The following is a 144,179-nucleotide window of genomic DNA, read 5'->3' as shown; positions in this document are numbered from 1 at the left end:
CCCACTGTACCTCTCTGGTGTTGCCAAGGGGATGGCTACCGGCATTTCCACTACTACCGCAGGGGTCTGGTTCGTGAGGGAGGTGCTGGGCGTGAGCGGGTCCAATTGGATAGCATCCAGTCTGGCTTTTACATCGGCTGTTTCTTGCCTAGAGGCAGCCACTTCAACTTGCATGGCCGCTAAAGCAGCCAGCACATCATCAAGTGTTGCCATGTCTGTTATCGACCGGGAGACAGTTAGTGTTATTAAGGTCGGATATTTTGTAACGCCCTGAACGTCTCAGGATCGTTTAACAGACACGACAATGAGGACACAACCACTTGTGAAGGGTTAGTTCTTTTAATGAAGGCAAATAAAATACAAAGAACAAACAAAAGTTATAGTCCCTGGAATCCTCCAGGCTAAGTACGTTACCAGCCCACAGCACGGATGGTCCTAACCGTCCTCTGCATATACGCCGATCCCGGCGTATGCCAACAGAGGGCAGAAATGAAATGGCCGACAATGCCAATCGGTAGGCTGTGAGGGGCACGAAGAGTGTTGGGGAGAATCGAGGAGTCAGGGAAACACCCAGCCGGGGTCTCTACCTGAAGGGAGCAGCCGCTCAACCTCTTCCTCAGACTGCACCGGGACGCGGAGTCACCTCCTGGTGATGCGTCACCGATACCCCAATCACAAGCAAGAAGACTGAACCGAGAGCAGCCGCTCGATCGATCCTGTGGACTTCCGAGTCTGTAACGCGGCAAACACCTCCTGGTGTGCGTTACAGCTGGCAGTCCCTGTGTCTCTGGTCGGGCTGGGAGTTACGACTCCAACCAGCAAAAGCGCCACTGCACTTGGACTCAGCCGAGTCAAAAAGCGAAGCTCAATGGTTGACCGGTAGAGCTTCTGGGTCCTTCACAGGTGACGATGGGGCAAGACACGGCCCAGGGAGTAACGACTCGACCTACCTCCGTTCTTGCCTTACTGGAGCACCACTCCGGAACACTGCTCTTCACGAAGCAGGTACGTCGGTGTAAACACAATATCCGACAGCCTTGTACCTCCCGGTTCCTCCCTTTATAGGGCGTGTTTCCCTTGAGTTATGTAACAGCTCTCCTGTTTACATAAGGGCGTGTTTCCCTTGAGTTATGTAACAGCTCTCCTGTTTACATAAGGGCGTGTTTCCCTTGAGTTATGTAACAGCTCTCCTGTTTACATAACCTCTCAACCGCTAAGCATCCTGGGAGATGTAGTCCGTTTTCGCTGGTTACCGTTTTCCTCCCCTCGTATGACAGGAATTCTTGACACACGCCATGTCAAGACAATGTTAACCGTATGTGTCCTAGGGCAGTGTCACACACATTGATGCCATCATCACAATCCACTATCCCATCACTGATGACTGACAACCAGGCAGCCCATCTATTCAGGTGTACCCAGCTGCATGTCGTGTCCCATGGGGATGCCACATGTCTGCAGAGGAACCAAACCCCGACCGGGGCAGTGTGCACACATCGTGAACAACTGCCACACCCAATACACCCCAGATGCATCCCTTACCCCATGGAGACTTCCAAACGTGTCCGTGCCTGTAACGCTGAGTCAGCCCACGATGTCATGTCCATGAGGAATAGCAGTGCCACAACAATGCAACCAGCAAACGGCATGCGCAGGTACCTGGGGAAGAGAGACACACAAGAAGTCAGCCACAAAAAGCACAGCCACTTGCATGTGCATTTACTCGACACATGTATGGATGACAACATGCTAGGTCACAATTATGACTGGGGAAATACTACCATCACTGCCACCATCACTCCAGTGACACACCCACACACACCTCTGACCCACGTGCCATACATGCAGGTGGAGACACACATCACAACGCATGCCACACGGGGACCAATGCGTGCACACTCAGACACTGGTACTCACCACTAAGCAAAGAAGTCGCGTATGAGCCGAGTCCGGATGTCCTCTTGCGGCTCCACATCCTCCACATCACTAGCCCCATTGCCAAGCCCTTCGTCCTCCACGGGTGGATGGTCCTCGTCATGTTGATTCAGGATGAGTGGCACAGCTCTTTCAACTGCCATGTTGTGCAGCATGCAGCAGACCATGAAGATCTTGCAGACCTTCGCCGGGGCATAAGGGAGTGCACCGCCGGTCTTGTGGAGGCACCGGAATCGGCTCTTCAGCATGCCAAACGTCCTCTCTATCACTCGCCTTGTCCGGCCATGGGCGGTGTTATATCGGAGCTGGGCCGGCGTGATGGGGTTGCGGAGAGGTGTCAGCAGCCAAGGCATGTTGGGATAGCCAGCGTCCCCTACATGGGAAGCACATGGACATCGTTAGAAGTGGTGAAGCGGTCGTGCTGGTCGGCCATACAGAATACAGGACAGACAGACTGTACCCACCAACAACACATGCCCGTTCGTTGCGCAGCTGCATCATCATATCAGGCATCCCGCTACGCCTCATGATGTAGGCATCGTGTGCTGATCCTGGAAAACGAGCACAGACATGTGAAATCACCATATTGGACAGACACACCACAAGGGCATTGATGGAGTGGTAGTGCTTCCGATTGCGGTACGCCACCTCCCGTGCGTGTGGTGGTACCAAACCTACATGTGTCCCATCTATGGACCCAATGACATGGGGCATCCCTCCCAGGGCATAGAATCCACGCTTGACCTCAGTCATCTGTTCAGGGGTTGGGAACTTGATGAAGTCATCCAGGGGAATCAACATGGCCTCCAAGAAATCATGCAGCACACCGCTGAACATGCTCTGGGACATGCCACCAACATGAGCTATGGTATTTTGGAAGGTACCCGTGGCAAGAAAATGTAGGGCAGCCATTACCTTCAGCTGGGGTGTCAGTGCCGTAGGATACCTGTGCTGCGGTTGCAGGTGTGGTGCCAGTCTCGCTGTCAGCTCCAGAATCAACGGTTGGGTGAAGCGGTAGAGCCGGATCCTGTCATTCTCCTGCATGGTAGCCAAGTCTGGAATTCTTCGGGTAAGAGGCGGCGCTCTGCAGTAATTTGGAAGTGACAAGGAAGAGTGAGTGCACTACGAGAACAACTCATGTCTACTGAGCACATGTAAATCTGGCAATACACACATGCTACATAGGGAGTCAGGTATGTGCTACATGCCCAGGACACGTATGGATGCAAGGTGACACTCCTTCCAAGACCCAGCTACACACGGTGATTGAGAACCTCCCCATGCCACGCCATGGAAATAGCTGTGTCCCAGTGCAAGTGCACAGCCCGACGCAAGACAGGAGTGACATACACCCACACATCAGCAGAAGTGGGATGCCGATTGCAGAGACTGGTAGCGGAACACTGGAGCCACAGGTCACATGACATTACACTAGTCCAGCCCACACACCTTGCCATGAAGGTGCACATGTCATGACTCACCACACATTCCTTGTGAGGATGCTGACATGGCCTTGTCACGCTACTCCGTGTCCCATGCATACATGTGCACCTCACATCCGATAACACATGTGGCATGGTGTGCGGAACAGTGTGCAATGACAATCTACACACAGCCACATGTTGGTTGCTGCAACGGCTGCAGCTTTTGAGGGTGCTACAACATCAACCTGATGTAAATCCCGGACACATATATGACATAGTCACATTGTGCACTGTGGGTAGTGACACGTCATGTGTCATGACCCCTGTACCGGGCATCATGGGACACTTCCGTGTGTTGGTGTCCGTGCCATGCCAGTGACGCTCACCCCAAGTGCGCAGTCCCACATGCACACATGTCAAAGGAGTCAAGGGCATGCCTGGCACACATTGCACCCTCACACAGTACACCTGTACACATCTCATCATACATCTGGTGCCTTCTCCTCTCAGGAGGCATGTTCCACATCACAGCCTGTGACACCTGTGCCCCACACATGTAGTAATGCACAGACGATGCCTTGATGTCCATTCCTGGACAAGTATGTCCATCCATGGACAAGTATGTCCGCCCTATTCCTACCTGTGTGTCGCCTATCAACACAGTGATGTGTAAAAACCGCCGTACTGCTGCTGAGAGGGCCTGTGTATGTTCCCAAATCACTGTGGGAGTGCTGCCGTATGTGCACCCATCGTGATGGCGAGCGTACAGGCATTTGTACGGTCCGTAGCACTACGAGTACGCATACGCGTGCAGACCCATAGTGATAGGGCCGTACACACGCATGTACGCTCACTATCACTATGGGTCTGCACGCGTATGCGTACCCGTAGTGGTACGGACCGTACACTCGCATGTACGCTCACTATCACTACGAGTACGCATACGCGTGCAGACCCATAGTGATAGTGAGCGTAGATGCGTGTGTACGGTCCGTACCACTACGGGTACGCATACGCGTGCAGACCCATAGTGATAGTGAGCGTAGATGCGTGTGTACGGTCCGTACCACTACGGGTACGCATACGCGTGCAGACCCATAGTGATAGTGAGCGTAGATGCGTGTGTACGGCCTGCACGCGTATGCGTACCCGTAGTGATAGTGAACGTAGGCATGCATGTACGGGCCGTTGCCATGCATTTGGGGTACCCTAGGGCCCCGAAACGCACCGTACCTGTGTGTGATGCTCCAAATTACATAGGGGACAAGTATTAAGGCCTACATGCATGCTGGTTGTCATGGAGACCAAGTTCAAATTTCGAAATTGTTCTGGAAGGTGCACAGCAGAAGTCAGTTGGAATTCTTCTACTTTGTTGCAATGTGTTTGTGGGGCTGACATCATGCAGGAGAATGAAACCGATAGAGAACCCACAGACTGCTAGGTTTGAAGGGATTGGTGGAAACATAGGATGCAAATGTGAGTGACCAATCACTCTGTACTCCTGTGCATGAGACTGGGCAGAAGGGCACATATAAGGCAGCCAGGTCCCATGAGGGAGCACTTGCCTGCACATCTTTGCATTCGTCGACCCAGCTGCTGCTACTGATTCCCTGGAACCATGTCAAGGGCTGTGGAGAGGACACAGCCATTCACCCTGGAGGAGAACATGGCTCTGCTGGATGTGATCCTCCCACAGTACTCCATGCTGTATGGGCGACCAGGGTATCAGGTGAGTGCATAGGCCACTGCCACAGACTGTCCCTATGTTGTGACTGTGACTTCTGCCATTGTGTCCAGGTGTAACACACATGCCATGTACTGTCGGGGGGGTTCCAGGGGGGGGGTGCCTGATGTCTCCCAGCAGTGTTATGTTATGTTATGTTATGTTACAGCGTTCTTTTATAGCGCACGGCTACTCGAAAAGAGTGTCCCGGCGCTTTCCACCTGCATCTCAGAATAAAAATAACACAACACAGCAAAAGAATGAGAAAAAGAACTGAAACTGAAGCAATAAGAACAGCCTAAAGATCAAAAAGCCAGGTCTTCAGGCTCTTCCTGAACTGGAACAAATTGACAGTGCTGCGCAGCGAAAGAGGAAGCGAGTTCCACAGCTGTGGGGCTTTGCAGCTGAAAGAGCGCCCTCCCGTGCGGGCCTTCCTCACCCGAGGGACCACCGCTTTGTAAAGGGATTCCGAGCGCAAGGAGCGGACTGGTCGATAGAAGGCTAGTCTCCGCCGCAGGTATCCAGCCCCTGATCCAAACAGGGCTTTGTGCATCAGAGTCAGGGATTTAAACTGGATCCGCTTCCGGACAGGCAGCCAATGTAGCGCCTGAAGCAGCCCGGAAGCTCGGGCTCGTCTACGCAGGCCAAAGATAGCCCGGGCGGCAGAGTTCTGTACCACCTGTAGGCGCTGAACTAGGTAATCAGGGAGGCCAAGGAAGAGGGCATTAGCATAATCAAGCCTCGAACCGACGAGAGCCTGCACAGTAATACGCCTGTGCTCCTCAGACAGCAGGGGCAGGAATTTACGGAGCATTTTCAAAATTCCATAACAGGTGCCAGCCATAACCAGAATGTGTGTTCGCAGCGATAGCTGGTTGTCCAGCTTGACACCCAGGTTTTTAGCCACCAAGGAAGACTGTGCAGGAGGGCTCATGTCGGACGGCCACCAATGCTGCCACTCCGGATCGACACCGCAACCAAAAAACAGAACCTCGGACTTGCTCGAGTTGGCCCTTAGACTGTTCCGTTGGAACCAGTCAAAGACCAATGTAAGACAGTCCCGAATTCTCCCTCCATCAAACTCCTGGTCTTTCCCGCATGTGAAGAGGAGTTGCGTGTCGTCGGCGTAAGAGATGATCTGGGCCCCATATGCTTCCACCAAGGCCGCCAAAGGGGACATAAAGATGTTAAACAACGTGGGGCTCAACACAGATCCCTGTGGAACCCCAACTCCCAATGGCGGCATCTCGGCAGAGCTCTGGGAAACCCAGACCGTCTGGCGGCGGCCTTCAAGGAAGGATGTAAACCACCTGAGCGCCGTCCCCCTAAGGCCGATGTCATAAAGCCTCGCTAAGAGCGCCCTGTGGGGGACGGTGTCGAAGGCCGCCGATAGATCTAACATGACCAGCATCGCCCTCCCGCCGACATCAAGAGTCTCCCTGATGATCTCAGTGACCTCTAGCAATGCCGTTTCCGTACTAAAATTAGGACGGAAACCGGATTGAGATGGATGGAGCAGATTGTTAGCTTCCAGAAAGCGCGACAGGACACCGTGGACGTGTTTTTCCGTGATCTTCGTGAGGGCCGGAAGAAGTGAAATTGGCCTATAATTGGCCAGAACCTCGACGTCGAGACCCGGTTTCTTTAGGAGGGGGATCACCATCGCTCTCTTCCAAGGGCTGGGGACCCTCCCCTCCCTCAGCGAGGCGTTGAGGATGGGATTAACCAGCGGATTCACCACCTCCGCCATCCCAGCCAAAAATTTGGCGGGGCAGGGGTCAAGTGGCGAGCCAGATTTCAAATTGGCCAACAGCTGCCTGGACACATCGCTGGAAACAGCAGGAAAATCAGACAGCACCGCCGTCGGTGTGTGCGGAAATCCGCACCCAGCCCCGGAGACGCCGCTTCCATCCTCCGGTCCTTCCACAAAGGAGGCCTGAATCGCCTTGATCTTATTAGTGAAGAAGCCGGCCAGATCACCTGCCCACGTATCTGAAGAAACTAGAGGGGGCGATTGGGAACTAGGGGTCGTGAACTCCTTCACAATGGTGAAGATCTCCTTACAGGAGTTCGCGGATGCCTCGATCCTCCTAGCCAAATAGTCCCTCTTAGCTCCCAGAATGTCCCGATGGTAGGCCTTCACCACCGCCTTGTAGGCGAGTTTAGCCTCCCCATCATACAAACGTTGCCAGGCCCTCTCGGCCACCTTACATTGGCTGCGAGCCACACGAAGAGCCTCCGTAAACCATGGTGCAGATTGCCGTGCCACCGTGGATCGGAGGGCTACCTTGGGGGCCAGATCGTCCAGCCTATCAATGAGCCACCGCTGCAGAGCCTCAGAGTCGCTATCCAGATCGCCCGAAAGATGGCATGGGTGATCCAGAAGCGCCTGTTCCAGCATGTCAGGTGTCACTCTGTGCAGCGCTCTCGAGGTCGGTCTAGACAAGACTGAGGCACTGTTATCCGGCCGCGCACTCTCCAGCACCGAAAATCTGATCAGCCTGTGATCGGACCAGAGCACCGGTAGGGTGTCAACCTCCGTAAGAGGGACAGATGAAAACACCTGATCCAGGGTATGCCCCTTCTCATGGGTTGGCCCCGACACGAACGGTAACAATCCCAGTGGAGATGTAATATCCAACAGTTTGACCGCATCCGAGTCATCCGCTACGTCAAGGTGGAGGTTGAAATCACCAGCCATGACGCAGTGCTGTGAGGTCAGCACCAACTCAGAGACAGCTGTCTGCAGATCTTCCAGGAAGGAACCCAAAGGGCCTGGTGGCCTGTAGACCAACAACCCCTTCAGGGCCTGGCCCGGGGACAGTCTGAGCGTGAAGGCGAGCGACTCAGCGCTCCCGATGGAATTAAGAGGAAGAACTGAGCAGGAAACGCTCTTTTTCACCACTACCGCCACTCCCCCGCCTCTACCCTTCACTCTATCCTGCCGGAAGATATTGTACGCCGGAGGAATGGCTGAGAAGACATCCGGATTGGAAGCCTCTCCCAACCAGGTTTCGGTAAGTAGCAGGCAAAGGGGATTTTCCCTAACAAGGAGATCGTAAATATGCAGGGCATGGCAGCCTACCGACCTTGTATTCAGCAGCAAACAAGGATGCTGTGCGCCAGCCGTTGCAGGGCGAGGAACATTAACATGGGTCCAGAAAGGCGTCCAGCCACAACACGGACAACGGCGTTTACCCTTAAATCGCCCCGGGAAAACGGAACGGCAGGAGCTAGAGAGGCCCCGCAAATCCCGCAACATCACAGAGGTATAACAGATCATCTCAGCCAGTGTGTCACCGGACCAGCTTCCCCCGCCGCCCCGTCGCCTCCGGGACGCTGACGGGCGCAGACGGGCAGGACTCCGGCACGACTCAGGCTACGCGAAGGCGCCCACCTGCGCGTCACGCTGCGCGTGAGGGAGCGACTTTAAATAGGCTCTCCAATCAGCCCTGAGCGTGCGAGTCCGCTCCAAGATGGCGGCCGCCGCTGGCTGAGGTGTCCCAAACAAAGATGGCGCCCAAAATGACCCCCAGGACCCGGACCCACCGAAATGGTGGTGCTTGGCAGGCAGAAAATGCCGTTTTTTTAAATGCAGGTAAGGGGAGAGAGGGGCGCAGGCTACAGGCAAGCAGGCTAAAAGCAGGGTAAAATCAAACAGAAAAACGAACCTAAATACAAAAACCAGGCAGCATTAAAATACTCTGTGCTAGTATCAGCGCGAGTGCAGCGATGTGGTAGATGGTCAGACCAGCACCGCGCCAAAGCCCGCCTTAAATAGGCTCTCCAATCAGCCCTGAGCGTGCGAGTCCGCTCCAAGATGGCGGCCGCCGCTGGCTGAGGTGTCCCAAACAAAGATGGCGCCCAAAATGACCCCCAGGACCCGGACCCACCGAAATGGTGGTGCTTGGCAGGCAGAAAATGCCGTTTTTTTAAATGCAGGTAAGGGGAGAGAGGGGCGCAGGCTACAGGCAAGCAGGCTAAAAGCAGGGTAAAATCAAACAGAAAAACGAACCTAAATACAAAAACCAGGCAGCATTAAAATACTCTGTGCTAGTATCAGCGCGAGTGCAGCGATGTGGTAGATGGTCAGACCAGCACCGCGCCAAAGCCCGCCTTAAATAGGCTCTCCAATCAGCCCTGAGCGTGCGAGTCCGCTCCAAGATGGCGGCCGCCGCTGGCTGAGGTGTCCCAAACAAAGATGGCGCCCAAAATGACCCCCAGGACCCGGACCCACCGAAATGGTGGTGCTTGGCAGGCAGAAAATGCCGTTTTTTTAAATGCAGGTAAGGGGAGAGAGGGGCGCAGGCTACAGGCAAGCAGGCTAAAAGCAGGGTAAAATCAAACAGAAAAACGAACCTAAATACAAAAACCAGGCAGCATTAAAATACTCTATGCTAGTATCAGCGCGAGTGCAGCGATGTGGTAGATGGTCCCTGAGACAGGAGGGGTGGGGGCCTATCACTTACAGCAGTGCCCTGAGCCAGGAGGGGTGTGTGCAGAGTCCTCCCAGCAGTGCCCTGAGACAGGAGGGGTGGGGGCCTATCACTCACAGCAGTGCCCTGAGACAGGAGGGGTGGGGGCCTATCACTCACAGCAGTGCCCTGAGCCAGGAGGGGTGTGTGCAGAGTCCTCCCAGCAGTGCCCTGAGACAGGAGGGGTGGGGGCCTATCACTCACAGCAGTGCCCTGAGCCAGGAGGGGTGTGTGCAGAGTCCTCCCAGCAGTGCCCTGAGACAGGAGGGGTGGGGGCCTATCACTCACAGCAGTGCCCTGAGACAGGAGGGGTGGGGGCCTATCACTCACAGCAGTGCCCTGAGACAGGAGGGGTGGGTGCAGAGTCCTCCCAGCAGTGCCCTGAGACAGGAGGGGTGTGTGCAGAGTCCTCCCAGCAGTGCCCTGAGACAGGAGGGGTGGGGGCCTATCACTCACAGCAGTGCCCTGAGCCAGGAGGGGTGTGTGCAGAGTCCTCCCAGCAGTGCCCTGAGACAGGAGGGGTGTTTGCCTATCACTCCCAGCAGTGCCCTGAGACAGGAGGGGTGTGTGCCTATCACTCACAGCAGTGCCCTGAGACAGGAGGGGTGGGTGTGATGCACAGTGTGAGCCTTGATCATTGATTGTGACATTGCCATCATTCCACCTGTGTACCCACTGTGGCACGTACTGCTTTTTCCCTCACCAGGGGATGATGTCCCTATGACAAAGGTGCAATGCGTTGGCTGCATGACATGCCTTGTTGTAACCAGCTAATTTGTACCCATATGTCTCTCTGTGACATGTGGCTGGTGTATTGATGTGGTGTCACTTGTTCCTCCTCACAGGTAGGCGCCACTGCCAAGGAGCAGATCTGGCTGACTGCCGTCAGTGCCGTGAGGGGTGTGGATGGTCGGAGGCGGAGCCTGCCCCAGGTGAGGAAACGCTGGCAGGATATCCGGTGCTGGACGCGGAGGATTGCACGGCTCCTGCTAGGGGACTCACCTGAGAGCCACAAGAACCGCGGCCGCCGCCGTCTGAGCCACCTCCACAGGCGTGTGCTGCCGGTGGTCTTTCCAGACCTGGAGAGGCGCTTACAGGCGATGCAGCAGCCGGAAGGGGGTAGGTACATGTGTGTTTGTTGTGTGTCACCGGCATTTGTAAGGGCACAGTAGCATGAATTCACTGGCAGGGTTTAAAGGTGCTATGCAGATCCTGTTTGCCCCAGTATAGCGCTGTGCCCCTGCCACCCTTCCCCTCCTTGCAATGTGTTCCCTGGTCTGTGTGTAGTCACTCCTTCACAAGGTAATGTAGGCTGGCGCTTTGTCCACGAGAACAATGACTGTAGCATCATGTGTGGGGGTGGTGTGTAACAGGTTGTGGGACCTTGCCTGTGCACTGTCAAGTTCACTGCATGTGGGTTCCATGTCAGTTGGCACTGATGCTGACTCCAGACATGGGAGTTGGTCTCTCATGTGTCATGCCTTACAGCGCGCATGTCCTATGTAGTGGCCTGTGACATGATGTGCATGAGTGTGCGATACACATAGTGCAGGGATGGTGACGTGTGTTGCAGTCATTACCATTCAGTAGCATGTAGTTGCGTGCCCACTACTGTCCCCTGGGGCACCTTTTCCTCAGTGGTGTATGTGTCATCATAAACGTGGCCAATCTCAGTGTCTACAGCGTAGGTTGTGCTCTGTGCCATTGTCCCCTGTCACCATGTATATAGACGTGCTATTTTGTACAGGTGTCCACTGTGCAGCCTGACCTGATTGTCCTTCTTCATACTCACAGTTGCCAGTGCCTGTGTGTCTTGTTATACTCATCTGAGGATGGGCACTGGTACCTCATTATTTGTACAGGCGCACCTTGGCTGTTTGGCGTCCAATCTTGCTTTTTGCCTGCCCCTGTGTGTATCACCCAGACTATGAGATGTTGGTGCCACCTGTGTCTCAACAATTTGCCTCGTGTAGGGTCTTGTTGGGGCGGGCAATGCCTATGTGTCAAATCCTGATTTCCACTTGCTGGGTCTGGGCAGTGTGTGATGTGTCTGGACACACACGCAATGTGCAGTGACCGAGTCATGTTGGGCATGTTTTCAGCATTACCTATGCAGCATGTGTCTCAAGTTCATGGATATGGTCCCTGGTCATCGGTATTTTCGCCAACGCTGTGTGGTGCAGATGCAGTGCTGGATTGTCCCCAGGGCCTGGGTGCTATGTCAGACTCCGTTTCCTGTGTTTAGCTATTGTCTCATGCTCTCCATGGTATTTCAGTGGCATGGTGGCTCAACCAACTGTGTGTTTCATGCCCTGCATCGGTACCCTGTTCAGTAGATGTTAGGGATCTTCCTTTTCAGGCTATGCAATGTTACCTATGTAGATTGGACTCATGTGACAGATGTGTACAGGTGTCTGATTAATTTCTGTCTCTCCACCCTGCCCACAGCATCGTCGGGGGACACAGAGGGAGACATGGACACAGACCAGGCGGAGGGACCGAGCACCAGTGCCAGCCGTGACATCGGGTCTGGCACATCGAGTGGGACAGAGGCGGAGGAGAGTGTGGCCGAGGACCTGTCGACTGGCACATCAGACTACGAAGCTGACAGGTCCGAGGAGGATGTCTCCGAGTGGGCGGAGGCTGCACCAGCAGCTGACAGCGGAACAACACCTCGCACCGCCCCCTCAGTTTCCACCAGCCGCCTCCCACTTGCTCGTGTCCCTTCCCAGCGTGCCCGGTCACAGCATGTCTCCTTCCTGCCAGGCACCGCACCCCCTGCCCCTGTCTCCACTGCTGCCGCCAATGCAGAGTCTGTGGACATCCAGCGGCAACTGCAGGTTGGTCAGGCTGCGATCCTTAATGTTCTCCATGCCCACGGCAAAACCCTCACCAACATCGAGGCTTTCTTGGAGGGCATTCATTCATCGCAGGCTGACCAACGCAACTTGCTGAGGTCCATAGACTCCACACTGACTGCAGCAGTGGGTCTCCTGCAGCGCGACCTCCCCCCACCTACCCCTGCCCCATCCACACTTCCCACTCCCATGCCTGTCCCACGTACACCCAGACGTCGGCATGCACCCACATCAACGGACACGGGCACCACACCAGCAGGGAAGGTCCACCGCACTCCTCCTGACACGCACACACAGGGTGAGGTAGGCACACCCACTGGGTCGGGGGGCAAACGTGTGACACGCAGCCATAGTGGGAGTCCGCATTCCACCCAGTCCACTCCCTCCAAATCCCCTCCCCTCAGCTCTCCTGGCCACATCTCCCCCAAGGACTCCTTCATGGCCGCTCTGTCCCTGAGCCCCACAGTTACACCACCACGCAAGCGGTCAAGGAGGTCCCCGGTCAGGGTGGTTGAGTCTCCCCCCCTGTCTCCACCCTCCCCCGGTGGCGCTGCGACCCATCCCTCTGACCCCCCCCCTCCTTGGGGCCTGAGGTCCCTTCGGGTGCAGGGGACTCCCTGGAGGACCTTGCAAAGGTGTGTAGTGCCATCCTGGCCTCCGCCTTTGGCACTGACCCACCCCCTGTGGTGGAGTCCTCCATCCCTGCACCCACAACGCCGCCCCTTTGCCCTGATGTCCCTGCGGTGCCTGTTGCTTCCCCCCCCCCTGATGCCCTCACCAGTGTGGAAGACGATGCCATTTGACTGTGCAGGCAAGGTAGGGGACACGCATCCCACTGTGTCCCCCATCCAGCTGAGAATCATTGACTGCCCTATGGGCTTTGTGAAGATTGAACTGCCTGCGATCCACGGACATTGTGCTCATGCTGAATAAAGCTTAATTTTGTTTTCATTATCACACTACTGCTATGCTGGTATTGGTGTTGGTGGGGCTGCTACATGGTTTTGGGTGGTGTGTAAGGGTTTGGGTGTGTGGGATATGTAGTAGTGTACTGCTCATTGGTGGGATCCTGGGATCTGTGTGCCATCACAAGGTGTTGGCTAACTTTCTTTGTTCATTTAAGCAGTTACTGCATGGTGCACTTGTCCCAGGGTGTATTCCTTCCTCTGTGTACCCAGCTTTCTTCCCTGCAGGGTGTTCCCAATGTTTAGCGCAGAGCTGTGTTTACATGAGCTGTGTGTGTGACGGAGCCCTTCTACTTTGGCCATGCATGTAGGGCCATGTCTCCACATGCAACAATCGTGGCATTCTTGGTGATCACTGTACTTGTGTGTGGAGTCTGTTGACATGAGTTCATGGGGACATGTTCCCTTGTAGCCAGTATGCATGTGGATAATTCTGGCCTCACACACATGTGTTACACCCCTCCTGTCTCAGGGCACTGCTGTTAGTGATAGGCACCCACCCCTCCTGTCTCAGGGCACTGCTGGGAGGACTCTGCACACACCCCTCCTGTCTCAGGGCACTGCTGGGAGGACTCCACACCCACCCCTCCTGTCTCTGGGCACTGCTGGGAGGACTCTGCACCCACCCCTCCTGTCTCAGGGCACTGCTGGGAGGACTCCACACCCACCCCTCCTGTCTCAGGGCACTGCTGTTAGTGATAGGCACCCACCCCTCCTGTCTCAGGGCACTGCTGGGAGGACTATGCACACACCCCTCCTGTCTCAGGGCACTGCTGGGAGGACTCCACACCCACCCCTCCTGTCTCTGGGCACTGCTGGGAGGACTCTGCACCCACCCCTCCTGTCTCAGGGCACTGCTGGGAGGACTCCACACCCACCCCTCCTGTCTCAGGGCACTGCTGTTAGTGATAGGCACCCACCCCTCCTGTCTCAGGGCACTGCTGGGAGGACTCCACACCCACCCCTCCTGTCTCAGGGCACTGCTGGGAGGACTCCACACCCACCCCTCCTGTCTCAGGGCACTGCTGGGAGGACTCCACACCCACCCCTCCTGTCTCAGGGCACTGCTGGGAGGACTCTGCACACACCCCTCCTGTCTCAGGGCACTGCTGGGAGTGATAGGCACCCACCCCTCCTGTCTCAGGGCACTGCTGGGTGGACTCTGCACACACACCTCCGATTTCAGGATATGTACGCTTGGAACATACACGGTGGGGGTACGCTCAATGCATTCGAGGTGAGGGTACGAGTCTACTTACACTGGTGTGGTGGGGGTACGCTCCATGCATACGCGGGTGAGGGTACGGGTCGAACTTACACTGTTGGGGTGGGGGTACGCTCCGTACGTCCGCGGGTGGGGGTACGGGTCGTACTTACACTGTTGGGCTGGGGGGTACGCTCCTTGCATTCGCGGGTGGGGGTACGGGTCGTACTTACACTGTTGGGGTGGGGGTACGGTCCGTGAGTCCGCGGGTGGGGGTAGGAGTCGTACTTACACTGGTGGGGGTGGGGGTACGCTCCGTACGTCCGCGGGTGGGGGTACGGGTCGTACTTACACTGTTGGGCTGGGGGGTACGCTCCATGCATACGCGGGTGGGGGTACGGGTCGTACTTACACTGTTGGCATGGGGGTACGATCCATGCATACGCGGGTGGGGGTACGGGTCGTACTTACACTGTTGGGCTGGGGGTACGCTCCATGCATACGCGGGTGGGGGTACGGGTCGTACTTACACTGTTGGGCTGGGGGGTACGCTCCTTGCATACGCGGGTGAGGGTTCGAGTCGTACTTACACTGTTGGCATGGGGGGTACGCTCCATGCATACGCGGGTGGGGGTACGGGTCGTACTTACACTGTTGGGCTGGGGGGTACGCTCCATGCATACGCGGGTGGGGGTACGGGTCGTACTTACACTGTTGGGCTGGGGGGTACGCTCCATGCATACGCGGGTGGGGGTACGGGTCGTACTTACACTGTTGGGCTGGGGGGTACACTCCATGCATACGCGGGTGGGGGTACGGGTCGTACTTACACTGTTGGGCTGGGGGGTACGCTCCTTGCATACGCGGGTGAGGGTTCGAGTCGTACTTACACTGTTGGCATGGGGGGTACGCTCCATGCATACGCGGGTGGGGGTACGGGTCGTACTTACACTGTTGGGCTGGGGGGTACGCTCCATGCATACGCGGGTGGGGGTACGGGTCGTACTTACACTGTTGGGCTGGGGGGTACGCTCCATGCATACGCGGGTGGGGGTACGGGTCGTACTTACACTGTTGGCATGGGGGGTACGCTCCATGCATACGCGGGTGGGGGTACGGGTCGTACTTACACTGTTGGGCTGGGGGGTACGCTCCATGCATACGCGGGTGGGGGTACGGGTCGTACTTACACTGTTGGGCTGGGGGGTACGCTCCTTGCATACGCGGGTGAGGGTTCGAGTCGTACTTACACTGTTGGCATGGGGGGTACGCTCCATGCATGGGTGGGGGTGCGGGTCGTACTTACACTGTTGGGGTGGGGGGTACGCTCCATGCATACGCGGGTGGGGGTACGGGTCGTACTTACACTGTTGGGCTGGGGGGTACGCTCCTTGCATACGGGGTGGGGGTAGGGTCCGTACATATCCGTCCCCACGCTATGTGATGTTTTTGCGGCCCGTACCCAGGCCTTTGCCACGTGGGTGCGATCCGTCCCGCCATTGTTGGGGTGACGTGTGTGGGCGTGGTCCGACTCGTACCCACGCTCTTCAGGCGTGGGTACGGGACGTACCTGTCTGGTTGTGTTGCCGGTTCGCGTGGTGACGGACTTCCGTTGTGGCGGTCGCTGGCTTATCAGGACACGCCCCCACCCCCTCGTGGTGACCAGGGCATGGGAGTCAGGTATGTCCAGGCCATGTGTGGTGTGTGACTTATGTGGTTGTTTTGTGGCCTGCCCTGGTCCTGCCACCCCCACCCCACCCCACTTTCCCCCCTCCCTTAGTTATTCTGACCTTCTGCGGCGTCTGCGTCGTAACCTGTAGAGGAGGTGGACTGCTATGAGGGCAGGGATGACTCGTAGGTTCGGGTCCATGTCTGTCCGTCGCGTACTGGTACTCCTTGCTCGCGTCGTCCTGTCGCGTACGGGTCCTCCTTGATCGCGTCGTCCTGTCGCGTACGGGTCCTCCTTGGTGGCGTTGTCCTATGTGTCCGTCACGTACTGGTCCTCCTTGTTCGCGTCGTCGTCTGTCCGTCGCGTACTGGTGGTCCTTGTTCGCGTCGTCCTGATTTCCCGGCAGTTTTTGGCTGCCGCAAAATATTCACCGTGCGGGGTGACGTCGGTGCGAATCGTGATTCCTGGGTCGTGAATGGCTGGCTGCGAGCGTCCCGACGTCAGGTCGGCGCTTTCCCGGATCGCATTGGTAGGTGTTTTTTTGTTCGGTCGGGCTTTTTTACGATTCGTACGGTAATGGTGTACCCGTGCGAATCGTAATTCCTTGTTTGTAAAAATTGACGACCGGGTACGCGTCAGGCGGAGATTGTGCTCCGTCCGACGGTTCGTACCCGGTTTTTGCAGGATCGTAATCGGCACCCAGGTGTTGTGGACCTACGGTTTGTGAGTTGTGACAAAGAGTAGAACACTGTGTATATACAAGGATCCTGGTATACCAGACAAATTCCCAACAAAATTGAATGACACTGATTTTGTAACCCATTTTTGCCTGCTAAAAAGCAAGACTCAGAAAGCATTGTGCCATTGGCTGAAAAAAGCAGTGGTGGCCTGCAAAATACATGGTTTCATGACAGGGATCTACTTACCAGCTATGACCACTTTGAAAAAGTGGCTACGACCACATACTCATCAGACTTGCTTCTACCTCAATGATGTCATCTATGATCATAAGAGCTTCTCCACTATGGCGTAGGAGCATCGCCTCATAGGTGAATGGCAGCAGACAGAGAAAACAAAATGACAATAAAACTATTTTATTGTCATTTTATTTTTCAGTTCCAGTCCACGAGTCTGGGGTGGGGCAGTGCCATGTCTCAGCATCAGCAGCAGGTGGAATAGGTGTGCTAGGCACTGAAAGTACACATGTCAGCCTGGTCGTCCGTCCACATCCGGCCAAACCAACATGTGCACCTTGATATCTCCAGGCTGTTCCTCAGAGACATCAGCAGTGCTCAGGGGCACTGGCTCCAAGTCCCTGCTGGAGCGTGAAAGAGTCCTGCTCTGCCCAATCCCAGCGCTTCTCTCATGCTGGGAGTAATTGCATGAGAGAAGCGCTGGGACTGCGGGAGGAGTCTGAGAGCCCATGCTCCTGGGGATTGTATTGCCAGGAGCAGCGAGACGCAGCACAGCGAGGGTGCAGAAGATCGCAGTGGCTGGCAGCGAATGGTAAGAGTTTAAAAAATTAGTTTAATTATTGTTTCCCCTGGTTGCCCCCGCTGCTCTCCCAAGTCGGATTGGCAGCAGCCGCCGCCGCTGTCCATGATTGCTTTATTGTGGTCCCCAATTTTATCTTTCTTAGTTGTAAACAGTTGAATTAATACTTTTTCACCCCATAGTTCTGCTAACTGAATCACTTCAAGACACTTCCATTATTTATTCATTGTATAAATTTGTGGAGTGCATCATGCAGCTGGGTGCCACCTCAGAAAGCTGATGGTGGGTCACAGTGCACAGTGCACAGATGCCAAGAAAGATACTGGGGGGGGGATAATGAACTCTCCTGTGTTTCAAACTGACAGGTAATACTCCAAATGCCAGTGTGGATATAATAGAGTTAAGTAAGTCACAGGCCGGTAAGATAGTAACAGTCTCAGGCATTCGACTAAGCTGATGGGCATGGGAAATGGTAGCAATATGGATGGGACCATTTTACGTTATCAGTCGTAGGCTGAACAGGATGTTTGGTCTTCAGATGTCTTCAGTGCTTAGAAAATATTTTTCAAGTCTTTGGGGCTTATTACGAGTCTGACGGTCTACGGACCGCCAGACTCGCGGGGCGCGGAGGTGGTGGTCTTCTGACCCCCTTTTAGGACCTGGGCGGTCGGGCTGCCCTGGGACCACCGCGGCTAGAGATTCCTGGCGGTGGCGCGGTGGACCTATGGCTGCAATATGCTTGGCGGGGTCGTTGCCACCCTGCAAAGCTTATTACGAGTTTCCTCACTGCCACACTTTTCGTGGCAGTGTAATCAACATGAAAAGTGTGGTGTTGAGGAAACAAAGGAAGCCCTACAGGGTCCCCTGGTGACTCGCGTAATGTGGATGTACAAAGGGGGCCCACGTCTAATTTTCGAGAGTGCTCTTTCTGTCCGGCCTAGCATACAGAGGCCAATGGTGAGTGCAGAGCAGCCGACAGCATTCTGAGGCTGCTGGAGCAAGAATCTTTCTTCCTCATGCTCCCATTGGCCAATTACAAAGAAAGAGGGGTCAGTACACTTACTGTGTCTTTCAAGTGTACTGAGAATTAATGATGCCCTCATGTGATCAACGTAGCATGCCAATTCAGCGTCATACCTGCATTAGCTTTGACTGCACGAAGATAACCTTTGACCTAGTCAGCAGTTTTAGTCAAAAGCAAATGTAAGCATTCATGGCTGCTGTTAAAAACAAGCATTTGCAATGCAATAGGTCTCGCAGTTACATAAGTTTGAACTATTGGCATTATAAATGACAATGCCTTTTATTTATGCATTGGTTTTTAAAACATAAATAAAAGGCATTGTCATTTACAATGCCAATTGCTTAAACTCTCACAAATGCGAGACATATTGCATTGCAAATGCTTGTTTTGAAAGATGCACCGTTACAGCCTATTGCTTCAATACCTCCCAACTTCTTTAAAAGTTGTGCAAAACCAAACATTCAGTTAAAACACTGATCAACGCAGAGCCATACATCAATCAGCCTGGATCTGCTAATGTCTCACAATTCGAACTATGTAATCTGTGTCAAATTCTCTCAGACTAGAGTTTTTTTACACCGGTACGTTGCATTCAGACACATGCAGTTCCACTTGAAGGATTGGGGTATGAGCTCTGATATCCGGCTTATTGTATAGATAAGTCCACGTCCCGTGTTATGAAGTGATTCATTCAATGCATATAAACTGGAGGTGGGAGTGGTCAGGGCCGGACTGACAACAGCAACCAGCCCTGGCAGGTTGCTGCTCGGCCAGCCCTGGAAGCAGGGGGTGGTGTGCGGTGGAGGTGGTAGCCACGAAACACCGCTCCCGCTTTTCTAACAGGGGGCTGATATTACAGCACTGCTGCAAAACCGACCCCCTGTAAGAAAAGCGGCCCGCGGCCACAAAATCGTCCCAACTCTTCCGGCCCTCCGGGGAAATGCCTGGTGCCTGCTATGGCCAGTCTGGCTCTGGGAGTGGTTCAAACAAGACCTCCAGACAACCTACAACGTTAGCAAAGTACGAGCCGCGGTCCATTGTGGTAGCATGAAGATTCAATAGCTGAGATGAGGAAGGCATGCACTCACTGTCTGTTCCTGTAGTCTGCCACACGCCCCTCTATTGTTTACAGAGCATTCCAGTTGTGCGCGTGTTTCCAGTCCACAATCCACGATAAACAGCCGTGTGAAAATTGAACAAACCGGGCCTTGGAATGGAAGCAAAAGACACACAATTGATGGACGAAATGCAGAACAAATCAAAACATTCACCCCCAGTCAAGAGATCTGGGTTAAATCCATCATTCTTTGCTGGAACGGAAAGCGAGAGGTCAAAATTCTAAGGGGACTATGTCGGCGTGTGACACCAGGACCTGCGATTAGTGCTCCATCGTAGAAGAAGGACTAAACAAGCATTGGCAAGGTCAGTAAGTCTAGCGGGCGCCTGCTCAAATATTAAGTATTTCTCCTGTGTTGTTGCTCATGCTGAAATTTATCATGCCTGAGGGTGGGATGGCAATGAGAAGCAAGCAGCAACACTGTGTAAAAAAAAGAACGGAAGGGGCGCAGCCGCTAAAGGTAAAGCGTGCCGTGCTTGTAAAAAATAAATAAATATAGATTAAAAGGAGCAAGTTGTAAAGGAAAATAAAGGCAGGCCACGGCAATGAGAAGCAGGCTGCCATGTTGCCTTAAAAAAAAAACTGGAAGGGGTGCGGCTGCTAAAGGTAAAGCGTGCTGTGCTTCTAAAAAATAAATAACACAGATTATAAGGAGCAAGTTGCAAAGAAAATAAAGGCGCACGGCCGCTGTAGTTAAAGTGTGCCATGCTGCCAAATAAAAAAAAACAATAACGTAGATGAAAAACATGCAAGCAAAGCCGCACCTTTGCAGAAAAGCATGTTGTGCCTGCAGTAGTAGAACATCATTCAAAAAAATAATCTTCACAGACAGTAAATAAGACATACTCTATAATAACAGAAGTAAAAGGGCCAGTCCTCATGGGAGGTTCTAAATGAATACAAGGCGGCTCTAAGGAGGGACTAACAAGCCTATTAACGAATCAGAAGTCAGCATTCACGAAGGACAACGACACAAGCCAATGAATAATATGGGCAGAGATTGGGCAGGGCTTCAAGTACATACTCTAATACAGCATGCCTTGCAGAGCTGCGCATGTGCTGCCCAGATTCGACCTAAAAAATGGTCAAGGAAAGCACCCTAGACACAGGACCTCCATCCTTTCTCTTCCTGTTTCTGTGGGGTGCCATTACTGCTGTGGCACTCTTTATAATACTTTATAATGCATTTGACTTTGAGCTTCCTTGTGTTGTCACATGCATTCTTTTTCTGGTTTGATAGCATTGCAAGTACACTACAACTTTCACAATTAGTAAAATATTCACACCAGCAAAAGACAATGCTGCTTAATAAAACAGACAATAAGTAATCAATTCTGTAAAACTGTAACCACTTTCTAAATAGGGCTAAGGTACCTGAACCAATGAAAGTCTAGACAACGCCAACAGTTACTTTAGAACAATGACATTTCTAAAATAATCAATATTTTAAAACAATTTCATATACTGAAAATGTATTTACATATGTATTACTAATATTTGGAAGGATAATGATTGTTTTTTGGTCTACTGTATCACTGGCAAGGGCACAGACATAGTGGGGCCGATTCACAAAGGTAATCTGAGACAAAAGTCTAACTTTACGACTTTTGGTATTTCAGAAGTTATTTATGAGTCGTATCTTTACTTCTGAATCACTGCAGTCGGGGCGGAATCTCCGCCTCAGGCCGGATGAAGTCTAATCACCTATGGCTGCAGTCAAGTGATACCACGTGCAAAACCTGCACTACAAACCAAATAAAAGCAGCACACAAACAAGGCACAGGTTTGGCCACATAGAGTTCCACCATGCCTGCTCTGCGCTTTGCCTCAAAAATGTTACCTCAGAGTAGGAAGAAAAATTATACTGAGGAGGAGACCACCATGATCTTGGAGTTCATTGTCAGGCACCACAAAAGGCTCCATGGTTTCCAGTACCAGTGTCACACAGGTTGCATCCCTATGGCAGCATTTAGCCACTGCAGTCACAGTTTTGGGGGAGGATGTCCGCACTGTAAATGACATAAAGAAGAAGTGGCAGGACGAGAAGAGGCAGGTGAAGGAGAATTATGCCAGGATGGAGGTGGCCAGAGTTCTCCCTGGTGTATAATCTGGACCCCGCCTCCATCTCACCACACTGGAGGAGGATGTCCTCAACACCATGCCCCCCAACATGCTCCCTGGGCTGCCTGTGAGTGATGTCCGCAATGTGGTAGCAGGTAAATTTGATGACAAGAACATGAATAAGAAAAGTCGGTCTGCATTGCACTACAATTGTGACTATGGAAGTTGTTCCAAGTATGTGTAAAAAGCATAGTGAGTCAGAGCCTCATGAGAATCCTTCTGTGAGTTGCACTACACGTCCCAGAATCCTTTGTGATGGAAATGGCAAAGCCCATTTCCTCTATCAAAAACAGTGACCCTGGTAAGTAAACCCAAGAATGACGTACCTGAATGCTCATAAAATGTGAGCAACATCTCTACACAGAGCTGCATCGGGCACAGAGGGCCAGGTCATAGCTCCCACAGGGCCCCAGGTCCAGGTCATTCTCTGCCCCCGCTCCAGCTTTCAGTAACACCTCAGTATTCTGTGGCTCAGGGACTGCGAGTGGGAAGGACCCCGAAAGCAGCAAACAGTGCGGGGAAAGAGGTTGGGGCCCAGCCGCTGGGGCAAAGCGCAGCACCCCAATGCACAAGCAGGCCCGACAGTTCACTTCATTCTCACTCAGATCCCCTTACCTGTCAGCAGGAACAATGCAAGATGGCCCCCAGAAGGCAGCAAGCAGTGCAGGGGGGTCAGGACCTTGCCTGCAGGCCGACTCATGGCACCAGGAGGCACGAACAGGCCCTAACAGGTAACTTCTTCCTCCCCTCAGTTCCCCTCATCTGTCGCCAGCTCCTCATGGGCAACATCGCTCCGAGGTCCCTCTTCACTCGGATGGCTTATATGCTGCTGGCCCCGTTCCCAAGGCCGCTCTTCCTTTCAAGCCTGGATCAGGGCAAACATGCAAAAGCAGGCAGCGGACGAACCGGCGATCTGCAACATCAGTTCTGCAGGCCAGCTCATCCTAGAGGCTCCACCATTTATGGCAAGGCGAATGCAATGTGTCCCAACCTGTTTCTTGGACCCCACTCCTTCAAATTATTTTGGTGACAGTGGCAATTGGGGCACAGCCTCAGGGGATGTCGATGGAGTCTGACAGTGTCTCAATCAAGGCAAATGCTGCCCAGATGGCGACGGATAGTTGAACCGGCAGAAGGAGCCTCACTAGAGTGTGGCCATCTTGAAGCCAGGCACTCCGGCTCCACCTAACTGGAGGAGCCTTATGTCAATTTTCAGCTAGATGATTTAACAAGGCAAGTTTACTGTCTTCTTTTGTGTTAGACGTGACCACTAGTTCATTAATCTTTTGCACTAAGACTGAATTGCATGGCAGCTTCAAACTTTCCAGATCTTTCTTCCTGATTTGGCTAAAAATAGAAAGACTTTTCATATGTCTTTGTGGGATCCAACACCTCACGAAAATGTCATTCAAAAATTGAAACGTGAAAAGGAATTGATATTCCTCATGCAAAGGAATTGAGAAGAATGCTTCTCATAAGTCGATGACTGTATACCATTCTGCTTCTGGTGGAATCTGAAACAAAATCGCTGCTGGATTCGGTACCACTAGGCAACATGGAACAACCATCTTGTTGATCTTGCGGAGATCCTGCTATGATTCTCCACTTGCCATTCGGCTCTTTAATTCCCATCACAGTAGAATCACAAGGACTACCAATTACCTCCCAGAGTATTCCTTCCACAATCATCTTTACAATCACTGGTTTCATTCCTTTTTCGGCCTCTTTTGTAAATCTGTATTGTCTCATTCAAGAAAATATTGCATCTGGTTTGACTTTTATCTTCACTGGCTTTGCTCTTTTAATCAATCAAATCTCTTTTCCAGTAAAATCCCATACCTTATCTTTGACAGTATTGGCTTGATTTAGATCTCGGCAGACGGGTTACTCCGTCACAACGGTGACGGATATCCAGTCTGCCGAAATATAAATCCCATTATATCCAATGGGATTTATATTTCAGCGGATGAGATATCTGTCACCGTTGTGACAGCCTAACCTGTCCGCCGTGATCTATCTAGAATCCTTATCTTCTGTCTCAATCACAACACCATCCGTTGCGTAATAAATCATGCAATCCATTTTGCATAGCACATCCTTTCCCAAAACGTTCATAGGATGTGAATCACACAAAATTAAGTGATGCTTATTTTCCACCTGGACAATTTTAAACTGGAACATCTGCTGTAACCTAGATCTTAGTGCCGCATTTGACACAGTAAATTATAACGTACTCCTCCAAAGAATAGAGGTTTTGGGTGCGCATGTCAAGGCCTTGACCTGGCTAAGTTCATTCCTGCAGGACTGCTCCTTTCATGTTCATTCTCAGAGGCATTGTTCAAAGTCTTACCCACTATCGTCTGGCATACCTCAGAGCTCTACTATTAGTCCAACCCTGTAAATTACTTTGTACGGCCACTTGCAAATATTGTGGAGAGCTGCGGTCTTACTCTCTTTTCATACGCTGATGTCACCTAGATTGTTTTCTCCCTGTCACCTCAGGAGAATTGCAGTGCTGACGCTTTAAATATCTGCCTGAGGAAAGTGACGGCGTAGATGAACTCTAACTCCCTCAAACTGAATGGGGATAAGACTGAGGTTCTATTAGTGGGCAACCAACCTCATCTCGGAGGGCCCCATCTGTGGTCTCAAGTTCTTGGTGCATCTCCAATTCTGGTACCTGTTGGTAAGAATCTCGGCTTCTGGCATGAGCTCTCAATGAACCATAAGATCACCAAGGTTGTGTCCACCTGCTTTGGAGTTCTAAGATGGGTATGAAAAATACTCAGATACCTTCCTGTCTCTGCTCTGCCCAAAGAACAATTATACAGGCTTTGATTAACATTCTTTATTTAGGTGTCCCCAAGGTTTCACTTAAGCAACGTCAGGTATTTCAAAACATGGCTGCAAGACTTCTACTTCACCCCTTTAAAAATATATATCCCTGGCCAGACTTCTTCACGATCTCCACTGGCTTCCAATTGAGAAACAAATCTGTTTTAAAGCCCTATGTTATATGCATATATTTAGGTCAAACACTGGTCCTCATTATCTCAGATCTTTGGTCTCGCTCTACAAGCCAAATCGTCCTCTGTGCTCGAGTAATTCCAATCTTTCCTCAGTCCCCTGAGTGAGTAGAACCCATTGGGGGGCTTCTCCTACCTGCTTCCCAAGTTGTGGAACACACTACCACCTCCTTTGAGATCTTATTGTTCTCTTTCAGTGTTTTGTAAGATGTTAAAGACCTGGCTGTTCTGAATTCTGTGTGCACTACACTTCCTGAGAGGGGCAGGTTTGGGACTTCCACAAAATAAATTATAGAACAGGTAGCCACTGTATCAATCAAAAATGAAACTGGATGAATCTTTTACCATCTACAGCAATAGTCCCAAAGCCACCTTAGCTAACTTTTATTTCCTGTTAATACTCTTTGATACCTCTGTTCATCATTGTAATTTTGTTTCTCCACGTGCTCCATAAGACTCATTGCTCTTCTGGTACTTTACATGTCCCACAAGATGGGTTGTTGCTCTTGTTTTTTGTATTTGTGCTTGTTAAGGTTCTTTATGGTGTTGTATTCCTGCCGCTACCTCCTTTCGCCTCTGCTCCTTTGTACAGCTCTCTGATAGCCGTATGGGTCATGTTCACACTTTATAAAACTTTTCAAATAAATAAATAAATATATCTCTAGGACTGCTGCAAGTATACAACACTCCTCCCCACTCATACACCGTCACTGTGAACTTCTCCCTGCCATTTCATCATTCAGAATTAATGGTTTCTGCTGGTACCCTGCACTAAAGGGTATCTTGTTCTTTATACTCTGCCATCATTTTGCATTTGCATTAGGTTTATTCCATACATACCAGAATTAACAAAATTAATATTTGAACATATTTGATTCCAAGATCCATTTTCCAATTGGTTTGTTTGAGCAATCATCAACTTCTCCTTAATCCTTTTTTGTTTCTTATCTGTATAGTTACTACTATATTTTGCCAACTTTTTAAGTTTGTCTATCCTGTTTGTCTGTCAACACAATTCACTTTCCTGTTTGTGATTACTAATGTCTGCCCATAAACCATTCCCAAAAGCAGACACTAATCGACTGGTTCCATCCATTTGGGGGTCTTTGACTCCACTATGTATCTTAATTAAAAATCTGCATAAGCCCCTCATAAAAGGCATGCACGGACTATTTTGACTCTTGTGAAGTTCTCAAAATTGTATTCCTCTTTATATCCTTCTCAGGAACTCGTCTTTTTTAACTGCTCAATCACATTACTGTGTTTAGTAGTTACTTCTTCGGAAGGAGTACTGCTAGTGGTAATCCTTGCTGGTTCTTGTGTAGGCCAACTAACAACAGTCTTACACTAAGCCCACAAATCATTTAGCACCACAATCTCAAACAGCATATTCAAATCAGTTCACAAAATCTGTGTCAATTGATGCATCTCTTCATACCATTTTCCTGGATCCTATTTCAATTTCAGAAAATTATCAGAAAATGTATACAAATCAGCTTGAGTTCTTGGAACAAGCACATAATTCCCTCCATGAACTTCTCTCAGAAGTAACTTCCAAATTGGTTCTGTCCAGTGGTGTAACATAACGTGAGGGGACCTCCCTGCAAGATATGCTGAAGGGGCCCCTCAGACTCACATCAGTAGATGCTGAGGGGGTCCTTTCCAGTATGGGTAAGCCTGGGCCTCCGGCACCGCGGGGGCTGCGGAGGGCTTTGTTACACCCCTATTTCTGTTCTAACTTCTGTATCACTTGCGAAACCTCTCCCTACATTCAGTCCTTTTAATTTGTTTTACAATTTGCTCTACCTTTCTTCCATCTCTCTTGATATTTTTTCAAATCAGTCCAGTCCCTTGTTCTCTCAATTAGATCTCTATTATGGGCTCTCAATGCGATTAAACCCATCTCTTTAATTTCATCATGTGCCACATCCATTTTGTCATTTTGTTTCATGGTCTTCATCTTGCTGGTGTCAGCCTCTAATTCATCAGCTAATTCTTCTACTTTATTGTGTGCTTCATTTGCACATCTTGCTGCTTCTTTAATCAAATAGATCATATCATCAGTATTATAAGTCAACAATCTATTCAAGTCAACTTTTCTTCCATTTTTAATCTCAAGGCATTGCTTAAATGAATTTTTCACCTGTTTTGTTGTTTTCTTTATCTTTTTCTCTGTTGCCATGCAATTCCATTTATTAAACACCTTAAAATGTATTGGTCTATGCATCCGCTTCATATCGTACATGGTTTGTCTCAAGAAATCTAACTTTCTAACATTAAAGGTACTCTTTAATGGAAATTGTAAAACTTCATCATGTGCAGTGTATTTATTCCAATCTGAAATCCAGGTACACATACAGTACCTAATCTCTTTTATCATCTCGTAGGCTGGCGTTCCTTTTGCCAGTACTTACTGACCCCCCCAGTTACCACAGTAATCTTAGGGTTACTGATAAACTTCCTATTCTTTTCGCTTAAAACAACTCAAAAACCAAATCAAAATCACAACTAACAAATTAGCGAACAACAACCAATTACAGAGTGGCTCTGTCAAAGGCCAACCTATCAAAGCGTGGCTTTGTCACATCCAACCAATCAGTGCACTGCTTTGTGGTGACGTATCACCAAGCCCAGGGCTGCTCCCTGGCAGATTAACCAGTCACAGCACTACTTATCCGTAAACAGTAAAACAATTGCAAAACCTCTTTCAAACCAAAAAACTAAAATCAAACTGTCTGTTTATCCTAGAAAGGAAGGAAAAGTCAGTAAATAAAATAAGACAATCCAATCGCAAACCTTCAAACTTCAGTAGCAGGAACAAAATTCTAAATCAGAAACAGAAAATCAAAAACCATTCTCAAAGTACTACAATTCACACTAAGCAGACTCCCATTTTGCGGTAGTCCACCTTAGTCAGTGCGTTTACTCCAGTGCACTCAAGAGCAAGAATCACCAACTCAAATTAAACATGCACCCTAGAAAAGAAAAGTTGTTAATTCAGAATCCCGTTCAATGTGTAAGCAACGCCTCGCTCTACACACCACATTAATTACCATATCAATTACAGAGAAGTAAAACCAATATATCTCGAAATCTTGGATTTCAACAAACTCAATAACCAAACCCACCAATATAAACAATAGATCCAATAAAACTTCAAATGCATTGACAAATATGAATAACACACCAATCCACAAATTGAACCCACAATCATCATCGCATATCCAACAACTCACAACAGAAACAGAAATCCATTCTGCAAACAGATACTGCAACATACATCACAAATGTGTACCTCACACACAAATCAATTCTATGTCAGGACCGAAGGCGAGTATTATGTATCACTTTCTTCACTTTTATTAAACAGCAGGTTCAAAGTTCAAAAGTAAAAAACATCACTACAGCACTACAACCCCCATGAAACTCAGGGAGTACCCATGGCGACCATAAGCCAATCGTGTAACAGTCCATGAGCCCATATAGCATAAACACTGTGATAGTCCTTCCTCTTTCTTCACTGCTTCGTGTCAGTTAAGTCACGTCTTTTCCTTATCCTGACTGAAAGTAGTACTGGGGGAGATTTCGGCATATTGACACTGTGTTTTTGTGGTGGTTTATGATCATTTTGGGTGGGTAGTGCATACGCTCTCATTGACAGGTTTCATTGCCCGAGCACTTTTTTTTGGTATCGCACAGGTACGCTAGGGGGCACCCTTTCGCGCTTCCGATAAGCAACTTCGAACGCACCGCAGAGCAGCTCTGTCAGCACTATTGCAACCGCGTTGCACTGGGGGGATTTGAACGGGTTCTGCGCTCTGTGCATTTTGTCTCCTCCTCAACCTTCCCTTGACACCGCTCTGCAGTAGGATCAAGGGCCCAGGCCCTCTGCTTTACAAATGAACACTGTGGTTTTACTAAATGTTCTCTTTAGTGTGCCATAGTATGAGCAGCTGTGAAGGGGCTCCCCAATTAAAATAGTTACAGGACATAGGATTTGTGTGCTCTCACCCTTTTACACATGCAGTCCCAGCGGGACCATAATTACTCACCCTCTTTTTCCTCAGTAGGGGAATGCCCCCCCACTCCCAGCAGCACAGGGCACAGGAATCCAGGGGAACTGGGGAGGCTGGGCCTAGCGGGGCAACCTCCGTCCCCATGCGCATGGCCGGCAAGCGTGACCTGGAACACCTGGGGAGCTTAGACCGGTTGGCTGAGGTCTTTCATAAGAGTGTGCGCATGCTGAAGGATACACCCTACTGGGAGGAGAAAACACCTGGGTTAATGTGCCACCATGTTGCGACTGACTTTGATCCAGAGGAGGGGTTCCCTGATCAGGGGGATGGTGATCTAGAGGAAGACGAGTTTTCATCAGATGAGGCCCAGGACTCTGGTAGATTCTGGCACCGGAGTTCGGCTGCCTCAGAGCCATATGAAGAGGACACTGCCCTGAGGGTATATATAGACCTTGCCCTGAGGGTATATATAGACCTTGCTCAGCGGAGTGGGTACCTGAGAAAGAAATGGCAGACCAAGAGTCAAGTAAGATGCGCCAGCCCCTTAACAAGGAGGTGCGAGCATGCTATGAGCTGAGTTTCCCAGACCATCCCTGGGGTATAGGGTCACAGCTACCCCTGATATCGACCCTAAGCTGTGTACTTTTTCCGCCAACTACATGAAGGACCCCAAGAAGGGGATGGACAGTTCCTGAAGGGCATGTCAGGATAAGCTTCTCGATGTGGTAGGACCCATAACGAAGATTATCAAACTGGCAGAGCAGGCAAAGCAGACAGGGAGACACCTCCCCACAGATACGTTGCGGGTTGAGTGCAGAGGGAGGTCTGCTTCCTCCGCAATGCCAACTGTGCCCTCTACGCAGAATGTCGCCACTCACTTCTGATAAAAATAGACCCCAAGCTGGGAGCGCTCTCTTCGTGGCATGTAGCGCAGGGCAACCTGTTTGGGGAGCCTTTCATCAAGGAGATGGGGAAGTTGGTCTCAACCTTTTCAACCCTTGACAAAGCCCTGTCATCTATGAAGAAGATCTTCCCGGTGAAGGTTTTAGGAGGGGCCAGAAGAGGCAGGGGTCGCTCCTTCAGTCACCAGTCCTATCAAAGCTCTATCAGAGCACAGGCCAAGAGGAACAATGGTTGGCACGATGGCCATCAAGGTACAGTCCACCCCAACCGCGGCTGTGGGAGAGGAAGGATCAACTGGGCCCGGGGAGGTGCCTACAACAACAGCAGTTACAATGGTAAGCCCCACCCTTTCATCGCCTTGGGGGAGAGACTGCGTTTGTTCACACACAAGCCGGCGGAAATCACGGCAGACCAAGGGGTGCTGGATACTGTCCAAGGGTACCACATAGAATTTTACGGAACTCTGGTCCAGTTAGTAAAGCCCCGCCTACTGTATTTTTCCACACAGGACTAATTTCTGATCGATCAAGAGATACAAGACCTACTAGCCGTAGGCACGATATGTGTTTCCACTCTCCACCCCAGAGGATTCCTCAGGAATCGGTTTCTGGTGGAGAAAAAAGACAAATGCTTCCACCCGTGATCAACCTCAGATCCTTCAACGAATGGCTGGTTCATCGCCATTTCAAGATGGAGGGGACCCATCTTCTCAGGGACCTTCTGCTCCAGGATGATTGGTTAGCGCGTTTAGACCTTAAGGACACCTACCTGAGGTTTCCCATTTTTCCTTCACATTGCCGATTTCTCCAATTCTAATGGAAAAGGCAGATCTTCAAGTTTTGGACCCTCCCGTTTGGTCTGTCATCAGCACCATGGTGCTTTATGAAACTTCTCAAACTTGTGGTGGAACACCTCCGGACACTGGGCATTGGGTTAATAATCTACCCCGACAATATTCTCCTGATAGATCAATCACGTGATCTTCTGGTGTCTCACCTGGACACCACCATTAACTTGCTCTAGAACTTGGGGTTTGACATCAACCAGCAGAAGTCTGATTTGGTTCCCCAGCAGAACATGACTTTTCTGGGGTAACGCACAGACTCTAGAGCGGTGACCCTGAGTTTTCCAGACCAGAAGGTAGTCAAGATCAAGAAGGAGCTGAAGAAGGTTCTCAGGAGGAACAGGATCTCCCCGCTACAGTTGGCCAGAATTGTTGGGTTGTTCTCTTCCTCGATACAAGCCATTTTCCTGTGTCCACTCCATAACAGGGCCCTGCAGAGACTGAAGGGGGCTCATCTTCGGAGGGGTCTTACCAGTGCTCAATTTGTAAAATAATAAGTGCCAGGGCTCTAGTCAGGAGGCCTCAGCAGCTTGCACCACCCATCGCCCCTGCCATCGCTGCCAAAACAACTACCAACAATCTCTCCCGCCTGCAAATGTGACAGTTCAGATTATTCCAGGTCCCCAAAGCTAAGGAAATAGCTGGGGAGGCAGGTATTAGCAATTTTGTATGTATATTGTATCCATAAACAACTGTTGTTCTGCTCATCTCTAAATTTGATGAGCAGCGCCACCATGTGGCAGACTGTTCATAGTGCGTAGTTGGCAAATAAGTACCGGTGCCGAGCACTGGAAACCAACTAAGTGCCGGTGCTGAGCACCGGAAACCACCATCTCAAATTAAGCACTGAGTCTCACGTAGTCGGAACTGGTGTCACTGACACCGGAGGCCAAGAGGGAGCTACAGTGGTGGATAGACCCCATGGAGGAATGGAACGGGCTGGCGATTTTCAGACACCAGTCTCATCAGCTAGGGGGGCAGATGTGGCTCGATCTCTATGGGAGGCAGATGGACAGATGAGGAACTGAGCCTACACATCAACTGTCTTGAGTTACTAGCGGAAATCATTTGCTATTCGCTCCCTCAGGAGGGACATGATATCATCCTGTGTGCTCCTGAGAATGGACAATACGACGGCTGTTCCATATATCAACCGGCTGGGCGGGACACGCTCATGAGCTCTGTTGGAACTAACCAAGGACTTCTGGCACTACTGCCTCCAACGGCAAATTTCTGTGACAGAGCAGTATGTTTCGGCAGCACTGAACTCAGTGGCGGACTGGAACTCCAGGTACTTCAAGGATGGCATCGATTGGAGGTTCGACCCAAGGGTCTTTGAGGCTCTGATGATGCGGTGGGACCCTTGCCAGGTGGATCTGTTTGCTTCCAGATGGAGCGCACAGCTTCCCTGCTACGTCAGCTGGAGAAAGGATCCGGTAGGGGGGTGGTGTATGCCTTCCTCCAGGACTGGTCGATGGATCAAGCTTACGCCTTTCCACCCTTTCTCCTGAGTCAGAGAGTGGTGGCTCAAGTCAGACGTCAGCAAGCGTCTCTGATACTGATCACACCTGTATGGAGATCACAAGCATGGTTCCCTTCTCTCCTGGAGCTGGAGTGGGCCGCTCCAGTGCTCCTGCCATTGTTTCCTGAGAGCCTGACAGATCACATGGGCCATCCACATCCTTTGGTTCTTCAGGGCCACCTTCATCTCATGGTGTGGTGGATTTTAGGTGGCGTTGGAAAGACGTCAGGCTTTTGCAAAGAGCTGAATTCCTCATTCAACAGGCTTGGGCTCCAGGAGCTACCAAGAGGTACAGATCGGCATGGTGGAGATGGGTTCATTGGTGTGTGGAGAAACCTCTGGATCCCGTGGGCACCAGTGTTACTGACATCTTGAATTTCCTGGCGGAGCTTTTTCAGGAGGGACCGGCATATTGTACCATCAACTCATTCAGGTCAGATATTTCAGTGGGCCATGTACTGGTGAGCATTATTTCAGTGGGTGAGCATCCTTGGGTAAGTTAGCTTCTCAAAGATATCAGGATATCTCGATCCCCTAAGCCTCGGTACTCGGGCCTGTGGGACATCAATCTTGTCTTATACCCTCCTGGCAAGAGGGAACAGGAGAGGAACTTGATATACAACTACGCATCTGACAGCAGGAACTACGAGACATCACAGAAAATGTGGCCAGGGCTCATGACCTGGCGGTCCAGAGGCAGCTCTACGAAGTGAAATCGCCGAGGCGTTTGCAGCCTTCTAAGAGAGCATATATGCCTCTAAATCTTACAGATCCAGCACAGATTGTAAAGATCTCCTAGAAACTATAGCCTTAAACACTTTGCCGAATGAAGATAGAGAGGCCTTAGAAAGTGAATTGACAGTGGAGTAGATAGTGGGGGCTCTTCAAGGATTGCAATCGGGGAAAGCACCAGGGCCAAACGGTCTACCCCTCGAGCTGTTCGAAAGATGGCACCGACGGTCAGGGGTAATAATGTCTATGATACACCCAGAGAAATACGGCTTTATGCAGAGGCGTAGCACTCACCTGAACATTAGACGGCTGTATGGGGTACTCCATCTGACAGAGGTACATCACGTAGAGGATGCGGCAGCCCTCTCCCTAGATGCCTGAATGGCCTTCAACAGTGTCGAATGGAACTACATCTTCGCAGTGCTGCCTCGGCTGGGCTTTGGTCCCAACTTCTGCTCCTGGGTTCAACTACTCTACGACGTGCCACAAGCCAGAATGCGAGTGAATGGCTTCACCTCCCGCATTTTCGAATTGCGAAGGGGCACACATCAAGGATGTCCACTGTCGCCCATGACTTTTGCCCTGGCCCTAGAGCCCTTGGCCACTTACATCCATGGAGACCCTTTAATCCGGGGTATCACATTAGAGGAACACTAGGAGGAAAAGATATCTCTCTTTGGCGAAACTGCAGCTCGGTGTCTACGACGGCAGACTAGCGGTCCCAGACCTTTGAGCCTACTACTGGGCCTCCCAGCTGGTGGTGGTAAATGACTGTATATTTGGGGAACAGACTAAACCGACATATAGGGTGGACCGCCTAGCCATGGGTAGCAGGGTTTCCCAGTGCTCCTTTACAGCAGAGCCAGGAGGGGATTGCTCCCACCCCACAACCGGGTGGTGCTGCGGGCATGATAAGCCTCCAATCAATCTTTGGGATGAAGTAATGAACTGACAGCAGAGACCCCACTCTGGGACAGTGACTGCCTGGGGAAGGTAAAAGATTATGCACCCACACACAATTTCACACAATAGAGATAGAGAAATTGGGTGATATCTGGAGAGGAGGAACACTGGTAGCATTTAACGTCCTGCAATCAGAATATGAGCTGGCACAGGGTGAGATTTTCCAATACCAACAGCTGCAGCATGCCCTGAAATGCCATTTGCCAGAGGGGGAGCAACTCCCAGACTACTCCCCCATGGAGGACCGGCTAATTCTTGAACCAATGCCTACCAAGGCAATCTCCCTAATATACAGAAAGTTAATAAACAACATGCCATACAGTCTTGCTTCAGTTAGAGAGGCTTGGATAGCTGATGTGAGTCCCCTAGACAATAAGGGGTGGAGTGAGGCGCTGCAGAGCCCCAGAGAGATTGCCATATGTGCTCGGTTCTGCCTGGTGCAGCATCGGATAATACAGAAGTCCTACCTGTCCAGGTCCAGGGTGTATAAGATGGGCAGCAGTGACTCAGCTGCCCCAAGAGCTGTGGGGGCAGGGTGGTCACGTTCTACCAAGTACTCTGGTCTTGTCCACTGATCCAAAGTTTTTGGGCTGAAATAACAAAGGTTATGATGTAAGTGACAGGCTTATTGGTCCTGCTCGAGGCCTCATGGCTGCTGCTGGGCGTATCGGGGGAGGAGAAGTGGCCCAGACACTTGCATACCTGTCTCAACATGGCTGCGGGGGTGGCGAAGCACAATTTGCTAGGCTGTGGGGAGCCAACAGACATCCCACGGCCAGAGACTGGAAGGAGGACCTTTATTGGTGCCAGCTAGGGGAATACGCAACATATCGCTTCTGTGTCTGCCCTTGCAAATTTGAGCAAATGTAGGGTCCGTGGAAGAAACACAGGGGCACCAACGGACTAGCAGGGGAGTGAGAGGGGTGTTGTACAGGCCCCTAGCGAGTGGCCCATGAAAAGTGTATTTCATTGCTTATGATTAATCTGTGACTCTTACCAATTGCTTAATAGAAAGAGTTTATTAAAAAAATGAATGCAACGGATTGGTCCTCGGACTCCATTTTCAAAAGGTTCTGTTTTAAACCGATCTATGACTCTGCCGCATTGGTGGTAAGTAAGCTTTAAACATGCATAATCCTTGATTCCGGTCCAGATACAGAATGAACTTTTTCCTAGTTAACTTGAAGGTAAATGTCAATTCTATTAAGGGCGCGGAGGCGAGGATTAGCCCCCCCCCCCCGCATGTTATCTCCCTGCTATCCTGCCATTGAGGACTTACAGGAATATCTACATATTTATATCTTGAGAAGGTGGGATGGGTACCGAAATTAACAGGAATGTACTGTGATCTTTACACAGACACAAACTGTAATTCTGTATTGATATTTAGATGCTATTTACTTGACATTGAAAGGTATGCATATTCTGTGAGGTGATCTCGTACGAACAGCAAAGCTTGTTCTGAATCTTAGAAACTAGTGTTAATGGTTGGAAATGTCATTCATGTGATTTACTGAGGCTTGATAAAGTTATGACTTTACATGTCTTTAACTGAGAATTAATATGTTCAATTGGATGTGTCTTAAAGATCTTCACAGGCGGGTTGAGGTCCAGCGTGCTTAACTTCCTACAGTGAACAAGACGAAGGACTATGGCTTGATTTATGTTATATGAACTCATGGGCTGTTACACAATTGGCTTATGGTCGCCATGGTTACTCCCTGTGGTTCATGGGAGTTGTAGTGCTGTAGTGATGTTTTTTACTTTTGAACTTTGAACCTGCTGTTAAATAAAAATGAAGAAAGTAATGCATAATCCTCGCCTCCGCATCCTTAATAGAATGGAAATTTTCCTTCATGTTAACTAGGACATTTTTCATTCTCCTTATTCATACTTTTTTTTTTATTTGTTTATTTCGTCAAGTCAGCATCACAGTTCACACATTTCAAGTAATTCCCTTGATTATACATTATACATCACATAATATAGATACCTATTTTACAGTGTTGGGTCTAACAGCACGTTCATCCCTGGCTGATGTTAAATTTGCATTATTACACAGCACAATAACATGTCCAGCATCCCGTCATTTTTCCAACACAGCTCCCACCATGAGATGTCGCTACAGTGTACATGGAATTGAGGACTATCACCCATACCTGTCTTCGCAACAGCACATAGAGGGGTGTCATCACATCAGACATCGTTTAACATGCAATCACCTTATTTATATACATATTACTCATCTCCTCGCGTGATCAAAAGGTATTGTTTCAGTGGTTCCCAAAAGTCTCTGGGCCGCGATGTATGCGGTAGTTCTTCTGCATACTCCACCTTCCTGGACCATTAATGACCTAATTTCAGACAGGTTCGGCACCACCTTTGCACATTTGTATCCTGAGCTTTATGGCAAATCCCAGTGGTTTCCTGCTCTGTGGTCCCGTTTTTGCTGGCTGTTCTCTGGGGTCCCAAGCTTCATTTACTTACTCCAGGGGGGGAGGACAGCACATAACACGCACCGTTCTGCAAGATATCTGCTGCACTCACGCACCTCCAATCATCTGTGCCATGAAATGAAATGAAAGGTGAGGTTTATATAGCGCAACTGTCACTCCTGACGGAGTCTCCTGGCGCTCCATGGCAGTCATTAGCTGCAGCCAGCGCTGTCCAACTCTCTCCCGGGGGACTTCAGAGGACGTTGGTGACTCACCCGATTCCACCGGTGGTTTCGAGTCTCCGTACCGTCTCCCCCGCGTCGCAAGCCGCAGTTGCAGCACTCGTTCTTCAAACCCGGGGCCTACCTTCGTTACGACGCAGCAGTAGTCTGGCACGGCCCGCAGTTTACTCCGGCGCCACAGGCCTCCTCCTGAGCCGCGTTGCGTGCGTCACGTCGCGGCTGCGTCCGCTACTACAGTCCGGCGCTCCGGTTACAATTCCCCGCGGCCAGGCCTAGGAGGTTTGGTTCCCGTCTCCGCCGGCAAAGAGGCCCAGAATCGTTGCGGTGTGGCTGCAGAGTGTACCGGGTGACTCTGTGTGCTAGGTCTCATCGAATCACATTAATCAGGTTCTGATTTAAGGATTATGCAGGATTTTTGTGGGCATCAGCAAGGAGCTCAGCTAAAACGCGGCCATCTCGCTGCGTGGCTAGCTCCGCCCCCCCCCCCCCCCTTATTCATACTTACACTCCAAATCTTTCAGGAACACTCAGCAAATCACTTCTTGGTAACTACCAACACTGGACACATGGCAAAGTTCCAAAAAACCTTTCTGAATCTGTCTGGGCATTAAAGACTTTGGGAAATCTTTTGGGGAACCCTTATAAAAGAGGGGGTGCCCTTATACAATAATCCCTTGCTACCATTTTTGTGGGAGCCAAACCCCAATATTTTTCTGTACCCCAACATTTCGATCATCCCAAAATTTACCTCAGGTGGCTTGGCTCTTGTACCCTTGATCTTCATCACTCCACTCAACTTCAGGTCCAATACAGTAGCAAAGTAATAAAATATTAACAGGACCAATCAATAACTGACTTCTAGATCAATGAAATTTAAAGGGTTTGTTAGACCTGTCATCCTTAGGGTGGTCTTCCCCCAAACTGTATGCCTGCTTACTTCCTGTTTTTGCTAATTATTTTTGTTGGCCTTAGGACTCTGAGCACTTTATCACTGCTGACCAATGCTAAGGTGCATGTACCTCTTCCCTAAACATGGTGAAATTGATGTATACACAATTGGCATAATTAATGTAATTTTAAGTCCCTTGTAAAGTGGTATACCATATACCCAGGGCCCTTAAATTTAATGCTACTACTGGGCCTGTAGCACTGGTTGTGCCACCCACACAAGTAGCCTTTCAAACCTGACTTAGGCCTGTCATTACAGCCTTAAACTCCCCTTTTATTACACATATCTTACCCCTAAGGTAGGCCCTTGGTAGCCCTAAGGGCATGCTGCTGCTGTGTAAGTAAAAGGTAGGACATGTACTTTTATGTTTTGCATGCCCTGGTAGTGACAAACAGCTAAATTCATTTTTCACTGCTGTGAAGCCTACTCCTCTCTTGGTTAGCATTGGGAAATCCCGTATACACTTTTAAGTGGTAATTCCTAATCAGATAGGAGTAGCTGTGTCATGTTTTATATCTTTGGCATGCTATTGATAAATCCTCCTTACTCGTCAAGGTGGATTTAACACTAGTGTTATAGAAATTCCCCTTTTAGAAAGTGGGCATTTCTCTCCACTCATAGCTATGTGTGTTTTGCAGCCTAAGGTGGGTGATGCGCACACTTTGTGCAATCCCTCTAGACAGACAATAACACAGGAAGGATGAGTACCCATGTATATACATCTGCATTCTGATGGCCCTGCCTGGGCAGGATGGAAGTAAGGGGCTAACACTTCACTTGAATAGGCAGTGTCCTGTCCCTATACCTAGGGGTGATTTACCCCAATAGCTAGTCTGGAGCCAGGTCTGGGAAGAAAGGGAGACCTGTGCACTTCAAGGGTCTGCTTTGGAGTCATCTCCAAATAAACAATTGGATACTGGTCTCTAACCTCCAAACATCAGACACTATAACCAAGGTTTGTAGGACTGATGTGCTGCCTAAATGACTTATTGCTGGACTACTGACCTGGAAGGCCTGCTTTTCTCCTGTGTTGCCCTGCTGCCTGCCACCTGTTGTCCTCTGACTCTGCCTTTTCCTCCAAGAGTGCTCCAAGGGCTTGTTGGCGTGCATCCTGTTGCTTGAGATTTAGAGATACCAAAGTCTCTACCCCTGCTCCTGGTTCACTGGAAGTGGATCCAGATACTTCTCCCGGCTGTGTGTAGCAGAACCAGTGCATCAACCTGGTTGCAAGAGTAAAATTGGTGCTTTGCTCTTGGAACTAACACAAAGCCTCGAGAGCCTGATGCATCGGAACCATGCATTGTCTCCGAGCAGCCCGGAAAGATCGACGCATCACTTAACTGCGTGGGGAAACCCGGCGCATCACTCTACGGAACAAATGCATCTCATCCCGGTGTCTCGCCTGTGGAACTGACGCATCGCCATCACTGAATGGAGAAGAATCGATGCATCCTAGACCTGGGGATCGACGCATCTCACAATGCATCTCGCAGTTGCAACCAGGAAAGATACTTTGTTCACTGGGGCCTGCACGGGTCCTGCAGCTGACCGGCGCGCCATCACGGTCGGCCCGAACTTTGAGTTTGCCCTTGTCCAGTGCAATTTCAAGTAACCCCTAAAGAGCTATTTGCTTCTAAGTGCTATTTTTACGCTTATTCTTTTAAAATACATATTTTGACCTCTACTAATTGGATTTTTCTCGTTTTGGTCTTGTTTTGTTCAGAATATAATAATATATATTTCTAAACGTGTGTGGAGTCAATTTGTGGTGTTTTCATTGTGTTAATGTGTGTGTGTGGGTGTGTGTGTGTATGTGTGTGGTGCACAAATACTTTACACATTGCCTCCTCAGATTAACCTGGCTGCTCTGTGCCAAGCTACTAGAGGGGTGAGCACAGGTAATCTCCAAGTGTGTATCTGACTCACCCTGACCAGGATTGTGATTCCTGCTTGTACAGGGTGCATACTCTGACAACCAGAAACCCAATTTCTAACAGGGTTTTATTACAAAATCTCAAAATAAGCAACACAGAGAGATGCACTGCAGATACAGAAGGCTCAGATACAGAGTGCACAGTCAGAATTCAAAATTAACCAAAGTGCCAATAAACCACAAACATCATAAGAGGAAATCATTTCTCTAAATGGACAGACCTCTGTGAGGAAAATCAAAAGTCTCTAAATTCCAATTGTCAGATTCAGAACGAACACCAACAGTCTTGGCATTCTTTCTCTTTTTCTGAACTCTCCTCTGGTGGATTCCTTCAACTCACATCGTCATAGAGCCTGGAGGGGAAAGTGACCCCATGAGTAATCTTCAAACATTCAATCAGGTCAAGAGTGTTCCTATGTTCCAGTTTTGAATTATACACTATGGTAAAGTTAGAAATGACATGCCATGTCTCACACAGACAACCAAGCAGGAAAAATGTGCTTCAGGAAGAATGACTCCTGATGCCCATATGAATGCCTCCTGGTGCCCATATGAATGCCTACTGGTGCCCATATGAATGCCTCCTGGTGCTCTGAAGGAGGCAGCCACCAATGATTGTGTGCTTGTGGAGCGGATTAAGGCTTCACAGGCACACAATCAGCAGTTACTCCTCCTCAAACGGCTTGATTATGAGTGCCCATGTAATTCCAATAGGGCCAGTAAACTCTGTGTATAATAACAGGTATGAAATAAGCAGTACCCAGGGGAATTGGAGTAACCAGTCTTCCTGGTAGTCTCTCAAATGTAAGGGGACACTCACGGTCCCACTTAAAATGTCTGTTAACTCAGTCCTCAGGTTTATCAGTATCAGGAGGCTGAGTTACCACATGCTGCACCGGAGCACTCAGAATGAGGCCCTAAATGGGCAGGGGAATCACCAGTTTAGCACAGTTTATAAGTTCCAACAGTTTATCTTAGGGAAGTTTGTAGTTCCTCCACCAAACTATAAATGACTCCCCTGTTATTCGCATTTGCATCTTTTACATATATGCTCCCTAGCCATTATTTTTTTAGAGGTGCCTTTATTTAAGCATTGGTGAGGGGAACTCCATTTTTGTGAATACAAATCATATTTATTATTATTAAAATAAATGCACCTGGTTGTCAATGTGCGCTGGTGCACCGCATGTTGATGCCACATTAAATGTTTTGTCTGCTAAACTTGTCCGTGGTCCGTCTGCTTAAACTGCCGACTTTGGTGCAGGAAACCAGGGTTCGAGCCTCGAGGTTGCGTCCACATCCTGTGATTCTGGGCAAATCATTTAATCTCCCTGTGCCTGAATATGTAATGTAAATGCGGTGCTCATGTACAGCGCTCCAATACCTTCGGGTCGAGTTCGCGCTATATACAAGATGCAAAAAAATAAAAAAAAAACCTCCTGCTGATGCCCTTTGGATGAGGCTGGTCGAGGTGAAGTACTTTTACGGAGTAGGCAGTAGCTGCCAGGTAGGGTTACAACCTTTTCAAGTAAAATACCGGCCATTTACTGTTGTTTTAAGAGTTTGCAAAGGCCCAGACATTATAGTAAATAGAACTTTTTTAAAAATTGCATGTATTCATTTGTAACATGACTTGTCTGCATTTGCTTATTTTCATTCTTAGTGGGGGGTCATTAAAACAGCTCTAGAACACATGTAAAAGTGTTTTCGCTGTTTGAAGTATGTACAGATATGGGCTAAAAATACGGTCTTAAGGTGATTTTGCTTATTTTTGTACAGGCCAAAACATTAAAATACTGGTGATGCCAGTAGAAAACCAGCCAGGTGGCACCCCTACTGCCAGGGTACAGCTATGGCAGGGGGTCCCCTCATCATTCCTTTACAAAGCCCCCCCCTAAGGTTTTGTTATACCACTGTCTCTGGTATTACCATAAGTGACAATAGACCAGTGGCGGCTCCTCCATTAGGGTGTAGGAGTGTTGCCCTACTGCTTTCTCGCAGTGCGAGAAGCAGAAACGTAAAATGGTATTTAAAGTACAATTTTATGTTTCTGCTTCTCACGCTGCGAGAAATCAGAAGGCAGGGTATGCCTGGTTGGGGGCCGGCTGGAGGGTATGCCTGGTTGGGGGCAGGAGGGTGGGCGGATCGGGGACGAGAGGCTTGCCCACTGTTGTGGGCCCTGACTGTTTGGTCGGTCCTCAGGGGCCGACCAAACCAGTCATGTGCACACTACATTTTCTCTATGTCGGCTGCATGCAGCCTACATAGAGAAAATGGCCTCCCTACAGGCGCCCGGCTAGGCGCTGTCCGCACCAATCACAACGCTGCCATTGCAGTGTTGTTATTGGATTAGGGGAGGGGAGGGGGGATGCATGCTTCCTGTTTCAGGAAACGGGACCCGCCAGGAGCAGAGGCGGAGCGGGACCCGGTAAGGTATGTTTAAAAGAAAAAAATAACCCCGCCCCCCCCCCCGCGAACCCCAGCACAAGCCCTCCACCCACTCCCCCCACTCGCAAGTTATGTGAGCCTCGCCTGCAATAGACCCATTTCAGGCAGGTGACATGATTTTTTAAAGCCAAAAATGGGTTTGTTTTAGTTGTTTCCAATCTGAAAATGCCTCTGCTTTAATAGAAGTCAATGATGGAGGGAATACATTCCCTCGATTTTATTTTCAAAATCGCCCACTTTCCTGTTCTGAAATGTTGGAATTTGTGCATTACATATACAGCCCTGCCAAGTACCACGCATCAGGTGTTAGACTAACACGTTTTGGTGCTGGTGGACGCATCACCGCACTAAAATGCATCAGTCACACATTTACATCGCACCCTGGCACACTGGGGGTTCATGAGAGGTGCTCCCTGGCTGAATAAAAGCAGCCTGCATGGGCAATTCCTCTACTATTTCAATTCTATTTGATCTTTATTCGGTTGCAAGAGGTATCCATAAAAGTACAATCATGCATACTAAAAACATACAAATAAATAAAACAATTCATAAAAACAAACAGTTTAATTTAAATATCTAAGCAGTATTGCAGTGTAACAAAAGTGTTTGTTCTAGTTTACTCAGTATTCATAGTGTCACGAGCTCGCACAGCTGTTTTCAGAAAATCTCCTACATGGGTAATTACCTCTTCATCAACAAGTTGAAGGAGAATACTAAATGCTACCCTAAAATCATGAATATTGCGCCTTTTCATAAGAGGGAGCAAAAAGGGCCTCGTGTACATGGAAAAAAGTACAGAAGATGGTAATTTGCAACATAAATTGACCTGAACTCCCATCACACGGAGAAGGACATGATTCAAGATTTACTTGGAAGCCCAGTGGAAATCACAGCAGATTTGTAATGGTGCTCGCCCTATAATGAAACAGTAAGCTATGCTCCAACACCCCGTTGATCTAATAAGGTACCCTGCATTTGGACTGTCAGTGTGATGTTCAAATACGCTGCCACACTCCTCTCCCCCCTCTCTATGGTCATTCTTTCAGTGTGAGTGAGTTTGAACAGGGCTTGCTGTAACTCTTTTTTGCTGATACTAATATTGCCCTCCGGGTCTGTAAAACACAGGCTGAAATACTATCTTTTGGAAGCTAGATTCCACTCCGGCTAACCAAGGATTCTCAAGAACCTTTCCACAACTAAGACTGTCTATAATTATGTCTATCGTATAGCTCGCCTCTTTATTTTTCTACACTGCTAACCATAATAAGGGTGGTCAGGCTCTGGTATATATTCTAAATATGAAATATCCAATTCTCTGTGGCAGATTAAATGGGAAGATGAGATTGGAGCAGTCAGAACATTTCGCTAGAACCTATTTGCTTCAGTCTAAACAATATTACATTTAGATGTACCCCAGACCTCTCCCTGTATGTTGCTGTTGGGATACAATGCATTTATAAATTTGCAGGAGGGCCATAGGAGCACCCCCACCCCTAGGTTGTGGTATGCTGAATAATGTACCAATAATGTTAACGTAGTCCTGCAATGAGCAATGTGCACAGTCCCTGATCCAACAGCAGCGAAAATTAGACCTAAGTATGGAAAGGTGCTAGTACTTTTAAGCTATTCTTTCCTACATGACGAGTGGACAGCTGGTGCTTTCTAGGGCCACAGGCCATAATATAAGATTTAGTTTGCAGATCTAATCTGCCCATGAAATCCACAAATCCTTGTACTAGAAGATGGAGGGATCTAGGTGTGCGTGCCATCAGCACTGCATCGTTTGCGTACAAAAGGAAAGGAAGGGAAGAGCCTTTGACTTTTGGAACATCGGAAGCAATAGCAGTTAAAAAGGGGTGAAGATTATTGCAGGGGTGGCTCCTCCGCTAAGGGGGAGGAGCATCACCCCACTACTCTGTGAGCAGGTGAAAAAGGAAAAAGAAAATGATAATAACGGATTGTTCTTATCATTTTATCTCTTCCATCGTTGCTCAGCTTGTTAGGGGCAGGGTGGTCTTTGTCATAGGAGCAGGGGGAGTAGTGGTAGCACTCTGTAAGTGCGCATGATGGTTTGACCGGCTGTCTTGGGCCGGCCAAACAGTCATGCACACTTTACATGTTGTCCACCGGGCTGTGTTGCACAGCCTGGATGGAGAACATGCCAGGCTCCCAGTCCCTCTCTGAGCGCTGAACCTTGGCGCTCAGACCAATCGCAATGCTACTATCAGCAGCGTTGTGATTGGTTAGGGGAGTCTGTAAGCCTGAGTGCTTCCTTTTCCTGCCCTTGGAGTCCTAGAAGTGGGCGATGAGGACACAGAACTGGCGGTTGACAGACAGGTAAGTGCTTTATTTCTTTATTTTATTCCCTCCTTCCCGCTAAGCAGACTCCCCACTGCCATTAAATAGCAGCCGCCACTGGATTATTGATATGGCGGGCTAAGACACACTCTTGTTGTATTCCATGAAAAACTCCTATGTCTTTTGAAACTGTAACGCCCTGAACGTCTCAGGATCGTTTAACAGACACGACAATGAGGACGCAACCACTAGTGAAGGGTTAGTTGTTTTAATGAAGGCAAATATAATACAAAGAATAAACAAAAGTTATAGTCACTGGAATCCTCCAGGCTAAGTACGTTACCAGCCCACAGCACGGATGGTCCTAACCGTCCTCTGCATATACGCCGGTCCCGGCGTATGCCAACAGAGGGCAGAAATGAAATGGCCGACAATGCCAATCGGTAGGCTGTGAGGGGCACGAAGAGTGTTGGGGAGAATCGAGGAGTCAGGGAAACACCCAGCCGGGGTCTCTACCTGAAGGGAGCAGCCGCTCAACCTCTTCCTCAGACTGCACCGGGACGCGGAGTCACCTCCTGGTGATGCGTCACCGATACCCCAATCACAAGCAAGAAGACTGAACCGAGAGCAGCCGCTCGATCGATCCTGTGGACTTCCGAGTCTGTAACGCGGCAAACACCTCCTGGTGTGCGTTACAGCTGGCAGTCCCTGTGTCTCTGGTCGGGCTGGGAGTTACGACTCCAACCAGCAAAAGCGCCACTGCGCTTGGACTCAGCCGAGTCAAAAAGCGAAGCTCAATGGTTGACCGGTAGAGCTTCCGGGTCCTTCACAGGTGACGATGGGGCAAGACACGGCCCAGGGAGTAACGACTCGACCTACCTCCGTTCTTGCCTTACTGGAGCACCACTCCGGAACACTGCTCTTCACGAAGCAGGTACGTCGGTGTGAACACAATATCCGACAGCGTTGTACCTCCCGGTTCCTCCCTTTATAGGGCGTGTTTTCCTTGAGTTATGTAACAGCTCTCCTGTTTACATAAGGGCGTGTTTCCTTGAGTTATGTAACAGCTCTCCTGTTTACATAAGGGCGTGTTTCCCTTGAGTTATGTAACAGCTCTCCTGTTTACATAAGGGCGTGTTTTCCTTGAGTTATGTAACAGCTCTCCTGTTTACATAAGGGCGTGTTTCCCTTGCATGACAGGAATTCTTGACAGAAACCTCCCCATAGGTATTAATTCTGACTCTAGTCTTCATGTCCCTGTGCAAATAAGCTAAAAAATGCACCAGTGCTTTGTCAATCCCACAAGAGAGAATATTTGACCACAGCTCTGAGTGATTGACGCAATCAGACGCTGAGGTCAAATCCATTAAGGCCAAATATAGTGGGGACTGGTGGGCTACCATATATTTTCCGATAATCAAGTTGAAATTTAAGCACTGCTCAACTGTTCCAATCTGGTTCCTAAATCCGTCTTGGCAGGGACACAAAATAGACTTCTCTGCCCACTCCTTGATCCTGTTGTACAAAGCACTACTTAAAATTTTTACTGTGATATCAATTAACGAAATGGGCATGTAACAACCCGGTCGCTAGCGGTCACCCTTTTTAAAAATAGGCACTATAATGGAGGTTGACCATGAGCTTGGTAATTGGCACTGGGTTCGCTATTAAAAACATTCACTAATAAAGGTGCCCTGAATTTGGGGTTACACTTTATAAGGTCAATTGGTACCCTGTCCAGGCCAACGGCCTTCCCTTCGATACTCTGGCCTATAGAATCTTCTAACCTCACTGAAAGTTACCAACACTCCCACAATGTTGTACTATTTACAGCTTAATATCATGCAGCTGATGCACTCACTCGTTGCCAAGGTGACCCATGGTGACTCCTGCGAAGTCTAAGGGCCTGATTATGACTTTGGCAGTGTTGGAACGGAGCGACATGCCTCAGCCCTTCTCCCACACCGCCAAACTCCACTGCTGACCGTCTGCCAGATTACAAATTGTAACTCGGGCGACCGATCCTGCAGCGGCCGGCCCACGGCGCTACCTTTCAAAGGTCCATAGGAGAGCCTTAGAAAGGCAATGCTGTGGGACCGCCACAGTGCGTTCCAGCAAGGCATGGACTGTAAAGTCCATGCCGTGCAGGAACTGCAGGCTCCCCTGCATGCACCCCCATGCACCGAGGCCCTCAGTTTCCTCACCACCACCCTTTTCATGGCGGGCTCACTGCCATGAAATGGAGGACAGTGAGGAAACTCCTAATATGCTTGGTGGTGCAGCATCTGCATTGCTAGCATATTGTGGTCTCAGACCACTGCAAGACCGCCCAGAATTGTGGAACCCTGGCGGTAGCAGCAGTCCTATGGTGATCTGACCGTCAAAGTCATAATTCAGTGGTCAGACCGCCACCGTGCGTTAGGCGGTCCATTGGACAGCCAAACTCATAATCAGGCCCTAAGACTTCATTCAGAAACACTGTTTCGGCACAGAAAAAACACAAATTATGCTCTGGCGCCCCGCTCCTCAGAGATACGTGTGCCACTGTATCATTTATCCGGCTGCGTGCAGCTTTATTGTGGTCGGGGGTCTTTGTAATAAATAAACTATTAAGTGCCAAACCCACCCAGCCTCACAGGATGGATCTGCCGCCACTGCAGTTAATCTATCCAACCTGGTCAGTGACAGAAGAGTGGGGCTGGGTGTCCCCCTCCGCGCCCACTGGAAGAGCGTGACCGTCATGTTTGCGATCAGCTCCTGAACAAAACAGAATCCAGCAGCAGCAAGCTGTCTCTAGGTAACCTAATTCAGCAATAATGCCACGTGTTACTTTATGTTGCACTCCATAATATGCATTTGCTAGATGATATTGTTTAAATTAGGTGATATTTTTTCATGCTGCTCGTGCTCACATCACCTGCGCGATCCTGTCAGTGTTGTGTATGCGTGTGGCACGGTACAAGGCGCTATCTCCGGACAGATCGCATCTGCCGGGCCCTGCCACCCTGCGGTTAAGCTGCTGTGCGAGCCTGTTATCGTGGGCCAAGACAAGAGACATTGACTGACTCGAGGTAATGGAGCCAGTCACTCCCACGTTTGAGACAGCCCCATTCACTCTCACTGAACAGCATTGGGGTTGATGTGACAGAGAAGTGAACATGCATCGATCCGCGCTTGGCAACGTTTTTTTTACCTATATGTCACAATGGTACGGTACCCCAGACTGACTCATTATTAGGAAATCCAGACCCTTAAAAAACTAATTTACTTTATCTTACATTCCCTAAAAGTATTTGCATTTTCCATATGATGTTGTTTCTGCAGTGTTTTCATGAAACAGATATGACTCTTCTACAGTGAACTCGGCTGGTTATAGGTGTCTGAGTTACTTAAAGCTTATGAGCGAGTGCTTATTATGGGGCACGATAGAGAGCTTGCGTGGCTGAGCCTGAAGGCATGGAGAGCTTTCCGCAGTGCCTGTAGCTGGGTCAAATAAAGGTGTTCAGACTATCCAAGCCGTGGCCTCTCTGCGGAGAGATGTTCACATATGTGCCAATTGTGATTTCTATTTGATATGACTGCGTGGAGGAGTAATACGCAAATGTCACAATGTTGATTGCATAAAAAGAAAATTGTGTGTTTACAGGTGAGAAAATAGAAGGTGGGTTGGTGTGTGGTGACGGGGTCATACAAGTAGTGCATGCAGGACGCTGTGAAAAACAAGTGAGGATGAAGAAAGAGATGACGGAAGATATGCAGATTAAGAATTTCAAAAAGATGCAGAAAAATAGAGGGAACAAGTGGCTAATGGTGAACGACTTCAGATGAAAGCAGTGTGAAGAGAGAACTAGGGCGTTCAGCTTGAGAAACTCCGAAGACCAGTAGCTCTTTCACAGATCTTAGTAATTGTTAATTACTACTTTAATTTACTTGCAAGAAAGTATCATTCAGAGTGTCACTCACTTAACAGTAGAATGTCACTCATACGCACACTGAAACCACCAAAATGTCACACATAAGCAGTTTGCAAACTTGGCAGCCATATTTCAAGTGCAGCAGTTTTTTTTAAAACTTATTTTTATAAAACAGTTGAATCAGAACACAAATTAGTTGAAGTGGAGCACATACAGTTAAAGGGCCACTCGCAGGGGGCCTTACCACGTTTTGAATACATTCCTGGGCCCGCCCAGAAACCATAGAGCAGTCCCTGTAGGATTATAGCTGGTCTCAGCCTCTGCCCCCCAGTCTACTATTCATTGAGAACATCTCTTTCTTCACACCCTATTTGGTCATTCATACCCCGATATTGCTTCCATGATCCCCATATATTTTCAAATTTGTGCAGTCAGCCTCTGAAGCGATATGCTGCATGTTCGGCTAATTGCCCCAGTCTAAATCTACCTTCCAATCTTTAATCGCTGGGAGCCTGCTTGCCCCCCATAGCCTGGCTAGGTTGCGCTTTGCCTCCCCTGCAGCCATTATTTATGTGGGTAGGCCACTTCTCTTCCACCGACACTCCTAACAGTAGTCACCTGGCCTCAAGTGGCACTGGTCGATCCGTTACCTCCCTCATTGTTTCAGTTATTCCAGACCAAAAGTTTTGGATTCGTAGGCAGATCCAGAGTGTATGGTAGAATGTGCCCACCTCCCAACGTCTCCTGGGGCACTCGGCCGAGTCTACTCGACCCATCTTGAATACTTTTGATCTAGACAAGTCGGACCTGTGAAATATCCGTAACGACGCAAAACCAAAGGGGATGATGGACAGAGTGTTGAACATTGCGAGCACTCACCCCCAGTCAACTGATCTGGGTTTAATCCATCATCATTCTTTAGCTCACCCCAGTTCAGACAAGGCCATATGCAAATCAGTCTGACCCTGTGCCTCATGGGAACAGTCCCGCCCGAACTCCCAAGCCATGTCGTCCCTGGACCGGAAACAAGCATCCTGGGACCAGTTTCTGGCTAATCATCCGTCATCAGCCAGGCTAGCTTGAATCCAGAGGCAAAGTGAGCATGGGACCCACGTCTGGGCATACCCTGCCAACTTAGGGCGAACAAAGCAAAACCAAAGGGGATGATGGACGGAGTGTTGAACATTGCGAGCACTCACCCCCAGTCAACTGATCTGGGTTTCATCCATCATCATTCTTTAGCTCACTCCGCCACCCCAGTTCAGACAAGGCCATATGCAAATCAGTCTGACCCTGTGCCTCATGGGAACAGTCCAGCCCGAACTGCCAAGCCATGTCTTCTCTGGACCGGAAACAAGCTATCCTGGCTGAAGAGGGGTGAAACACCGAAACTGGTCCTAGGATGCTTGTTTCCAAACCAGGGAGGACCTGGCCTGGCAGTTCGGGCTGGACTGTTCCCATTGGGCACAGGGTCAAGACTGATTTGCATATGGCTGGGACGGTGAGCAAAAAAACGATGGATTTAGACCCAGATCTCTGTACTGGGGTGAATGTATGACATTGTTCTGCATTCTGTCCATCAATAGTTCTTTTTGCATTTGTCTCCCGAGTGGGACGGGTATGCTCAGACGTGAGTCCCGTGCTCTCCATGCCACTGGAATCAAGCTATCCTGGCTGAAGAGGGGTGAAACCCCGAAACCGGTCCTAGGATGCTTGTTTCCAGTCCAGGGAGGACCTAGCCTGGCAGTTCGGGCTGGACTGTTCCCATTGGGCACAGGGTCAAGACTGATTTGCATATGGCTGGGTCCAAACTGGAATGGCATGGTGAGCAAAAAAACAATGGATTTAGGCCCAGATCTCTGTACTGGGGTGAATGTATGACATTGTTCTGCATTCTGTCCATCAATAGTTCTTTTTGCATTTGTCACCCCGAGTGGGACGGGTATGCTCAGACGTGAGTCCCGTGCTCTCCATGCCACTGGAATCAAGCTATCCTGGCTGAAGAGGGGTGAAACCCCAAACCCGGTCCTAGGATGCTTGTTTCCAAACCAGGGAGGACCTGGCCTGGCAGTTCGGGCTGGACTGTTCCCATTGTGCACAGGGTCAAGACTGATTTGCATATGGCTGGGTCCAAACTGGAATGGCATGGTAAGCAAAAAAACGATGGATTTAGGCCCAGATCTCTGTACTGGGGTGAATCTATGACATTGTTCTGCATTCTGTCCATCAATAGTTCTTTTTGCATTTGTCACCCCGAGTGGGACGGGTATGCTCAGACATGAGTCCCGTGCTCTCCATGCCACTGGAATCAAGCTATCCTGGCTGTAGTGGGGTGAAACCCCGAAACCGGTCCTAGGATGCTTGTTTCCAGTCCAGGGAGGACCTGGCCTGGCAGTTCGGGCTGGACTGTTCCCATTGAGCACAGGGTCAAGACTGATTTGCATATGGCTGGGTCCAAACTGGAATAGCATGGTGAACAAAAAAACGATGGATTTAGGCCCAAATCTCTGTACTGGGGTGAATATATGACATTGTGCTGCATTCTGTCCATCAATAGTTCTTTTTGCATATCCATAACTATACCAGGCGAAATTGAGCCCTTATAGCCATCTCTCTGGGGCTCTTCCTATATATCAAGGAAACTGCCTGGGGGGCATCGGGTCACGTATCAGTCGATCCTCCATGGGGAAGTAATCTGGGATAATCTCCTCTTCCGGAAGAGGACATTTCATGGCGTGTTCTAATTGCCTGTATTGAAATATCTCCCCCTGTGCCAGCTCGTATTCAGCCTTCAATACCTCAAATGCAACTAAGGTACCCGCTCTCCAGACACCTGCTTTGCAGCAGTTGTAAGATCTTCTTAGTTTCTCATTGCTCAAATGGGTGTAATTTATGATATTCATGTGTCCTTTGTCTTCATATTTTTATTTTTGCTCGTGAGAACGTGTCGATCAAACTTTTAGAATGTAACTCACAAATACACTGAAATTATGAAAATGTCACACAAAAGGCAATCTGACACCTTGGCAGCTATGTAATAATCGTAATGCAAAATGCCAGAAATTACACGCAATTACGTCAGATAAAACAAAGTTTCAATCTGGGCCAAAATGAAATACATATACAACATCGAGAGCACAGTAGGTTATTGTAGTAATGAAGGTCTACGCAGGTAGGATGAAGTTCAAGATGTTTTATTGTAGTAAGTTACAAGTAGATAAGTTCCAATACAGCAAGTAGTTGAGTTCTGTAGAGAAGTCCCACCAGGAGCAGCCTGGCTGCTCAGCCCATTCTCAACTGTCACTTCACCTCCCAGGCTCCCAACATTCCGAAGCGCATCATCACTCCAACATTCCATGCAGCACACAGAACAAACACACTGGCTGAGCAGGTGGTGAGAATGGCATAACATAAACATGGACAGGATACTACATATCCCCCTTTCTTATACAACAGAAGCATAAGTCCTGTACCAGAATAAGATGTAACAAAAGGAACCCAAGTAAGGAATAAATAATAGGAACAATGATGCAACAGAATAAATGTAAAAGAAAAGAACAAGAAGGGCAGAGCGAAGAGATAGGTGGAAAAAACCGAGGAGGAAGCAATGAGTAAGTATACACAAATGGAAATGACTCATACTCTCAAACAACTAATTACAAAAGAGAAGAAAACAGTAAAAAGGTGTAAGAAACAACAAGTTAGCAGAAAGACATAGATGCACCAAAGACTACCCCCAAACACACCCACTGGCCAGGCAGGCAAGCAATGAAGGAAGGACAAGTCACAACACGATCTAAACACCAGCCTTACACACATGCACACAGAGAAGAGAAGGACGGATCTCCTCCTAAACCAGGAAGAAATAGAATGAAACTACAATGAGCGAAAGGCATGGGGACAAGGAAGACTGACAACCACTATAGTCCAGAATACCAAGGATGAAAAGAATACATAACATCACGAGGAAAACTGGACAGGAGAGAAAACAGAGAAGAAGAGAAGAAAATACAATGAGTAACTCATTCTCCCCCATTTTCAAATTGACAATATAATAATATAAGCATAACGAAAGGTACAACTAACAGCAAAGTATTAGTGTAGACACAAAATAAAGTGTACCCCAAGCTGGGATAGATAATGTAGACTATGGGAATGAACCCAAAACGACACACCCTGAGAGAGGGTAAAAGATTACGACAGGTCCTTGAAGATGAGACTAAAACCCATAACCTACCCCTGACATAAGGGCGTAAGCTAATGTGAATGGGACTGACCCCAAACAGACACACTCTATGTGAGGGTAACAATGTACGAGAAGATGGGACTGAAACCCATGACCTACCACGAGAACGTAAGGGAGGAAAGCAACTGTAAATGGAACAGAACCCATAACCTATCCCCTCTCCAAGCAAAGGGATGGTTAACTAATGTAAGTGGGACTAACACCCATACAACGATGCCCTGAGAGAGGGTTACAACTGTAATTAGCCCTTGAAGGCAAAAGTAATGTGAGCAAACGGGGCTGGAACCCATAGACGTCCCTAATGAGGGGAAGAGTGAAGTGTGGAGTGTGCTAATCCATTGTGCTTTGCACGCGTTGGTTCGTATCCCATCCTCGTCGCCAAAATAATGTAGTAATGAAGGTCCACGCAGGTAGGATGAAGTTCAAGATGTTTTATTATAGTAAGTTACAAGTAGATAAGTTCCAATACAGCAGGTAGTTAAGTTTTGTAGAGCAGCCCCACCAGGAGTAACCTGCCTGCTGCTCAGCCCATTCTCAACTGTCACTTCACCTCAGAGGCTCCCAACATTCCGAGGCGCATCATCACTCTAACATTCCATGCCGCACACACCACCTGTGGCGGCTGGTGGCATTTGAAAGTGGTGAGACATAAAATCATTGTCATATTGCACTGTGGCGAGCGGGCGTAGTGAGCGAGCCTGAACAACCTACAGAAAATTTAGAAAAAGGAGTGGACAAATGGTGCATTTTCAAGCAAATTTAAGGAAGCAGAAAGGTTAATAAAGCAATACGATTGAATTATTTATCATTTAAGAGAGAGTGAGGTACAACAATGGATGAAGGGGTAGAGAGCGAGGTAGAGAGGATGGACTGAAACAAAGGTGGTACAGCGAAAGTGGAGTGAAAAGAGAATGACAGACTGCATAAAAGGTTGCTGTAGAGAAAGAGGTAGCAACAGAGGAGGAAGGTAGTGAGAGGGGAGTTAGGAGGAACCAACAAGGAGAAAGAAGGGAGGTGGAGAGGTGAGGCCGTGAATAAATGTTAGGCAAATTGAGAGGTTAGCTTGTGAGTGAGGTGGGGAACAAAGATGAGAGTGAGTGAGGTGAGGAAGAGACAGAAAGGAGATGGAGGTGGTGAGTGAAAGTGGGGGGAAAGAAGGGCGGAGAGAGGTGAGGTAAAGTGAGATGAAAATAGGAGAGTTAAAGGAAAAGATGAGGTAGAGAGAGAGGTGAGGCAGTGAGATGGGAACAGTGTGGTGAGGTGCAAAGAGAATAGTGACATGGTGAGGTCATGATAGTGAGTGAAAGAGAGGACGGGTACATAGAAGTGTGGGTTGCTGTAGATATGTGAGACAGACAGAGGTGAGATGGGAGTGGGAACATCAAGATGTAGAGGGCATGGGTTAGAAGACATGAGGCAAAGTTAGGACAGAGGCGTGAGACAGAGATCGGTAAGGCAGAGAAGGGGGGCTAGAGGGTGGTACAGAGAGGTGACAGAGTCAGAGGTAGATAAGAGCTGCAATTTATTCATTGTGAGATAGCGAGATAAGATACTACAATATTGTTAGGTAGAAAGAAGTGAGGTAGAAAGATGAGAGAGAGCCAAGGTAGATGATGTGAAGATGTGAAGAGTAAGTTATTGGAGGTAGACAGAGGTAAACATTGGTGAGGGTAGGTACAGAAAGATGGCTGAGAAAGAGGTGAGGGAAGAGGTAGATACACATGTAGAGAGTTTCAGGGAAAAGGATAGAGACCCTGGCAAAGGAAAGAGGGTGGTGAGGTAAAGTAAGGATAGGTAGAGAGAGCTAGAGAGAGTCAGGGTTAGGGGGACGTAGCAAGAGGTTGGCTTACAAGCTCAAACACCTTTGAGAATCGGGTCCGTCACTATGTAATAGGAGCTTTAATATCAGCAGATAGTCCTGGGAATGGGATGCGAAATATATTTCTGACATAAAATGTGAAATACGCATCTCTGTGACATTCCTGCAGAACTAATACTGAACCCCATTGACAGGTACAGTTTAAAAGCTAAGCCCTTCATTTTGAGCTGAACGCTATGGGATGCAATAATTGTCACACACAATTAATTTTTTATCAAAAAAGTGCAGATTTTAGTGCACTATTTACTGGCCATTTCCCCTCTAATAAATATATTCAGGTCGGAAGTACCAGTGTTTACTACAAAACTCATAATGACTGCCTTAATATCCCAACTTGAGCACGAAATCCTGAGAAAAGCGGTCATAAGTCACAGGCATGAAACCAGTGTGTGGCAGACACTACGCGCTCAGCTGAGACACAGGAGCAATGTGCCCAATTAAGTAAGTCGGAACAGCGTTACTATAGTTTTTTCCTTATCAACTTTGCAGAGTTAGCAAAGATATTAAATAGACACTAACGTCTACAGGCTGATTGCTCTCATGGCTGCACGCTCGCCCAACCTCCATCATTTGCCAGTTCACTGACTTAATGATTCCCATTGCAAGCACGGATGACTTGAGAATACTGATAATAAGAACAGTTTTTTTTCATATAGTGCTTTAAACGTGTAGCACTCAATCAAACGCTACGGTATGTGGTTACCCAGCTCGATGGTCTAATCTTGCAAGGAATTAGGCACATTGTTCCTCTACGTATTTGCCGCTGACCGCGGCCCCCGCAGGGGGCCACTCGGCGGTCGGCGCCTTAGTGGCCCCGGGGCCCCGGTCACCCCTCCCCACCCCCTCCCTAAGGGGGGGGGGGCGCGGGGACACAGACTGGAGCCCCCCTCCGTTGGCAGGGCCGGAAGTGACGCGCAATGCGTGTCACTTCCTGGCCCAGGTGTGAGGGGGAGGCTATTTAGCCTTCCCCCACCCTCACTGGCGACCTCTTTTGTCGCCCACCTCGCCTTTGCTCGTGTGACCTGGCACGGGGATCGTGTTATAGGGTACGAATCCCCTACGCTCCCCGTGCCGGCTTGTGTAATGTAAATACGGTGCTCATATACAGCGCTCCAATACCTTTGGCGTAGAGTTCGCGCTATACAAATATGCAACATGTATGTGCTGGCTTCCTATAAGGCAGATTCTTGATACAAGTGCAGGCATTGTTCACACAATTTGCTCCAATACCTTCCGGTCGAGTTCGCGCTAGATACATATGCAACAGGTAGTGGCTGGCTTTCTATGATGCAGACACACGATACAAGTACATGTATTACTCACAAGATTTTGCTTGTGCCCACATTCGCGCGCATTAGGTGATTCCGGGCATTACGATTCCTCCTGCACCTGAATGGGTTATTGGGTCGGTGCTTGTATTACGGTTTGAGCTAATCACTAATCGACCGTGCCCGAATAGGTATGTAATACGGGGCTCATGTACTGCACTCCAACACCTTCGGGCGGGTCACGCTGTGACTCTGGCCAGATAATTTTTATCCATGTGCCTGATGTATGTATACGGTGCTCATGAACGGCGCGCCATTACCTTCGGATCGAGTTCGCGTTGTGGTTGTGACTCATGGCAAATCATTGATCGCCCCATGCCCAGTAATGCATGCGTGCTGCTGGGCCTGGTCCACCTGGACCCCCGAGGGTCGCTAATAGGCACGCGTATTGCTGGGCCTGGTCTACCTGGCCCCCCCGAGGGTCATGTATCTTGGTGGCTCATGATCCCACTTCCGTGCCCGAATATGTATGTAGATACGGGGCGCATCGACTGCGCTCCATATACCGTCGGGCGAGTCGCGCTGTGTCTGCGGGCAGATCACTTAATCTCTCCGTGCCTGACTATGTATGTGAATTCGGTGCTCATGAACTGCGCGCCTATACCTTCGGATCGAGTCGCGCTGGTTTGTGACGCTGGGTAAATCAATGAATATCGCCGTGCCCGAATGTGTATGCGAGCTGCTGGACTTGGCATGCCCGGGTTCCCGAGGGTCGCGGACCTGGCGGCTCATGATCTCACTCCCGTGCCCGAATATGTGTGTAAATATGTTGCTCATGCACAGCGTTGCCATACCTTCGGGTCGAGTTCGCGCGACACAAAAGTGCTAATTACAGGAAGGGTCGCGCAGTCCGATCCTGATCACACGTGACCACGTGTCGCTCGTCTCCGTACTTTTGCTGGAAGGGGGCTGGGGTCGTTTGTCGTTGTTGTTGTCTTGACACCCACCCCCATTGCTTACGGCTTCGCGCTCCCAAGTGCATCAGTCCTTGGGCAGGGCGGACCAGTGTGGGGATAGTCCTAACGTAGAACGGTCATTGCCATGTTAGTGACAGTTAAACACGGGTCGCTGCCGACAGTCTAAAAGAGGTATGCTTAAGCCCGCAACTCGGCCCCGCCAACATGCTTATGTGGGCCGCCTTCAACGGTCACTGATATGGGAAACTCACTCATATCTAACTGTAACTTAGACACCCGGGTGTGTGCCAGTCGGGCAGGGCAACGCAACCGAGATAGAATGGTGTTATTATCTAATGCTAAAGGAAGTCTGGTTTGAGCCACTAGATGGGTGTAGATATGGGTGCAGCTCAGGCCCCAATCGCATTGAATACGGGGACGCACTGACATAGCGGCAAAAGAATAAGTGGTCCCCACATAGCGCATCACTAGGGCCTAAATCACAGCACTAGGTTACCGGTTGGGTCCCACAGATTTGTCTGCCCCCAAGGTTATCCTCTCGGGGTAGAACTTGAGACTAAGGGGGCATTTCCTGCTTCGGCGGCACGAATAAGCAATAGCTACGCTGGGATGGATTTACCATGCAGGTCCTGCCACCACTGGGTTCCCCCCAGGTGATGGGATCAAGTTAGGTGGGACCGCGAAGTCTACGGTTCTTGGGAAACTTCCTGCAGTAGGGCATTTAGCAACAGATAAGGTACCAGCGTGTGAGTATCAGATATCTGCTTTCCAACAGCACCGTGCCCTGGGAGCACACGCGTTGCCCTAACTCTGAGGCCCTCCCAGAAGGGAGCCGGGTAGCAAAACAAGTGAATAGGCTCCTTAGGCGGGCCTCTGGCCTTCAGCTGGGTGTAATCACCATCAATTTGAGATAGGCCCAAGTAAAAATGGGCTTTCCATAATGCTTGGAGGACCATTGCGGTTGGTGGCACTCCCCACCGGAATCACTGGTCGCGTACTGCAGCTGCAGGAGACTGGGATCCTGGTTTATGGACACTTTTACCGCGCTATGGGTGCTACTGTCCCAATAACTTGGGTGTCAGTGGGTCAAACACAAGGGGACATTATGACAGCGCGCAATGCTTAAGCGAAACAGATTCCCGAAGCTGGTATGCCTAAGGGATCATCACTGAGGGATCCGTAGGGGCATAATTCCTATAAGGTATAAGGTATGGTGGGCAGGGGCAAGAGTCGCCCCTTGCCCATGGTCACGCGCTGGCAGTTAGGTGCACTCCCGTGCCCCAGGTTAACTATCTGAGGGGACTGTACAAATGTTAAGTAAAACCCTTCTCGTCATAATAGCCAAAGCGGGCAGGCCCAGGATTGTGAATAGGTGTAACCTTCCCGCTGGGGGGCGAATAGTTATTGCACATCTTCACAGGCCCCTTTATTTCAACAGACCCTATCCGATTAGGATGGCGTCTAGGGATTGGGGACATAGATGGGGCCATCTACAACTCCAGGAGCTATAGCTCACTGGTAAGTCTTGGGCCTGTGGTTATAAGGGATCTCACAGGGTTTGAGTCCCGCGAGCACTCTCAAACGGTCATGAGGTGGCAGAATGTCAAACTCTTCTGTCTGCAGGGATGGTTCCCTTCCAGCTAGTTGCAGGAAGCCCTAGACAGGAGAGGTGCAGGTAAGACTATAGCGGGTTGGTGGGGGGCCCTGGCTGCGACGGTTAGCCGCCTCCAGGGCTGTGGCGGAGTTACAGGGCGATCTGGAAGCAGGCCGGTACAAAGAGTACCTCTGCGCGGCACCAAAGGGGGTGCCTGAGCCAAAACGAGGAGCCTCCAGAGAGGTCCCGGAAGCCGTGTCGGCGCCCCGCTAGTCCTGCGGGCGGTTGTGGGCCTGAACAACCGGGGTTTGCTATGCGACGCTCCGCCCCGAGAGGGGGGGCGTGAGTAGAGTTACCAACGGCACGTGATCGTAGAAAGAATCACCTGGAGGGCAGCACCGGCGGGCATCGCTCCCGCGCTGCCCGGCTCATCAGGCGGGCAGGCGACCCAGATGGTTGCCTGCCCTTGGATCGCCCGTAAGATAACCCACCCATTACATATCTTGGAATTATGTAATAAACCTGCAGCAATTGTTACCCACCTACAACTGTTTCGTGTGTTTCATTGGGTAACCTAATTTGGGGGAGAGGGGACAGCGGGGTGCCCCTGGGGGTACTATGCCGCTGACCGCGGCCCCCGCAGGGGGCCACTCGGCGGTCGGCGCCTTAGTGGCCCCGGGGCCCCGGTCACCCCTCCCCACCCCCTCCCTAAGGGGGGGGGGGGCGGGGACACAGACTGGAGCCCCCCTCCGTTGGCAGGGCCGGAAGTGACGCGCAATGCGTGTCACTTCCTGGCCCAGGTGTGAGGGGGAGGCTACTTAGCCTTCCCCCACCCTCACTGGCGACCTATTTTGTCGCCCACCTCGCCTTTTCCCTCCCTACCGCTTACCCGGCGTAGGCATGGGTGGGGGGGTTGTTCTGAGCGTTGTAATGTTTTCTTTTTCGTTGCAGGCGGAGTTACAGGGCGATCTGGAAGCAGGCCGGTACAAAGAGTACCTCTGCGCGGCACCAAAGGGGGTGCCTGAGCCAAAACGAGGAGCCTCCAGAGAGGTCCCGGAAGCCGTGTCGGCGCCCCGCTAGTCCTGCGGGCGGTTGTGGGCCTGAACAACCGGGGGCTTGCTATGCGACGCTCCGCCCCGAGAGGGGGGGCGTGAGTAGAGTTACCAACGGCACGTGATCGTAGAAAGAATCACCTGGAGGGCAGCACCGGCGGGCATCGCTCCCGCGCTGCCCGGCTCATCAGGCGGGCAGGCGACCCAGATGGTTGCCTGCCCTTGGATCGCCCGTAAGATAACCCACCCATTACATATCTTGGAATTATGTAATAAACCTGCAGCAATTGTTACCCACCTACAACTGTTTCGTGTGTTTCATTGGGTAACCTAATTTGGGGGAGGGGGGACAGCGGGGTGCCCCTGGGGGTACTATGAAACTCCGCCCAAGATTACCTACGGGTCCATCATTGCATGCGCCCTTTCCTACTGCATGGCCAACTCAAAGAAAATGACGTCACCATTGCTGTTCCTAACACTGAAATGACGCTATCCGCATCAGGCCGGTTAATACATTGCTTCACTTCCAACTCGAAGGAAAAAAAGCAAAACCATTTTAAGAAAGTGAGGGCTTCAGAGCACCCGGCTAGCATGGCAGGGGTGCGAGTGGACATGCTACTTCAGGGAGCAGAGGCATGAGAGAGTGGGGAAATAGTAAAGAGATTGGGGAGAGGCCGGATGGACAGTGAGAGTGAGGAATTCAGGAGGGAAAAGGCTGGGGTGGGTATTAAGAACGGATAGACTGGGAGTGAAAAGGAAGAGACAGAGGGAGAGGAGAGACTGGGAGGAAGAGGAGGCCCACTAGGTGATAGCCAAAAGGGACAGTAGAGGAGCAGGTGAGGAGAGCTGACAGACTGGGTGAAAGGAGACATACTGGGGAGGGGTGAGGCAGCCTAAATGGGAGAGCAACGAGGCAGGGCGAGGGGAGAAAATCAGAGAGAGGGGGCATCCTAGGGTAGAGTAGATAAATGTGGAATAGTGAGTCAAACGATAACAGTAGAGTAACTTGAAGGAACAGAGGGATTTGTGGGGAGAGGGCAGCTGAGCACCCGACTTTCTACAAATCGATACCAGACAAGGCCTAGTGAGCGCTGCTCCCAGGCCCTCATGGCACTACATGCACCAGAAGGGCAAAAATAACATATCAATCCAGGAGCATGGAGGAGTCTCTGCAGTTAAAGCTTGTATAAACTTAACAATGTTTGGTGTGTGCAAGCCGGCATTCCATGGTAGCCATCCACTTCTGCTGCGTCCCCCTGAGTCTGCCCCGCCCTTTTCCATTAAATGAATGGAACTCTTAAGATCCCGCCCTGGGCCAGGGCAGTATACGCCTAAAAGTAAGCCTAAAAACTGGGCACGCCTTCACAGTGATGTCTCTTGCCTGGTTTGTGCCTTAAGGGCGAGAATCATCACACTCGCTGGTCACATATGCGCAGGCAGGTACTCCATCAAAAAAAAAAAAAACCTCTCAATCCTTCATAAAAGAGCACGTTGCCCTGCCGTCACGGGCGGAGAGGGAGAAACACCAACGAGCAGCTCTAGTCAAAAGCAACTATTAACTTTTTAGGTCTCGCCTGAGCCAGCGCATACAATGTCTCAAGCGAGACATTTAGTAAGCGGGTTTTGAAAGTGCTACCCAGAGGCAGCCAGCCACCAGCTTGCTGTTATGCGCACAAGAGCGCGCAGCCGCCAGCTTTCAGCACCCGAGGCGCCATCTGGACCCTGATTACTTTCACTTTTGCCGCTCACATGATTGCCGTCGCGCGCACACGCACCCCTGCTTTCACTTCTGCCGTCTTGTTTCCTCTTCCATTAAATGTATTTGATCCATTTCAGTTATTTCTGTCGCTGTAGTTTCACTTCCTTGTAACATTTCTTTTAATTATTTTCCTTTCTTACCAACTTGTGTGCGAGTATATATGTATGTATATTATTTTAATTATAGGTTTTCTTTATTAATTTAAATTACCCTTTATCTCCTTTTCGAGCGCTCCTTGAATAAGAGTGAACGCCAGTGCCACTTCACTGACAGCGCTCACCTTTCTTTCTTTATTCGTGGCAATGCAGATAATCTACTGTTTTTTCTGTCAGCCCAAGATTCATGACAACAGGCAGACTCCTCTGTTCCTCTGGCCCTCATCCACAAACTAACATCCTGAATCCATATTACACCACAGATTTTGAATCGGAATGTTCTTTATTTTTCCAAATCGCTGCCCTTCAACTAACACACACTCACCTCTGAATCCTGCACACATAAGGAAAACATTCCATTCTCAGTGTTCTAATCATTAAAGGAGACATATAATTCTAGCTATATATTGCAATATCACACCAAGGAGATTCCTGGAGCTTGTTGAATAGAACACATGACTAGGTAATGTTATCAGATGTTTCCAAGCTCCTACCAGTCCGCGGCAATAACAAATGTTCTAAGATGTATTACTTACCTCCACGTATGTTCTTATTAATTTATATAACACTAATGCGCACTGGACATACCGGTCCCTCTTCAGACAATCAGGTTTACAGAAATCAGATACTAAACTCAAGGCAATTTCACTTAATGAACATATAACTTAATGGCAAAGAACGCTCACTACAGCTCATTGCCAACAGTGCAGCTAGCCATAATTCCAGAAAGTTGAAGACAACATTACAAAAAATGCTACATGGTCACTAAAATCGAATTTTGGATTTCAAAATAATGGCTATGGTGCAATGCACTCCTCTTTATATTGCTCAATCAGTAGACTAATTATAAATGGAACCTGCACATTGGCATTGAAGCTGCTGCTCAAAATAATTCAAGATGCAAAAGTCTTAATGGCAATTCTACCCGATGAATACTATGCGTTCTGCACCTGTACGGTTTTGTTTTTCGCAACTGAAGAGAAAGAAGCTGTATTCACTACAAGTTCAGATATTATGTTACTATACTCTTAATCAACTGTGAAATCCGAACTGCCAGGAGCACCGAGCTGTTAAAAATAACTTGCCAACTAGACATGGTCAGAGAGGTTGACATGCCAATTAATAATCCAGTTCCAGTCGACCTCTCTATATCCGACTGAAAATGCTTAAAATCAAGAAAGCAAAGCCTAACTAGTCCAGTAAACCAGGTTTCCTGAAAAGTAAATATGTTTTACTTGTGACTGCATAAAATCGTGCGATCAAAGGCATCATTTTTAGTCCAATATGTTTCATGACAAAAGGGAGGGGCGCCTATATTGCCAGCAATAATTTCAGCAGTACATCAGTTTGTCACGACCAATCATTAATCACCACAGGTCTTATGTAAAAAGTTTGAGTTTTCTGCTGTCTTATTTACGGCATGCCCATGAATTCCAGTACACATTCTCCATCTGTTTGCTTTACATAGAACTAATCAACAAAAGAGGAACAGCTAAAGCAAACCACTTCAATGCCACAACCCTTTTATGAACTGGGGCCCTTCAACACATCGAGTAACTTCTAAGGCCAGGAATGGCCTTCAAGGAGTACACCACCAGCTCCCGAAAGCTGCGCTCTTCAGCATCGTAGCAGGCACTGCAGGGCTTTAAAAAGTAGTACCGCGCCAATCACAGACAGAAGAAAGCAGCAATATTCCAGCTGGATTTGCTTTAGCGCTGCTTCGCTTTTAGTAGGCTGTGCTACTTGAGAGCAAGCTTGAAAGCCTGAACTGGATATATGGATCTAGCACTACTCTGGACATTCAACTCTGTGCTCCGCTGCACTGCTTACACCGCAGAGCACAAGCAGGCAAAAGCAGTCTGACAATCCTAGGCAAACAGTAAGTAGCAAAAAGTCAAACTGCTTAGGTTCAACGTAGCTTATAGACATCTATAGCACAGAAATCTAGAGGCACGGAGAATTGGATAGCCGTTCTGGCTTCATGGTAACTAGGCAGGTAAAAGGATTATGATATCTAAGAAGTCCTTAAATCAGGGTTCTTCAACAAGTAGCTCAGGAGCTACTGTTAGCTTACCATATGTATATATAACCTAGTAAATGAATAGCTTTTGTTTGGTTAAATTAGATGTTTCCAAAATTGACAAATCTTTATTTAAAAGTAATATGCAAGTATTTTCAGAACTGATAAGCTAATGTTTGCAACAACAAAAAATATAACACACACACACACACGGCCAATATTAAAATGCCAAATCATGTTGGTTGGGGTATTTTTTCTGATGGTCTTTGTTAGGTCCAGGGGCATTACATATAAAACTAAAATGACAGGTAGAGCAATTCAAAATTGAAACTGGAAGCTATTTTGACATTGTAGACAACCTTGCCCGATGCCCCGAGGTGGTCACTGTGAGAAGTTGGCCCGATATGTAGTGCTCACTATTCTAGTGATCACTGTGTATAATTCCAAACAACCCTTATTGATGATTGGTTGTAAGTCAACCTTATAGACCAGCTATCCTAGTAGCGTGGATACGAGCAGTCTTAGGCTAAACTCTAGAGGGCGTGTTAAGCCAGCTGTTTACCATCACATATACCCCTTGAACACCAAGTGAAAGGACACCACACAAGTTGTTACGAAAATAAAGGATATTTATTTATAACAAGACTACCCTGGCTCTTTATGAGTCAGGGAGCTAAGCACAATACAAAACTCTTAGGAAAATACTTCTGGTTGCACAATTTACACAAATGCCCGAGGGCACGGAACCATTACACTGCAAGTGGAAGGGGGGAAGTTAGAAAGTCTAAAGTTACTGATTCCGGAGTGATCCGATCAGTGGGACTAAACGAAAAAGGAACTGGACACTTGTAAAGCGAACCTGCGATGGAGCACCGAAATGCTCGAGTTACCTAGCCCAGAGGCTGCGGCTGTGGAAGGTTCGGCAAGATGTCGGAAGTCCTCGTTGTAGTCTCAGGAGCCTGAAAGAAGAGTTGCTGGCAGGCGACCAGTGTCGATGTTCAGCGAGATCCAAGCCTGGATCGGTGATGAAGGAAACCTGAAAGCAGAGGGGACTCAGTTCTCAACCGCTAGCCAGCGATCGTGTGGGTACCAGGAAGGTACCGGCTGAAGTCACCTCGACCAGGTGAGTGGGTGACGTCGGACTCGGCTGTTCCTCGGACCAGGAGGCGCGGCGGCGACCAGGAGGGAGGGCGAGCTATCCCACGCAGGTGTCTGCTGTCGATGAGGCTGGGCCCAGGAATGGGGCAGCGGATCTTGGCAGTGGCAAGCCCACGCGGTGGAGTCAAGATGGCGTCTGGAGTGGACCAGGAGGGTCCGTGGTACTCCTCTGTTGAAGGGGAGCAAGAGCCAGTCTGGAGCAACCAGACTAGTGATGAAACAATTGTGGTGCATCGTGAAGAGGGCCACAAGCCGGTCGGCAAGTGGTCGAACAATGCGGTGAACAGCAAGGAGCGGAAGGGCCCCCACGCAGATCTCGTGGGTGCTGGGGAGGCAGACTTCGGTGCTGGAGCTGCTCAGGGTTAGGGCTTCTCAGACCCTAGGTGCACTCACTCGAGGGTCCCTCGGTGGGCGTGCTAGATAAGCGTCGTGCAGGTTCTGAAGATGGCCGGTCCTGCAGGTCTCGTCACACCTACGACTCTCAGCTGGGCTGATGAGGTAGGTAAAAGGTCAGAGATGGCAGGGACTCGGGTCTCGTCGAGCTGGGCAGTCTTGATCCGTAGGAGAGACTTACAGCAAACCGCAAGCGCTTAGGTGGTGCCTGCTGGTGCAGGGTGGCTACTCCTTAGCCACAAGGGAGAGTCTTCAGAAATAGTCAAGAGTTCCTTTCGTGGAAAGTAGTTCAAGATTCAGAATTATCCAATTTGGGAAGGGGACTCGCTCCTACCTTTATTCTAAGAAAAAGGGGCTGGCCCGTGACTAGGTTCTACCTATGGGTGGAGCCAGGAGGGGGGTGGTTACACCCCTATCCTTTGTCCGGCTTCGCCCCAGCTCAGGGGCTGGTGTGCCCCCGAAACTGGTTTGAGCCGGGCTATGCACAGTGAGCACCGGGGTGCCACTGGCAATCACCTTCCTTTCAGCCCTGCCTACCTGGGATACACAAACCCTGTCTGGGATGGTGCTAACACCGCCCTCGACAGGAAACCCTTTGTCCAAGATCCCCTCGCTGGAAGGTCTCCCAGCAGCAGGAGGTCAGACTTGTGTCTGGTGGCAGCATCCATTTTGTGATGCTGAGGCTTGAGTCAACTTTAACCGGGGTTCAAGGTTACTTCCATGTCGTGCCCCTCTAAAAGGGAGGAATGCTAACCCCGTCGCCAGAACTGGCGAGGGGTTCGTATTCCGATTCGTATGACACCTTACTCGACATGTGTAGGTGATGCGATGCCAAAGTTAGCAAATAACCGCGAGGATTATAATGCATTCAAAAGTAGTTGGCCCGCGTCACCATGGAACGGCTATTAGGACTTGGTTCCGCAAGCCGTCGACGGGCTCAGCTCGCGCCAGAGCACCGTCCCACATGATTCCCTGCACTCTGCCTTCAGGATTGATAAGGCCTGCCATAGGAGTAACTGATAGGAATCCATGTGTCCATTTCAGGGTTAGGTGTAGGAATACTACACCTACAGCAACGGGTGATTACACCACGTTGCCCCAGCTGTCGTGCAGCCAGTTGTGTCAGATTTGGGCGGCCATTCCAGGGGTGGCATAATACATGCTGCAGCCCCTGGTAGGCCCTGGGTACACTGATGCCCTGGATACCTGTGGTATGCTGAGACAGGGACTGACAAGGCGGCCCAGTTCCAATTGGTGGATGCACCTAATGTACATGTGTTTCATTTCGAGAGAGAACAGCTAGGCTGTGGGTCTGATTGGCAGGCCCACAGCCGGGGAAAGTCATAAACCAATGAAGCAAAAGCAAAAATCTGGGTGATCATAGGATTGCAGACCCTACTCTCCTACATGACCCCCCCCAAACTTTGGGACCATAAGCTAACCTTGACCAGGTGAGTCTTCTTGCTCTAAGTGGAAATACCTGGAGAGCCCATCTGCATTGCCATGATCAGTGCCAGGTATATGCTCCACTGTGAAGTCCATCCCCTGTAGGGAAATGGACCACCTAAGTAGTTTGGGGTTTTCACCCTTCATTTGATTTAGCCACAAGAGGGGCTTATGGTCGGTCTGAATCTTGAAGTGAGTGCCAAACAAGTATGGCCTCAACTTCTTCAGGGCCCAAACCACAGCAAAGGCCTCCCTCTCAATAGCTGACCAATTCTTCTCTCTGGGGGTCAGCCTTCTGCTAATAAAAGCTATGGGCTGGTCATGACCATCAAAATTCAGTTGAGATAGAACAGCTCCCACACCCAGCTCCGAAGCGTCTGTTTGGACAATGAATGGTCTGGAGTAGTCTGGACTCTTTAGGATAGGTGCTGTGCACATGGCCTGCTTTAGGTCATCAAATGCCTTCTGACAGCTTGCTGTCCACTGAACTTTTTTTTGGCATCTTTTTACTTGTCAGGTCGTTTAGCGGGGTCACAATGGATCCATAATTTCTGACAAATTTCCGGTAATAACCAGTCAGGCCCAAGAAAGCTCGAACCTGAGTCTGGGTGGTTGGAGGAGCCCAGTCCTGGATGGCCTGTATTTTGCTCTCCAATGGTTGAACCTGGCCTCCAACTACAAGGTGGCCCAGGTATACAACCTGTGTCTGCCCTATCTGGCACTTAGTGGCCTTGATAGTGAGGCCTGCCTTTTGCAGGGCCTCTAACACTTTCCTCAGGTGGACCAGGTGATCCTCCCAGGTGGAGCTAAAGACAGCGATATCGTCCAGATACGCCGCACAGAAGTCGTCCAACCCAGTGAGAACTCGATTCACCAGCCTTTGGAAGGTGGCAGGTGCATTTTTCAAATCAAAGGGCATTACCACGAACTGATAGTGCCCACCCGGGGTAGAAAATGCTGTTTTGGGCTTGGCCTCCTCAGCTAACCTGATTTGCCAATACCCAGCTGTCAGGTCAAACGTACTTAAGTAGCTGGCCGAAGCCAACCGGTCGATAAGTTCGTCTGCTCTTGGTATTGGGTGGGCGTCAGTCTTAGTGACTGCATTGAGACCTCTGTAGTCCACGCAAAACCTCATCTCTTTCTTACCGCCCTGGGTGTGAGGTTTCGGCACGAGAACTACGGGACTAGCCCAGGGGCTGTCCGAGGGTTCAATGACTCCCAGCTCCAACATTTTCTGCACCTCCGTCTTGATGCAGTCTCTGACATGATCAGGTTGCCGATAGATTTTACTCTTTACGGGCAGACTGTCCCCAGTGTCGACCTCATGGGTACACCAATTGGTCTGACTGGGCGTCAGAGAGAACATATGTCGAAAGGATTGAAGAACCTGTTTACAATCCTTTTGTTGATGTCCAGAGAGGCTGCCACAAAAGACAACACCATCTACTGACCCATCGTCAGGGTTCTGAGAGAGCAGGTCCGGGAGAGGGTCACTCTCCTCCTCCTGTCCCTCATCTGTGGCCATGAGCAAGCCCATGCCCTCCCTGTCGACATATGCCTTGAGCCTGTTTACATGGAGCACCCTGTGGGGGCTCCGGGGAGTTCCCAGGTCTACCAAGTAGGTGACCTCTCCCTTTTGCTCAATGATCGTGTGGGGCCCAGACCATTTGTCTTTGAGTGCTGCTGGGGCCACCGGCTCCAGCACCCACACCCTCTGTCCAGGCTGGTACACAGTCAGGACAGCCTTTTGGTCGTGCCAAGCTTTCTGTAATTCTTGGCTCGCCTCAAGGTTTTTAGACGCCTTCTCAATGTACTCCGCCATCCGCGAGCGGAGACCGAGTACATAGTCCACAATGTTCGATGCCGGCTTTCTGAGAGGTCTCTCCCATCCTTCCTTTACCAAACAAAGGGTTCCCCTTACAGGATGTCCGAACAGAAGCTCAAAAGGGCTGTAGCAAACCCCCTTCTGCGGGACCTCTCTGTAGGCGAACAAGAGGCAGGGTATCAGGACATCCCATCTCCGCCGAAGCTTTTCAGGTAGTCCGTGAATCATCCCTTTTAGGGTCCTGTTGAATCTCTCAACAAGCCCATTGCACTGTGGGTGATAGGGTGTGGTGAACTTGTAGTTGACACCACACTCCTTCCACATTGCAGTCAGATATCCCGACATGAAGTTTGCACCTCTGTCTGAGACGACCTCCTTAGGGAAGCCCACTCTGGAGAACACTCCAAGTAGGGCCCGTGCCACCACAGGTGCTGTAGTGGTCCTAAGTGGAATAGCTTCAGGATACCTAGTGGCGTGGTCCACCACCACCAGTATAAACTTGTGCCCTGATGCTGTCTGGGGTTCCATTGGTCCGACAATGTCGATCCCCACTCGTTCAAAGGGTACCCCCACCACCGGTAGTGGTATGAGGGGGGCCTTTGTCGTGCCACCTGACTTACCGCTGGCTTGGCAAGTGACACAGGAGCGGCAAAACTCCTTCGTATCTTCGGACATGTGGGGCCAGTGAAAGTGTGGAACAATTCTGTCCCAAGTCTTATTCTGGCCTAAGTGACCTGCAAGGGGAATCTCGTGGGCCAAGGTAAGAAGGAAACCTCTCAGAGACAAGGGGATGACCAGCCTCCTGGTCGCACCAGGTTTGGGGTCTCTTGCCTCGGAGTACAGGAGTCCATCGTCCCAGTACACCTTGTGGGTACCTGTGGCGTTCCCGGCAGCCTCAGCAGTAGCCTGCTGTCTGAGGGGTTCAAGGGAGGGGCAGTCTAACTGTGCCTTCCCCAGGTCTTCCCTGGAGGGTCCCCCTGAGCCCAGAAACTCAACCTGACCAGGTTCCAGCTCTTTCGGCTCAGTTTCCCTCAGTTCTTTAAGGTCAGCCTCCTCAGAGACTTGATCCACGACCTGGGGCAAGGGGGAAGGCGAAGCCTTACCCTTACTGCTCCTCTTCTTGGAAGGTGTCTGGTCCGTTCTTCCAGGATCCAGCACCTGTTCAGTGGGGCACCTTTTGGCCTGTGACCTGGTCACAGCAAGGACATGTGCTGGCAAGCCTAACATTTCCATGTGAGTCCTCTGCAACACTTCTGACCATTGTGACGTTTCCAAATCGTTGCCCAACAGACATTCTACGGGGAGGTCTGAACTAACCACAACCTTTTTCGGGCCACTTACCCCTCCCCAGGAGAAATCAACAACTGCCATACTGTGATTGGTAGTGACGTTGCTGGCATTGGTCACTAGGTAACTGGTACCTAGCATGATCTGTCCAGGGTCCACAAAGTTAGGCGTCACCATGGTGACACTGGCACAAGTGTCCCTGTAGGCCTGAGCCACTTTTCCATTAATCAAAGGTGTCTGTCTGTATTTGCCCAAAGTATTGGGACTGGCATCAGGGGACATATCCATATCCCCTGTACAGACAAGGACGGCCTGAGTGAGTGTGCCGTCCACTCCCCTCGGTTCCCAAGGTTAACCCAACTAATGCCTTGGGAGGCGCACTACCACTGCTGACTGTACTAGGGGGTGCAGGTGCCTTAGGGGCTGCAGTGGCAGGAGTTTGCCCTCCTTTCTTGGTGCACTCACTAAACCAGTGAGTCTTACTTTTACAGTATTGGCACCACCTTTTTGACTGGCCGTCTTGAGTCTTCTTCTTCTGTGAAGCCTGACCCCCACCCTCTTTGGTTTGTTGGGGACCTGTCGAAGACTTCTGGTCATTTTGTTCATTCTTGTTACTACCCTTCTGGTCTGCTTTCTTCTGACCACCCTGGTTCTAGTTCTGGTTCTGCTTGACCCTTGTTCTGACCCATCTGTCTGCCTTCTTTCCCAATTCTTGGGGAGAGGTCAGATCCGAGTCGACAAGGTGCTGATGCAACAATTGGTTCTGACAGTTGTTTAAAATCTGTTCTCGCATGATAAGATTGTACAATCCTGTGTAATCAGTAACCTTGCTACCCAGCAACCAGCCTTCCAAAGCCTTAGTGGCACAATCGACAAAGTCAGTCCAATCCTGAGACTGAATTTTCTGGGTGTCCCGGAACAGCACCCGGTACTGTTCCGTGGTTAAGCCGAACCCATCAATCAGTGTGTTCTTCAGGACTTGGTAGTTGTTAGCATCCTCAGCTCTAGTAGTGAGGAGCTTGTCCCTTCCTTTACCTTCAAAGGAAAGCCACAGTATAGCTGCCCACTGACTTGGGGGGACGCACTGGACAGTGCAGGCCCTCTCCAAGGCAGTTATCCACTTGTGGATGTCGTCCCCTTGTTTAAAGGGGGGCACTATTTTACTCAGGTGTCTAGTGTCTATACCCCTGTCTTTCTCTCTATTGAGAATGCTGCCACCAGTGGGATCTAACCCACTTAATTTCTGCTCTCGGGCCAGGGCAAGTCTTTCTTTGGCGAGGGCAAGTTCTTCCCGCTCGATCCTCAGATTGACTTCCCTCATCTTCGCTTCATGCTCCCTTTTCTGAGGGGACGTCATTCCTCTCTGAGAAGGTGCCTGAGAGACATGTGTGTGAACCGATCTGCCAGAGCCTCTGGAGAGAGACCTAGCCCGTCCGTTCCCAAGGTTAGGCCTGCTTGAGCGTGGGCCCGGGGCTCCCCCAGTTCCATTCTCATGCCTGCTTAAGTTGGTCCTTGTAAGCCTGCCGACTACCACTGGACCTTTGTCTGCCTCGTCTCCTGATAACTCCTCCTCGTCCTCCTCCTCTGTGTGGAGGTCGAGGTCTGGGTCACCGAGGGTTCCATCTAAGGGAGGCATGTTCCCGTCAGCATCGGGGGGACCTGTGTTAGAGGACCTCCTTGCATCGTACGTCTCTAAGAGACCTATCAGAAATGCGATGGTAGGGTTAGAACCCTGGTTTAGCTTCCTGGAGGCACACAGTTGTCTCATCTCCTTGAAGCTAAGAGCTGCATATCGTGACACGACCTGTGGAGGGTCACTGACCACTAGGGGAGTCTGCGAAGACTCTCCGTGGACCGACATGCTTTTCTAGTGAGGTGTAAGTGATGCACCTACCTACACTATGTGTTTACCTACTGATCCCTTGCTAAGAGTTGTAGTCAGGGTGTGCTAAGCCCTGTTACACTACAACAGCCGGTTCAGTAGAACTCGGAGTATTCTAAGTTAAGTTATATGTACCTGGGTACTTATGTGATCTTTCACTGCGATATTCTTAGGATACGTGTGTGGTAAAACAACAGCAAGCTCAAATCCCAACCGCTGCTCACCAATGTGAGAAGTTGGCCTGATATGTAGTGCTCACTATTCTAGTGATCACTGTGTATCATTCCAAACAACCCTTATTGATGATTGGTTGTAAGTCAACCTTATAGACCAGCTATCCTAGTAGCGTGGATACGAGCAGTCTTAGGCTAAACTCTAGAGGGCGTGTTAAGCCAGCTGTTTACCATCACATATACCCCTTGAACACCAAGTGAAAGGACACCACACAAGTTGTTACGAAAATAAAGGATATTTATTTATAACAAGACTACCCTGGCTCTTTATGAGTCAGGGAGCTAAGCACAATACAAAACTCTTAGGAAAATACTTCTGGTTGCACAATTTACACAAATGCCCGAGGGCACGGAACCATTACACTGCAAGTGGAAGGGGGGAAGTTAGAAAGTCTAAAGTTACTGATTCCGGAGTGATCCGATCAGTGGGACTAAACGAAAAAGGAACTGGACACTTGTAAAGCGAACCTGCGATGGAGCACCGAAATGCTCGAGTTACCTAGCCCAGAGGCTGCGGCTGTGGAAGGTTCGGCAAGATGTCGGAAGTCCTCGTTGTAGTCTCAGGAGCCTGAAAGAAGAGTTGCTGGCAGGCGACCAGTGTCGATGTTCAGCGAGATCCAAGCCTGGATCGGTGATGAAGGAAACCTGAAAGCAGAGGGGACTCAGTTCTCAACCGCTAGCCAGCGATCGTGTGGGTACCAGGAAGGTACCGGCTGAAGTCACCTCGACCAGGTGAGTGGGTGACGTCGGACTCGGCTGTTCCTCGGACCAGGAGGCGCGGCGGCGACCAGGAGGGAGGGCGAGCTGTCCCACGCAGGTGTCTGCTGTCGATGAGGCTGGGCCCAGGAATGGGGCAGCGGATCTTGGCAGTGGCAAGCCCACGCGGTGGAGTCAAGATGGCGTCTGGAGTGGACCAGGAGGGTCCGTGGTACTCCTCTGTTGAAGGGGAGCAAGAGCCAGTCTGGAGCAACCAGACTAGTGATCAAACAATCGTGGTGCGTCGTGAAGAGGGCCACAAGCCGGTCGGCAAGTGGTCGAACAACGCGGTGAACAGCAAGGAGCGGAAGGGCCCCCACGCAGATCTCGTGGGTGCTGGGGAGGCAGACTTCGGTGCTGGAGCTGCTCAGGGTTAGGGCTTCTCAGACCCTAGGTGCACTCACTCGAGGGTCCCACGGTGGGCGTGCTAGATAAGCGTCGTGCAGGTTCTGAAGATGGCCGGTCCTGCAGGTCTCGTCACACCTACGACTCTCAGCTGGGCTGATGAGGTAGGTAAAAGGTCAGAGATGGCAGGGACTCGGGTCTCGTCGAGCTGGGCAGTCTTGATCCGTAGGAGAGACTTACAGCAAACCGCAAGCGCTTAGGTGGTGCCTGCTGGTGCAGGGTGGCTACTCCTTAGCCACAAGGGAGAGTCTTCAGAAATAGTCAAGAGTTCCTTTCGTGGAAAGTAGTTCAAGATTCAGAATTATCCAATTTGGGAGGGGGACTCGCTCCTACCTTTATTCTAAGAAAAAGGGGCTGGCCCGTGACTAGGTTCTACCTATGGGTGGAGCCAGGAGGGGGGTGGTTACACCCCTATCCTTTGTCCGGCTTCGCCCCAGCTCAGGGGCTGGTGTGCCCCCGAAACTGGTTTGAGCCGGGCTATGCACAGTGAGCACCGGGGTGCCACTGGCAATCACCTTCCTTTCAGCCCTGCCTACCTGGGATACACAAACCCTGTCTGGGATGGTGCTAACACCGCCCTCGACAGGAAACCCTTTGTCCAAGCTCCCCTCGCTGGAAGGTCTCCCAGCAGCAGGAGGTCAGACTTGTGTCTGGTGGCAGCATCCATTTTGTGATGCTGAGGCTTGAGTCAACTTTAACCGGGGTTCAAGGTTACTTCCATGTCGTGCCCCTCTAAAAGGGGGGAATGCTAACCCCGTCGCCAGAACTGGCGAGGGGTTCGTATTCCGATTCGTATGACACCTTACTCGACATGTGTAGGTGATGCGATGCCAAAGTTAGCAAATAACCGCGAGGATTATAATGCATTCAAAAGTAGTTGGCCCGCGTCACCATGGAACGGCTATTAGGACTTGGTTCCGCAAGCCGTCGACGGGCTCAGCTCGCGCCAGAGCACCGTCCCACATGATTCCCTGCACTCTGCCTTCAGGATTGATAAGGCCTGCCATAGGAGTGACTGATAGGAATCCATGTGTCCATTTCAGGGTTAGGTGTAGGAATATTACACCTACAGCAACGGGTGATTACACCACGTTGCCCCAGCTGTCGTGCAGCCAGTTGTGTCAGATTTGGGCGGCCATTCCAGGGGTGGCATAATACATGCTGCAGCCCCTGGTAGGCCCTGGGTACACCGATGCCCTGGATACCTGTGGTATGCTGAGACAGGGACTGACAAGGCGGCCCAGTTCCAATTGGTGGATGCACCTAATGTACATGTGTTTAATTTCGAGAGAGAACAGCTAGGCTTTTGGTCTGATTGGCAGGCCCACAGCCGGGGAAAGTCATAAACCAATGAAGCAAAAGCAAAAATCTGGGTGATCATAGGATTGCAGACCCTACTCTCCTACAGTCACTACCAGTAATCCTGCATGCAAAGGCCACTAATGGAATCTTGTTTGAAGAGGTCACTATTGTACTACTGTAATTTGTGTTAGCAGTTCTGGATGATTTTTACTGAATAAAAGTAGCTTTTAAGGTAGAAAAGGTTAGAGATCGCTGCTCTAAATAATGTGAATGGGCCAACGGAAAAACAAAATGTATATTACAATGTATAGGAAACTTTTGACTGAACCGAATACGTAGGTGCGGTTAGTGAGTGAACATCTCAGGTAAGGCATTACCTGGTGAATGTGTGTCCACTTCTGAAACTTACAACTCCAGAAAGAAGCAGGCCAACATGGAACAGTTCAGGAGTAAAACTAATGCTAAATTGGTGTACAGCAAAAACCACAGCTCCTTACAAAAGTGATCAAGAAATTACAAAACCTGGAGAAAGGTAGCAATCCAGAAACACAGAAAGAAAGAACAAGCATTGGCATAGCCAATAGGTCTCGCCTTTGAGACCTTATAAGTATTTAGTTATGCAGCACAATATCCTTACTGCAACAACATTAACTGTTGCATGGCTAAACACTTATAAGGTCCCAAAGGCGAGACCTATTGGCTATGCAAATGCTTGTTGACTAAAGCTGCTCATAGGTGTTTCTCCGTCCCCACCTGTAGAAGGCCACAAGGCCTCTACGCGTAGTAGCGTGAGCACGCACCCCTCGTGACCGGGCTCGGTCCGAGGGTATATAATAAACGGGCCAAGGTCGCACGTGACCTTACGGCCGGAGTATACGCCAGTGTGGTCGCCTACCTTATTGTCCTGCTCCCCAGTGATAGGCCGCATGCCCCGTCCCAGCACATTTACACTGGCGACGAAGGTGCTTTGCGAACCCAGCTGCGGTGCCCCAACTTCGCTGCCGGCGCTGTGGTGAAGGTGCGCGCACCCGCTCCAGGCGGTGCGCATCGAGGAGCGTGGCCGGTCCTGATCCGCTGCGGAGCCGTCCCAGCGTGTCCCGGCGGCCCCCGCGGTGCAGCGCGACTCCGGCAGGAGTACGCGCGGGAAAGGAGCAGCGTTCTTCCCTGGCGGCTGAGAAGTCTAACGGTGAGGCAGCGCGCACGCGCACTGTTGAGCGACACCGACCCAGCGCGTATCGGCGCGTAGGCCTCAACGAGGTGTCGGCTCGCTCCAGGGGCCGCCTGCGTACGCTACAGGGCAGTCTGCAGCCCTGCTTCTGGAGATTCCTGTGGGGCTAAAGGACTTGAGGTGCTGAACCGGCCCCAATTAAAGACTTGGCTGAAGGGGTGATTTCCTGTCCCCACTGGTGGGCGAAAGCTGTTCAAAGCCCAGAGAAAGAAAAAAAAGAAGGGGAAAATAAAGGCAAGCTGGGGAGGCAGTACCTGCAATAGGGGAAACACAGAAGAGGGACACATCACCACCTCACATACCCGGTCCATAAGAAGACCACCTGGCTAGGACACAAGGGTCAGCTCCTGCACAAGAGAAAAAAAAAACCCCAAGGAGGCCTTCTGCGCGCCAAGGCCCGCCGGGCACTACTCCACGTCATCAGGCTTTACTGGTCAGCGGTGCACAGCGCGGCGACATGGCAGACGAACAGGCGGCCCCGGCTACGGCCCCGCCCGCCCCTCACTCACATGCCTCTGTGACGTCCCTACCGCCATTCAGCCAGTTGGCTGACCCCGCCGCTGCGGCGTCTCGGTGGAAGCGATGGGTGGGCCGCCTCAACCACTATTTCACGGGGACTCGAGAATATGACGGCAAGGTGAAGAGATCCCTCCTCATGCACTTTGGAGGCGATGAGCTCTACGAGCTATTCGAGTCGCTACCCAACACTGGGCCGGACGACGATTACGACGCCGCGATTGCCGCATTGAACAAGTACTTTGATCCCCAAATGAATCCAGATTACGAACGGTTCAAACTGCGGCAGGCTCGTCAAGGGGAGACGGAGACTATGGACATGTACTATGCTAGCGGCCACCTGCACAGGCATAGACCACAACGACGAGATCAGGGCGCAGCTGATCACCGGGTGCAAGGCGGTGTCCCTGCGGCGCCTCATCCTGCGTCAGCCAGGCATCTCCCTAGACGAGATTTTGATCCTAGCCCGCTCGCACGAGCTCTCTGACAAACGTGCAGAGGAAATGGAGACGGTGAGACTGCGAAACACGTCAGGGGCGGTGGCACCCAAGCCCGTGCGGATAAAAGAAGAGGTAGTGGAAGCCATCCAAAGACGCCCAGGAGGGGCACAACGACGAGGTACAGGGCCAAGGCCCAACAGTAGGTGCGGATACTTCGGTTTCGACCACGGGGACCAGGAACGGTACCCCTCGAGAGGGCAGGCATGTGCGAAGTGCAGGAAAGCCAACCACTATGCCAGCGTGTGTCTGGGGCGAGGAGGAAGAGCACGTGGCGGTGCTCCCAGAGGACGCCCAGGGAGCCTGAAGCACCTCACGCTGGAGGATAGGGAGTTCGGAGTGGCACCAGACGCGGCCGCGGATGCGGCGTACTAAGAGGACGATGACGACACATTCGTAATTTCGTTCACAGGACGTGCGGGCAAGAGGAGACGTCCACCGCCTATGTGCCAAATTCGGATGAATGGATCGCCCATACAAGCCCTGATAGACACTGAAGCGTCCGTGAATGTCATGGATTCCTACCAGTTCGACCGGCTGCCGCCCAAGCCAACGCTCATCCCAAGCAGAACCAGGATCTTCAAGTACGGGGGCACAGAGCCACTCCCACTGCGGTGTATGATCGAGGTAGAAGTTGCAAGTGACACCCACACACTGACTGCGACGTTCCATGTCACGGAAGTGGGAACAGGCACGCTCATTGGATGCCATACGGCCGAAGATCTCGAGCTGGTATTCTTTGCGAGACAGGTGCACGACAACCACGCGGAGAACATTATGAAAGAATTCCCCCAACTCTTCACGGGGCTAGGCAAACTCAAGAACTTCCAGGTCAAGCTATATATTGATAGTAGTGTCCAACCGAGAGCATTCCGACAACGAAGGATACCACTGCACATCCGCCCACTGGTGGAGAAAGAGCTGCAGACCCTGGAAGACATGGTAGTCATAGAGAAGGTATCGGGTCCCACGCCATGGGTGTCACCCCTGGTGGTGGCGCCCAAACCCAAACAACCAGGCGCCATTCGCCTGTGTGTGGATATGCGGCTCCCCAACCAAGCCATCAAAAGGGAGCGGCACGTGACCCCGACGATGGACGACATAGTCGCGGATTTAAATGGAGCCCAGTGGTTTTCCAAATTAGACCTCAACTCGGGATACCACCAACTAGAGTTAGCCCCGGAGAGCAGGTACATCACCACCTTCTCAACACACGTGGGGTTGAGGAGGTACACCAGACTCAGCTTTGGGGTGTCGGCGGCGGCAGAGGTTTTTCAAAACGTGATCCAAGAAACCCTGTCTGGACTTGTCAGAGTAATCAACCTAAGCGACGACATTCTCATATATTCCAAAAGCCTGGAGGAGCATCACGCCAGGCTACGGGCGACTCTACAGCGGTTGGTGGACTGTGGCCTCACGCTACATCGGAAGAAGTGTGCGTTCTATCAAAGTTCGATCGACTTCTTCGGGTACGTGTTCTCCAGTGATGGGCTCAGGGTGGACCCTTGAAAGGCGGCGGCAATCCGGAATGCTCCAGTGCCGCAGAACCCAAGGGCGATTAGAAGCTTCCTTGGCATAGCGACATACTGTGTCCGTTTCCTTCCAAATCTCGCCACGCTGGAAGAGCCCCTGAGACAGCTAACGAAGACCGGGACACCATGGGCATGGATGCCGCGGGAGGAAGCCGCATTCCAAGAGGTCAAGAAGGCGCTGTTGGACCAAACAACAATGGCATACTTCCACCCTGGACGGAACACAGAGCTAGTGGTGGACGCCAGCCCGGTGGGGCTCGGCGCGGTACTTCTGCAGGAAGCACGGCCTGGAATCTACGCGCCAGTAACATATGCCAGTCGGGCGTTGTCACTAACAGAGTCGCGATACGCGCAGATCGAGCGCGAAGCCCTGGCCATCCGCTGGGCCTGCCAGCATTTTCACCTATACCTATTTGGCCACCCGTTCAAGGTTGTAACAGACCACAAGCCTCTGTTGCCGCTATTCAGCGGATCGAATAGGCTGGCACCACCAAGGATCGAACGGTGGGCGGTCCAGCTGCAAGCATACTCGTTCCAGCTGATTTTCCGCCCGGGTGACAACAATCTGGCGGATTTCCTATCAAGGCACCCGTCACAGGGGGACGTGCGAACTCCTTCGGACGACAGCATGAGAACGGAGGCGTTCGTGCAAATGGTTGAGGACGACGCTTGCCCGCTGGCAATCACCAAGGAGGAGCTGTGCGAAGCCACGGAGCTGGACACCACGCTTCAGCAGGTCAAAGAAGCTCTCGCCACAGGGCGCTGGCACATGTTTCTGGACGGAGTAGCAAGCCTCATTGAAGAAGAGCAGAATGCTAGAAGGCAGCTATTGAAAGTGCGTCACGAGCTCAGCACGGGAGAGTCAGACCTGGTGCTGAGGGGACAGAACATCGTGGTCCCACAGGGCATCCAGCGGCGTCTTGTGGCCATAGCCCATCAGGGTCACCGGGAAAACGAAGGCGAGGCTCAGGTCCAAAGTATGGTTCCCAGGCATGGACAGGCTAGTGGAAGAGGAGGTGCGAACCTGCCACTCGTGTGCCATAACCGGAGCGGACCCGGTTCCCGCACCTATAATCACGGAAGAGCCATGCAACACGCCCTGGACCAAGGTGAGCATCGATTTCTGCAGTTTTCCGGACGGACGGCACACGATGGTCATCATGGACTCATGCACAAAGTTCCTGGTGGTCGAGTTAGTGTCATCCACGGCGTTCACGCATGTACAACCAGCTCTTGAAAAAGTATTCGCAACCTTTGGTTTACCGGAGGAGATAAAGTCATACAACGGCCCGCCCTTCCAAGGGCAGGAGTTTCAGGACTTCCTACAGCGGAGGGCGGTCAAACACCGAAGAATCACACCTCAATGGCCCCAAGCCAACGGGGAGGTTGAGCGATTCATGAGAACCCTCAACAGGGCGATGTGCATCGGAGTGGATCGACACCAAGACCCTGATACCTGCCTCCATCAATTCCTGTTCGCATACCGACAGACGCCACACGCAACGACCGGGTGTGCCCCGGCGACACTCCTTCTGAAGCGGCATCCACAGGACCTCATCCCTTAGGCGACTAACTGGGGGCCGACGGCCTTGGACCCAATACAAACACAGCTAAGGCGCCAACAAACCAACGACAAGGCCATTGTACGCCGAGGGGCTAGAGTCCCGAACATCCAGGTGGGATCAAGAGTGATCCTGAAAGATAGACACCCCGGCTGGAAGTTCCGCACACCGCCGCGAGGACGAGACTCCCGGGAGCCCCAGCCACGGCGTGGCCACGGAAGAGTCTGGCCCGGCCGGGCCTCACAGCAGCGCCTCACCAACCCACCAGGAGCCAGTGTCTCGAAGTCAAAGATACCAGCTAAGACCAAATCCTGCCCCCAGTCAAAAGCTGAAGGACTATGCCTGTCAAGTGGAAGACAACGTGGGGATGCCCGCGAAGCATGGACCGGAGGCGCCCTGAGAACTTTGGACACTAGCATCATATCTCTCTCTCTTTATCTCTCTCTCTCTCTCTCACTCTCTCTCTCTCTCCATCCCTTTTCTCCTCTGTTTCTATTCTTCGCTGGTTGCTTGCCAGCTAAAGGATTGGAGGGAAGTAGATGGCCACACGGCCTCTACGCATAGTAGCGTGAGCACGCACCCCTCGTGACCGGGCTCGGTCCGAGGGTATATAATAAACGGGCCAAGGTCGCACGTGACCTTACGGTCGGAGTATACGCCAGTGTGATCGCCTACCTTATTGTCCTGCTCCCCAGTGATAGGCCGCATGCCCCGTCCCAGCACATTTACACCACCCCCCCTGATGGCAGGGTAACGCCCCGTTTCCCCTTGAACACCAGCCGCCCCTGCACAAACACACTGGCTGAGCAGGTGGTGAGAATGACATAACATAAACATGGACAGGATACTACAGTTATCAAATAAAAGCACAGAGCTAGGCATGTGATGCCCAAATGCCATAAATGCAGGGTGACCAGGCGTCCCGGCTTTACCCGGACCGTCCTGGTTTTTCAACAGGTGTCCCGGCAGATATCTCTAAAAGTGGCTCATGTCCCGGTTTTATGAGAGGGTAACCTGAAAATAGTGAGAGGCACTTTTTAGAGGTTCCAAATCAGGGCTAGTATGCAGCTGTTATGAGTAAGCAATTTAATTAATAGGTATTATGGTGGTTTTACAAATTACATTGTATTTTTTTTTTTTTGTGCTGCTTCTGTGTTTCTATGAGGATGAGGGCTGTCATTCTTTGGCACTTTATTGATGTACGTTTGTAGTCCTTTCTCTATTTTTGCGAAATGTCCTGGTTTTTGGATCCCACGAGCGGGTCACCCTACATAAATGCTCGTTGCCACATGATGCCATAAAACTACGTGACAATGACAAGCCTATCATGTTTGCATCAAACACGGCACCGGACCTCAATTTTTCTTGTTGTGTGATTGTGAGGCTTTATAAAATAAAGTGTGAAAAATAATATCAAGAGAAAGTAGTTTTAGTCTTTCTTCCATATCTTAAACCGAGTGAAGTTACTTTCTGATACCACAAGATCTGCCATGCCGTGTAAGTCGTTTGCTCGATCCGCCCTCTCGGGTGACAGCCTGGTTTTCGATTGGTCGCTGGGTCACTATTGCTCTAGGTTGGCGCGAAGGTGCACTGAACGACGCGCGGGAGCGGGCTGCGGACAATAGAGCACCGGAGAGGGATAGAGTGCCGCCACCCGGGAGATACCTGACATCCGGGCACACAGGTCCGTGTTTTCCGTAGGACACCTAGGTTTTGGGCACCGGGGAGGCTCGGTACTTCCAACTCCGGACACGAGCGTCGCAGTAGCAGGTACACCCGGCGCGGACTTCCCGCCGGTACCCGAGGCAGCAGCGCGCCCGCCCGAGGCCGCCCGCACAGACCGAAGCTGGAGGAAGGCAGTCCCGCCCCCCGGAGACCGAGGCACGGCGGGGGCGGCATGGCGGATAAGGAAGGTATGGGTTAGGCCAAGGTAGTGAAAGAAGCGCTCTGGGTGCTGAGGCTGGTTGGTTGGAGTCGCCTGGTTTTGGCTGAGGAGAGTGGAGATCGTGGGATGGTCTGTGGCGGGGAAGCTAGGGTTGGTGTGACGTGAGAGGTACAGGGGGAGCTTCGAGAGAAGTTTAGGTTGGGCTAGGTGCCGTAAGGATGGGCTCTGTGCAAATAACGTGGGATCATTTGGCGAGTTTGGGCTGACGCGTCGTGGGAGGGAGGTGTGTAGTTGGAGTATAGGGAATAAGAAGCAGATAGGCATGTGTTTGAAGCCCCTTAAGGTGGAAAGCGAATGTGCACGTGGTACTCTATTCATACTGTGCAGTTTGAGAATGTTTGTTAACTCCCCTTTTTGTGGCTGCCTATGTTCCCAATCAGACTGTCACTCATTCGTGTATTAGATTTCGGCTTCTGGTACGAACAGGAAGGCTAATATAGAGCTAGTGACTGTTTTGTAGCTAACATAAGTTTGCTAAAAAACCATAGGCTGTGAAAGGGCACTCATTAAATATTCATATCTTTCATGGTATGCCTAGCCATTGAAGACCGCCCCTTCCCAGGAGCTGACTACTTTTTGTCCCTCCTTAAAAATATGCTATGGGTGTTCCCATATGTCCACAAATTACTACATATGCCAAGGCCAGCTTTGTCATGGGTGCCCCCATAATCCATGGGTGTTTCCTACACCAAAAGTTGCCTAAAAATATGCCAGTGGCAGAGTGTTTGCCATTGATATGCAGTCCATACCACAGATGTCTTATGTCGTGAATTACCTCACTATGTCAGGGACAGAGTTTGGTCATTGTCACTACTCTTCCATATGTCAGTTTGCCCTTCTTTAATGACAAGGGATACCCCCAAAGTGCTAGCATCATTTTACAATCTGTAAAGCATATGCGGAGGCTTAAAACTCGCACAAGTCCCAATTTGATATCAAGAAATATCCAGTAAATTGAAAATATTGCATAAGGATAATTAGAGTGACTTGTAAGGTCCAGTCATTATTTTTAAGGGACAGGAATCAGTTTGTCAATAGCTGTGTCAAATTTATAAAGACCGCTTTTTATGGAATATTCACATGAAATTTCTATCCGACTGCCAAATTCTAAACCACAGAGCATTCACTAGATGTGTGCTAATAAAAAATAACTCTGTAAAGGACATTGCCCCAACTAAAGTTTTCACGGGCTTGATAAACAAATGATGCCATACGGGCTCTCATTCTTTCTAAGAGGAATCTATCCGGATTAAAATGGTGATAGTGGTTGAACTCTTTATTATTTGTCCTGAAGAAGTTGTTGAAAATTTGAACTTTAGCTGAAACGCCGCATCAACAGTTTTAATGCAGACAGTTCTTAAAGAATTTTGTTCTGAACAACAGTTTTTATTAATGTTGTGTTTTTTATATAGTCAAAAATTTTATTGGACGAATAATTAAAATCTTTACAATTATCCCCCAAAATAATAAAATAAAATATCTTTACAATCGCAATTAAAAACCAGACAATAATATCCCATTGGTTGTATAGCTAAAGTGCGTGTGCTTAACCAGCGCATAAAATATTATAAATACAATAATTAAAATTTAAATCCAGCGTCTGTGATCCTGCTTACTAAATAAACTCCTGATCTGTTTTACATTCAGTCCTTATGTTACGCAATTGGCACCGTAGGGCCCAAGCCTGGTCGGTCATATTTCTCTATATTCCTCCAGATCGGCTTGCCGTAAAAGTTTTCTTACCGCTGCCAGGTATTTTACTCCCCGGCATGCCAGGATTATGGAGGAACCATCCAACCAGCGTATTACAGCTTGCTTGCACATGCGGATATTCAGGTAGTTAAAAATGGGTTTTAAGTACAGTCTCCTCAGGACCATAACTGCTGGCCATACGCATAATAGATAAATTAGGGATTCCTTATTATAGCCACACAGTCGACACTGCGCTGTTTGTTTGGTGTTTTTCCAAGACGGCTGTAGGTCTTTTGAATCGTGCTGACCCATCCGGTAGTCTGTGTAGCGCTCTTTTAAATGCCGGCTAAAGTGTGATATTAAATACGCTTGCGGTCTTAATGATTTATAAGAGGTGATGACAGTCCACCCATGCCGACGTTTGGAAATTGTATTTTTATCTGACAGAAAATATTTCCTTTTTGCTGCATCATTGACGCTTTACTGATACTTGATTTGTCTGCCCTAATTTCCCATGCTGTTTGTATTTCCAGGTCGGCCAAACAAGTTCTCAAATAACTTCCACATGAACTCGATGTTTCTTGGTCCACCTAGTGCTTGATTTCTTCCCAGTATAAGCTGTCCATTGAGTCTGGGTCTGCGGAGCGAAGTTTTTGGCATAGCTTTGCAAAGCGGCTCATGCTCCGAAATTTCTGGTTTTGGAGGCTGAATTTGCGACGGGGAGGCAGACTTTGGCAGATTGAAAACGGCCTTATAAAACTTCGTCTGGAGATCATTTAATAAATCAGCCTCCTTGCCGCACCAAGTGACTAAACCGTATGACAAGGTGGGCAAGATTTGCGCAGCCATCACTTTTAAAAGGTGGTTATGATTCTGGCAATCCAATTTTGTTTTTAGTAGTTTATATGCAAAAGTTAGCGAATGCGCTTTGGCTTTTATGGTCAATTTATGCTCCTTGTGTGTTATGCCCTATCCTATTGTTGTACCAAGGTATTTATAGGACCCATGCTCTTCCACTGACCATTTGAACATAATTTTTTTGGGATCCACTAGGCGGACGACTTTTGTTTTTTCTTTATTTAGTTCCAATTTTTCCTGGTCCATATAGGATACTAGGTTATTTATCGCTCTTTGTAGGCCTATGGGAGTTTGGTTTAGCACTACAATGGTGATCAGCTTATTGGCCACATTCGGCGGATGACAATCGGCTGCTTCCATATTTTTCCTGATATCTGAGAGGAACAAATTGAATAGGCTTAGTGCTAACACGCATCTTTGTTTTAAACCTTGCTGCGTGTCAATGCTCGAAGTTGTACTGCATCCATCGCCTAATTTCACTCTTGCCCAGGTGTCACTGTATAGGGCAATTATTGCGTTTAGTAATTGACTCTGCAATCCCCATGCGTAGCTTTACCCAAAGACGCTCTCTACTCACTCGGTCAAAGGCAGATTTTATGTCAACAAAAATGCGTACAGCAGTGCTTTTTTTTTTATTTTTTTTATTTTTATTTTTACTGTTTTTTTCGGTTAAAAGCGCCAAGATAGCCAAGTTTGTTGTTGTAACCATCCCTTGCCTAAAGCCTGTTTGGAACTTGGGAATTATGTTCTTGTCGTCCATCCAATCTCGCAGCTGTACTAGGAGGCAAGAAGCGTAAAGCTTGGCCTCTACATCAATTAAAGATATCAGCCTGTAATTCCCTGCCTTGCGATGGTCTCCCTGTTTAAATATTGGATGGATTATGTTCCCGTTCCAAGAGTCAGGGACGTTGGTATGCGCATAAATCTGGTTGAAGAGATGCGTTGGATTCTCTGACCAGAAATCTGGGTCATTCTTGAAAAGCGCGTTGGGCAGCCCGTTCGGACCTGCCATTTCTTCGGTCTTAAGTTTTTGTATTATGCCTCGTAATTGGTTACTGTTGGTCGGGGAATTTTGTTCATTACCCCATTTCTCTTCTGTATCTTCAATTTCCGCCTTATCCTGACTCTATTTATTTTATTTTTTCCACTACCAAAGCTGGCCCTCTGGAACCTTCAATGGTACTTAATTCTGTACTACTGTACATATTTCGCACGTGTTGAACCCACATTTCCTCTCCAGTTCCTGCTTCTTGTTGAAGTCTTGCTCCTTTATTCAAATTATGTTGCCCCAGAAGTCCTTGCTATTTTGCAGTTTGCCTGCACACAATAGTTTAGTCCAGATGGTTTCCTTATATGTTCTTATATAGTTCGTGACAACTGATTGCTATTGTTTGTATTTTAACATGAATGACGTGAGTTTTTTTTTTTTTTTAGTTTTATGTAGCGCAAACTAGACCCAAAGATATCGGGTATCAGAGCGCTTTACGTGAGCACCAGTTACGTTACACAAGAATACATTCATTTTTTGTTAGGCACAGGGAGATCGAGTGATTTGCCCAGAATCACAGGATGCTGAGCGTTGTTGCCGAGACTCGAACCTGGTTCCCCAGCTTTGAAGTCAACCTATCTAGCCTTAAGGCTACATCCTCTCCCCAGATTACATATATAAAGTTTTTATGTAATGATTTTAAATGACATGCACTTTTTGTAATCTATTTTGCATTGAGAGATTGTGATTGACAAGGCACACATCTTTGAGTGTATAAATGTAATTTTAGTAGTTGATAAAGAATAAAATATTTGCTTATATATCTATTTTTGTTTGGTCATTTGTAAGAGGCTTTTCATTTTTGTTATTTAGATTATTGTAATTTTAAGTTAACTTGTTTTTATTTTAAACCACAGGATTGGTTTTACACCAGATAATAGGATGGTCCTTTTTTGTTTCGCTAACAAAATTTTTCATGTTTAGAGAATTTAACCGGTGAAAAGGGAATTTGCTTGTCAGTTTTACAAGCATACTTGAAGAATGGCACTAAGTCAGAAGTACCTAGTGTCCCCCACTTTGCACTCCTAAGGGTGATAATAGACTGATTTTGTCCTTATACTCTGTAGCATTTTGAGGTAGGCGTAATATTTTTAATCTCACGGGTTCACCTACATCAGCAACCCGCATGCCAATGTTTTCACTATTTGAATATTCACTGAAACGCGTAACGCAGGTTCACGTAGACCTTATAGTTGAATCGGATTTACGCTCCTCGTCCCGAGTATTTAGATTGCACCAATCATCTCGCTTGGAAGTGTGTATATATTTCTTTTGCATGAGCACTATCACTGAAGCTCCTGCACTTTCTACTTTTCATTCTTCCGGGTCTGCTATAAACCTTGCTAATATATACCTTGCGCATGAGCACCATCACCGAAGCTCTGCACCTAGTCTTAGATGCCTCTTTCACTTTTTGTTCAACCCCAAACTGGTTCCCCTATCCTATAATACATCCTTTAGATTCAATTATATCAGTTTTGGAGGTATCAAGCGCTTGAATTTTTGATGTATTTCCATTGCAGAAAATGATTCCCCTGATGAAGAGTTTTTACCCGAAATGCATTGGGACTATGACAATGCCAAGTAATTAACTTTCCGTTTGGAACTATTTCTATGAATAACAATGGAAGATTCACATGTGATTTTATAACATCGTGATCCCAAAAGTAGTAAACAATTAAAGTACAAATTCATCTGAACGTTACGAACAAACTTGTTTAATTTTGCTATACCTTTCTTTGATAAAGGGCGTTGAACCCTTAGGAGTGCAAAGTGGGGACACTAGGTACTTCTGACTTGGTGTCATTCTTCAAGTATTCATATTCACGCCCTCTGGCCAGAAGGATTATCTACTTGCACCCAAACTTATCAAATTTGAACATAAATTTGGTGCACAAGATCTTCACCACAGTGTGCCTCACCATTCACAATTTATTTCGTTCAGGCTTACAAGCATAACACATTCACTCACTCATTCGACGCACTTCTTCACGCTCAGTCTCACTCACACTGTAACTCTTACTTTCACTTACACGCATGCTTATACATAGATCGATATCCTCGCACATTAGCACAAGCATGCACATAGCATACACTTCAAATAATTTTTCACTTGCCTCAGCTGCCGCAAAATGTCCTGTTCCAGCTAAGTGTGCTCTCTTTTCTTACAATAATAGTGAAAAATAAGGCATTATACCCTATTGATATTTTTTTACACACCCCACCAATACTATAAATCCCATTACCACAGCATGGGTATTGTGCAGGCTATCTTTAGTGCCACCAAGCTTTCTAACTTCAAGCTGGCACCCCAGTGGTTAAGCGGCTAGATTGGATTGAGATGTTAGAAAATTATTTAGAAGCACTTGATGTTATCAGTTTCTCATTTGCCTGGAAGCAGGCCTCGTTACTTAGTATTTTAGGCGGAGATGACCAACACATCTTCAAGTACATGCCAGTAGTTGTAGATAGGCAAGTGGTAGCTATTCCTGATGTGTATAATGAAATTAAAATGAGATTAGAAACACAGTTCACAAAATCACAACGTTGCCATGCCTAGGCACAAGTTCTACTCCTCACCCCAAAGACAAGGGGAATATTTTGATAAGTTTGTGGGAAGACTAAACTGCAATAAAGTGTCAATTTGGGCCCATAGCTGACAAAGGATCAGGTGACCGTTCAATGCTGCAATAATGACTAGGCTACAGACAATCCCACATTTAAGGAAACCTTTACAATTGCCTAGATCGTCGAGGAATATGAAACAAATAAGGTAAATGCAATTGATGGAAGGACACAAAATCCGGGAAGTGTCAGCATTGAGGAATATTTTTGTTGAAGTGAACTTATTCAGGAAGAAAACACCCTCTGAATAGATGCTCAACGGTGAAAGGCAGGGGAGGAAAACTACAGTACAATACAATCCTCTCGTGCAAAGACTCCAGATCACTTGAATCTCTGCCTCCAGGGTCGTCCTGTACATCCCACACATCAGACCTATAACAACTTCACTGGCTTCCCATCCTGAAATGCAGTCACTTCAAGCTGGTTACACGCCTTCAAAGCCATCAACGATGCCAGACCTGCACACCTTAAGTCTACACTTCTACCAACCTTCCAAATCCCTGCAGTCCGCATCCCTTGTCCGGGTCTTGCGCATCCACAGAAGCAAGTCAGGAGGACGGCAATTCTCCTACATTGCCTCCATAACTCTGAACAACAGCACATCAGGTCCTCCGCATTCTTCCTCGATTTCTGGAACAAGGTGAAGACTTGACTGTTTTAACTAGGAGCCCTCCGGACCTACACTCCTGCTCTAGCGCCTGGATACTCTTAGGGGTGATAAGTCACGCTCTACATATTGACATATTCCCACAAATGAGGTAGAAAAATAGTGGTCACAAGTGTGGCAACTCTTACCATGGTCACCAATCAAATAGTTGTTTCGTCACTGGCAAGGATTGCAGGAAATTGGAAGTTAAGAGGCACTTTGCTTACTAATGTTGAGAGAATCACCAAGGAAAGGTTGCTTTGGTCTGAGGAGATGACGGGTAACTCTTACTAAAGTGTCCAGAAGACGAAGAGGCTTAACGCCCTGTTCATAATCCGAGGAATTGTTGTGGGACTCTTGTCACTGTACACTATCATTCCTAGAGACCTATTTGAAGTTACTTAAAAGATACAATATGTTTATAAAGCTCTCGATTGCGCAGCGTCTTGGCGCTGAGAAGTGTGAGGAGGGACTGCTCCGTTGAATCCGGCGTCTTAAAGGGGATCAACCAGGATTTTAGCAATTTCCTGAAATGCTGCCTGTGACTGTAGTGTCATAGCAATTGGCATCTTATTCCACAGTTTAGCTGCACAATGTGATGGACTCCTACCTCCTCATCTTGCTCTGCGAATTTTGGAGATTTGTACGAGACCCGCATTTGTAAATCTAAGATTTCTCGTGGGAATGTACCACAAACAGTTTCTGAATATCAACAGCACCTCCTCCGTATAGTGCCTTATGAACCAGACAGAGGGCCTTAAATTCCACTTGTTGCTGGATAGGGAGCCAGTGTAGTGACCTTGTACCAGCAGAGGTGGGATGGCCTTTAGGAATGTTTAATAACAATCGTGCAGCAGTATTTTGTAACCATTTTAAGTTAATCCTCTGCGCCTTGTCAATGCCCAGAAAGAGTACATTGCCGTAGTCTATTTTCAAGAGAATAAGAGCTACTACCACAGTTTTCCTGAGGAACGAAGGGGAAAATCTTTCGTAAGATCTTCAATAAAAAGAAACGGGAGGATGTTAGGCGGTTAATCTGACCTGCAAACTTTAGCTGATTATCGAAGATCACTCCTGGATTCCTGGCCTTAGCTGTCGTACAGGGACATTTACCAGCTTCAATTGGCCACCAAGTTTGAATCCACAGGGATTGGCCCTTGCCAAACTCCATAACCTCCGTTTTATCGGTGTTAATCTTAAGAAAGTTTTGACTCATTCAGCTCATTATTTCAGTCAGACAGGTATGAAAGCTAATAGCAATGGTCTCTGGATGTTTAGATACGGATATGACAAGCTGAGAATCGTCTGCATATGAAACCAAAGTAAAGCTATGCTCTGAGTCTAGACAGTTGAGTGACCAGGCCAATCCCTGCGGCACCCCGCACGGAAGATGAAATGTGTCAGATTGCAAATTTTCCCAGTGTATGTTCTGCTCCCTGGAAGCTAGAAAGGAGGAGAGGAGGGCCAGAGTCGTATCCCCACTGCCTTCAGCTGCTGCACTAACACCGTATGATTCATGGTGTCAAATGCTGCCGATAGGTCTAAAGGGATAAGGACAGCACTCCCCCCCCCCCCCCCCCCATCCCCCTGTCTGCGACTCTCCTCACTTGCCATAATTAAAGCAGACTCTGTAAAATGACATGATCGAAAGCCATGCTGACTGGAGTCAAGCAGATTATTGGAGTCCAGATATTGAGTTAGCTCCCTGTTCACTGATTTTTCGAGGATTTTAGCTGCTATTGGCAAGCATGAAAAAGGTTGATAATTTTTGATCTCTGTAGGATCCAGGGCAGGCGTTTTTCCAAGCACAGGAAAACTTTGTTTAGAAGGGAAGTTAGATGGAGCTAATCTTTCCAGACATCAGGTGTATGATGTTAAATTGAATACCAAGGGCATTAACTCCAGAGGATGCCAAGGCAGCAGCATTGACATGATAGCTAAGGTCCGATATCAAGTTCCTGAGAGTGCCTGACCATGTCATGGTTATCTGTGACACAAGTGAGAAGGAGATTGTCTGAAACCCAGATGTGTGCGAGTTGGGAGCAGGTAAAGGATGTTAATGTTATAAGGAACTTGTAAAGCGCATGTACACCAAGTGGTTTCATGGCGCTACTCTGGGACTGGTCAGAACCGGGGAAAGAGTCTTAATCGTGTGCTTGCTCAAATAGCCATGTTTTGAGCAACTTTCTAAATCTCAGTAGTTCCGTACAAGATCGAATCTCCAGGGGGAGCGAGTTCCACATTCGTGGGACCAGATATGTAAATCGGCAGCCTCCTCGCAGTTTCCGTTTGTAAGTAGGAATAGTTAATAGCTGGAGATGCTTTTAGCGGAGATTGCGCGAAGGGGTATACCTAGATGCAAGTTATTAATTAATTTGGGGCTCCGGCTATGTAATGATTTAAAGACTAGGCAGCCTGTCTTAATGGCAATCCGTTGAGGAAGCGGAAGTCAGTGTAATCTTTTTAAAAGAGGTCTGGCAGATTGCCACCCGAGTTGCTGGTGTATCAGTCTTGCTCCCTGGTTCTGCACCATCTGGAGCCATTTGGTCAAGAAGAGTGGCATCCCCAGGTAGCGCGAGTTGGTGTAGTCCAGATGTGATAGCTATGGTACTATCACCACCTGTATCAGTGCTGCATGAGTGAGCAGATAGCTGATCTTACCGATCTTATGTAACGGAAAGAAACAAGTTGATACTACTGCGCCTACCTGTGATTTCAGTGATAAATCACTGTATATAGTCACCCCAAGACTTTTTACGGAAGTGGAGGGCTTAGGAGGAGAGCAGAGTTCCGCTGGCCAGTAGTGAGGGCCCCAGAAAATCTGGCTCCCCCCTGTTAGCAGCAGCTCAGTCTTACCTGGGTTGAGTTTCAGGTGATTACGATCTATCCAGTGGCGGATGTAGAGCATGGTTTCCTGAAAATTGATAATAGAATTATGGGAGTTATCAATGGTAAATATAAGCTGATGGTCGTCGGCGTAATTGAACGTAGTCGCATTCCTTTCTTTCAGAGACTGAATCAAAGGGAGGAGATACAAATTAAACGGATGCGGGGATAATGAGGAGCCCTGCGGGACACCACATGTCGTAGTTAGCTTGGGTGCTGTGAAGGTGGCCAAGCGTACTGCTTGAGTACGGCCCTCTAGGAAGGATTCAATCCAATTGAAAGCTGGGCCCTGGATACAAGTTTAAATTCTTAAGCCGCTGCTCTTGTTAGCTGTAAAGCAAGGGATCTCCCTTTGATCAGGAAGATGGTGAAAACAATGTTCTCTTAGGGTGATAGAACCGGTCGAGGCACTATATCGGTTGTCTGAGGGTAATCACTAAGAAGGCAAATGGTAACATGAAGTTTTATGTAAACCTATGTTGTGTAATCCATAATATTGTGATGGGATTGTTTTCTTTTTCCAAACATCAATGAAGATGCGCTATTTCTCAAAGATGACAAGTAATTATTGTAGGAAGTTGCCTCTATATATGATATACGTAAATGAAGTATTTTGAAAATAGTCCATAAGTTCCTTTATTGGTGGACATAGGCTTGCTGTAGCACTCCCAAGCGGTGCTTCTCGGGGGCAGTGTGGTGGAGCAGCTCCAGGCTTATCAGAGAGGAGTGTTAGACATCTGCAAATCTACACAATAGGCAATAAATGATGCACATGACTCAATGAGGAGATCTACGCCAATTTACAAAAAATATGTATGGCAAGACTGCAGCCCACAGGGGCGATAATTTGTTTTATTTTAATCATTTGGAAGTGTCACACCCACGTGGGATGAAACTACATGCACCAAAATGGCTTCCATGTTCACTTCTACTGGCAGCAATAGATTTGACCAGCACAGGGGCATATCTGCTCTTGCAGATAGGCCCTCACCTGTAGTATGGTGCACCCTGCATTAGGGCCATAACGCCTGTTGTAGGAGTGAGTTACCTACACTACATGCAGTGTCTCTGGACATTGCACACTTGTGTCATTTTGTGTTTTCATTTTTGTCACACAAAATGACGCAGTGGCAGTCTGTTTGAGGGGTTCTTTAGGGTGGCACAATTTGTGCTGCAGCCCTTAAGTAGCTTCTTTAGCCTCCTTGCCCTAGTTACCTGGGTTACCTTTTACTAGGGACTTGCAGGGAGTGCCAAAGTTATTGCCAATTGGGTAAACCCTGGTACTATTTTGGGAAAGATCTTGCACTGGGGACCTGTGCACGTACAGTTGAACTCTCATCAAATACCAGGCAAAAAGTTGGAGTGACCATGTCAAAAAGGGCACTTTCCTACCTAACCCCCCCCATCCAAATGAAAGGCCTATGGTCCGTTTAGACAAGAAAGTGAGAGCCAAACGAGTATGGCCTCAACTTCCTTAACTTCTTCAGGGACTAAAGCATAACAAAGGCTTCTCTCTCAATGCCACTCCAACGCTGCTCTCCCCATTCCAAGGACACCATTGCCATGGAATGAACCTTAGTTTGGTTGTTAGCACGAATGTCTCACCAATCCGATACTGTTCGGAGGATATCCGTTTCTCAGTCACTATAGTGACACTTGCACCTGTATTACTCAGTGCTTCAACTATGATCCCATTTGTATGAAGCTATTATCTGTATTTTCCCTGTAACAAGCCAGACAGCGAGGGCAGCTACATCCACTCCACCCTCTGAGACTAAAGTTGCTTTGGTGAGCTCTCTGACACGGTCAGGGATCTCGTGGGATCCCATCTAGAGACTTCAGTTACTGCATGTGCACCAGGGGGATTCTTTTTGTTGGGACAGTTAGGGTCTCCAGTTAGGTGCCCATTGGCTTTGCTGTCATGGCACCAAGCCATCCCAGTTCTTACCCTGGTACCTCCCCTTAGACTGTGCATTAGGTTTGGGGCCCACCCTCCCGAACAGGTTTTATGGGGCCTTGAGAGAACTTTGTTTTTGTTTGTAGACTGGTCATCATCTTTCTTGGGAGGGTGGAGTGGCAAAATACATGATGGGGACTGCACGCACTTGTCAGACTTATTCTGTGGTTAGATCTGTTTGAAGGGCAGCAGGAGTCTTAAATTATTATGAAAATGTTCCATGGGATAGACAAGTGAGTGCAAGGTTGTTTAATGTTGTACAAATTTAGATCTTTGAGGTATAAGATGATGCTTTCTGGTGGAGCTGGGTTGTGTTCTTGGATAGTCGCAGCAGAGTTTTAACACTATTTAGAAGGCTTGCGTGGTAGTTATGTTTGCGGCTTCTAGTTGTGAGCTTTAAGTTCAGTCCTAGATCTGTTTGGAGCTGTTGAATATGATCTCTACTGGCTGAGAGTGATTCAGCTACGCAGCTGGCAGGCAGTTATGAATGAGCGTGATAGCAGTCTTTGGCTAAGTACCCTGTCGTCCTTCTTTGAAATTTTCATGTAAAGTATTGTCATTGGTGAATTGTTAGGCCATATTTGGCCAAGGCTACTCTGAGTAGCTTAATTTAGAGGTTGCTGTTTTTGAGCGATAAGCATGGCATCATCCAGGACATGGGTGGTATGTGTGAGATGTTTGGACCATACGTACGGGACTTGGGTGGAACGGCTGGTGGTTCCGTAGTGTTGGTGTTAAGTCTCATCTTTTCACATTTCTGTAAAGAGTTGGTTGATGAGATTTCATTTGTTGATCAAGTTGTTTTTTTGTAGAGCTGTCATTGAATTCATGAAGTTTGATGTCTGCAAAGAGGTGACAGTTTCGGTCGTGTTTTAAATACGAAGTGGATTTGAAACCAAATACTGCACCAAGAATTTAGTCTTTAGTTTATTATTGAGTTTTTCACAGTTGCTTTTTTTTCTTTGTAAGCAGATTGGGAAAGCTCTTGGAACAGTAGTATTGCTTGTGGAGGTCGAGTGGCCATAATGGGTGGCTGATGAAGAATGGGTAAACAGTGGACCCCTTGTCTCCCACTGTTTACCTTTCGATATTATCTCACTTTACTTGAACCAAGTATCGCATGCTCTGAGCTTGATTGATTAGTTGATGATGCATCTTCAACAGTTACTATATTGCTCTCTATTCATTCTTTAATTTCTACTATATCAATTTAAAGTCTGCGCTCCATCCACAGCACTCTTATCACACCAGCCGTCTGGACCCGCAGAGTGCCTTTGGGTAACTACCTACAAAGGTGTTGGAAATCATACTTCCTCGGTCTCCTTTCTCTTAAATTTTGCCACCAGAAACTATCCCAGACAGTCCGCGTTCTCCTAACCTCAACCGTGTTCAGCTACAACTGCTAGTGACTACCCTATCTCTCAATTGCGTCACTACAAAAAATACTGTGGTTTTCATTCATCTATCCCCTCCCACCCATGTTCATACAGCCCAATCTCCCCTTCAAATCTACAAGTCCCTTTCATGTCTCTTTTGGACTTGATCAACACAGTCTGATCAATGTTAGATTATGAGCTTGAGTCTCCCGTTGTCTGACACACCGAGGACACTAACCCTCCAATTAATAAAAAAGGAAAGAAATGCGTCCATTTGTCGAAGCTCTTCACCGTTTCCCTCCTCTCCTTAACCACTCCTTTTTCACAAACGGCTACCTTTAAAAACTACAAATCTTTGCCTGCCATTTAATAGAAAAATTAAACGTCCCATTGATCTGTAGTTAACTATGCATGCGCTAGTATAGATGCAACAATCCAACTACTCGCAGGACAAGACACCTATTTTAAAGATATTGGACCCTTACTCATTGATGTGACCTGCTTCATTACTGGGTCTGCTGTTCAACCTGGATAAATTGTTTTATATCTTCAGTGGCTTACTGAGCATATGCACTTCATAGGAGACTCCCATGATCTATTCTAATCTGCATTGATCAGTAAATTTGCTTTTGTGATCACCTTAAACACATAGGACCCCCTACCTCCCAGCTATACCTCAAATTAGCTAATGGTGGACCAAAATACAATTTTTATTGTGGCTCCAATAAAGTACGCTTAAACAATTGTCTTGAACGAGTGGTGTGTATCACTTCACTATCTGGTCAATGCGTTTCTGCTGCTTTTAAAACCCCCCACTTGGTCTTCAGGGCTAAAGTCTGACCCTTACCCACTATTTAACTTTTGAGTGATATGGGTGCTGTCGAGTATAGAGAGGTGTATGAAAATTTAATAAAACCCTCTTTTGGGTTCAACCCAGTAAACATCATCTGGGTCTGTGACTAGCTCCCAAACCAAACTGGTTGGAAGGCCACCGGTTGATCAATACTGATTCAGCTACTCTGTTGTATTGGTTAATGCAGAGTCTGATATAATCGCCTATTCGAGCTGCAGCCCTGTAGTACAGGTGAAAAGGGCAGTACTAGGAGTATCTGCGGCCGTGTACCTAGCCAGGTATGCAGGCGCTGTTGTCCCTCAAGACTGGATGAGGGTGTACTCTTGCAGCAGTACAGTCTAGCTGCTACTGTAGGACAGCCTATCCAGTGGTGAAGTATATTCTCCAGTCCATGCTGTATAAGGCAGACTAGAAACGTGCATGACTGCACAACCTTAAATAGCCATTTTAGGAGTATTTACGCTATGGTTCATTAGCCAAGACTAATTGCTCAGTTGACTAATGCAGCCACTGAATTATCTGTGTTTTATTTCATGGTTCCAATTTAGAATACCGGTGATTCCTTGCAGCCGTTCACCACCCCGATCTTGATAAAATAAGTTCTACTGAATTTGAAACAAGCTTGTTACGTAGTGCCAAGAAATACCTTGTGGTGGACATAAACTTTTCAGATACACAGGTTCTGTTATGTCGTTTAGGTGTTTTTTATAACCCCTCTTTATTCCTCTTTGTATTTGCGCATACAGCGATAATGGTAAAATGAGCTATCCAGAGTGAATACCAGTCTTTAAGATTTATTCACACATTTTCACCTTTAGTTTGGTCTCTGGTAATCCTATTAGTGTGATTTTGTTTGTGTTGTGTAGCAGCCTTTGATGATGCGGTGGAGGAACGAGTGATCAACGAAGAATATAAAATATGGAAAAAAAACACTCCGTTTTTATATGACCTGGTGATGACTCATGCTCTCGAGTGGCCCAGCTTGACGGCACAGTGGCTACCTGATGTTACCAGGTGAGTTGTTCTGGCTTTATAGAAAGGGCACTCTTTACACTGTCGTTCATGTCCCTCTACCCTTTGATTAGTTTCTATGTTTAACTGTGATTGGAAGGGTGGATAGATTAACCCCTTGTATTGTGTGCTGTAGCTATTCCCACCGCTGGAGCGGGTATTACATGGTATACATATTCTTGCTGGCTGTCATTATGCACATTATAAATCGCGGACAAAGCCATCCCACATACTTCTCTCCACTCCATGTTATAGTGATAGTCTCTAGCGACTTGTGCTACTGTTCCCTACCCATTTTCCTTTGTAGCCTCCGTTGAATCAATAATGGTTCCTCTTTCATGGTCTCCCAAGGGATTTGTAATTTTTGCTGCACAAACAGTTGCCACTATTCTCTTAGACTGCTGTGCAGGATGTTCTCTGGTGCCTTTTTCCCTTTCATATTCCAGATACACCATTTCCTTGCTGTAGGAATGTCTTTCTCATGTAACATATTCCTCATATAATCTATTTTAAATTTTCCTTAATCTTTCTCATGAGGTTAGGTTAAACTGTTTTCACAATACTTTCCATCATGTGGCTCATCTTCATTAGAAGTTCGCAATAAAAATGCTTTCTCTTTGGATTAGTATGAGACTGCGGTGGCCGGCTCAGGTAAACGTGGTGGAGCTGGGTGGGGTGGGAGGGGGAACTCGACAGATGACTGAATAGGTATAATTAATACCTATTCCGTCATCTGTCTCTCTCTCTCTCTCTCTCCGCCCTCACCCACCCTTACCCGTGCCGGCTGCCACTGGTATGAAAGATTGCCTGATGTCTTTGTGTTGCAGGCCTGAGGGTAAAGATTTCAGCATCCATCGGCTGGTACTTGGCACACACACATCTGATGAACAGAACCATTTGGTGATTGCTAGTGTGCAGCTCCCCAATGATGACGCCCAGTTCGATGCTTCTCACTACGATAGCGAGAAAGGAGGTGAGTGAAGTGCCTCTACTGATTGCTGGTGCTCTGGGTTCACTGCACATGTGAGGGTGCCTTTTTGTTTTTTTGGGTTTGTTAAGGCTTCTTTTTAGCACAGATGTTTGGTAACACAATTTATCAACACCCCCCTCCCCCATATTTCCAGCACAAACCATAAACACCACTGCAGTCTGCTGGCCTGACATCTTTGTTTTTGCCTCTGTTATAACTGATGTTTTTGCCATTGTCAGGATATTGTTTTTAATCCCACCAACCAAGAAGGCCTTCAGTACTCTAGAGCAGAGGTTCTTAGCCTTTTAACTTATGTGGGCACCCCACTGAATCATGACAAATCCGGGGACCCCCACTGACTCATTATTGGAGGTCAGAGACCCCCTGCCTAAGCAGTGTCTATTATCGGAACCTCAAAACAGTACACAAATACAAAAATAAATATACACCACCAAATGCCCAAATATTGACATGTTTGTTTAACTTTAAATGAAATAGTTTTTAAATGTCCAAATTCCTTTGTTAATTGTGTATACTTTATTAATTTGAATTTATTAGCATTTCTTTTTATCAAACCGTATCAGAGCCCCAGGGTTCCGCCGACCACCGGTTAAGAGTCAATGCCCTAGAGAGCATTATTTTACTGTTTCTATTCCCAACTACTTTCCACACCTGCATTTATCTTTTGGTCTGCTCACTATGTAGTCTAAAAGCACCTCTAATTTAGGCCCACAAAAAATGTATAGTGGAAAATGGTGGAAACACACGCCTTTGTTTTTTCCACACAAAACTATTTATTTAATGAAGAGAAAATATATAAATTAGGTCATTGACTTGGAGCCTATCGCCTTTTGATGTTAATAGGTTTATTTGTTTTTAACTTCATGAGGAAATGTGAGGGTGTTTATTTTCCTGTTTATTTGAAAGGCACCCTGGAGTGTAGAGACAATCCATCCTCTGCTCAATCCTGTAATAGCAATCCATTTTTCGCAGATTACTTGTTGGATTTTAAGACCCGTTTGGAAATTGTGCACTGAATGACCCATCGAATATTGAACCTTGGTGCAGGACTTAAATGTATTGTCTGTAAGCTACATTGAAATGTGAATATTGATAATCCTAGTACAGAATGGCACCTTGGCGAACTCTTTGAGATATTTAAGACTAACTGAACCTTAATGTGTAGGTTATCTTCTAAAAAATTAAGTACTTTTTGCTGCACAAACATGAGCAGTTGCCATAAATCTCCTTTCTGCCATTAGTGAGCACTCCTTTAGGCTGCTGGAGCAAAATGGCTTATCTCATCTACTACTCACATCACCTTCCTTGTATGAATATATGTTTTTCTCAAGTCTTTTTTTTCTCTCTCTCTCAATTTCTTTAGAGTTTGGTGGATTTGGTTCTGTAAGTGGGAAGATAGAAATTGAAATTAAAATCAATCATGAAGGAGAAGTCAACCGTGCGCGATACATGCCCCAGAATCCCTGCATCATTGCCACCAAGACACCTTCAAGTGATGTTCTTGTGTTTGACTACACCAAGCACCCTTCAAAGCCAGGTAACTGCTCTCTTTTGCAATTAATTGTACAGCTCTGTTGTGTACTGTAGAAGCCGCCAGCCTATTTTGTTTGGTAGCCTCAGCCAAGTTGTTGAGAGAGTTCATTGGACAGGAGGGTGAATGATTCCGGTGCCCCGTGAAGGTGATTTTCTTTGTAAGTGTTGAAATTAGGCATTTAGTGGAAGCTTTAATTCCCATTCCTCTTTCCACCTTTGACTTCTATATATGTAGAACTTCAATTGTGTAATCCACCCCTATTCACATGTTAATCTTAAGATCTGTGAAGCTTGCAATTTGATTTATATCTTCTTACGGCTGTTTGTTGTCTGTGTTAACTGCCTCCTTTTTTCATGTGCGCTTATAATACTTCAGTGTAACAATCGGAACTGTTCATTTGTGGCTAGGCTCTCCAATAGTGGTAACCTAGTTAAGCTCTAAGTAGGTCACTCAGTGTAACTGTACAAGATGTTTTGAACAGGTTGTGAACCTTCTTGAACCATCAAAGTCATTAAAACCAGTTTTAGACGTCCCAGTGAGAATTGGTGGTAAACTCTGCCATCTCCAAATAATTCCATCAGTTGAAAGATTGAAGCATAATGTAGGACCGTACAGCAAATCTTGAAAACTCATTAGAAGACAATGGATTGTTACTTTATTAGAAGGGACGCATCTAACACGCCCCCATAGTTTCATAATTCACTTTAAATGCATGCATTATATCTGGATTCCTCGCTATCCCAGCTGTTGTGTAGTTCGCTTGCTGATTTGTGTGGATCAAAAATATTGTTTACCCATGTGAAAATTCGAAATAATTCCGCTCTAGATTGTGTTGAATACCTTCTGTTAACACACTCAATTATTCTGTTTAGTCTGTCTTCTAGTTTATTTGATTTGGTCTACTCCAGCAGAACATCTAGTCCTATAAGAATCTTCTTCGTGCTCCACTTTTAAAGTAGATGTTCTCGTTTTTGGTTGAGGTGAATACATTGAGAGCCAGTTGTTTGCAATCTTTTAGTTTTCAGTTGAAACTTGTAGGAGAGTAGGTTCTGCTATCTTATGTTCACCCCAAATATTTGCTTTTTGCTTCACTGGTTTTTGACATATTGACACTATGCACTGTAGGTGCATAACCCATTGCAATTGGATCACCCTGTGAGCCCCTGTACCAGTGTACACTAGGTACCCAGGGCATTGGTATATCTAAGGCCTACCAGGGGCTGAAGCATGTATTGTGCCACCCCTGGACTGGCCTAACAAATTTGACACAACTGGCTGATCACTCAGCTGGGGTAAGTTGGTGTATCCACCTCTTACTTAGGTGTAGTATACCTATACCTAACCTTAAATGGGACACATGTTAACCTATAAGTCACTCCTATGGCAGGCCTTAACAATCCTGAAGGCAGAGTGCTTGGTTTCATGTGAGATGGTGCTCTGGCATGAGCTGAGCCTGTCTGCAGTGGTCGGAACAACTTCCTTCTACCGTTTCCAGATATCGCCATACCATATACTCTTGAGTGCATTATGAACCTCGCGGTTAAATGTTATCTTTGGTTTGGCTTTATCAAAACATGTCAAGTAAGGTGTCATACGAATTGGAATACTAACCCCTCGCCAATTCTGGCGACGGGGTTAGCATTCCACCCTTCTAGAGGGACACGACATGTACAGAACCTGAAACCTGGGTAAAATCAGACATAGCCTCAGCTCCACAAAATGGACGCTGCCACCACAGACACAAGTCTGCCCTCCTGCTGCTGGGAGTCCTTCCAGCTTGGGAGACGTGGACAAAGGGTTTCCTGCCAAGGGAGGTGCGAGGACCACCCCAGACAGGATTTTGTGTATTGGTCAGGTAGGGCTTGAATAGAAACAGACATGCCTGAGGCTCACAAGGAGCCTCGGTGCATATGCCAGTTCAAACCGGTCCTGGGGCACACCAGCCCCGGACCTGGGGCGTGCTGGACAAAGGATTGGGGGTGTAACCACCCCCCTTCCTGGTCCCACCCTTAGGGAGGGACCTAGCAGGTAGTCCGGCCCCTAGAATCCGCTTAAAGGTAGGAGCTGTGTCCTAAGACTTCAGACATCCTGGAATCAACTTGTGACTAAGAAGAAGACGGGAACTTCGACGTTCTGCTGCACAGAAGACTGAAGGAAATCTCCCCTATGGTCAGGGAGTGACCATCTTGCTAACGCAAGCACCATCCAGCAAATCTACGTCCGCTTTGCCGCCGCCTCCCGCCGGAGCCCGAGCCCAGAGACCGACAAGAACTGGACCTCCAGACCTCTCACCGCCCGATCCACAGTTCCTGCAAAGAAGGAACCCGTGGAGGCACCGAGACACGTAGAGCCAGCCATCTTGGAAGACACTCGACAAGCTGCAAGCGCGACAACAGAGGCTCCCTCCGAGTTGTGCTCTGGGTCCTGAGAAGCCCAACATCCGAGCAGCATCTGCACCAAAGGTGAGCCCTCCAGCATCTCCACGATCTGCGTGGGGCCCCTCTGCACTTTGCGACTCGACGCGCCTGCCCAGACCCTGGCCCGTTGGCTAGTGGCCATCTTGGCGAACCTTTTTGAAAACTACGACGCTGGTCTGGTTGCTCCAGACTGGCCCCTGCTTCCCTCCAAAGGAGCAGCCCCTCTGACCTTGCTGGTCAGAGCTAACCGCTTTCTTCGATTCCTGCGACTCCTGATTTTGCCAAGGCTTGTTTGCTTCTTCTGAGTCGCTGACAGCGAGAGCCTGCGTGGGACAGCTCGTGAACCGACTCCTGGACGTCGTCGACCTTCACGGACCAAGTGGCTGCAGAGACAAGCTACACCTCTTCACCTGTTTGCACCCGACATCGCCTGGTACCTACCTGGTGCCACGCCGGTCACTGGCTAGTGACTGTGAACACTGTCCCCTCTGCTTTCAGGTCTTCTACACTTCCGATCCATCCTTGGATCCACCGCATCTCTTCTGGACCGACCACCTGCAGCATCTTTGTCATCAGGCTCCATTGAACAGATAGACGAAACCCGACGCGCTTCGAGACCTATGCACCCGCTTCCTGTGGGTGAGGAAAAGCTGGCACTCCGGTGCACAAGTGTAGAGTAACATCTCTAATGTCTAGGTTTGAAGTCTTAAGTTCGTAGTCCATCCAGAAGACCCTTCTAGCAGTAACTTTTGAACATTTACGCACCCATTGAAAACCTATGGGAGCCCACGTGTAACTTTCCTCACTGCACACGCGACCCGTGGACCTCCTGGTCACTAACTGAAGTTAGCTCCTTGTAGGCCCAGCGATTCTAGAGGCCCTAGGCCTTTTCCCTTTCCTGTTCGTGGTACTTGTACCACTATTTTAGTATATGGTTTGAACGGCCACCAGGGCCTATCCATATAAAGTGCAACTTCTGTATATTGTGATACTTTCTTGTTTAACGATTTGTGCTCCTGTGCTCATAAAGAGTCTAGGGGATACTTTGAGTAATAAATACATATATATTATTTTGAATATATATATCTGTGTGGTGTCCTTTCATTGGTATAAAAGGGGGTTACATATGGTAAAACGGCTTGCTTCACATGCCTAAACGTGTTTAGCCTATACGACTGCTTAGCCTACGCTACCACTAGGGCAGCTAGTCCGAAAAGGTTGACTTACAACCACACTATAAGGGTTGCTTGGCATGGTACAGGGTGGTCACTTTAAGTAGTGAACATCCTATACCAGGCCAACTTCTCACAAAACTCTACTCTTAAAATGACTCCAAGTGGAGTCTGTGTGTATATAGCTAAAGTCCGTTAACTTAACCTCTTTTATGATGATTATAGACTTAATTAAATCTCATTAAACAAGCTTTGCTCTTCATGAGACACCAGAACTGTGATTACAGTGTGTGAGGCTAAATGAAGACGGGAAGTGAATAAGAACCACGTTGAAGCCCTGATTACACTTGTTGACTTCTTTTGCCATAGTCAACCATAGCATCTTGCTGACAATACTAAATGTTCTCTGTATTTGCGATTTGGTGCTAAAATGTTCAAAATCTTTTCTGATTGGTTGACTAAGTATCGCTTCCTCCTTTTTTTATTTATTTCTTTTTTTTCTCAAATCTTTTTATTGCAAAGACAAATAATAAAAACAAAACAAACAGGAAATAATATACAGGTGCAGTACAGTTTCTCTTTTGCAACAGTCTAAGTGCGGAGATGCAACTGGCCTCACGAAAATCCCAGGGAGTCAGTAAGGTGATCACATGTCATATCCGTTACATGGCAAGCAATATATTATTCAATGACCTGGTCCACAGGAAATGGGGGAGTGTCGCTGAAAGGTGTACATATCATCCCTCTACTCTCATTCCATTGTCCCCAAATTCTAGTCCATTTTCGTGGGCAACCCCTCCCTTTGTATATGACCCTCTCCGCTTGCATGCATCAGTCCATATCAAACTCCCAATGACTAAACGGTGGTACCGCCACCCCCTTCCATGTCCTGGCTATATTACGCTTTGCAACCTAGGGAGACCCAGATTTTCTCAGTTCTGGACAAGTCGGTGGCCTCCCAAATGTTAAGAAGACAGAAGCGAGGTGAAGCCTCCAGAGCCTTATGACAAATTGATGACATCGCTGAAGTGATCTTCCCCCAGTATGTACAAAGAATCGGGCAGTCCCAGCATTGGTGTAGATAGGTCCCGGGTTGACCACACCCTCTGGGACAAGTTAAGGAGCCTAAAATACCCATTTTGACAAGCGCTGAACTGGTATAATAAGCTCTATGTAGCAGTTTAAGCTAAATAAGTTTGAAGCGGAAATGTATCGCCACCTCGCGAGGGGAAGCCAGGGCCTCCTGCCCGTCGTCGTTTAATATTTTACGATAAGTTCGTGAAATGGCCTTTTCATGAAGATAGTCCTATAACAATCTGTCCTCAAAAGCGAGGAGACCGGCAAGTCTGTCTCTTTGGGTATAGCTTTTTGCAATGCACTGTGGGCTTGGAGGTACCTAAATTGTTTCTCCCTCGTGTAATTGATAGTCCTGTTGGAGATCGCAGAATGAGATCACCTTGCCTCCCACCCATAGATCCCCCACCTTTGTGAGTCCTATCAAGTCCCATTTGTCAAATCCGGGTTGGGACCCGAATCAAGCAACTGGGTAACCTGCGCTATTTTGTTACTCCACCCCAAGGCGGCGGATGCTGCGGCGTGCCAAAGGGCAAGTGTGGTGGAAGTGGGAAAGTATTTTGGAACATGTTTCTCCCTCCCTCCTCCTCCCCCCCCCCCCACCCCCCCCCCACCCCCCCCCCACCACCAATATAGTGCCTGGGTATAAGTGCCGGGGAGCATATTAAGCCTGTCCATTCTGTAGGCTGGATCAGTCTCAGGTCGATGCACCCAGTGATTGAGAACCATTAATTGAGAGGCCTAATAATAACTCTTAATGGCCGGTAGAGCAATGCCGCCGTCATACTAGCTTTTCGTGAGTTTAGCAAGGGCTATTCGAGGAGTACCATTATTCCAGCGCAAGGAGCGTACCTCCGTGTCAATGGCATTAAATTAATGTGGCGGAACCAAATAAGGTGTGTTCTGTAGAGCATAGAGGAATCGAGGGAGAGCCATCATCTTAGAGGGTGGCCCTGCCCAGCAAAGTAAGGGGCAGTGTCTTCCAGTGCCGCACATTAGTGCGGAACCGTTGCAGAGGAGGGGCCAGATTGCGATCATAAAAGTCTGTCGGACTGCTCGTGACATAGACACCTAAGTACACAAAACCCTCCTCAACTATCTTGGGCTCGCAGCCTGTAGGGAGGGTCTGGCGTTCCCCAGTCTTCCTCCTTCTTAGTCATTCCTAGCTGAAACATTGTATTGGATGCCCCTTTGTTTAGCCCTCTCCCTACATTTGAGTGCATATGTACTTGCCCGCTGATCTGCGTTGCCTTTTGTGGTTACATTTTTTAAGTGTGCAGGCACCACACATTTAAAACTGAGCATTGTCCCATCTTCTCAGGCAGAAAGGGAGCTTATGTTTTAAGTATTTGATCAATGCATGATGCTTAGCCCCTCAAACTGCCTTGTTCGAATAGGGGATGGATGTGGAAACATAGCTGGAGACCAGCCACACTTCATCCAAATCACACCTGGTCAGCTGAGCAGGAACTGTCTTGTAACCCTGTTCTGTAAGGGAGGAGCCTATTTGCTGTGCTTTCTTCATCCCTCTTTATCCCTGAGGTCTCAGATCTGTTCAGGGCTGGTTTTCTGCTGCCTGTTCATTTTGAGAACCACCTTCCCATATGTTGGAATTGGTCTGCGGATCCTGGGGAAGTCTGGGAGTACTCTGTTCCAGCTGGGACAGTTGGAGACTTTAACCTCTGTTCCATGACCCTCCTGTTAAGCTGACTACCGAAAACCCTTTTTAGCAGTTGGTCAACACGTGTTTCATGACACGTGTTGCTTCCTCTGGGCCAGTTCATGATTACAAGGTAGTAGTCTACTACCTTGGATGTGAGCACTCTTTACATGCGGTTTTCATGCCATATGGTTTGGTGTTTGTACAGAATCCATTTTGAATTATCCTGCGCTACTTTACGAGTCGTATTAAGTTTCTTGCTGTATCTTTTCTGGAAATCACAGAACTTGTCTTCTAAAGCAGACCGTGCTGGTATTGCACAAAGCTTACAGGATTATGTAACCATGATCTGGTCCTGAGGAAGTGACGTGTGGGATTCTCCTTTTTTGTATTCTTTTGTTGGACCTGAGGAATTGATCCTGTACTTCTATTAGAGGTTGTGTCTAACCTTTGAAGAGCCTCTGTTTCCCTCCAGTTTTTCAAGTGGCAAATAGATTTTCTTTTTCTTGTTTTCTTAAAAAATACTATTAGACTACTCGGCTGACACGCACAAGTACTTTATTATTGTGGTGTGACGAGCCAATAGCCAGGCAGCAGTTTCAAGAAAACAAACTTCAAGGAGAGACTGTTTTATTGAGACTAAAGATCTGGAAATTGTGGGCATTGCACCCGATAACAATTTTGCGCTCAGTTAACGTTTTGCAAAATTGCTAAAAGCTCGAGGGCTGTCAAGGGATGTCATTGTGGAGTCTGGGAGGCCATGGAGTAGGATATTGGCGTGAAACAGCCTTTACACTGAAGTTTTTATCTCGTATAACATTTACCGCACATTTTTCTACATTGTAGACTGTTGCCAAGCAAGTCTTTACAATGCAAGACTTTACCACATGTTTTATCAGTAGGTGGCCGTGTTTTTAATGTGACGCTTTATATATTATGGGTAATTAAAAAGGGGCTCTGTGAATACAAGTGACTTGACATTCGGTGAAGTTTGAGTATGGAGCTATCGAAGTTCATTTTATTCAGCCATGTTTCTACTATATCTTGCTTGTTGTTTTTGACAACTTACAGGAATTCTCTTTCGATGGGGGTTGGATTTTAAGTAGGTGCTTGACATCCAGGTCTGGATGCGGTGTGGATGGTACATTGGATGTCCAAAGCAGAAGAGACTTCCAAGTTGATTTGTGTATCGGCTTCGTATTAGTGGATTTTAATGTAGGGAGCTTTAGCGGCCTATGGGTTCCATGTAGAGGTTGAAAATGGTTGGGCAGTATGGGTTCCTAGGGGACCCTGCAGTTAATAGGGATATTTGGGAACCTGGAATTACCCCTGTACACATACTGATGTCTGTTAGACTGGTAGGAGGAGAACCGGAGAAGGACCTTGCCGGACTAAAACAGTTTTTTATGGTGTTGGACACCACCCTTTAAAGCCATGACAGGGGGTGTGGGCAATGCAAGCTAGAATCACACCTGCTCAATCTGGAGAATTACACGTATGACAATTCCAGAACCTTATAGACACAAACCAAGTTATTCTGTGCCCAAGGCCACTAGCACTGCACCCCATTAGGTTGCACATGCTGTCAAGAAGCGGGAGCTTAAAGTACAATAACTTAGCAGCCGCCACGCTGATTTAGTGTGGTCTGCACAGTCAAAGTTCTTAGGCTGCACTAACATCCCAACCTCTGAAAATGAGCACACAGTGAACTTGAGTCACTAGGGGTCTGACACTGATTCAATGATGAAGGGAGCTTACAGTGGATGAATAATTGGTCCTCCAATATGCTTGCCAGTGCATCTATTGGTTGTAACATAACATTGCTCTGTACTGTTTCCGTGCTACATGACCTCTGGGCTGTACTCTACTTTTCGGAACCTTTTTCTCCTTATGCAGGGTAGCTCCAGTGATTCTCATCTGTATCCGTTGGTTTTCCATCCTCCATTGGAGGAGTCATTTTTGCCTCCAGCAAAATTCAAGGATTCTCAGTCTGGTCCTTTTCTTTTGGTCACTAGAATCCTTGCACACAGTCCTTATGTTTGTTCGTTCTGGCAGCCAGGTAGAAGTAATGAGGCCAGAGTGCTGAAATCCATATTCCTGTTTTTGGTTAGTTAAATCTAGACCTCTAGGTGTTGCACAGCTTCTCATGGGATGCAGAATCTGGAGGTAGAACATGTGGATTCTGGTGTGTCTTTTCAAAGGGAAAGGACCAAGTAACAAATGTACTGTAGTCCCAGGTACCTACTTTTAACTCCCTCTGGGTGACTTCTTGGGTAGTTAAGCATGGCAATATCGAGAGTAATAGTTTTGCACATCAAAAAACACCGTAACAATTTTGGTACACTTCGAAAGAGGGAGACTGAACATTTTCCAGGCGACTACTACTAATAACAAAATGTATAACCAGGCCACTATTCTGCCTCTGTTTTGTAGACCGTACCTAAATCTGAGTTCCAAAATGAAGTTGTACATTAATTTGCAAATGCGCATCCTCCACGAAGTCTGACCCTGTTGAAGTAAAAGGCATGGTTAGGAACACTAGGCAGACCTTTTACCAATGGAAACTCGTAAGTAACTCTTCCCGAAGCATAAAGGGATGTCTAACTACAATCAGTTGCTGTCAGTCCCTCTCAGCTGGTCATTCTCGAAAGGAGGAATGTACATTGGAGGATTTTGGTCTCAAAACCACGCTCCTGGAGTCTCCCAACAGTACAAAGTGATGCTCACCACACACGTGTAATTGTTGTACACGAGTCAAACAAATGAAACCCCAAACTCCGTGCGAAGGCACAAGCTTGCCAGAGCCAAGCAGGAACCTTCCCTTTTTAACAAAGTTTTTATTGTTATCGTATTTCAAACATGTCAAACACTTTACACCAGGGACCTAGATGTCTACTGCCATTTCACATAATCCTCAAGCCCAAAAACTCGTTGGGTGGGTACAGTCAACTAGAGTGTAGTATTTCACCAAGCTACTCATAATCAGGCCCGCTTCCTTTGCCAACACTTATCTTAAGTTCAACCATAAAGTGGAAAATATTAGCCTTGTGTTTTTCCACACTGAATCTACATAAGCTCTTAATTTGTTCTGCTAAAATACCTGCCTTTGTTTTCTGTATAGCACTTATTTGCTTTTGCTGATGGACGAATGTCCCCCTTACCATCATTCATGATCAAGGGTGTTGTGCCGCACCTTGCGAGCTTAAACTACTGAGATGGCTTTAGTTTTGATAACTGGGGATCTAGTTACGGTGTCTTTTTATTTGTATCTGCTTTATAAGGCTGTCTGATGGCAAAAGTGTTTCTTTACAAAAAAGTCACTCACTGCTTCAAAGAAGCATCATTTCCAGATCGTCACTAATCCACATTACTAATATGACAAATCAACTGTTTCTGGGTGGTATGTCACGTGGCAAACCTCCCGGGTGTCCACCTAACATGGTCTAGGGCGTTACTGATATTGACGCATGTTTAGTGCAGAGACAGACAAAAACATCTAATTTAAGAGAATGAACGAATGTCCAGCGTGCAGTCCTTGTTTTCTGATCTGTCAGTGTAAATTGCAAACTTGGTTGGAGTTTATTGGACTCTTTCTTTAGGGTTGCTGGCCTGTTTGGTGCTTACAGTGTGGCCTACTTATCATTTTGCTGTTTCGTGTAAATAGTTAATACTGCTTTTAGAACCACAGTCCTTTCTGTTGAAGCCTATTTTGTCAAGTTGGCTTCATTGATTCTGAACTGACTGTTAATCTTTCAGACCCTTCGGGAGAGTGTAACCCAGACCTGCGTCTTCGTGGACACCAGAAGGAGGGCTATGGCCTGTCTTGGAACCCCAACCTTAGTGGGCATTTACTAAGTGCATCCGATGATCATGTGAGTAGTGTGCAGCCTTTGATGGTTGGGCATTGGATGGGGTATGGCAAAATGATTCCCTCGGTACAACATGGCAAAAGGCACACCAATATTAATTTAAAAAAAATAATGGCTGTGTTCTTTTTCTTTTAACTGGCAGTGCATTGGGGATGATTTCATAGTTTCTTACCTTATCTGTGCTAGTGCAAAACATGCTGTGCAACTCATTCTGACCCTCTCTCAAAAGGAGTATTCTAGCTTGAACTGTCAGGCCAGGTTACTTCTGCATGAGTGAACGAACTTCCGGAGGTGTGGTGTATTCGGTGTAGTGGACATACCCAGACATGTACTCCTTTCTTTCTTCGCCTAGAGACTCAGATCCCCTTTGCTGAGTAGTCTGAAACGCCTTAATGTCGCTTCACATCTCATGCAAATGGGACCTGGTTGGACAGTTGAGCACAGACTGGTTCTTTATTTTGGGTGGTTAGAAGGGGATGAGTGGTGGGTAGAAGGGGATGAGTGGTGGGTAAAGGGGGAGGGAGTTGTAGTTGGACCTCCGGTCTAATTTTGTTATTACACAGGCTAGATAGAAAATAGTTTAAGTGCTTTCCGATGTTACCTTTGATTTGGAAGTGTAGACACAATCCTTTTCATTGCATTTTTTTAGTGACCTGTACATTTTTTTCAAGGATTGCTGTGAAGGTTTTTCTTCATCCCGCTGCTTGGCTTTTCCACTTATTCTATAGGCTTTTCACTGGTCCCCTACTGATGGAAGAGTATGGGATGAGGGAGTGCTGGATTACTACCTGTGCATGCAATCTCATACTTTTCTTAATATTTCAGACTATCTGTTTGTGGGATATCAGTGCTGTGCCGAAGGAGGGAAAAGTGGTTGATGCCAAAACGATATTCACTGGGCACACTGCAGTTGTGGAGGATGTGTCCTGGCACTTGCTACACGAGTCACTCTTTGGATCTGTGGCTGATGATCAGAAATTGATGATGTGAGTATACTACCTATTTCCTGTACTGACCGGTCATTCTGTTTCCGGATTCTAAGTTCTGTGACCTGGAGGCTTACGAAAAATGTCCATGGAGCTTATGTCGGATCATGGGGCATGAATAGCGTGGGGGGGGGTGGTGGGGGAGTAATATGTGAGGAATCAAAACCGTCACTGTCCTGTTCTCAACCCCGCCCTCTAGCAACTGTGGTAACCTGTTGGCTTTGAAAGGCCTTCTGTTCAGTCACTTTGCATGGTGAATGTACACTCTCCCTTCTGTTGCAGATGGGATACACGGTCCAATAACACCTCCAAGCCAAGCCACTCAGTGGATGCTCACACTGCTGAAGTCAACTGCCTGTCCTTTAATCCCTATAGTGAATTCATCCTGGCCACAGGATCTGCTGATAAGGTGCGTCTGACCTGAGCCCTTATGCTAGGTGCTAATCCTGGTTAAGAGTTTGGTGTTCTTTCTGTTCCGTTTTCCTCACTGCTGTGGGGACTTAAGAATTGTAGTTGGCCACCTGGTAATACTAATTTCCTGTTGTCTAGCACAGGTTGCTTAGTGCCAGAGAGCTTTGTGTGGGGGAAATGTGCGGTCATTTGCAGGCCAATTTATTCATGTTCCGTAACTTATTTTTCTTTTCTCCATATAGACAGTTGCTTTGTGGGATTTGAGGAACCTGAAATTGAAATTACATTCTTTTGAATCTCATAAGGATGAAATCTTCCAGGTAATCTACGTTATCCATTCTTCGTTATGTAACATGTAGTAGATTTGACTGGAGCTAGGTTGTTTGATATTGCACAGTACCTTTCTGAAGGTGACCCTTAGAGCGCTCCCAGATTGTCTAGTGTAATCCTTTGAGATGTATACTATTGTGGTGGATCTCTGCTTCACTTGTATGTTTTGAGGCAGAGTGCAATAAATAATATTGCATTTCTTGAATTGGGTCAGTCTTGACTTCTTCTGATGACCATCATTCAGAGGAAGGGCAGATGTTCATTTCAAACAAATCTTGTTAGTCATTACCTACGGCCAAGTGTACAAACCTACTTGGCTAAAAGCCAGCACATTGTAAATGTTTGTAAATTATTTTAATTCTAGACACGGCATGGTTCCTTTTGCCTGTTTATTTTGGTAATAGCAATTGGTTGGGACTTTTAAAACGTTTTTAGAGATTAGAAACCATAGAGCAAAATTGTGGTTTTGGCTCTATGGTAAATGTGTTGTGGTAGTGGGTACATTTTCCTTTGGTATAGTACTATTTTGAATATTACCCCTTCACTAAAAGTAAGGGGAAATATAATCCTTTAAGGGTAATGTAATCCTTTGAGGGCAATATCAGTTGAGAAGCTCTTGTGCATGTTTGTATTAAGAATCTGGGAACCTGATAATTCATGATGAGTTACAGAACTGTGCTCTTCGCCACTTGCATCTTCTGGAGGGTGCTTTTAAAATGTTGGTGGGGTAGGCCATGTAATCTATATGTGGATCAATTGTAATTGCAAAAACACTAGCTTGTCATTTGAGTTGTGGGGGCTGTTGCTTGAAGGGATCTGACCTACACCAGACACAGACACATGCTTTGGACTTTTGGAAGGTGGTGCATGCATTTGGGACCCAGATCTTGTCAAACCTCAAAGCTTTCCAATTATTTAAATTTTCTTCACTAAGACATTTTGATTGTTAGTAAAGCAGTTTGTTTGCTGGTATTTGTCGCCGCAAAACGGTAGTGGGGCCTTTCTCTTCTCTGAAACTTGGGCAACATGTTGAAGCTCAAAAGACTTACTTAAAAGAGCAGCAACTTTTCAACTTCTACTGTGTCTTAATTATGACCGATTTCTGGCCTTGATTGTTTAACATGAATCCATAACTGGTGAGGCACCAGCCACTGCAATCTTCAGTGCCAACAGCACATGTCTTGGAATGTATCTTACAATAGTTGACAAACAACTGAGACATTGGGTTCTTCGAGCTGTGTGGGTATTTGTGTCTTTAGTGCCGTCCGGCCTAACCTGTGTTAAGGTGGATTGTGTACTCCTCCATGGAAGACTTGTTTCATTAATTCAAGTGCAGTCTTTGTGGATGTTTTGTTTCTCATTGAAGTGTATTCTTGATGATCTAAGTTTTAATGGAAGCATGCCACGCTGAGTTCTCATTCCCTTTCTCCTTATAGTTCTGTCACAATTTTTGCTTATCTTCTGTATTGGGTGCATCATCGCTATGCTGCCTGCTTCTAAGCTCAGTGCTAGTCTGCTAGTATGCCCCCTATATCTGTGTCTTCCTGTCCCCTTGTTTCTCTAGCTCTATCTAGAGTTGTATCTGAGGTTTTCTATCCCAGATTACTTCTGTTCTGTGGTTTCTTGTCTTTGAGACCCTACGTCTCGCGCTCCCTGGGATTGACATTTGTGACTCATCCCATAAACGTATTAGAATATTAGTGATTCAGGTGTGCACTTTTCATAATCTAAATTCCTTTTATACTGAACATACCACAAATCAATAGTTGTTTGATTTTTGGCAAAATTTGCATTGCTCATGTGATTTGAACGCCTTAACACTATGGTGAATGAGGTTGTTCACCATGTTTTTTTAATGAAAATTCCTAGTAGAACTCCCTTTTGGAAATGAGGCTACCTTTTAACCAAGGAGCTCCGAGCCATTGCAAAGCAACTGAAAAGCTGCACAAAACGCAGAGGTCCATTTGTAGAGGCATTCAAATTTAGTATCTTGAATTTGTGGGTAATGTCTAGACCTGCTATTTCTAAGACTGTGGTATAATTATAGACCTTAGGTTAGTAATCCATTATATTTACTCAGTAATCAAGAAGCAGATACTTCATTTGTACATCTAATCCAAGAGTTAGGCTTCATGCTTTTCTGCCTTGAACCATGGGGATGAAATCAAACAGGATTGATAACTGTTTGCTTTTAGTTTCCAATATTGTGGCCCTTAAATACAGCCTGATGGCAATGATCAACAAGCATGTACAAGTGGTGGCTGCTTGCTAGGATCTGTCGAAGCACACGAGTTTGACTCATTAGGAGAAGGCCAATGTAGTCTGCATGACTACTTCTGCTTGTAGGTCTCACTTCTGGCTTTGGATGTCTTAACTGTTACTGTAAGTCAAGTATAACATTCTGGACCTACTTTCATTGTGGAGGTAAAGTTGATCACACATACCTAAAAAGTGTCAAATCTAGACCAATAACCAAGTTTTCATTTTTGGTTGAGCCTTTTAATGACACTTAAATCCATGTCTCAACCTTTTGTGATGCTCCTGCAAAATTGGAAGATGGAATAAACCGGACACTGCAGCCTCTTACAGGGTCTTAAAGAAAAGTGTATCACCTACTGTTCATAAGAATTCCTTCACAGAGCACTCCACGAGAAAAACGAAAGTCCTAAGAACTGAGGGAAAACAAGCATTGGCAAAGCAAATGTCTCTCTCCTATGAAAGGGCTATTGGCTTGCCAAATATTTCAGCAATGTTGAACACCAGCGTGGCAGCTGTTCAGCATGGCTAAAAGTTAGTGGCGCAAAGTATAGTGGGGTGTTATGGAGTGGTGTAGAGTCATAGAGCGGCATAGTGTTGTGGAGGGAGTAGATTGTAGTTGATTTGGAAGTGTGTAGAGTTGAGTGGCTTAGAGGGGTGTTTGCATGGAGTAGTTTTGCAGAGAGGAGTAGATTATCATAGAGTGAACAGAGTGTAGTAGAGTGGAATGGCAGAGTGGCATATAGTGTCATGGAGTGGCGTTGAGTGTCAGAGTAGAGTACTGGAGTGGACTACTGTCAGAATAGAGTAAAGTGGCATGGAGTCGAGTGGAGGGAGTTGCCTAGAGCATTGTAGAGTGGCCTAGTATTGAGTAGAGTTGTGGAGTTGCGTGGAGTAGTTTAGTGCATTAGAGTGTCATAGAGTGGAGTGCAGTGGTGCAGGCTAGAGGGAAGTAACATAGTGGAGTGCAGTGGTGCACAGTAGATTAGAGTGGTGCAGTAGCAGAGAATGTTGCAGAGTAGTGTATAGTGGCGGAGAGTGTATTGGTTTTGAGTAAAGTGGTGAGTGGAATATAGTGGCGGAGAGTGCAGTTGCATTTAGAGGAATAGTGCAGAGTGGAATACAGTGGCATAGAGTAGATTGAGTAGAGTGAAGCGGCGCAGGATAGAGTGAAGCTGCATAGTGGCAGAGTGCAATGTTGTGCAGTAGACTGTTGTAGAGTGCAGTGGTGCATGGTAAAGTGGTGTAGAGTCGTGGAGTGGTGCAATGGAGATTGCAGTGGTGTAGAGTAGGTTGTTTTATAATCGATTGGCGCAGTCTTAGAGTGCAGTTGCATAGAGTGCAGTGGTGCAGAGTAGAATGCAGTGGTCTAGAGTGCAGGGTTGTGGAGTGGTGTAGAGTAGAATACATTGGTGTAGTGATGCAGAGTAGAGACTTAAAGATGAATGGTGCAGAGTGCAGTGACGAAGAGTGGGGTGGTGTCATGTGAGTGGTGAAGAGGGCAGTGGTGTGGAGTGGGGTACAGTACATGGTGGTGCACTACCCTTACAGACAACATAGTTTCAATTGAAATGACCAAAAAACTTGTACAGACATACAATTTAACTGATGAGTACAGCGCACAAACTGTGTGGAAATGTCATCGCCTGGTGTATTGGTTTGTTTTGATTGTATTAAAATATATTTCCACCACACTTCAGAATTACCCCATGTAGCCTGCATGATTGTCACACAAATCCTCTCACTTTGAAGTCAGGAAAAGTAAACACCAAGCTCCCCGGAAGAGAGAGCCTGACATTTGACTTCTGTTTGACTGCACAGCAAATGTGACGAGATCAGAACAAGATTTAAAGGCCTGTTTACAGAAATTGAATACTGGTGGAAGGATGCAGTAAATAAGATTTGGGCAAGGAAAGGGACGAACTCAAGCATGACAGCCGAAAACAAATAAAGCCGGCAAATATAAAGAGAAAATGTGAGTTACAAACCAAAAAGCCAATAAGCAACAGGCAGATTGCATTCCCAGGGAAGCTTTCTGAATGTTCCCAGGATGCCTTTAGCAAACCAGACAGCTGTGCTGTCTGATAGGCTTAGACCTAAAAAGTGGGGTTGGGTAGATCTTGCTGTGGAATTATGCCATCACCTTTTGAGATGCTGGGTATTCTATTGTTAAACTAGTAAAGGTGTGATTGCAGCACAACCTTCATGTTGTGCAGTTTTACTGAGAATGTTTCTTCATTTGTGGAAGAAAATACTTGATCAGCAGGGATTCAATCGCCCTGGTGTCGAGACTCAATACCTGTGCCTGGCGCAAAAACTGCTTGGCGACCTGCTGCCCCAAGGGCCATTAAAAAAAAATCATCATCTCACAGGCTAAAAGCCCCAGACTTAGACAGAGATCCAAAATCTAGTATTGATGGTCACCAAGACAGACAACATGACTGGCACAGCCAGCATTATTTACACTCGTATGAGCACTTTCTGCATATCGATAAATCCATTTAGAACGTCATTAGGCATTTTACCATGCAGAGTTTAAAGCCCAAATGACACTAGATACTGATGCTGGTATTGACTTTATTTTGGTCGGCGGACCATGAAGTTACAAGATACTTAAACACATTGACATTATTACATAAAGTTTTTAGAATAACAAACTAACTCCTAGAGCTGTTATGTACTTGCGTATCAAGACACACCACCCCCCATACCAACAATCCTCTTCGTCCCTCCCCTCTCCCCCGCAGTCAAACCTCCCGATCTCTCCAAGGACCATATGACCCCTAATGGAACAAACTGCAACCTTTTCAAAATCCAATTGAAAAACAACGCCAATTGGCCGGTCTTCAAACCCCTGACAGAACTTGAAGTTTTCAATATTATTGCAAAATTAAAGCCCATTTCTCACACCAAAGATCCACTCCCTGCAAAAATAGTACATAACCTAAACCACATCATCGCCCTAGTGTTGACTAAAATCATCAATAAGTCTCTGGTTGTGTACCCGATTCCCTACAACTAGGTCAAATCACACCCATTCCCGAAAATCCCAGGGCTGTCCCAAATGATCTCCACTGTAGACCTATCTCCAACCTCCCGTTCCTAGCCAAAACTATTTTTTTTTAAATGCATCTTACAACAACTCAACCAGCATATAGAGGATTTCAACCTACTTGACTCTTTCCAATCAGGTTTCAGGAAAGGCTGTCGCACAGAAACCGCCATGTTCAATATCGCAGATGACATCCATAGATCCCTAGACGAAGGTGATGCATGCATACCTATCCTACTTCACTCATCGGTGGCCTTTGACACTGTGAATCACCCAGCCTTACCAGACTCACTGAAGATGCGATGCGGTTTCAATGGCACCGTTTTAAAATGGTTCACTTCTTACCTGCAACACCGATCACTACAAATAAGAATCATGTCTTGCCTCTCTAAACACACACCTGTCTCTCGTGGCGTCTCCCAGGGTACTATCCTCCCCCTCACTTTTCAGTCTCTTCATGGAACCCCTCACTATCATTCTGAAGCAAGCAGGGATCAAATTTCACCTCTATGCTGACAACACCCAACTCTACTACCAAATCACCCAGTGACATCCTAAATCTCAGTCACACTGAGTAATATACAATCTTGGTTTAACCCCACCAAAACTGAAATAATTCTGTTCTCCCCAAAAAGAACCATCTTCCAATCAAAGACTGGATCAGTGACCCGATGGCTCTAAATTGTTTTCTCATTCTTTCCAACTTAGTTAAATCCCTGTGCTTCACCCTGGATAATAACTTGTTAATGAAGCATCACATCAAAAACTCAGCCAAAGGAGCGACTTACACACTAAAACACATTAAAAAAAAAAAAAAAAATCAAACCATTCATTCCCATGGAGGATTTCAAATGGGACATTCAATCTCTGGTCCCCTCCAAACTTGACTATGGGAATGCTATCCTCATAGGGACCCTGAAAGCTCACCTCGCTCCTCTCAGATCAGTACTAAATATGGCTGCCAGGCTTATAACAAACATTAAACTGTATGAACACGTCGCCCCAGCACTTAAGTCCCTCAACTGGCTTCCCATCGAAGGAAGATGCAATTGCAAGACTGCCTGTATCACTCTCAAAGCCATTCACTCACACACCCCTGACTATTTATATAACACTCATAAAAGCAGGAAGAACCAGATCACTGAGCCGCTCCAACACACTTCTTGTTCCTTCCAAACAAAAAAAGAAATCAACCCAGGCTCGCTCTCTCGGGTAACACTCCCAGCATATGGAACTCTCTCCCGAGGGACATACGATGCAACCCCTCCTTCACTAGCTTCAAAAGAGACCTAAAACACCATCTCCTCAACAAATACTGGAAAACATGAGTAATTCCTGAACTCTGCTCTATTATCAGTTCTGAACCTGTTGAACAGTTGGCTGCTTTCTTTGTCAGCCTCTTTTACCTAGAAGGTTTTTCTTTCTCTGGACTTCAAATGTGTTTTGTCTACAACCAGTAACTGCCCCTAGGGCTTAACTTCTGTCAGTATACATATGGTGTTTGCTGTTTTGTATTCAATCCTTGTTGCCTAATATCTTTTTTTTCTCATGTGTATATATTGTTTGTACTTTAACCTAAGTTTGCCGCGCATCATATACTTAGTGACTGGATAATTGCCTTGCTCTCGATTCTGTAAAGCGCTCCAATGCCTTTGGGTCTAGCTAGCGCTATATAAAACCTATATAAATTTAAATAAATCTAAAATTAGGTTACAAATAATCAGTTAAAATCTATACAGATAGAAACTTTCCTACTGTGTATTGAGAGTGAAAACAGCATAAGCGGCCAGAAAACCAACCTCCATGAGAACAAGGCCCATTATGTCAACTAAACTTCCCATAAAAGTACGCATTGGAGCGGGAGAGGGGGGGGAATGGAAGTGACACTTAAGTTCCGTAGGAAGTTGTTCTCCGACGCAGATAGCTCAACCGTTATTTTGAAGGCCCATAGCTCAGCCCCATATATGGTTAAATTAGTTCGCTTAGCGATGAAAGACCTCTGCTGAGGGGGGACTTGGAGACACTGGTTTCTATATCTGCAGGAACTGATCTAGCCTGGAGTCGATCATTTTCCACCAATGATGACACTTGCTCAGGCTGGGTGAAGAGTGGGTTAGAGATGGAAAGCGGTAGGTTGTGAGTTATCTGTCGTTTGAATTGAATGTTATATGTTGCAGGGTGTCATGACCTAGCCTCTAGGGCTATTAGATTGTGTAGAAGCATGCCGTCCACCAGGGTTAATTCCATTGAGTCTGCGGGGCTATTGGGTGTAATGCATCTCCTGACTCTCAAAATGTCGTTCCTAATCACGTACCGACACCCTCTTGCGTGTCTAATCCAGTGAATTTATTTTTTAGAGATTCCTCAACCTCTCGTCTCATGGGTTTGTTATATTTAGGTACATTAATCATAAATATTTTATGGTGTGGCTGGGACAATGATTATAACCTGGATGTTCGACACTCGCTTCCAATATAGTTTGTTGGCAGATCTCTGCCTAAAACTTCTCCAGAAGGTAAAAAAGAATCTGGAGGTGTCCTAGCATGCAGTGGTGTAGCTGGGGTATCCAATAGACCTTGTTGGGGCTTAGTTAAGGCCAAGGTGCTTGCATACACTCCATAGCCTGCTCTGTGTGGGGTAGAATGGGGGTCTCTATAGGGGGTAGGTTTTGGTTGTTCAGTGAACTCCTGGGCCTATTGGTCTGCAATATTGCTAAATCACTATTTCCCCTCTACCTTCTCAAGCAGCAGTTTTATCAGTCCTGTGAGCACTCCTATTGTGGTTTGGAGAGCTCTGATTTCCGAGTGTAGATCGAGAATGGTATTGGAGAACTCTATTAGAAAGTATCGGCTCATTGGACAATGAAGAAGAACTTCACTGTCCTCTTGCTCCTCTAAATCAATAGCTGCTTCTGGCAAAGTTAATAGAGGTAGAAATCTATTGCTGCATGTAATCTCGGGGAGGGGGTGGGGGGGGCGTGGGGGGGGTGTTGATCGCAGGGAGGATTGCTAAATACATTTTGTAAACCTTTAGTGTCTGGTATTTACTGATGGCTCGGGTGTTAGGCTGTGTGCGTTCACTTTCTTGAACATGTGTGGAATACGCCTATCTACTAGAGGGCTCACACACAGTATGAGCTTTGGGAGTAAGGTCAGGTGTTGCAGGACCTAATAATTCTTTGCACTGTACCAGCAAGTCATCTATGCGATTGAGTACACAGTGTCTCCCCTGCCGCCCCCCCCCCCCCCCGCATGCCTCTGGGTTTTCTTTGTTTTCTTGGGTAACTTGCGATCCGCCCCTGCCTCCCCCCCCCCCCCCCCCCACCTCCCACCTCCAAGGCTTTCCTGCTCCCCCAGTGATTTTACAGCAGATGGGTGGGCGATGGAAGGAAAGAGAAAAATCCACTTCCCTTACAACCGTTCAAGTGTTTCCACCAGTTCAGCGATGTGCTTGGCGCCCCAATACATACAGTACCTTGTTCAGTGGTCCTTAGGGAGGTGGCCCAGCACAGCCTCGCTTCTTCGGGGATCTAATGGGCGCGGACAGGCCCGCCCTGGGCTTTCCCCGGGTGCGTCCCGCGCTGCATTGTGAGAGGCTGCACTTTGAGCGCGATGGCCACGTCTCCCCCATGATGCCAGCGGCAGCAGCAAGTTGCAGGTGCACCCTGGGGCTGGAGGTCCCACCAGGGTGCTGCAAGCTATGTGGGGCAAAGGAAAACAACTGTTGGCCCCCTCAGCTCAGAGGCATCCTGTAAAGCATCCCCTAGATACAAGCCCTAGGCAATTCTAAAATTGTGATATACAAATCAAGGTGTTTGCACAGTTTTCTTATTTTGTTCATTAGATAATCATACAGTTGGTTCTTAGCATCAGAAAAGTTAACTGCACAATTACTTTTCTAGCTCTTTATTGTAATGATTTTAACCAATCCTCAAACCTATAGAACTTCGAAGCTAAAACTTAATCCATACTACCTTTACTTCTTCGCAGGTACAATGGTCCCCACACAATGAAACCATTCTAGCCTCCAGTGGCACCGACCGAAGGCTTAATGTCTGGGACCTAAGGTGAGCGCAGCTACTGACTTTGAGGCTAATGTTTGCCCATGAGGTCAGCTATTGACCGTATTTTGGGATGGCCTGGGATCTGAGCAATAATTGTATCTTTCAATACATGAGTCTACTTTGAGGATATTATGCAGAAAGAAAGTACAATCTCACGCAGGTACTCTAGGAGCTTTAATACCCAATTGGGTTTTGTACTGCTTGTAAAATTCCAAAGACTTCCTAGCTCATTTAGACAGCCAGAGATCTGGGGTAATTTAGGACGTGAATGTAGAGGTAGGACTTAATATGTGAACACTACATAAATATTAACCTATGTACACTTGTGGGATTAGAAGTGTGGTATGCATAGACTACTGCCCCTTATAGTAGTCCAGGATCCAAATATGCTCACAGCACCTACGATAGGCAGTTCTTTGATCCCATTTTGCTTCTTGTGTCCTGGCAGTAAGACCTTTTCTTTAAAACCATAGGTTTATTTTGTGATCCTGGGGCAGGGTGCTGTTAGTAGTCTACAACCCTACACACACCGCAGGACACAAGTTGGAACCAATTTTCACCTCCAGCAACCTCATCAAATACAACCATGTCTCATCACTCAGTCGTCCACTTCAGCATCTCCAGCGCGCACATCACCACCCTCAAGATAAGGTGGAGGAAAATCTGAGACCAGCTGGGCGAAAGCCTTGACACCTCCAACCTTGCTCCCGCCACCAACCAATTGCACAGACTGCATCGCCCCCATCAAAAGCAACAACCAGAGGAAATCCTCCAAAAATGTCCAGCTGATACACCCAAGAGCTCAGAACAGTGAAAGAGGCGAGAGCACACACCAGCAAAGACACCTTCAATACCCCTCTTCCACCCCCCCCACTCCCCCCCCCCCGCCTGCTGAGGGCAACAAAGAAGACAGCCTTTGCCGCTTGCATCAAAAGTAGTGCCAACAACACCCGGAAACTTTTCAACATCGTTAAAGAATTCTCCAACCCGGCTGCCAGCGTAAGCAATTTCACACCCTCACAGGAAGTGTGCGACAACCTCTCCCGCTTCTTCCACGACAAGCTTGCAACATAATACAGAAACTTCGAACCCCAACCTACGTCTACGAACTTCGTCGTTCGCTACATCACCACCGTAACTGACGTGAACCACACACTAACCACCTGGACTACCCTCTCCACCCAGGACGCCACCTCCACCATGGTATCCATCCACTCGGGAAATCCCACAGACCCATACCCGCACCACATCTTCAACCTCAAACTACTACTCCCAAAAAGAAAAACCTCAGTCGACCCCAGGGAACTCCAACTACTGGCCAATCTCCCTGCTCAGATTCCCAGCAAAGGTACTTGACCGAGGAGAAACAGCAGCTTTGACCTTCTTAGCAGCCTTTTGACACTGTATCCCACCTTACTCTGAAAGACTCCACCACATCGGCATCCAAGAGGACATGCTCATATGGATCACCTCCTTCCTACCCAGAAGAACCTAGAGGATCCACCTCCCCCCTTTCCCCTTTAAATTCAGGGAGATCACCTGCAGTGTTACCCAGGGCTCAACCCTCAGCCCCACGCTCTTCAGCACGTGTATGACTATATTGGCCAAAATCATCAGATCCTACAAACTCAACATAATTTCTTACGCAGATGGCACCAGACTCTCCTCACTCCCTACGACCTCACCAGAACTAACTTCCACAGATGCATGACAAACATTGTTTAGTGCATGATGAACAACTGCCTGCAGCTGAACAGACAAGACGGAAGTACTGATCTTTGGCAATAGCAGAAACACATGGAATGACTCCTGGTGGCCATCAGACCTTGGAATCATCATTGGCAACAAGCTCACTATGAATTCAGATCATCGCAGTCTCCTCCACTTGCTTGTTCACTCTGCGCATGGTACTTAAGATCTTCAAGTGGCTACTCCTACCGTGATACTAGCCCTCATCAGCAGCTGACTGGACTATGGCAATGCCCTCTATGTAGGAATTGCCACACCCTACCTGCAGAGAGTTCAGACTATACAGAATGCCGCAGCCAGACTACTCTGCATTCCCAGACGAACGTGCATCACACCCCACCTCCGGAAACTCCACTGGCTTCCCATACAGAAGAGATACCAATTCAAGCTGCTGACTCATGCACACAAGGCTCTACACAACCTAAGACCTGCCTACATTAACAACTGCCTGAATTTCCCACAACCATCGAAGACTCCGCTCCGCCTCCCTTTCACTTGCCCATACACTCCACATCTGCAAAAGTGGAGGACGCTCCGTCTCCCACATCGCAGCAAAGACCTGGAACAGACTTCCCATGCACCTCCGGACTATCACCTCGCTCCCGGAATTTCGAATGGCCCTAAAGACCTGTGTTCAAATAAGCATCCGGAACCTGCAAGCACCTGAATACCCGATTGAGTCATTAGCCGCGTTTTAAAAATCCTGATTGATTGTTTCGGGGCAAACCCATTCACATGCTGGGTTCATAACCAGAATACCTTCAGCACATCCAAGACTCGAAAGAGGCCTTGTGTTTCGATGTCATTAAGAGCGGTCTTATCAATTGCAGGACCAAAAAAATCCCAAAAATGTTACTAGGCCTGCAGGTCTAATAACCTGTTTTTCAGTTTTATATAGCGCAAACTAGACCTGAAGATATCGGGTATCGGTGCTTTTCATGAGCACCAGTTTTGTTACAGAAGGACATATTCAGTTCGAGGCATGTGGGCTGCTGACATTCATATCTGTGCATAGATCGCCGCCTAGTGTTGGGTCCGGATGATTGCATATTGTTGTCCTGGAAGAGTCTTCGAAGTATCACGAGATAGGTGGCTCCTCCCCTGGACTACAGTGCGCATGGGCATCCTCTCCATCCTCATTGTTTTTTTCCGCCATTGGGATCGGATGTGCTTATCTTAGCTCAAGTTAGGAAAACTTTATTTAAGGCCAAAAGCCTTTAGATATCGTCGGTATTGTTTGTGTTCGGTATTGATAGATTATTATACTTGTTCTAGAACTTATTCACCCTTCTCGAACCGAGTTTCGGTCCGAACACCTATCGACGTTCGAAGATGGAATCGAGGACTCCCTTCAAGAGATGTCCTCTGTCACGCAAAATATCCACACATTGATGTCCATCCGGTGTGTAACAAATGTTTATCACCGGATCATGATGAGGCCAGGTGTATGGCCTGCGCCAGTTTCCGGTCAAAAAAGACCCTTCGGAATAGACGAGCGGCTAGATTGGAGGCCAAAAAATCGGCGCCTAACCCGGTTAACATATTCGGCACCGAGGATGAAGAAGTCGAGAGCGTCGAAGAGGTAGAATCGGGCCCTGCTTCGGAGCATGAATCCCAATATGACGACGATGATTAAGAGATCTTCGAGGACGACGAAGTTGTCGACTAGGTAGGAGACGACGATGAGGCCCTTGGGGCCGAGGAAGATGGCTCAGGCGAGGAGCTAGGCCAATCCGTCGATGCGGAGGCCGAGGGAGATAGCCTTGATAAGGCTCAGGTCGAGGGATCGCCTGAGGGCCTTACCCAAGATCGGTCGGATCGTTCTACAGCCCCGCCTGAAGGCCCGGCTTCGAACATTTCAAAAGGGCCAGAATTATCGAAAAAGACTGCAGTCGATTCCGTGAAATCGAAACCAAAACCTGCACCAGTGAAATCGAAACCGAAAGTGCAACTGGTTCCGGTCGGATCGAAGGCATCGAAACCTTCCAATCCGTCGACACAAAAGAAGGACATCGGAGCCGAACAAACTAAGAAGGACTTCGGTACCGAGAAACCAAAAAAGGACCTCGGCACCGAGAAACAGAAGAAGGCCCTCGGTCCCGAGAAGACGCAGAGGTCTATAGCACCGAAGGTTGGGGCACCAACGACCAAGGTCAAGGTGGTCGATCCGACTACATCAACACCGAGGAGTGCTGAGACTGCCAAAATACCGGATCAACAAGGCGTCGATCCCAAACTTCGGATCGAAGCCCCGAAGACTGTGAAGAAACCTGAGACCGCGTCGAGGCCTGTCTCCAAAGAGCCTGTCGGATCGAAAGCACCGTCGGCACTCGCGTTGCAACAGGTGTCGCAGTCCCTAAAGCGCATCGGGGAACGGGACACTCCCGGACCGAAAACGGGTCCCGACCCGAACAAGGCCGCCAAGGCTCACTCTGCGCCGGCACCGATCAAGTTTGGATTGCCACCACCGGGGGCACCTAAGATGTTCGAACTTAGGAAGAGTATCGAACAACCAAGAACAGTGTCCACAGAAGGAACTGATGTCGAAGACTCACAGGACCAGTTTATCGACGTCGACACTGGTAGACTGTTGTTCCGCAAGCGGATAATTGTTCCAGAAAAGGGTTTGGACTCAGATAAAATTCCACTAAAAAGGAAAATGGCGTCAGGTTTGACACCAGTGCTTGTAGAACCTTACCACATAATCAGGAACCACCATCCTTTTCTCCCGCACACTGAGGCGGATGCAGGAGAGGGCTATACTGAGGATACCACTTATTCTGTGGATAATGACCCTGATGAACAACAGCAAGACCAGGATCAAGCATGGGGAGACCCTAATGACCCAGGAGACCCACAAAATGCTCCTGACACTCATCTTTATAATATAAAACCATCTCCCACTGAAGATACTGCTGCTTTTAACGCCCTCATTGAAAGAGCGGCTGCCAATCACTGAGTGGAACTTCATTCTGACTCTGTGGAGGAGGATTTCTTGGTGGACACGTTCTCCACATCAGAAAGAACGGTCAAGACTCTACCAATGTTAAAAGGGGTTATTAAACATGCTAAGGACATCTTTAAGGAGACAACCAGAGCACGGGTATTGAACCCGAGAATAGAGAAAAAATACAAACCAGCCCCAGGAGACCCAATGTACATTAAGGGTCAATTGCTGTTGGACTCCATGGTAGTTTCTAATGCTCGCAAGAGAGCTAACTCGCAAACTACCGGTGATGCTCCTCCTCCGGACAAGGAGTCCAAAGTGCTACAAACATCAGGAAAAAGGATAGCAGCACAAGCAGCAAACATCTGGCGCATTGCCAACACTCAGGCACTACTGGCCTGATACGACGGGTCACACTACGATACCCTAGAAACACTGCTAGAACACCTACCAGATGACTACAAAGATGGAGCGGAGCTCCTCATCAGAGAGGGACAACTCATTACAAATGCGTCCATCAAATGCGCACTAGATGCAGCTGACACTGCAGCAAGGGCAATCAACACTAGTGTGATGTTGAGGAGGCACGCATGGCTAAGAATATCAGGTTTCAAACCTGAAATTCAAAATAATATCTTGAATCAACCAGTCAACCCAGACTTTTTGTTTGGCCCCGAGTTTGACACTACACTAGAAAAGATTAAAAAGGACACAAACTGCGAAATCTATGGGGGCTCTACAGTCGCAGCAGTCTCGGAGTGGCTCCTTTCGTCACCCCGGGAATAGAGGAGCAGCTAGAGGTCAGGGGTCCCAGCAGCAATACAATAAAGGAGGTACCCAGAGTACCTATAATAAAAACAATAGGGGTGGATAGCGTGGATCCAGCACCAAAGGCAGAGGACGAGGACATAACACCAGGTCCTCTGCCAATAACAAATAGTGACGTCTTGTCACTGCCCCCCGACCACATAACACCGTCGGGGGGAGACTCCCAACAGTTCCTGCCAGTCTGGAGATCCATCACCACAGACAGGTGGGTCAGAGAAATTGTCCAGTACGGTTATTGTCTGGAATTAACATCCAATCCACCCAACATACCACCAAGGCACCGTCCTATGTCCGCAGAGCACTTGGCATTATTGCAGCAAGAAGTACTAAGTATGCTGCAGAAAGGAGCAATAGAGCTCGTGCCTGTAGAACAACGAGGGTCAGGGGTGTACTCTCTGTACTACTTGATCCCAAAAAAGGACGGGTCTCTCAGACCTATACTGGACCTGAGACCTCTCAACCAATACATTCTGTCAGAGCATTTTCATATGCTCACCCTCCAGCAGGTTCTGCCGTTACTCAGTCAGGGAGACTTCCTAGCAACACTGGATTTGAAGGATGCGCATTTCCACATACCCATCACACAGACAATATCTCAGGTTCACTCATCAGGATCAGCATTATCAGTTCAAAGTACTCCCTTTCGGAGTAACAACGGCGCCCAGAGTCTTTACCAAGTGCCTAGCGACAGTGGCTGCACACTTAATGAGACAGCACATTCACGTCTTCCCTTACCTGGACGACTGGCTTGTTCAGGCAAAGTCAGCCCAGCAGTGTGCCAGCCACATATCCCACACCATTCACCTTCTTCACAGTCTGGGATTCTCACTAAATTATCCAAAGTTACATCTTCAACCCGCCCACGTACGGCAGTACCTGGGAGCGACCATAGACACTCTGACAGCCAAAGCTCAGCCAAATTTAGTGAGGATCAACAGCATGCAACTGCTGATAGCAAAGTTCAGACCTCAACACTCCCTTCCAGCGCGAGTGTTCATGCAGTTGATAGGCATGATGGCCTCCTGCATCTTCATAGTCCCGCACGCGAGACTACATATGCGCCCGCTTCAGGAGTGCTTGGTACGTCAATGGAATCAGACTCCAGGACAGTTGAAAGACCTAGTGTTGGTGAGCGGTCGGGCATACAACTCTCTGCATTGGTGGAATCCACAAAACCTTTGCAAGGGCCGACCGGTCCAAGAGCCTTTTCCGCAAATAATACTGACGGCGGACGCGTCTCTCCAGGGATGGGGAGCTCATGTACTCAATTACACAGTGCAGGGACTATGGACGACACAGCAACAGAAGATGCACATCAACCTTCTGGAACTGATGGCAATCTTCCTGGCAATGAAGGCATTCAAAGTACACTTGTGCAACAAAGTCATGTTGATCCGGACGGACAACATGACTGCCATGTACTACATACAGAAGCAGGGAGGAACACACTCTCCACAGTTGTCTCATCTGGCTCAGAGCATGTGGAGGTGGGCCATTCAGAGGAACATGTTCCTCATGGCAGAACACCTCCCGGGCAAGGACAACCAAATGGCGGATCTGCTCAGCAGACACAGCCACCAAATGCACGAGTGGAAGCTACATCCATCAGTACTCCAACCGTACTTCCAGCAGTGGGGTAATCCAGAGATAGACCTATTCGCCACAAGGGAAAACGCCAAAGCTTTGCCGCCAGGTTCCCGCATCCACAGTCGCAGGGCAATGCGATATGGATGAACTGGTCAGGCAGATTTGCGTACGCTTTTCCCCCAGCGCCACTAATACCGCTAGTGGCACGCAAACTAAGGCAACACTCAATGACACTCATCCTGGTTGCTCCAATGTGGGCACGCCAGCCATGGTACACCATATTACTAGAACTTTCCGTGGTGCCGCCTCAAAGACTGCGGCTAACACCCAAACTTTTAACACAGAACCATGGCGAAATTCAGCACCCAGATCCGCAACAGCTGAACCTGGCGATCTGGCTCCTGAAGTCTTAGAGTTTGGCTACCTGAACCTGCCTCCAGAATGTATGAATATCATCAAGGAGGCCAGGAGACCCACGACCAGAGCTTGCTATGCGGCTAAATGGAAAAGATTTGTCATTTACTGTAAAAACAATGACATGAATCCGCTGGATGCATCCATTCAGAATATCATCTGTTACCTGTTACACTTATACCGATGCAATCTGGCATACAGCTCCATCCGTATACATCTAACCGCAATAGCAGCCTATCTTCAGAACAGGCAGCACCTCTCTTTATTCAGAACGCCTGCCATCAAAGCCTTCTTAGAGGGACTCAAAAGAGTGATTCCTCCAACACACCCACCGGCACCGGTGTGGAACCGGAATGTGGTCCTCACCAGATTGATGGGTCCACCTTTTGAACCTCTACATTCATGTGAGATTCAATTCCTCACCTGGAAAGTAGCTTTCTTAGTGGCAATCACTTCGTTGAGAAGAGTTAGTGAACTCCAGGCACTAACCATTTAAGAGCCATTCATACAGGTTCACGCAGACAGTTGTACTACGTACCAACCCCACATTCATGCCTAAAGTGATATCGCAGTTCCACATGAATCTGACTATTGAACTGCCTGTTTTCTTTCCAAATCCAGGAAATGTCGCAGAGAGAATGCTCCATACACTAGATGTAAAGAGGGCCCTCATGTACTATATAGACAGAACAAAGGATTTTAGGAAAACAAAACAACTTTTCGTTGCCTTTTCTCCACAACACAAGGGCAACCCCATTTCCAAAGCAGGGATAGCCAGATGGATCGTTAAATGTATTCTAATTTGCTATGAAAAAGCTAAACGCACATTAACGATTCCCCCAAGAGCCCACTCAACACGAAAGTTAGGGGCGTCCATGGCTTTCCTAGGGAACATTCCTTTAGAGGAAATATGTAGAGCAGCCACATGGTCCACTATACATACATTTACTAAACACTACTGTGTAGATGTACATTCAAAACAGCAGGCAGCTGTAGGACAGGCTGTTCTCAAGACCCTTTTTCAGACTGCTGCAGCTGACACGGGCAGCCGCCGCTAATGGAGGGACTGCTATATAATCTATGCACAGATATGAATTCAGCAGCCCACATGCCTCGAACCGAATATGCTACTTACCAGTATGCATCTGTTCTTGGCATGTAGGGCTGCTGACATTCATATCGCCCACCCTCCTCCCCGGCGCCTGTAGCGGCTGCAGCACTCAGAATTACTGTATAGCATGGTCATCACTTACTGTATCTACTCCATCACTGCCACAATGGCGAAAAACAATCTGAGGATGGAGAGGATGCCCATGCGCACTGTAGTCCAGGGGAGGAGCCACCTATCTCGTGATACTTCGAAGACTCTTCCAGGAAAACAATATGCAATCATCCGGACCCAACACTAGGCGGCGATCTATGCACAGATATGAATGTCAGCAGCCCTACATGCCAAGAACAGATGCATACTGGTAAGTAGCATATTCGTTTTTGGTGAGCTTAAGTGATTTGTCCAGAATCACAGGATGTTGAGCGTCGTTGCCGAGACTCTAACCCGGTTCCCCAGCTTGGAGGTCGACCGCTTTAGCCATAAGGCTACATCCTCTCCCCAACTTGAAAAATCTCCTTGCGCTAACTAACATACCTGACCTCTGTTTTGGAAAGCGGATCACAAGTGACAAGATAAGATTTAAAGGCGTCTTTTATGCTTATTCTCTTTGTGAGCAATAAAAATACCTTTAAATCTGGTCACAATTGTTATGTTTTCAGAAACAGGTCAAAAGTCAGTTTGTCTTCCTACTTGCCAGAAAGGGCGAGTAGCCCTAAAAATAGCCCGTCCTTAATAAATATGGCTTGCCATAGCGAGTGGATTTTTCGAGCTCTGAATTTGCATAGATTTTTGCTGGTCACAAAGGCCTAACAGTACCTCAACCCCTTTGCCAGGACATGCACTGTTTCCTCCAATTTGAATGGCACTTTTATTTTCACAGACTTTATCACACAATTTCTTTACTAATAGATTACTGGGCAGGTGCTCTCATGATAGATTTTGAATCATTCTCTACAAGCTGACTACTGGCTTAACCTCCTCAAAGTGGCACGATAAGAGGTCACTGAACTGCTGTTTGATTACACTTAATACTATGTTTTGCCATGCCAAATACGTATGAATCACCTCTTTGCAAAACATTGAGGTCGTTAAAAGGAACTAGTTATTGGTTGTGGGTGCTGGCAGATTGCAAAAGGTCAGCACTTTGCACAACATCACATAAAATAACATTAAAGCCCTGTATTTCTAAATGTATGACTGCTTTTGTTCCACGTCTGCCAACATCCTTCACAGTGCAACAAGGGCAGTGATTATCTACAAGATTGATGACTGAACTCCTGATGTGGGCTAATGTTTGACACCAGAATGTAACTACATGACTATAGTTTTAGGGTTAGCATATGGGACTTTATGTTAGGGCAGCTGCTGTGTCTAGATTCTTAGGTTCTCCGTGAAGTGGATAATTTCACATGTAGTGTTTAGTCCAGGATGGTAACCTCTGAGTGCAGCTGCTGACTGGATTTGCTATCTCGGACCAGGCAGTGGGACAACTACTGGCTGCAGGGCTAATATTTGGTACCCAAAAGCAGTTGAAGGCTTGGTTAATGGTCTTGGCTACAGTAACATCTGACTGCTTTCTCAGTCTTCCTTACCCATCTTGATACTACCATACTGCAGCATTTCTGGCAACGTTTCAAGAAATGTTCCTCAGTAAGCCGGTCATAGCTATTGATAAGTTCTATTTTAAAAAAAGGACCAATTGTTTTCATTTTACAAGTGTCTTATTCTTGATGCATTGGTTCAAGTCACTTCATGCTTGTTCAAGTTATGTACTATGACTGCAGTTCTTGATATCTTGGATACAGTTAATGAAGTGCTTTGTAAGTGGGACCGTTGAAGAGTTCATCTGTTGTCGACTCAAATTGCCATTTCTTCCCTTCTTTGATTTGCAGTAAAATTGGTGAAGAGCAGAGCCCAGAAGATGCAGAGGATGGCCCACCAGAGCTTTTGGTGAGTTTCATGGTACTGTTCCCTTAGCCGGGTAAACGTACATTGGAAACCCCAGTGCAATGGTACGTTTTTGTTGTTGATGGATTCAAGTGTCCAAGTTTAAGCTTCAACTGGGATTAAAGTATAACCTGCGACAGTGATCCTCATCTAGGGAGATTTTTATGACCATTTCCAGGTGATCAAGTTGACCACTTCTGATGAAGTAAGCATTTAGAAGCTCTTCTGCTGGCTTAGTGTAACCATTTAGTATGACTGGTGCTAGCATTAAGGCATTTTTGCGTAATGCGGTGTCTTCACATCTTGATCAATAACTGGCCCCACATCTTGATCAATAACTGGCCCCACATCTTGACACCTTCATCCTGTGTTGCCTATATAGCTAATGTCCATTCACCTGCTGAGACTTGTGGTTTAACCCTTCTTATTAGAAGATATGAATATTTGTTCACAAATTTCTTTAGTCATTGTCTTGAAAGCCGAAGCCAACCCAAATGTTTGGGGGTTTCAGAAGTTGCCCCTTGTTATGAGACACGGCACATCTGCTATTGCCCTGAGATCTCAAGTTTGTGCATTAATAATTTAAATTGTATAGGCTGATTCCAGGTAAAAATGGGGTTGCAGAACAGATTTAAATTCATTCTGATCATGATTTACCAAACTCACAAATACTTTAGCCACTCTTACTGGCATGATGTTCATAAATATTTTATTATCTACATTCAGCAGAGTGATAGGACTAAAGGAATTAATATATTCGGTGTTTTTATCCTTTTTTAATGGAAGAAAAAAAAACTCCTTTTAGAAAATGAGGGATAGAGCCTCCTTCATAATATGATTAAACCTCTTCAAACGAAAATATCTCCTATTCATGTAATAAAAGTTGAGACCGTTCTGATAAACTTGTTCTCTCCTGCTGCCTTATGAAGAGATCTGATTTTCAAGACTGCGTTTTTAGATTACTGAACCCTCAATCTGCAGCCCAACAATCTCCCACTGATCTCACCTTCAAAGAACTGCTGCCCTAAAGGTTAAATGTTAAATTCTTGTTTTTCATGCAGATGATTCTGCAACTACCACCTGTCTTCTTCCCTAGCAAAATAATGATGCAAATCAGATTTGGAGAGTTTAAGCTCGGCAAGTGAGAGAGCATCAGTTAAGGATGTAGATCTTTCAAAACAAATGGCCCTGCACCCAAAAAACTACACTAATAGACAATATGTCATTGGAAATATTGTCCATAATAAAAGGCAATTTGCATTGTAATTGGAAGACTTCCCAAATGCAAGAAAAAAGGAAGAACGTTGTTTTGATTGTACAAACGTTATCTTTATCCATTTAATCCCCCCAAAATCTTTACAATACAGACGCTCATTCGACAAGACTGCTAACGCGTTTCGTCCCTCATGGGCCTTCTTCCGGGCTAAAACACATATAAAAAGACTATTTACAATTCACTCGCAGTTAAAAACATACAAAAGAACCAGACAATTCATCATAGTAATCTTCAAATGAGATCATATTCGGATTACAGTATCTTTTATGCATGAATATGGGAAGAGCGTTCTTTGGTCACAACAAAAACAAGGGGCGAGGGTCAAAGGGACAACATTTTAGACCTGCAAGGAGAGAGTCCCCTACTTATATTGATATACAACACTAGAAATCCTCGGGTCTGTAATGATGTGCACTTATTGAAACTGATTAGTTTGAGTATCAACTCTCCATAGGGGAGAGATCCCTTTAAGGACGAATGCCCTCACTCACCATAGGTGACCTGCTTCATCATTTGGGTATCTCCTCTCAGTGGAAAAACCTAGTTCCACTGAGGGCTACAACCCCCTCACTGTGAGGGATGTTTTTATGTAGAAGCTGCTACACTCTGGGATCCTAAAGTCCCATGGTGATTGAGGTTAGGTGCAAAAAACGCAGCGCAAAACAAAGAAAGCGACCGGTCGCAGCTTCAGTTCCGCAACAGGGTACCGATGGATAGAGCGGGCCCCCTTCCCTAAGCTGCCGCCAGGTTGAGGTGAGGCTATATATCCACAAAATTGGGTATTTCCAGTATTACGGAAGAATACACTGGAACATTGGTCTAGTAATCTTCGTAATAATCTTCAAATTAAATCCTATTTGGATTACAGCATCTTAAATATTCACTATGCATGAATATGGGAAGATCATTCTTTAGCCAACCAAAGTAACATACATACATTATTTATGGCTGGGGGAGAGCACAGACACAAGTACTATACATTCTTATGGGCAGATTAAGTTGCAAATATAGTTGCATTCAATAATTAAAACACTTAACCTTTGCAAATAGAGTGTAGTCCAATTCAATTTCAATGTCACAGAACAGGACACAGGAAAGAACAAAAGACCATGATCCAATCATAATTTATAACTATATTCATCCTCTGTTACTCATAGTATTCTACTAATTCGTTAAACCATACCTCAAAAAGACATTTATTTTCTAAACATGATTTTCCTACATAAGGTTCAAATCAATAAAAATAATGTTTTGTAGATCTGTAAATAAAGATAAAAATAAAAGGATGTAGATCTAAAGTTTTCCAATCTATTAAGATTAGACTGAAAACAAAATATATTACCCCTTACAGTTGATTTCCTACGCCTTTCAAATATTTACAGGATTTTTTTTTCTCCAAAAATAGCCTTGGTCTATCTATCATTTGCTTAATGAAGAGGCCTTGTGCCAATCAAGCTCTAGTCTGGGTCCACTGCAAGGTCTGGGCATTGACAGCTGGGGAGACGCTATTCAGGGAGAGACCAGCATGATCAGATAAAGAATTCGAAACAATTGAACTTAAAACCTTTTTTAAAGCGCTACAATTACCCGAAGGCATCGAGGTGCTGTAGCCGACCGTCCAGAGAACCATGCTCAGCCTATAAATATTCAAGAAACAATAGTCTATAGTGTATAGAGCCAGGTCTTAAGTGCTTTCCTGAAGGGCAACAACTGAGGGATAGCCCTCCGGCTTTGCGGGAGTGAGTTCCAAAGACTGCTGCCCGCAATTGAGAATGCTCTGTCAATGCATTTCTTGCTTTTGGTGCTAAGCACCATGAGCTGATTTTGATGCGCTGATTGCAAGTTTCTCCCTAGAGAGTGCCAGCAAAACCTATTTTTAATTCTTGATGAACTGGGTAGAAAAAGGGCCTTGCACATTATTCAGAGTGATTTAAACCGATTGCGCTTCCTGAAAGGGAGCCAATGTAAAACCTCTAGTTCCCTGGTGGCTGACTGACACCTGGGAATGCCAAGAATTAATCTGGCCGGGGCATTTTGTACCACTAGGAGTTTGTGCTGGGTGCTCGTGTTGGAGTCTAGGCGTAGCAAGTTACAGTAATCCAGTCTGTACATAATTAGGGCTAGGGCAACTTGCTTAAATGTTGACTGAGGAATAAGCGGGAAGATTTTCATAAGTACCCTTATGAGCCAGATACAGGTTGCCACAGTGTGATTAGCCTGGGCATTAAGATTAATTTCCTTGTCTAGGAGGACCCTGAAATGTGTTTATCCTTCTTACCTGCAATGGGGCAAATACCTAGTATGTCTGGCCACCAACTGCTATTCCAGCTCGATGGTCCTGTGCCAAAAAGCAGCACCTCAGTTTTTTCACCTTTTTAAGTTTTAGAAAGTTTTCAAGTGGATATTAAGATGTTTCTTTAGAATCTTTGCTGGACAGGGAATCTGTGAAATAGGGCGATCGTTTTTACAGTCCATACAATCCAGGTTAGTTTTATTCAGGAGGGGCCTAATAGTTCCCTCCTTCCATCTCTGGGGGTAAGATCCGGAGAGAATTACTTGGTTCATTTAATTGGAGAGAGGTTGAGCTATGGTACTAGCTGTCAGTGAAGAACAGCAGGTGGGCAGGCTTCAAGGGGTGATGCTGATTTCATGTTGAGAAGGTATTGTTCCCCCCCTCCCCCCATTTTAGGGGTAAGAGATGGGAAGACAGACAGTAATTTGGACTCTTGTTCATTTTGCTCGGAAGTCTTCCAGGATGCCATTTGAGGCCTTCTGTGGCTGCATAAGTGAGTTAAAGGCTGCTTCAAAGCCCTTATGGATATCTACAATCTTAGAATGTAAGAGGGAGGTTCCACAACTTGAAGAGAGCATCCACCAGATTCAATCTTCCTGTGGCTAGGAAACATACAGATTATTTTTCTGTATGATTTCAAGGAGGAGGCCAGGAAATCTATTCGTATAATCTCCATAATGGATTGTTTGGCAGGACGGATTGAAAATAATGTAGATACCGGCCACAATATCGTCAATGCTCCCTCGAATAGATAAAAAGTACAGGGCCCTTGAGGATTCCCCTTCTTGCCTGACTGGTCACCCAAGGCCGGATTCTATCACTTCTCAGGCGGTGCAAAGAAGATCAAAAAATGTGGCCACCCCAAGCTCGACTTCTGATAAGAAGGGGCTTAGACAGGATATCCCGGGTAAGTGCTTTTCCACCATGGCGGCAGTTACTATCCAGGCAGCCAGCACTGTAGCTATCATTGGCTGTTCCGATCGGACATCTTTATTAAACTTCATCCCTGAAGATGGGAAATCTAGAGGCGAGGAAGCTCCTTCTAGAGGGGGGAACTAGCAGCCCCGGAAACAATTGAAAAAGGACACGGTTTTCCTGCATACAGAGGCAGTTTTCAGAGGGCACAGCAATACCAGCACTATCAGGCGCAATGCAGACAGACCGATCAGCCTCCCGCCTACCTTCAGTCTTCTACGGCTGGTTTCTCTCGTCAAGGGGACTACAAGAGAACACCGACCCAAGGTTGAGACAAGGGAAGGAAACCATGATCAAAACCTGGTACTAGTATGGATACAACTGCGCTGCATGGAATCACTCGTGTTTAGTTGAAATGGGACAGTGTTAGTATTTGACAACGATAATGTTTTCTTTGTTATGGACCCTGCAATGGTTTGGGTATGAAGTTAGATGATTAATATATGTACCTTGATAATCCTTCTTTAAGCTGTATTGCTTCATGCCACCTTGGCCTATTGTAAGGTTTAAAATAAAATCAATAACATTTGTGATTAAAAAAAAAAAAAATGGGTACCAGCTCCTCCCGCTTCCCCAACCACTACCCAATGGGTGCTAAGATTTGCAATTTCTACCAGCAATGGGAGAGCATAACAGACATAGGGGTATTGGGTCTAATTGCCTATGGCCATACTTTGGAGTTCATAAACCTTCAACTACTCCACCCAAGGGAGCCCCTCCCCTTTGTCTTAACTTATTGCACAAGGAAGTAAAGATCATGCTCTCAAAAGGTGCGATCGAGGAAGTTCCAACTCTACAAAGAGGTCAAGGTTTCTACTCCTGTTTTTTCTTAATAACGAAGTCAGGGGAGTGGAGACCAATACTGGATCCCAGAAAGCTCAAGTTCCTGAGAAAAAACTTTCAGGATGGTAACTTTAGCCTGGAACCTGCGTCGCCTCAACAAAGGAGACTTTATGACCTCACTCAATCTGGAAGATGCATATTTCCACATCCCCATCCATTGGAAACCTCAAATTCCTCATGTTTACGGTAGCTGGTACCCACTACCAATTCAAGGTTGTCCCTTTTGACCTCAATTAGGCACCCAGAATATTTACAAAAAGCCTCGCACCAGTGGCACCTGCCTTACACTCTCAAGATCACCAAGTATTCCCCTATTTGGACGACTGGCTGCTGAAGGCACCAACAGCAAGTCAAGGGGCCAGAATAACAAATGCTTGTCATTCAACAAGCTAGGGCTGACAGTGAACATCGAAGTCTTCATTTCTTCCCAGTCAAATAACACCATTTCTGGGAGCCAGGTTGGATACAATCCAATGCAAAGACTTCCTATCTGACAAACAACAAATACATCTATGGCAGTTGGCTATTGCCATCTCCAGAAGAAAGTCTGTTTCTGTGAGAAGGTACAAGTCACTCCTAGGAACGTGCTCATCGGCATTAGACCTAGTACCCTTGGCCAGGCTCAAGATGAGACCTCTTCAGGAAGAGCTTCAGAGACCATGGCTGCAAACCCCTGGATCATTCGACGCCCTAATTCAAATCACTCTGGCCATGAAACTGCAATGCGATGGTGTCGCTGACCGAATCTTTCGAAAGGCCTCACGTTCCTGCAAGAGATTTCAGACTCTGACAACGGATACCTCCATGGAAGGCTGAGGTCACTTGCAGGACCTCCAAATCCAAGGCAAATGGTCCACTTCTCAAAGGCAGATCAACAGTCTGGAGTTCTAGGCTATATTCCTTTTTACAGGCCTTTCTACAGAGAATAGCAGGTGCCTCCATACTTTTCTGTACGGACAGTACGACCAGTATGTTCTACATAAACAAACCTGGGGGAACTAGATCTCTCGCGCTTTCGCAGGAAGCGCTAGAACTGTGGAACTAGACCAAGGAGCATGGCATCTGTCGGGGCCAAGCACATTCCAGGCTTGTACAATATGCTAGCGGATGCTCTCAGAAGAGCTGCAGACAATTGCACGAATGGGAACTCTGCCAATACAAACTGGACCGAGTATTTGCATTATCGGGGAAACCAGCGGTGGACCTGTTCGCTACAGACCTCCCCGCCAAATGCCAGTCCTATACTAGCAGGTTCCCCCTCCTGGGGTCTCAGGGCAATTCCTTTTCGATGCGATGGTCAGGGATATATGCCTATGCCTCCCCCCCCCCCCCCCCACCCCGCCCCCCTTACCCCCATCTGGTATCCCCACAACAGATTTTGCCATATCTCCTCTCCTTGGCAAAATCTGGTTTAGCTTTCGCCTCTGTCAAAGTGCGTCTAGCCTCCAGCTCTTGTTATAGAAGAGCTTCCAGTGTCTCCTCTTTGTGCCTCAAGCTTGGTCAAGCAATTTATGAAAGGGCTTTTCTGTAATTTTCCTCTGGTGCGAGCGCCTCCCCTGGAATGGAATCTCAGTGTGGTCCTTGCACAACTCATGAAACTACTATTCGTACCAATTCATAAAGCTGAGTTGAAGTTCCTGACCTGGAAAGTCGCCCCTCTGTTGGCCCTCACCTCATACAGAAGGGTGAGTGAAATTCAGGTGTTAATCATCATGAAGCCCTTTCTACTGTTCAAGGAAGATGCTGTGATTTAAGGACTAATCCTATATTTATTCCTAAAGCATTGTCTCCGTTCCACCTTAATGAACCGGTCATACACCCTTCCTTTTCCCGCATCCATCAACGCCTGCAGAGCAAGCACTACCTAAGCTTGATTTTAAGCGTTGCCTTAAGCTCTACCTTCAGAGAACAAAGGACATTCAGAAAACTGATCAATTACTAGTGGCTTGCGGCTAAGGCAGAGAGGGGACTGCGATAACTAAGGCCACGATCGCAAGATGGATATCAGTGGCGATTCAGTTCTGTCACGTCAAAGCTAACAAAACTTTCGAGAGAAGAACGAAAGCTCACTCCAGAGCAGTAGCCATGTCTGCTGCCCTTTTCGGGAAGTCGCTCTGGAAAAGATTTGTAGTGCTGCAACCTGGAGAACGACTCATACCTTCACGCAGCACTACTGCCTTGAATCCGCACAAGATGCAGACGCAGCTATTGGGCCAGGCGGTGCTTCGTTATCTATTCCATTAAGGTAAGCCTCTTTCTAACTCCTAGAAAGAGCCCTTTGTTCTCATGGTGTTTACAAGCTCATTATGTTGAATAGAACTAGTTTCATTCATGTATTATGCTGCTTTTTCTTGCGTCTCGTTGCTACTCTGTACATGAAAATGCGAGTATATGGGAAATAGGTCAACTTTTTCTTACAGACCTGTTCTGTGGATTTGTTCTCTTCTGTCCTTTTACGTGACGGTGTAAACAAAAACAAAAAACAAGGGGGAGCAGGGAAGGAAACGCATAGACCTCTTTGAATGCCCCACACCGGATGTCCTTGCACTGGCTCCCAGTGCGCAAGAGGATACACTTTAAAGCACTAGTTCTGGCCTTTAAGGATTTTTACAAAATAGGGGGCCCCTACATCAGGAACAGAATTCAACACTATGCTCCTCTTAGAACCCTGAGATCCTCTACCCAGCGGCTGTCGACGGTGCCAAAACTCTCTCGCTCTCGCATGGGGGGCCGCTCCTTTCAGGTGGTGGCCTCACAGCTTTGGAACAGCCTGTTGCTTTTCTTAAGACCGGTACAGGATCTCCTTAGTTTTAGGAGAAATCTATAAACCAGTTTTTTCCCAACTTTGGTAGAGATCTTTCCTGTCGGTTTGTGTTCGGTTTGTCTCTGGGTCCTTAGCGCCGGGTCACTCTGTGGAGTAGCCGTGCGCTGTAACATACCATGCATCTTGTGTATTACTACAAATTTGGGGGGCGTCTGTATACTTAAGTTCTGCCACCATCCACAACAGACAAGATAATATTGGATGTTGCTGCTTGCTGTTCTGATTCAAGCATGTGAATCTATGAAAGATACTCCAATACTTGAAATGCAATGGAGGGAAACAAATATTTCTGACAAAACAACCGGAGTACCTTTTACATAAACTATGACCTACGACCTGGAGCCAGGGCTTTGACTTTGTTCAACCCCTGTAAGTAAGAGATGCATTCACTGTAAGAATGTCAGAAGCATCTGTGTTAGTAATTATACAAATACTGATTTAAATAGAACTTACTAATTTATTCCCTTTGTATATACCTACTCATCCCGTTGTAGCGTGTCGGAGTGCTTTCCATCACACATATACACTTATATCTTAGACAATAAATCCTACAAGTGTGTAAATCAAAGTGGAGGAAATGTTATATAAGGCAAAGAGGGTTACAATGTATTGCACATACTGCTAGGCTTTATATTAGAGTGCATGGTCGGGAGAAATACAAAGTCAGAATATAAAAAGTAACACAGTGCTTGAGGTTATGTGCACCAATAAGGCAGTATCACTCCGAAAAGGAACCCTTTGTAGTAACCTAAGAAAAATGATAGCTTGATTTAAAAATAAATAAATTAATGTTCTAACCCCACCATAGCTAGCAGCTTGCATGCAGCTCCTTAATGGCACTTCATAGCTCACTGTTCTATAGTATAAGAATTGCAACATATGAACTGCAAATAACATGAGTCTCTGTGTCAAAGGCAATGGTCAACTTACTTATCTACCTAGAATACAAATCTGTGATCTTCATCTTCTGCAATGTGCTTTTAAGTAGAAACAGAAACACTTTATGCTACTTTGAGTCAAAAACTTTGATTAGATAAAACGGAGGTCAATCCTGGAACTACTATAATTATCTTACCATTATTATCCAATGAAAGTACTAGGCATACGAAGATCTGAAAGTACTAGGCACACAAAATCTCAGCGGCCAGTGCCTCCGCTCCATAATATATTTTAAGAGCAGCCACTGTGACCAATTGGGTAAGCCGGAACAGACTTGCTGTGACATTTGTCCTTGCTGCCAGTTTCCTCTGCCACACATTGACCAATTTATGGGTGCCAGGAGCAAATATTTTCTATTTCCAGCACCTTGCACCCAGTAAACTTAAATGCATGTTAGGTAGGAGTTGTAGTCACAGGAGCGGCCTGCCCCCCTCCCCCGACCACCCCCTGGGACACTCAGCAGCCCCTAAGCCTGTGCTGCATCTTCACCTCTGCTTCCTCACCACCACCCTGTGACTCACGTTGCCCCCTTCCCTACACTCCCCCCCCCCCCGTTACTATTTGCACAAAGCATGTGGTAAATTGTAGCAGGAATAAGCCCGCGGCAAGGGAACCCGTAATTACAGGTGGACATGGTTATTACCGATCTGGAGACTGAAATTCCTCATTGCACGGTGCAGGGATGCAATTACTATCCACAATTTTGGCATCCTTGCACTGTCAACTCATAAGTTCATACGTGTGATATAGATCACTCATTAGTTACACCAACACGCAAGACAGTTAAGTTAATCACTTGCATAAACTATAATAAAAAAGAACGGTTTGTCCATGTGTAATGTAACTGGTGCTAATGTAAAGCGCTGCTATAACTTTGGGTCATTGTTGCGCTACACAACTGCAAACGCACCCCATAAAAAGACTCCAGTAGTAAAGTGAAACATTGTAGAGCCTAGAGTCGCCAGAGTAGCTCACCGATGTACTCTGTGAAAGGAGCTGGAAGCACATTGCGTTCATGGGCAGTTAACATCTTTGAAGTTACTCACATGACGTAGGCGCAGGTGGAACATCCTCATGTGTCAAATATGTCCCCCACATTAGCATCAGTTTACTATCTTAGAGTGTCTTGGCACTTCTACGCTCTGTGCCCTTTTCAATTGTGAGCAGATATTTGCACCATTCGAACGAAACCCAGGACCTTGTTAGACTGTTGGATTAATGGCTTCAGCTTTGTGGTCACTTGCCAGACAGAGCGTGGTATGCAAGGCAAATGGGCACCGTTCCGCCTGCTAAGCATGGGAGGTGTGAATGATTATAGCTGCCCCATTGAAGCTTGTTTACTGAGAGGTAATAAAGATGCGAAGGAGCAGAGAGGCGAGCCTGATGGTCGCTGCAGGGAAGAATGCCTGCTTTGATAAGCGGGTGCTGAATGCTGTCAGTGTTTGGCCAGAATCTCATTAAATCAAAGGTTTGCTTATATTGGCGCTATGAAAAAGCAAGCGGTACCAGGGTCTTCTCCACAAAGCGGGTCTTAATGTAAAGTAAGCGCTCCTGTTTGTACAGTGTGCAACGGGAACAGCGAGTGCACCTCCGGCCAGTGTGCGCGTGTGGACAGGGTGAGGGGTGGGAAGGTGCGAAAATCCGCGGGGGAGGGATGTGCGACTCTGATAGAAAGAGGAGTCTAACGGCTGCAAAGGTGCGAAATCAAAACGTAAGCGAGGTAAGAAACGACACGGCCTCTCAAGATGACAACATATTATTTGTGACCCTTAAACATTAATTGAACAGGAGGTCGCTGCTAGCGCTCTAGGGCTAGTTACGCGTTATAACAAAACAAGCAAAGTAAGCGAGCATCTTTGCACTGTGTGCAACGGGAACAGCAAGTGCACCTCCAGACCGGCGCCACAGAAACATAAAAAAAACCCAAGCTGGAATGACTAAGTACACAGTCGGAATAACAAAAAAAGTAGTCACCCTGTAATTAAAGGAGATAGTAACATGGCGCCAGTAAACTATCCAATCCCGGTGGGCGGGGCCAAAAGGAGGGCCTAAGAAGCCTCCTTTACAATCAGAAGCCAGCGTTTTGCATGGAAGATGACGCTACCCAATTAAAAAGATGGGCGGGGCTTCAAGTCCCCTTCCAAAACCGTATTGATTTCAAGAAGCTCTCGAATGCCGAGAGCAGCGCATGTGCGCTGCCATCGCCAGCCAAGACCTAAAAAAAAGACATACATAGACTATTTAAAACCTGACTCGGAGCCATTATAGCGTATGGCATGATTTACGTACTGCTTGATTGTTACCGTGGGACTCCCATCTCGACGACTGGGAATGATTCAAGCATGTGAATCTATGAATGATACCAATACTGGAAAACATAGTTGCAGGTAAGTAACTTATTTTCTTATCCTATGTTGGAAATCAAGTCTTTTTAAAGGAGGCGTAGGGCGCTTGGGTACAATTTAGTCCTGTAGCAATGCAGAATTGAATAAACACAAGCAATGCGCATGCACATTAAGGCCCATCTGATAGCTGCGATTTTTGGCTTACTCTGTACTTGTTTCTCCTTCAGTTCATTCATGGTGGGCACACGGCAAAGATCTCCGACTTCTCCTGGAATCCCAATGAACCTTGGGTGATCTGTTCTGTATCAGAAGACAACATCATGCAAGTTTGGCAGATGGTGAGTGGAAGTCATGAGATGAGTTAACTTTGGCCGTTAGGCTGCAGAGGCGAAAGACCACAAGCTGAAAATAATTTAAACCAGTGTATGGATGGGGAGGGTTTTGATCAATTCATTCAGTGTTGACGAACCTGTTAACTGACTGCAAAGAATATGAACAGCTGATAGATTATTTTCAGGGCATGTCCCATTAGAACTTCTTATGATCTGAAGTTTCAGACTCTCCACTTTTTTTTTCTCCAGGCTGAGAACATCTACAATGATGAAGACCCTGAGGGCAGCGTGGATCCTGAAGGACAGGGCTCATAGAAGCTCCCAATCCTTTGACAGTCTCATGCGCCTGCTTCCTGACCTAAGGATTTATTTCACATGGGTTTTGAAATTTGCAATATTTGTGTTCAGTCATTTTCTCTGACACCAGCACCTAGGACAGAGATCAGTCATCTTGGCTTTCTGTTCTTACACGAGTGTCTGTGCTGTTCACACCCAGAAAGCATCATGCCAGGCCCACATTTGCTTTTATTCATTATTTTATCTTTTTATTGCAGCTGGGTCTTGTTTTAATGCTCTGCAACTCTTATTTTAAATATTTGCTCTGCAAGTATGTTGGGTCGATATAACCCTTTGATGTATAAGGGTTTTTTTTGTTTTGCCTGAGCCCTTGGTAAGATGGGCAAGGCAAGCGTCTTTAAGCAATGAGTGTGTAACATTCTTCATGTTCAGTTGGCTGTTCGTATCCCAGAGTGTGGTTTGTACGAATGGAGTGAACGCCGTCCTCCCCATAAACTTCCTTGTGCCTATCCAGTGGGATTTTGTATCCTGTCTGACATGCTGCATCTCTTCAAGCAGAATTTTTCCTTTTTAGTCTAACCACATTGCTGTGTGTCTGGGCCTGTTGTTGCCCTATGTGTGCAAGTGGCCTTGCTGTCCTCTTGTTCGTTGGAGCGCAATTGTGTGGACTCTTGCTGTCTAGTGGGTTTGTGTGTATCTTTTTCTTTGCTGCACCATATAAGCGTGAGTACTTTTACACACGCTGATCAATAAGACTCTTCTACACATCGATCAGTAAAGTGCACTTCTAGTTGATGTGGCTTTAACTAATGAAACTAGTTTCTTTTTTTTGTTTTGACTTTCAGATGATCCTTTGTCTCCCAGTCGCTGGTGATTACCAATCTTTGTGTTTTTTCACGATATTGATTTTCCTTTCTGTGAAATGGTTTTTAAGAAGAAACAAAAACAAAATCTTGGGACCACCAGGTGTGTTAGACTTGTGCTCCTAGTCCCCTCCTTTGTACATGCTCCATCCACTCAGTCTGAAGATATTGGAGTAAGAGTAGTGCATGCCGGTAGTGGGATACAGTCTGGAACCACAAATGAGATGTGCATTTATTTAAGAAACACCAAACTCAGACCACTTTCCAGCAGGGTGCCTGTTTGTGTAGCGATCTGTCCTGCATCTGAGAGGGAAAGGCTGTTATAAGTGCTATTGACAGAATAAATTGTTTTTCTACATAAATTAGGACTCCATTGTTTTTTTAATGTTTTTTTTGGGGAGAAGTATTGAGTGAGCTGCTGGATTTTCTTTTGCCATGTTTTGGTTTTTGAAAGTCAGTAGCAACATCAAACTTTGGAGTAAGAGAATCTACTGATGCCAGTTTTGTTACATCCTCTTCTGCAACATTAGATATTTTAAAATTTCACATTCTTTAAATAATTTTCTTTTCAAGTGGGGAATGATTCAACACATTCACATCTCAAGGAGACTGATGCAAGAAAGCAGTTGTTACAGGTAAGTAACTTTTTGTGTCCGGTGTCTGTGTTTGACACACGAAGGTTGAATATCTG

At 47.6% G+C, this 144,179-nt stretch overlaps 1 protein-coding gene across 2 annotated transcripts; it reads left to right on the top strand.

Annotated features, from left to right (window-relative positions):
- Positions 1–80,761: 80,761 nt before the first annotated feature.
- Positions 80,762–143,850, top strand: RBBP4 (RB binding protein 4, chromatin remodeling factor). 2 transcript variants are annotated; one of them, XM_085648388.1, is made up of 13 exons: positions 80,764–81,119; positions 83,377–83,669; positions 95,959–96,106; positions 96,931–97,076; positions 98,458–98,631; positions 108,708–108,823; positions 109,646–109,806; positions 110,089–110,215; positions 110,460–110,537; positions 119,845–119,921; positions 130,447–130,504; positions 142,224–142,334; positions 142,578–143,850. In XM_085648388.1, the coding sequence occupies exons 3-13, from the start codon at positions 96,048–96,050 to the stop codon at positions 142,641–142,643; spliced, it is 1,173 nt and encodes a 390-aa protein (XP_085504514.1). In that variant the 5' UTR covers positions 80,764–81,119; positions 83,377–83,669; positions 95,959–96,047; the 3' UTR covers positions 142,644–143,850. The 2 variants fall into 2 exon arrangements, with proteins under 2 accessions (XP_085504513.1, XP_085504514.1); XM_085648387.1 differs by lacking the exon at positions 83,377–83,669 and having other exon boundaries at positions 80,762–81,119.
- The last annotated feature ends 329 nt before the right edge of the window (positions 143,851–144,179 follow it).

Source organism: Triturus cristatus, chromosome 3_2 (assembly GCF_964204655.1).
Source record: "Triturus cristatus chromosome 3_2, aTriCri1.1, whole genome shotgun sequence".
NCBI lineage: Eukaryota > Metazoa > Chordata > Amphibia > Caudata > Salamandridae > Triturus > Triturus cristatus.
This window is presented reverse-complemented; position numbering and strand designations above follow the sequence as displayed.

Bases quoted from the DNA above. Each gene is read 5' to 3' on its own strand.
- RBBP4 (XM_085648387.1), top strand. The intron at 97,077-98,457 runs GTGAGTGAAGTG...CAATTTCTTTAG, and splicing joins CTACGATAGCGAGAAAGGAG to AGTTTGGTGGATTTGGTTCT. The intron at 108,824-109,645 runs GTGAGTAGTGTG...TTAATATTTCAG, and splicing joins TAAGTGCATCCGATGATCAT to ACTATCTGTTTGTGGGATAT.